We start from the raw sequence: 144179 nt of genomic DNA, 5'->3' as shown, positions 1-144179 counted from the left end.
GAGGGCCAGGAACACTACAGACCAACTGCAGCTAGTGATGTACCTGCACCCAAACAACCTGGGACCTCTCTGAATCACTGCAGAACCCAGCAGATGACAAGACCCACCATTTGTGACATACTAGCTTAGATTTCATGGTACTATCAGGGCCATCCTCCTTTCTTCCCTGCCCCCACCCCCTTAAAGCATCTGTGGTCCTGACAAGTTTATAGCAGACATCTAAACATCTGCCTGAGGGGTCACAACCCACCACTTACATTACACACCAAGATCAAGCCAAACGGTGTACTACAGTGCTCTGGGATGCTCAAAACACCACCACAACAGCCCACCAAATACTTGTGCATTCCCAAGACACGTACATACACATGCATTTCCCTCACGCTCACCATTTTCCTCCTATTTAGTCAGCAAACATTCATTTGACAGCTTGTAATCTCTGCAGTTGCTCACAACACACATTTGGTAAGCACACACTCTCTGTTCCTGTAGGGATATAAGAATTTGCTGCTAGCCTGGAATTGGGTGAAACACCATTTTGCTTGTAACTAATCCCTGCTGCAGCATTAAAACAGCTGACTGCTGCTAAGTGGGAGCTGCTATTTACTTTGGAGCCTAATTAACTCTACAGTGAGGTCAGCAGAGAAGTTTCTGTCAGTGGGCTTTGGATCAGGCCCCTTTCTCCCTACCATAAGCGCACTGTCATTTCCACAGCAAGCTCTTCTTACTACCACAGAGCCACGAGTGTCATTAACTGGGCTCAAGACTTAAAATGCATCTAGCCTGCTGAACTTCATAACCATAAAAGTAAATCCAGAGAAACAGGAATTCAGATGTTACAAAGCTGATGGTCAATAGCCCTGGCAGACTTGCTGTTGCAAGTCTCTTACAGTCTCAAAGAGAGGATGAGGAGAACAGTGATACAAAAAAAAAAAAGGAGGTATTCATTGTCTCCTCCCGAGCAGGTGAGCAGACTGACAGCTACAGGAAGCACCGAGGGGTCTCTCCTCGGTGTCCCATAGGTAGGAGAAGGGACATTCAAAAGACACTACCTTTTCCCCACAGCAAGGAGACAAGACCACAGTGCTCCACCAGCCTTCACGTGTTTGTTGTAGGTCTTGAGGCTCCAATTCATGCTTATATCAGACTGTTAAAACCCTGGACCTTCTCTGTATCCTAGAAAAGTAGAAACGTTTTCTCCTCTTTGAAGAATAATAGGGGGCTAGCAGGGTGGAAAATGACGACACACATACAGATGTATTCATCACGGTTGATCAGAGTTTTGGGAAAGTAATATAACATCATAAAAGTATTTGTAAATGTTTTAATAAGGGTTCTCTTACACTGGAAAAATATTACTTTTTTTTTTTAATACAGAGCAATGTTTGAAGTGTTCTGATCTTACCGGGGAAACTGTTGACTTTAGGAGTTAATAGCTAATGTAATATTAAGTACACATTTGCAGCTCATCAGGAGGAGCACACCCGCTGATCAGAAACATGATGTAAAAGAAGAGTTGTTGATGAACTGTGGTCATTTACCTCCTCAGATTTCCCTGCTGACGCACAGCATCAGAGCCCCTGCAAAGAGAGCCAAGGCTGCTTCCCCCAAATGAAACAGCAAAGGGGATTTTATTTGAGAACACTAACCAATGTGGGAGTATAAACCTTGCAGGCTGTGCCCCCAGGGCGGAATTCATTTTACCCATGCCAAAGCTTTGCACCCTGGGCTCTCCCTTCATGGTTAACAGAGGGAATTGAGTGCTGTAGCATGCAGTTCATCTCACCTGAATATAAATGACAGCAGATAAGATTAATTTCACCTTGCAACACCTTTGAAATTGCCATTCAAATAGTAACAGCTTATAGTGGGAAGAAAAACTGGACTAGAGCTTGTTTGTACAAGCTAAATTTGGTACTAGACAGTCCATGGAATTTCACATAGCTGCAGTAGCCAAAAGTAAAACACAGTCCCTGGCCATGTTTTATACTAAAGGTATATCTGTAACTAGCTAGTAGATGTACTAAAGCAGTAATTAATAGATGTTATGTGCATGTCTCAAATATACACAGCTTGTAGAGTTAGCCAAAGAATGAGTCCCATTGACCACAGCTTTTGACATTTTGGTATCTGTTACGGTTTCATTTTGGAAACAAAACAAGAGCTTTAAATAAATTACATTAAAATAAATGAAATAGAAATTTATTGATAGATAGGTTGATTTTTGCAGTTCAGACTGCAGCACATGCTCTGAACTCCAGAAACTTCCTATTGAAAATTTTGTAGAAGCAGTAAAAGCTTACATCTTCTGTAGATAAAAGCATTACAGAAGCTATCATCCCATCAGTAACACGTTACTAAAAACCAGAAGCACTGATCTTCCTCTTGGAAAAAAAAAAAAAAAAAACCAAACCACAACACCTTAATATTTAGTAAAATATAAAGTCTTCTGTTAAACTACTTATACAAATGAATCATATGTTTTTCATCTACCTACACATTCATACATGAAAAAGCAAAAAAGTTGGTTGAAATGATCACAGTTCTATGGATCTGTTGGCAAAACACATATATAAGGTGTTTCCAAACAATGTTATTCCATGTGATGGTAAGTTTGAACATTAAAATCAGAGTCTGTAATGAGAATGTGTAATTACGGTCATTGAAGTTCTCAGTCTGGCACACACATTGCACTGAGGCATGTAAGTTAGGATAACGCACAGTCGAACAACAAAAAGAAGCCACATATGCAAATCAAAACACAACTGGATGAAAGCTTTGAGCAGGCACACAAATCCTAACCCAACATGGCAAATAACAGTTTCAATGATATTAGCAGAAGAGAGTTCTGATCTGTTCCCACCCATCTATCCTCTAATAGACAATCCTTCAAATCACAAGGATTCATCCCTTTGTGAAAAGGTTGTATACTATTATGCATTTATGACATGTAGGTTGCTAATACACAGCAACTGTGTGTGGGGCATCATAGGCTGCTTAATTTATCATACAATATCCATTTCTACAGCTGTTAAAAAAAGTAAGTTTTAGTCTGATTTTCTTGGGTTTTAACTGTGTTTCTTAAGGAAATTAAGCTGCTTATTAACATATGCACAAGTGTGGATGGGTATGCATGCACACACATATACAGTACCCCTCACCTCCAAAAGGTTTTGAACTGACTGGCTAATTTCAAACAGGTTTTATAGAGCAGGAGAAATTAAGCTCAGTGCCCAGAAAGAAGAAAAAAAAAAAAAAAAAGCAAAATTAACACCTGACTGAGGGAAAGGCTACAATTATTAGCGGCCAGAGAATCAGCTCAGGGGTGCGTGACAAGAAACAAGATTTTTTTTATGGCTGAGGACAAACTTGATTATGAGTTCCTTATAGACAAGCCTAGAGTTATTTAAAGCACTCATTCGAGACTTTTTTTTTTTTTCATTTGTGGATCCTTGTACTTTTTTCACTGGAACTGCAGATCTGTTTAGGGCACTTAAGCCTGTTGATAATTATCTTTTATGGCCTCTCTGAAGGAATCCATGGATCCTCCAAGACTGATGTACTACAAATTGTAAAATAACTTACCTCATGCAGACTTTTTGTATCTGCAATTTGGGGCTAGAAGTTTTAGGAAAACCCAAGTAGCTTTGCAGTATTTCCTGGCTCTAGTTGAACTAGAAATATGGCTGAGCAACCTCTTTAATAGTGTTTCAGCATTTGTGATCATGGCTGAAATAATAAAACTGACAGCAGGAAGTAACCTTAGCTTTGATTTGCATCCAGAATGATTTTTCAAAGAGGATTCAGGCCCACTTTTTAGCAGGTATTTTTAATGAAAGCCCTTTCCTATATCTTGACCAGACATTTCTAATGCTCTGTTGGGGGATAGGTTACAGTAAAGGTTTAGATCTTTGCAACCTCTTCCCCTCCTCCCTATCCCAAAAGGGGTCTGGTAAGCCTGGTCTTAAGACTTCATACTGTGGTCCAACTCTATGCAGTAGCGCACCCCTTCATACAAAGACAGCCCTAATGAGAGCTGCTCCTTAAAAAGGTGAAAGTCCTACTTTGATTCCTTATAGTTTTGTTAAGCTAAACCCAGAACATAGAGATTCTTTTGTGCAGCATTTCAAAAGACTTAATATCTGTATTTGTTTATAAGACACTCTTACCTAGATTTTCTCATTAAGGTCCTTTTGGAGACAAAAAACATTTCAAACAAAGATGCATCTATTAACTGCCAGAGACATTACTTATTTGCTAGCAGAGCTGATGCTTCACTAATCAACTGCTAGCATAGGGAATTCAAAAGAAATCCATGAGAAAGACAAGAATAGGACAAAGAACACATGGCTCAGGATAATATAACACCCTTCTTGGACCTTCTCAGACTTCCCCAGATTTGCATATTTTGGAAAAGCAAGACACATTCAGAACTGTTAGATAACTGGCTGGTTTCACTGGGCCACAGGACTTACAAAAACTTATCAGAAGGAACATATTTTCAGTCACCCTTGGTCACAGCTCATCACCCCCATGTAGGGTAGCCCATGTCAGGCTGCTCCATTACATTAGGCTGAGGCAAAACCACAAGAATTTGTGTTCTGGCGTGAATAACAAGGTCACGTAGAATACCCGAAAATAAACATTTTTCCCCTTGATCTACTTGCATGCTATGTATGGACAGCCCATCCTGCCTGGCCACAGCTAGCCAATGCTGTAGCAAGGCAAACACTGCTCATTCCAAACATACAATAGAAGAGATCAAAGACTTGCTTCAAAACACTTAACTGACGCTTTCAAAGGCTTACAGTCAGGAAACAGGAAAAAGTGCACACAGAGAAGCAGGTAGGACACAGGCTATGGAAGTTCAGACCAGAATTTCACCCACTGACCGCTATCGCTGCTTACAGATAAATGAATTGAACAACCTGAGATACACAGAAAGCCCCCTGAAAAATACCAGCATACCTGGAACTAAAGGAAGAGCAAGGTTTCTAGAGCAGAGGAAAAGAGGAGCTCATGTCTCAAAGTATCTTGAGAGGGTCAGTTATTCATATGCACTAATGGAGAGGGCAAATAGCCATATTTCCAGTTCAGCGTCAGCACATACTTAAGGCACTCTGAAAAAAACAACAGAGGTGTGAAACAGCTGTCAGTCGTATTGTGAAAGGCCAAGATTAAACACGCCTCTCATCCAGCAGTCTTAGTCTAAGGTTAGCAATCATGAAGCAGTCATTCAACGCCTACAAGGGCTTATTCCAGAAAACGGCCCTTAAAAGGGCCAGGATTGTTTGGAAATACACACAGACAAAAGTGCATGAACTATCTACCCACAAATGTGTATTAATAATCTACAGACTATAATACACACAGACAGACTGCTCCAAGCCATGCTTGGTGTGGGGCTGGGAGCATATCCTCCCATTCAGTCTTCTCCAAAAGGATCTCACTAACATAGGAAACTTGAGAGAAAGAAAACCTCCTCATACCTCATCAAAAAGGGCAAGTCCAAGAAAAGTAGGGGCTTATTTACAGGCTTCTAAAGACCCTGCCTGCCAGATGGTCCTTTAGGGCTCCTTGGTGTAGCACAGCTTAGAGAAGTGTTAAGAGTCTCCAGAGCTGGGCTGACCCCACAGCAGGAAGGAACCAGGGAATTGTGCCAAGTGCCAACAAGAAGATAAGACCACACTGTATCAGGTGCAGATGACCTCATTTTCTGTAGAAGATGACATTAACAGGACAGCTGTGTTTTTTCAGGGGTAGGGTAAGGAAGAAGGAGGTCAATTGTGGGGTTTTTTGTTGGTTTGGTTTTTTTGAGGGGGAGGTGGGGGTGAGGAAGAACCACCAACAAAATGATCCTGGGAAGTAACCTTAGGAGGTTATACTAGATAGAAGCCTAACTAAGTACCCTTTGTACTTCTGGAAATACCTTCCTCCACCCATAGCAACCAAATTAGGCCCCCATATTGCCATTCTAAGTTAAACATGGACCCTATTGATGCTTGGGAGGCCAGGATTTAAACCTCTTTGTTTTCATAAAGCAAAACATACATGCTTGCAGAAATCATTCTCTTCTGATTCATTTCCTCTGGCATTGTATTGTTAAGTTGTTTAAACAAAATGTTCAGTTTTCTCCTCTTCCTCCCCCTCTCCTTCAGGGCCACTTTTTCCCCCAGCTGGGAGAAAGTCTAACTTCTTAATAAGCTGTTACTGTAGCTAATAGCCTAGAGGGAGAAAAGCCCCCTTGTGAACCCTGAAAATACTGTGTATTAGCTCTTGTAAAGTAGACAAATGAAAGCAGGAACACATGTTATACATTAGAGGCTGAAATTTTGATGGTAGGCTGCTGCAGCCTACTCTTGAATTCATTTCACCCCTGCTTCATTGGCTTCTCAAGTTTTCTGAACTTCAGCCATTAAATCTGGGTTTGTATCACTCAGTTTCTGAAGGTTTCCTTCTAGGTGGATGGAAAGAGCTTCTGACCACACGAGCCCCACTCTCATGCTGCAATCTCTAGTATTTTAAAAGACAAGAGATTAACCGAGACAGTCTTAGGGACAGACTGTAAAAAACTAGTCAAACAATTCTATAGCATTTATTACCACAAAAAAAACCAAAACCATCTTACATTCTGTAGCCATGCATCTGCTGAAAGAAACCAATTATCTAATTGCTAAGTTCAGTTTTAAGGGAGTAACCTATCATATGCCTATGCTCCTTGTTAGACTCAATTACAAACTGCTGTGGGCAAAAGGGCAGGAAACAGGAGAAAACAAACAAAAAAAAAAATCTATCAGCAAATGTAGGATTCACTATACTTTTCCAGTCAACAGAAGAAAAATGTTTCAGTTGCAACGTACTGCTTCCCGAGGGCTGAACAGATGCATTAGAAGTAATGGAGGACTGTTCAGGCCATACTTTTCAGCTAATCACCTATAAAAGTCAGCAGTAGGCTTTAACCCCAAGTAATGAAAACATGCCTTAAAACTGCTTTTATTGTCATGGCCAGCTTCCCCATAGTCCTCTCCTGTGCAGCATCTCTTGCTTTTCAGAGTAAGGGATGGCTTGTCTCTACACATGTCAGGTCACATTAGCCTTAATAACTTAATGCTTTTAAAAATAATGGAAGATGATCTCACATCTCACACCATCATTTTGGTGCAGTGCTGCAAATTGCAGGACAAGTCCATGGTCTTCTTTCCACAATACATTGTTATAACATGGGGGGGGGGGGAAGACCACCAAAAAATGTAGATTTGGAATTGAAGTAAAAAATAAAATATGGGGAACAAATTTGGAAGATTTGATAGATGCTTTTATGTGAATGAAAGGTTTTGTTTATGCAATGATACCAGATATTAAAAATCCAAGAATTATTTTTCAATAACTAGCTCCAGCTATTTTTTTGGCATTAAAAAACCCTATGCAATGCTTATTGCTGCTGAAGAGCTGAAATTCTACTCCAGTGAAAAGCAGTTTTACTCATTGTTATTACATACAAATACATATGATAAGAATTATATTGAATAGCTGGGTCAAGTGAATCATTGCTCTTTCCAGCTGCCTCAAAGCTTTAGCTGGATCTAAACTGCAGGTAATAGCTTATGCTTCAAATGGAATCAGTCTTCTAGAGTGATAGTAAGCACTAGCAGAGATTCAGACAGATGGCCAAAATGGTCTGCGTACAGTGTCAGAAGCTAACCCCACCTCTGCAAGGAAGGGGCAAGGCAGAAATGCAGTCAGCATTAGAGAGAGGGCATGCTAAACTCCCTGGCTGATGAGATTCATAAAGCTCTTTAACACGTGTTGGGCAGTTACATCATACACATTGTTCTGGTTCCAGCAGTCTGTTTAATGCATCAAGAGCTGCTGTGGGGGAAAGGAGGCAGAAGAGCAAGCAAACTCCTCATCAGAGTGACCTCAGTTAATGCTGCAGCCAAGCTTGAGGTTTGGATCCAGAACACCTCCTCCCAGCATCCAGATCTAGAGCCTCAGTTTCCACCATTACAGAATGAGGGGCCAAAAGGGGCAGTAAATACATAAAAAATCAAGCTTCAGCTCTGACCATCTCCCTCATGCAAAAAACCTAATGTGCTTTTATCTGTGTCCATCTCTCCTTGGTACAACAGTCCAGCCAGCAGCAGAGGACTTTAGGAACATCAGCAGAAATCTTCCCCTTCATGCCAGGGGAAACACTTCTTGCCTTTGGGGAAAATGCCAATCACGTTAATTCACCTCACTTCATGCTTGAAAACGAAAAAAAAAAAACCATCATCATTCAATAACAGCAACATCAATTCACCAGGGGAAACAACAAAGGCAAGGGAACACAGGGAGGAAATGTTTACATATGCATAGGAACAGCCAAGAAAACCAACTAATGAAAAGACAGAAAATAAGCAAATCCCACCCTGCCCTACTCATCCCCCACCTCCAGCTGCAAACCATCCAGGACTTTGTGTCAACCTGGTGCAGGGGCCAGTACTTCCTACTGGCAGCCATCCAGGCAGCCAGGGCTTTTTGTTCCCTGCAAGCAGAGGGAAAGAAGACAGTTGCCTTGGGCAGCAGAATAGTACAGGTGGTTAAAATAGCCATGCCCCGCTATTTGCTCTGCTTGTGGTCCACCAGGCTTGCTACTAACAACTGCCACAGAGGAAACAGTCCCAGCACATAAGGCTGCTCTTCCTGCGGCAGGGTGAGCAGGAGGCAGGGCAGGCAGTGGAAAAGGAAGGGCTGTAACTGCCAGCCAGCAGGCTGTCTTTCTACCCAGGAGATGGTAACGGACAAGCTCATACTTCCCTCATGCCTGCGAGCACACATGTCATTCAAGCGTTGCCCTAAGCCTCATGGAAGGGGCCACCAACTCACAGCCTGTCCCTGAATACGTTCCTCTAAACTGACTTTGTTTCTGTCACCAAGAATCTTTAATTTCTCCTTTCTGCTCCAAGGGCTTTATCATATTCTACGTAGACTAAGCACCTTGGATTTGGAGTGCTCCACACTAGGTGGTACCGTCACAAAGCAACTGCAGAGCATCTCCCCGTTGACAGCTGTTCGAGGATGGTGGCAACAACTTCCCACAACAGACTTCTAGCAGCAAGTAGTCCATAGCTGGTGACAGCTTTGCAAATAGACTCAGGAACTGCTGAGCTAAAGCAAATCCCCAACTGCAGTCAACTCAGTTGGGCTGACCCCCACTACTGAAACCACCTCATATCCATCCAGGCCTTGAGATCTCCCGCAGGCAATCTCCAGTCTCACTACCCTAAACGCTTCCACTGGGAAAGGCTAAAACACCTGAAATAAGCATCAGACTTTGTCTGCTTATAGCTACACCTCTGCCTCCACAGAGTGATGCAGAGACACCAGGAATGAAAGCTTAGCTTCTGCTTTTGTGTTCTATTATAGAAATGCCAACAGGGATGGAGAGGGAGGGGAAGGCAGCACAGAGGCGGAACACGTTATGGGAACAAGCCTATACTAATGATGCAGGAAACCTTCTACCTGTGCTATAGCCATCGGTCACATACCTGTGCCGTAGTCAGCTCTTACACAGGTCCACAAGAGAAGGTGGGGGCCAGAGGAAAAAAACACACACACAAAAAAACCCCATCGCACCCAGAAAACCCCACACTTCCCTGTGTTCCACTGTCCTCTGGAAGCAGCCAGCTATACACAGCACACTACAAGAGACCAGTCACATTTTATCTATCTGCTTGCAACACTAGAGCCTTAAGTATCAGATCTTTCTTTCAGATATGTTTCTTTTACACTTGGTACACAGGCTGAAGTCACACTGCTGTTCCTGCTCCTGAATGTACCTGGAGTCAAACGAATTACTGAGGGGCCCTGAGTTTTACCACAGAAGATACAAAAGAGAAGAATGAAGGCGTACTACATTCAAACTAGCAGTGATTTTCCAGAAGGGATGCAGGGCTATTCAAAGTTATGCAAGACAAGACTGAGGAATAGAAAAGACTCATCTTGTTTCCTCTGTCTGAAGGAAGACTCTAGTAGTCTTCTGTTGGCTTCTTCATTCTATGTACTTTTAATATCATTGGTGTTTGCACAAGGTATTAAACCCAGCAAATGCTAAGCACTGCCTTCGGTCTTCCCATTCAGATCATTCACTTCAAGTCAACGGTCCTGCTCTTGGCACTAGCACATACCCTTGTGCCTCTGAGGGAGGACTTGAAAACTTACTGTGCATTAGCTCCTTTGCAATGTGCATACAGAACAGGAATTCCTTTCTGGCCAATGCTAGAAAGCAACAGGTTCTCAAATCAACAAGTCTAGCTCTCATCTCACCTTGTGCAGTTTTAAGTGTTCTACACAAAACAAGCCACACACAAAAACTCAAACTCCTCCCCACTCCCAACTAAGCAGTTACTGGCATGACTCTTACTGTTCCTATAGAGAGTCTCTTCTCAGTGAATGGCTGTAAAAATGAAAATAAATAAAAGGAAATAGTGCATAGACTGTGCCAGAGTAAGCTTAAAAGGCAAGTGAAGTTACTTTAAAAATAGTGTCTTCCCTGAGGCAAAACAATCCTAAGAAATACTGCCCCATTTTCTTCCCAGATTGCAAAAGGCTGCACAGCTCCAGCAGCCTCTTGTCCATCTACACAAGGAACCTAAGGGACAACCATTATCAAAGCATTCAAGCACCTTATCATTTTAGCCAGCAACCAAGCAAGGGAGTATCCCACTTTTAGACAGAAAACACAGAGTTATACTAAATATAGGACACAAACATTCACAATCTACCTGTCCCCAGCCTATGTCAGTATGTGCTAAACATCTAGATGCAAGGGGAGAGCAGAGCCATAGTTAAATAGCTGTTCTGGAGATGTCAATGGTGTTTAAAACCAGCCTGCGAAAGCCTTGTGTGAGGATTCAGGCCTACATGGCTTTTCACAGCTTCCACTTCTTGCAGAAGCCACTGATATTCACCTACAGAGTGAGTCCTCACGGCCTCACAGCTGGCTTTTCCCCACCCAACCATGCTCTAAAGCTGCTTTTACTTGCTTAAGGGTAGAGATGGAGAGAAATACTCACTCGGGTCTCTAGAGTACAAAGCTGGAAACCTACACATAGAACCACACCTTTTCCTTTTGTTGGACTTTCAATGTCAGTGTCAAGAGTGTCATTATGGACCAGCAAGGTGACTACCAAAACACATAAACAGCTTTTTGTCTTGTGACTTCAACACCATTCTCTCAAGCGTCTCTGTAATACAAATGCTAATTCATGCTTTGTTTGTTCTTTTTAAATGCATGCACAGGAGAAATTTCTGTTGCCAAACTGTTATTTTAGTGGTTTCATTGGAAAACAAAAGCTGACTGAACAGAAGAACTAAACCTGAGGTTTCAGGAGGAAACCTGGAAAACCTGAAGCTGGTAATAGTGATCACAATTAACCTAGTTTCAAAAACTCTATTTTTTGGCATAGTATGTGCAGCTTGACTTGCTGACATTTCAAGGACCTCTCTTTCAATTCCCTTTGGCCTCAAGTTTTCATTCTCTGGTATATTTTCTTCCAAAAAGGAAACAAAAATTAGCACAAGTAATCTCCACTCCTTTCTCCATCCCCTTCCATTGTCTCTCCCCACCAGCTCCCATACCTCAAGTCGGCTGACCACAAATAAAAATCATCATCTTGGCAAGGAAGAAGTTTTGCTCATTTACAAGACTGATACAGGCAATTCCAGAACCAACAAGAGTTTAAACACCCCTCAGTCCTGGTGGGGTGGGAAGGCACCAGTCCAGGTAGAAATGTTCCCATGATGCTCACCAGGAACAAGATTTAATATTAAAACACATTTTAATAATCTAAGTGCTGACAGACCCTTTAATGAAACAGCTCTAGCACTCAGTTTATAGCAAGTTAAATAATAATCTAGCCCTGAAAGCTTACATCATAAGGCCATTAGTAATCTCTAAAACTCTCAAGTAACTTCACAGAATTTTAAAACACTTAGCAAACATTAATGAATTAAGCACCACATCACCTTCCAAACTAAATTACTGAAATCATTATGATAACATACTGGTTTTTCCTTCCTGCACTTCAGGTTATTCAAACAAGTTGCTTGCTTATCATTCTCCTCAGATACAACACCAGCTCTTCCTTTAGCAACCACTGCAGTTGAACCCACTATAGATGCAGACATTTTGAATCAATGAGTTAAATGGGGATTTTCACCTTTTACAAGTTCAATCATTGCAAAGTCCAGCATTATTTTCCCCACCATCAGCAGGTGGGCTCCAGGGAAGAAATAATGCATGCTGGCCATAAAGGTCAAGCTATATTAGATGTTGTTAGAACAGAAGATATGCTCCATAAAAAGCAGGCTCCCCATCACCCCACTCACTGTGCTTTAGCTGATAACACAGAGAGGCTGAGAGCCCACCGCAAAGACTTCTTTCAAGTGAAACTAAACAGAATGATCAGCTCCGTTTGCTAATGGACATTCAGTCTGCTGGATGAAGATAACAGTAGCCCATATACTGTAGATACCAGGTCCTAAGCAACAGTTATTTTGTGCTACAAATCAGTTCCCATTGAGCCGCTCGATTTATTAATAGATATACAGCCACAAACAACCTACTCCTGAGAAGTAAGTGCTGAGGCTCTTTAAATTCACACCTTAGCAGGGAAGGAAAGTCAAAGCATCAGAATGGAGGTTTCAGTTTCTTCCTTTCACACGGGAATTTGCAAAGTAGAAAAAGCTTGCTTAAATTCACACAAAGGCAGAACACTGGTTGCCTAGGGCAGCCAGCAGCTGATGGAGCCATGGCTTTCTTAGCACTTCGAGAATGCAAGAAAAACAGCTAGAGAAATGACCTAGATCTATAGAGTAACACCTCCCCCAGCCCTGACTATTTTCCCTCCTTCCTCCAATAAGAACACCCACACTCCAAGTAAATTTGAATTCTACATGTAATGCTAAGAAGTCTCAAGCCATACCTACTCAAAAGATATTTATTCCTTTTGTAGAAGGCCTGTGACAAGTCACCCATGAACAAAACAAGAAGTAAAGTGGAGCAGAATTAGCACACGCAATCTGACATCAGGCAATAGCTAGCATCTATTCACTGGACAAAAACACCTATACAGGTGACTGCATAAAGTACAAGGTAAGAGCAACTACATACTCAGGCAAAATCATCCAGTATCTTATATCATAAGTGTCACCTAAAGCCTAACATACTCACAGAAAACCTTCAAAAGAAGCCAGCTTCACATCACAAGTAGTCTATAAGACCACACCCAAGATCTCAGTTTACCCACTCTACCTAAAACACACCGTTGTCTGGTCAGATACAAGACAGGGAAAAAAAAACCCCTCTACCAGGAAGCATCAGCAGCTGGGATTGATAGAGCAGTGAGGCACAAGGGCTTAATTTGGGCTAATCAACACCAAAGATAGCCTATTGAGTCCCAGTAATGCAGAGATCCAGCTGACTAAAATGGTGAGAAAGCCTAGAGCAAGCACAAAATTGTACATTGTGGGAGTTTCTTGTACCTTACCATTTAAGAGTGTGGCCATGGGCTCTTGCACCACTGCTACAGTTCAGTTGCATTAGAGGCCATTTAGTTCAGTTGCATTAATCTCAGCTAATCTGCTTCTGAAGTTAGCTCTATGGGAATAACAGCATCATTAAGAGGCACTGAAGATGGATGCTTTAAGGGCAAGGTGATTTTTCTCACCTGCAAACAATTTTGGCTTTGAACCTCCAGCTGGTGTTGAAGTGCAGTACCTGGTCCTGCAATTTGAGTTACTGGAAAGACTCTTGTGCCTAATGTTTGGGGGGATAAGGAAAAATAAACTGATGTTGGGGTTGGTTGGTTTTTTATGTGTGGGGTTTGTTTTTTCATGGTGAATCCATTCCAGTGAGTACTGTTGTGAAACCACAAGTCATTAGCATTGGGAGGTGGGGGTGGAGAAGGCATTGAAATTTTTTGTGACCAGTGTTGCTTTGTCTCTCAGATACTCTAATTTGGGTCTGTTGAGCAGCAGCCACGGTGGCAAGGGGGCAGCCTCATCGGGACACTTTCTCTGGTCACCTTCCTGTATCCTTGCTTTTCCTAGTGCCTTTTGCAGCGTGTGTCACTGATCCTGGGGAAAGCAGGATTTGACTCCACAAGGCTTTCCAGAACAGACTTCTGTGAACCTTTAGGGGCTCAACATAGCCAGTACAGGTCTGTTAGCCTGTAGGCTAGTTTCAGTGATTTATAGAATAGAAGTTATAGAAAAGCAGCAGGTTTTGTTGTTCTTCTAAAATGCACTAATTTGAGCATACAAAGAGAAACCAAGTATGTGCAAACAGACTTAGATTATCCCCTTTTTATTACTTAAAAGTCTGTTAGAAGCATTCACTTGGCTGAGAGGAAAATAGTTATTTGCATTAGGACCCTCTTAGTCACTGCTTTGCCTGAATAGACCATCAGCCATTGTTTTCCTCCTCTCTTTCAAAGTAGTGCTGGGGGCCAGTTTTCCTAAAGCAACTGTACAGGAGGCTTATGACTTCCTGGCTCATCTTCTGGCAAGCAAACTACTTGCTGCAGGGTGGTAGCCCCAGGTAGATACCACTGTAAACTTTGCGTAGGTAAGAAATATAATTACACTTAACCCTAATTCAGCAAGAACCCAGAGTCCTCCCTTACCAGACTCAAGCTCTTCTTTCTGGGAGTAGCAGAGAGACAGACACAGTATAAACAAGTCACATATTGTCACTGTAGAAGATTAAAAACGGCTGCTTGTTTAATTTTAATGAGTGGAAACTTTTTAAAAAGCACTATGTAAAACATTAGCCTGAGGATCACAGTGTTTGGCCCAAGATCTTTCCTAATTTACTGGCATGGTTGAATACACACTGCAAAAAGACAACTGTGTCATATAGCCCACCACTATATAGAGTAACTAACGAAAAGAATGATTCAGATGCCGAAGGCACTACAGAGGCAAATAAAGTTCACTAGGAAGGGCTTGCTTAAATCCCTATTATGCTTCTTTGTCTGAGGGGAAGAAGTGTTTTCAAATAAGGAAACATTCTTCTCGGAAGGCATCTGGTTTCTTCAAACACATTTGAAAAAAAAATTCTGCTTTGTAATACATAATCATAATTTTTCTTCCACTGAGCTATGTTGTAGGAGAACTTGTTTCCAGCCTTGTTCTTGAACTGCTGTTTGGATTGGCCTTAGGCGTGACTTGTGACCTTGCTTTTCCCTGGGGTTCACTGGACTGTGGGTGGGTCCTGCTGCTATCATTGCCTTTGCTCACAAAGCTCAGGTCCTGTGGGTCTGTGCCCTGTGGCATAAGGGGTATGTGGTTCTGGGGTCACCCTTGACTCTCTACTTGCCCTCTTGCAGGGAGCAGGCCCTTTGGGTTGCTCCCTGATGCTGTTCAGCCCACACCTTGCCCTCTTCTTGGTCAAGGGGTTTTCATGCTGTTGTTTGTTTATTGTAAGACCAAGATGTTACACACTTGTGTAGTACATTTTTCAATGGTAATATTAAGCCCCCAGAAGGGCTCGTCATCTTGAGATGCTACAGCAAAGAATTCAGAATTCTTGATTTCTGTTATTCGTAACACTGTATTTGTACCAGACTTTCACTCTTACTGTCTCTTGGTGGGAGTAACACTTGCTTATCTACTGGTTGGCTTGTCACAAAGCTTAAATATATTTTACATTCTTTCAAGGTTTCCAGATAAACTGAAACATTGCCATTGTGAAAACAATTACTTATACCTGCTGCAGTGCCATCACACAGTCAAATTGCTGTTGTTATACAGAAACACCAGGGTATATTTACATCTGATGTCTATAGAGTTCAGGATGCATAGAAATGCCTGGGGTTATGCTGACACTGGATACTTGACACCCTGCTTAATGTTCTTGAAGTCCCAGGACATTCAGCAAAGCAGTGATACCTGGAGGCAACTCTTGATGGCTTGTTGGAAAAGAAAATGCTTATGAGCTTCAGGAGGCTTTTTTTTAGTTTGCTTTTTGGTTTCTTGTTGATAAGTATGCAAGGAACAAAAAGTCAAGCTGAAAGAGTTTTTATATTTACCTAGAAATGCACAATAGCTACAAGGCAACTCCAAGCCAAGACTGCTGTTGCCCCAGCCCGGGTGATGGCCAGAGTCTTGGATAAGTGACATTTTCTACAGCACCAGTGCTGTTGACTCAACAGGAGCTAAACTGAATTATTTACGCATCACTCAGACTAAATGCCCCTTGACTCCAGAACAAAACTTGCCTCATCAATGCCTGAAGGATGCAGCCCCGAAATACACAGTTCACTGCTACTGCAAATTAATTGATAATACCACCCCCATCATTGACTGGGAACCATTTCACAGTGTAGCATTATTAACCTTGATAGGTTTTGCCAGTGCCTAGAAGGCTTAACTAAGTTTGGAGAGACAATGTGCTAGGCAGGGTCTCAGTAAGGAGTTAGCATCTGTCACCAGGAGTCAGAAGGTAATACTTCTAGGAGTAGGGCAAAGAACAATATGCAAATCCACTCACATTCTGCCCTGGGCCCTATCCATCAGAATGCCTTATCTTCCCCCAAACTCAAACTAAAAAACAAGGTACTAGCTTTACCTCCTTCTGTTTAACATGGAAACTTCTAAGGTCATCAAAGTCCAGTCAGCTACAATCACAGAAGATAGTTTTTAGTCAAGCTGGTCCTTCAACATATGCAGTTGGTGAAAGTGCTTCTTGGCATTCCAGCACAGAAAAGACAAAAAGTCACAAACAGAAGGGGTAATAGAATGTAGTAAATTGCTGCACAGCTAAACCTAATTTTTAAGATTTTGCTTCCAGCCCTGGAGAACTGCCAGGTTGCTTTACAATGCCACGTTCTCCTTAATGTTTTGCTTTCCTGTTACCAGGTGCTAAACTGGTTGGGCTTCACACTTGCCTCTCACACAACAGTCTTGGATCTTTGAAGTAATAACACATGTCTTCAGATGTTCCACAAATAACCATATTGTCTTTGCCAATTATACTCTGCTTGTCTGTTGTAACAAACCATGCCATTTCTAGTTTCCTGTAATAAATTCAAGCATAATTATCTTGTAATCTTACAGGTATAAATGTAATTAAACCAGGGAAATAGGTATAATTACCAGGTATATACCAAAGACACTGTGTTGATCCCAAATGCTTGTGTATGATGCTAATCATGTCACATGGTATTTGTATTTCTTTGATACTTGCCTTAGTATCTTTGAGAATAGCCATGTGAAACTGATTATCTTGTTTATTATTAACTGGGGCCTTCAATTCAAATTGACTTTCCAGCTTGCAAGGCAATCAGAAATCTTGCATGGAACAGAGATGTGACAATTTCATTCCTAGATAACAATGCAAATGTGAGACTAAGCTATGAATAACAATTGTAGTCGATTACCCCAAAGTAGTTTCATGTTAAATTGCATTGCTTGGTGAGTTTTTTTGAGATAGCAGAGATTCCTATGCCCTGCTGCGGCTTCCTGACAGGAAACGTCATCTGTCAAAACTTCCTGTTTGCCAGAGTGAGGAAGAACATAAACATTTTGTTTACCAGGGCCATTGCATGGCACAGAACATCTGTGGGGAACCAATCCCAGCTAGGCAAGAAGAATAGCGAACAAATGGCAAAAAGGGATGAGAAAAGACAAGTACAGCAAGGAGGACAAATTCAAAACAGGTGGGACCTCTGAAAACAATTCACCTGGACATCTCTTAATTTTCTAATACAGTATGAAGCTGAGATCAGCACAATTTTGTGAGTGTCCCTCTACTTTCTAAAGACATAGAACAGTTCAACAAATAATATTTTTTGAAGCCCACAGAAGTACTGAAGTACTTACATTTTACAAAGGAAAGTAGGGACTTCTGAAACATATCCTACAGTACAGTAGTATATGTCTTCCTAATAGCAAATGCAAAAGGTCAGAGTTGTTAGGTCATGTATGCCTCTTTATAAAGGAAGGACAGAAGGTGAAGGCCCAGTGCATCTAAAAGCCATTGCTCATGCAAATGCACACGTGAAGGCAGCAGTTTTGTCTGTTAACAGAAGCTCTGCTGGCTTTTTATCTCCCTGGGGCTCATTCCCACTTCATTTGCTAATATAGCACGTTATATTGAATTGATTCTTGTCAAAGTTTGCTGACCAGGATCCAGACTTTCAAGCTGGCAGCAAGCCTTGAGTATGGATTTGTCACAATCATAAGCAAGGCTGAGATATTTTGAATAAACGTGGGTTCCCCTGACGCAGGGCCGATTTGTCATCTGAATATAAGAAGTGTAGTTATAGGTTGTAAATGCCAGAACACTAAAAGCTTGGAGACTCCCAAGAACCCTACTGTGAGTCAGCTCCCCTATCCTGTAAGTGTAAGCAAAGCAAGAGAAAAAAACCCTGGACAGTATTTGCATTTCAAAAGCATTTACATTTAATCTAATAATATTTGTAATGCATTCAGTGAATAAGCTGCAGTGAATTTCGGCAAACTCTTTTATACCTAAGCAAACCTGAACTCCCAAAGGGGCTGCCAACTCGAGTTAAAGGCCCAAGCAAAGCAGATATTTAGATGAGGCAGCAGACTGCTGGGGGCAGCAGCATGGTCCTGGTGTGTGCACTGCTGCGCTGCTTGCAACCCCAGGCTGCTGCCTGCTGCTGCCCACAGCGAAACAGGGCTCCATGCATATGGGGCAGCTCCAACTGCTGTCTGGGAAGAGTTAAAGGAGGGGAATTCCTTCTTCAGGAGGATAGCCACCCTCTCATGCTCTCAGGGTGATACGGAAAAGGAAATCTGGCTTTCAGGGACTTCTATTTGCCTTTTCCCCTGTCTCCATACCCTGTGGTGACTTTGTTGGCCCCTCTCCCAGACCACGGCCTGTTGCCCACCCAGGGCAGCAGAATTCTCTGCTACCTGAGCAGTCAAACAGGAGGAGCTCTCTTTAAAAGTCAAACACCTTCACACTGACATAGGTCCTGTTTGCATAGCCATGCAAGTAAGGTTGAACCTATAGTCAGTGAGGAGTGCATTAAGTGCAGGGTCCAGTTTCTCTGCCGGCAGCCATCCATCCAGATGGTTTTTCAGGGCAGTAGGTGCCACAGGGTCTGGGGTAAGGGCAGAAACAGGGTTTTTCAGCTAGCCAGCGTTTCTTCTTCTGTTTTGGTGCTGACAAACCAGTGCCTGAAACCCAGCCAGCCCCTGACACATATGTTGTGCCTTCTGTAAGCACCAGCTGCAGAAAAATGTCTCCACGTGCCGTGGGGTTCGTAGGATCCACCCTCACCCAGAGCCGGGGACAGGACCCCCAGCCCCAATGGCAGTGAGCAGGAACTTATGCCCAAGGCTATTACCAGACCTGGGAGGTGCTAAGCACACAGGAGAGGAGGCTGAACATCCCTCACGTGATGGGGCCTTGCCTGTTAGCAAATTTCTGTGAACACCTCAGACGTGAGAAACCCGTGTGCCTTTTTCTGAAAACTCAGCTTTGTTTCTTACCTTCTTCAAGTCACCTTTCACTGCTTAAGCTCTTTCCTGGGAAGACCCAGCAGCATGGAGGGTCTTCTGTGGGGCCTCAGCCTCCAGGTTTCCCTCCTCATGCACCAAGGGCAATTGCAGGCACCTCACCTCTTCATCGCTCACCAGGGCTCCAGCACTGAGCTCCTCCACTCTCTGTATGCACAAAACCCAGCTTTATCTAGCAATGAGCTGGGATTTTTCTCATCTGTAAGGACACCATTTAGCCGCCACAAAAAAAAAGCCCCTTTTGCTGCCTGAAAGCTGCTCTTTACCTGGGGCCATTGCCCCGGGCCTGGCTGGAGCCATGTTGAACTGCATCACAGGCCGGCCCTGCTCAGTGCCATGTCTGCTGGTCGGGACCTGCCCCAGCCCCACCGGCAGACCCCGGCCAAGCCCGCTGCACCCCAGGGTGCCCCTTCACCTCGTGGGGCCATGGGACTGGTATGGTTCAGGGAGCGCTGTCTGCATCATTGCTCTGCTTCGCTAAGAGAAGTGACTTTTCCTCAGGAGGAGGAAAGAAGTGACTTTCCTTAGGAAAAGCAGCTTTTCCTCTGTAAAGGGCAGCTGAGAACAAGCCTGGTTTGGTACATGATTTCCTCTGGAGGTTTGTTGTTGCTGCTAATCACTCTTGCCACTTGTCACAGGTAACTGCTTTTTGTCAGGATCAACAACCATCTCATTTTCTAGATGGTGAGTGCTGGACAAAGGATTCATCTGCCTGGGGAAAGTGAGGTTATGTGACTATTCACCAATCCTAGAGGATAACTTGAAGCTAAGTTACCAAGCCATCAACAGTTGCTTTCACAGCACCTCAGTCCTGGCCCTGCAATGGCAAGTCTCTCTGACTGATGGGGTATAAGATCTAGCTCCCCTTTCTCTCCTGATAGCTAAACTATCTAAACTGTAAAGTTTTATCTCCTGTTGCATCACCTTGATGTGGCCTTCACATGCTTGGCCCAAAACAGTCCTATGCCCCCTGACTCAAGACTGGTCTGTTGCCCTGACTCAGGATGAAAGACTGCTTAACTCAGCTCAGAGACTTCTGTGGCTTCCCTGAAGCAATCTGCTCTTGCTCTTCCTTCCCATGTGGGGAAAGGCTAGCTCTCCCCAGCACTTCAAAAGCTCATTTATTAAGCTCATTGAATAAGCAAAGCACAAAGCCTGCAATATGGACTTTCACTAACGTAATGCAATCATTTCTGGCAGCAACTAGTCATACCTAAAGCACATCATTCCCCACAATCCTCAAGGAAGAACAGCTCTCTGCTGCAAGGCAGTGTCTTGTTTCACTTTGAACAAAAACCTACCTCACTTCTAATACGAGGCTTTCCAGAGGAGAGAAGGCAGAGCTTCTTCTGATATAGAACAGCTGCTCCAACTTATTGATTTCATGTGGGACACCCAGAAATGTGCACAGTGGTGCATTGTTACAGATGCCATAACACAGACTGTTAAAAGCAGTTGCAACACAACATTAGCAACTCAAAGCTTGTACCAAGAACCAGGGCAGTGTAATGAGCAGGCTGGTAAAACACAGATTAAGAGATAAACTTCTCTGAACAAATGACGAACTAAACATGCAAGCCAGACATTATATGGAGTTATTTTTGTGTTTAACTGGAGGACAACTGAGGTAGAGTGAAGAATGGTTTTCAACAGGAACATACTTAATGAATTTTCTTGCATGTACCTACCTGGGTGAAAGATGCAAGCCTACTTTCACCTGAAAAAGAAGTATATTGAATAAAACCTATGTCTTCAAGCACTGTCACCGAGTGTTTTTACCCAGACATCCCTGACTTCAGCATTACAGCAAGCATGGGCAGCTCACAAGGAACTGATGCCACTGCTTCATATATATGCAAAGAGGGTGAAATTCACCCTCAAGCAGAAAGGTCTGCGTATCACATCTCACTTAAGCCTTTAAAAGACACTTTAGCTGTTACACAGATGTTATGAATGAATGGCACCCCAAGACAGGAGTGTATCGGTACCAAAATATTGATCTAACAACCTCATTCCTCCAAAGGAACCCCAAAACCCAAGAGGTCAAGAAGCAGTTTTTATTCTTAGCTAGGTATTAACTATGAGCATTAGAACAAGATGACAAATCTAAATCCTGATGAAAATGGCCAGAGGCCCATAAAGCTGCCAAAGTACAGTAGGCAGGCTTTCACGTAATTGCAAGTCTTCCTTTCTCAAATGCCCAACCTGATTGACCAATTAAAGTGTTTAATTCTCTGAGAAAGAGTCTGTCATTAACTGTAATTTGTTCCAGTCTCACCGGTCCTTTCATGGCTGCCTCTGGTGAAAGAACCATTATGTATGATCTCAATCTCCATATTATAATGTGGAATTTTTGATAGTTTTCTATAAATAGGAATTGATTCATAAGGAGAATAATGAATTCATTGCTAGTCCTTTACCAACTACTTAATGACTGTCAAGATACATTAAACATCCTTAGCCCTACACTGGGGCCTGAGCTTATTCTTGGCTAACACATCTGACTGTATTCTGCACTCAGTACATTAATGCTAAATGAAAAATAGTCTCAGTGACTATGAATATATTTTAGAGCGCTTTATTTCATCATAAATATTGACACTGATCATGATAAATGCCTTCCAAAAGAGGTGATCATATTGACTAGATAATCTATCATCATTAAAAAGAAAGAGGGGAAAAAAACCCAAAAAACAAAAAAACCCACCCCAAACAAAAAGAAAACCAACCCAGTCCAGCATATCATATTCTCACCACACTCTCCTGGTTATTGTCACCTGAAAGAGCTTGTCACCATGCAAGGCCCTGCACAAGTTAAAGGCACTTGTTAAGCTGTACTACTTGCTAGCTGATTAGCAAGACAGTATAAATCCATTTTTATCTTTACTTTCATGCCATGTTCATGTCCATGTAATTACCAAAGTGTATTGACCACCACATTTAACTTCAGAATACAGCAGACATTTCCTGAGGGTCAAGACCATATCCCCTGCTCTTGCCCAGCCTCTCCTTGCAGAACCAGCTGCAGAGATTAAGCCCAGGGTCTGAGAGGACACACAAGCTCCTTGACCTCCTGTGCTATCCATGTCATCCCGTATGGCAGGCTCATGGGTCAACAGGGAAAGGTGCTGCAAAAGTGTCCACAAACAGCCCAAGATCTGGCCATTGAAATAGGGAGATCCAAGGAGACAGGAGAAATATTGTTGAGGGTTGTGTGTCTCTTACACCAGTGTTTATTTCCAGCTCTTGCATTTACAAGGCCTGAGGAGGAGTATCTGTTATGCTAGAAGAATATAAATCCATACTACGTATTTTTAAAGAAAACCAAGTAGAACTAATGAATATTGTCTACAGGGAAGGTCTATGACCTTCCCTGTGACAGTTACACTACAGGACATTAGCCTGGACAATATATATTGGTAACGGGAACAACTTGGGGGCTTCTCTGTAACTGTTTATGAATTCCACATGAGGTGTTATTATTTGTTATATGCACTGGGTACATACAGTGTGTTAATTCAATAGCACGTTACCAGAGAGCGCAGGCAGGATGCATGACTACAGCCTAGACTACAGTCTCTCAATACACCTCCAGGATTATGAGGTTGCTACCTTTTCTTTTTCCTTTCTCCAACCACTTCAAATAGGCTGAGAAAGCACAGAAGAATGATAAAGGTTGTGGATACCCTCAAAGACATTTCCCAAGAGAAAAGGGAACACCCCCAAACTTCAGAGTCTAGCCCAAACAGGAACTTAGAGCTAGCTAGAGAAGCCATCTTCAAAAAGAAGATGATAGCGACAATATTCTGCCGGAGCTAAGGGACTTAGGCACAAGTTACTGAAAGCAGCTTGATATTTTCTAATGGAAGTGACTGTTGCAGCCAGACAATTGCTCCAGGGAACTTTGCTTGGACCATTCCTGTCTTTTCTCACAAGAGCAGTGCCAGCTCTATCTCACCTGCCTCCTATCTGCTTATGCTCAAACAGGGCGCCCTGAAGCCACCTCTGACCTGTGCCTCCTTTGCTGGGAGCCAACCACTTGCGCAGTTCCTAACAACACGCAGTGGAACCTGGTCCCTCACATTTCTTCTAAGGTTCCACCTCATTAGGTAATCACAGCATCAGTTCTGGGCAAAGGAGAACATCTGTTTGTGAATTCCATATACTCATGTTAATCCCTGCAATAATTTTATGCTATGGTGCCTAGTCTCCCACTGATCTGATCAATGTCAAACTTATCCTTGCAATTTTTAATGAAATTCATCCATGACATTTGAACATGGTACAGACACTTGAAGCTTCACTTTGCTTAGTTCTTCAATAAATATTGAAGAGAAGGAAATAACAAGACTTGTAACCTGGAGAAAATGTATATACCTATTACCAATCAAAAAGAAAGGAAAGTCGTTAGTCAATATTCCTGAGGCAAAAGTGTTCAAATATATATATATTACCTTGTATCTACTGTATTATATACAATAGGGAACTGACACAGCTTGCTGGCAAGTAACACTAAAAACATATACATTAAGAACTACTGTCTCCATTTATTGAAGCAATCACTTTTCCCCAGATGCATTCACTAACCAGTGACAATCCATGTAAATGAAAACAATTTGCTAAACTGGAGAGTATCACATTCCAAATACATTCTTTTCTAGCTATAACAGGCCCCATGTCCTGCAAAAGCTGCTTGCATATAACAGCAGTACAAAGAGGACAAAAAGATTGGAAATCCAATTAGTTAAATCCTGATTCAAATAAGGCTGAGGAAGTCACAGTAATAAATCATCTCAAAGCACAACATACACTGTTATGGAAAATCTGTAGGTAAAGAAGCAGTAGATAGTGTGAAAATAGACCCTACCTGGTACCCCCAAAGTGGAAATTTATACAATAGACAGATAGGGTCTCATGACTACACAGGTACTGAAGCATGATGTATTCCAATTAAGTTCAACCACTGTTTAAAATGTCCAGTGACTGTTAGCGTGACAAAGACTGTGATTGCTAATCACCATTTATTTGAAAGGGGTATATCAGGCTTCAGTAACGTCATTTACATTTCCCTCTCCTTTGTATCCCTTCTTAAAGGAAGTGTTCAGTAGACAGTAGCAGAAGAAAGACATATGACCCTAAATAATATTCCTCACAGTCACAATACCTCAGTCTTCAGCAGAATCTTGCCAGAGGATGCTTAAATCCAAATAATGTCAGCGTTTATCAGCAGATATACTATTATCAGGCCAGTTCTCTATTCCGAGAATAAAGACTATTCCCAATTTTGGAGCTGCCCCAGGGGCACTGCTGAATGCCTTTCTTCCTGCAGAGCAGGGGGAATGGACAACAGGCTCAGGCATGAGAGTGAATGTCAGGGGACAGGTCTTTCTGGGCTCTGCCACCAGCCTACTGGGGCACCCAAGGCAAATCATTTGTCTGAGTCTCAGATGCCTTAATGGTATGACAGATAAGAATTAGAGCTGCCTGAAAGCTTATGAAGCCAAAAAGAAGCCTTGGGTAGAACAGATGCTGTTTGCAAGAAAATTCCTATTTTTGTATAAATGTTTTAGCTGTTTGTAATAAAAAATCACACAAGCCAGACATTTTTTTCTTCTCATTTTTGGCAATAAAAATCCAAAGCTTTTCAATGAACTCTGGGGGAAAAATAAAATCTGTTTTCTTTCCCTAAAGCTTTATTTTAGTTCTGGGGAAAAAAAAAAACCCAACAATAAGAAAGTAAATCTTTCACTAGCCTTAATGAATCTTACTCATCATAGAAAAACACTTTGGCTGAAAGGCAGCGTATAAGAGCCAAATACTGTTACAGGTCAACTCTCTCTTGAGAGCAGAGTTATGTTCAAGTCACAGTCCATCCGACAGCATCCTGACTCTCACAGGTCAGGTGGGTCACACAGGTGGAGACAAGGTCAAGTTGTGTTGAAAGCACATTGAAGTCCCGTGCTGAACCATTTTGCTCCCACTTACACAGGCAAGATTGAACTGAGCTGTGTCAAGGTTAAATCACTACTTTGTTTGAGCCAGTGACTCAGACATTAAATAAAATGGAGAGCTGATGGCACCTAAAACCTCTTTTATATGATGGTCAAGGAAACCATTCCAGACCCTCGCTTGTTAAATCCTTGTTAAAACAGAGTTGTCACTACCTTCATTTTCAGGCACAGTGAAAAAATTGAGGAACCCAGGGCTGTTTTACCAGACCATTAAAGACAGACAAACCTAATAATGTTTTAAACCGCTTTCCTATTCCAACACAGAAAAGTAGTCTTACTGAATGAAATATCACAGCAATGGTTATGACTATACAACATTAAGAACATACAGCATTTGCATGTTCAGACACCCAGCAGCACTGAAAACCTATTAGTAGTGCTGGGAAGGAGAGACAAAGGGATTTTCAGAGCATGAACAGATTTATTTCACTGCACTTTCCCAAAATACTTTTAATGGACATGGTGGTTAGATGTTCTTCCCCCACCCTGGGATTTCATTTGGATTGTCCAGGGTAAATGATTCTGATAATGTTTCCTCTTCTTTCTGTGGTTTGTAATAGAGCTATTATTTCCAAATGGACTTTCCAAATAACAGTGGAGATGAGAGTCCATCAAACAAACATCTGCCGTAAGCCTTGGGGATGCTAACTGGAAATGGTGTCAGAGATGTTGTTTGAATAAGCAGTCAAGAAAATACCCACTTTGAAGAATGTGTACAGGCATTAGTCTCAATCATAATTTCCTTCCAAAACAAAGACCTTGGAAATGAAGCACTTGAACCCAGCTGTACACGCTGCTTTGGACATGTTCATAATGTCTCTTTCAAAAAAGATCTTGCTGGGCTACTTTCCTGGACCTGTCAGAAGAACAGACAATAATCTGAAGTATCCTAAATGCAGCTAATTGCTCTAAACCATGTCTAAGCATATAACAGAAATAAAAGGTATTTTCCTTTCCCAGTAGAAATCAGCTACAGGAATTATTCATGTAGGGGAGAAAAGAGTGTTGGTCATTTGACATAAATCAGTTCCCTTTGATGTTTGCAAAACACAGCAAGATCATAACATAGAAGCAGACTCAAATTACAGCTGAATAAATTTATAGACTTGTTTTCATTCATTTTAAAATGAGATTGTGATGTCTAAAAGCAATCAACTGATGGTTTTCGTCCACTTCTGTCTAATCACTGCTTCAATTGATGCATCTCCTAAAAATACTTGAAATTGAAACTGTCAGATGATAACAATATCTCTTCTTCTGCCATTAGATAATACCCAATCAGTGATTATGGGCAGCAATGAAGCTTCTTAATTCAATGACTACATGCCACCTATCCTTCCCATTTTTCTGACTGAAGATCCAGCTGTTTCTGGTTTGTATCAATGCACTTCAAAGACTGGCAAGTATAGCTACAAAGCTAAAAACAGGAACACTCTGCATCCCACGTCAGTCACCCTTTTGTAGCACAAGCATTTCAGAAAGTTCTTGAATGGGACAGAAAGACAGAATGGGATTTATTTTTAATAAGCGGTAGACACTCACACTCATCATCATTGTTACATGTTTCCTCTAAATAACAAAAAATTACACCCTTATTTGTGGAGGGGTTAACTCCAGGGCTGCTTTGCCTCCGAAACTATTATCCTATACAGGGAGACTCTTTCATCCTGCTGCATCGGTCTTCAAGCCAATACCAGCCTGCAAAGCAGATTTAGGATTTGGCCCATGGAGACAAACAGTTCAGCTGTTTTTACTTCCTCTGTGTCATGGCTTCTTCTGTGAGGCTATGTTCACTGTAAAAGTTTAAATAATGAAATACGCAGGAAACTCAAATCAGAGACAGCAGATTCATCTTAATTGATACTAGGATTTGGACCTTTCTTGATGTGAAAGGTGGTGACACATACCACATCAAAGCTCAGGCAACCATTACTGTAACCGAAGAGTGTTCCCGCTCTATGGATCTCACTGGTGGGACTGCAAAAAGATGAGTTAGTACATGTAGGTGTCAAAACGAATGCACAGAAAAATCAACTCGCAATTAAGCAGGCCTGCTTTGAGGATATAGTACATTATTAATTTAAAGTTTTCTAAAGAAGTGTCTGACCACTGACTTCCAAGAGCTGAGAACTGTTTTATCCATGGTGTGTGGATGACAACTCTGGACACTGTTAACTCAACGCAATTTGGTTTAATCATTGCTATTTTTAGATATCTATAAATAGGGCTACTTTAAGCAGTGACCATGATTACTTTATGCATTTATTCAGGGTTTGTGTGGTATGCTGAGCTCCGTTGGTACGTGTGCTCCTAAGTCACCGAGGCTGATCCGTGAATATCCATCACAGAATATTTGTGTTGGTATATAAGTTCATTTACAATGAATACAAACCTGATGGCCTGCCCAGATCTATTTTTGTCAGGTCTCTGAGGGCACTGCCAGTCATGACTGCCCCTGCACAGCCTCCCCCAGGGCTCCTCCCTCATCACCCTGCCCATGGCCCAGGACCACATTTCAGTCCAGCCTGGGGCCATCATTCCTTGCCCCAGTGATGCCACAGCAGTGCCACCAGCCCACACTGCCCCTGTTTGTTCTATGCTGGGACATTTTGATGCTGTCAGAAGGAGGGCCCACAATACCACGGGCAACACTCCACATCATGCTTCTTAACATAGGGACCACAGGAGGCACAGCATCAGAGAGCACAAGGGCAGTATTGACACCTCCTCCAGTTTTCAGAGTAAAGGTGCTCCTCTATATCTATTTGGAGGTCCAAGCAGTTGCTCTGATATATGGCATACTCACCCAGCTGCTCTCAGCTTTTTTGCGGTACAGGTTTCTGGTCTGTAGTGTGCCCACATCATTCCCTCTCCTTCTCCCAGTCCTCCTATGCTGCCAATACAGTGAGGCAGTAGTGTGGAAAGTTGTGATGTGCTTTTGGGTGGGGAGCTTTGCTCGGGTCCTCCCAGCCTCCTCTGCTATGAACAGAGACCAAAAAGGCTGCAGTCTAGCCTGAGGTACTTTCTCTGACTTGTGTCTAATAAATACCACAGTCCCAAGAGCAAATTCTTGCAGAGAAATATTTATGGTCAATTCACAGCCTGAAGAGTGAATGCCATTACAGAATTAAAATACTTTTGAATTACAAAGCTGAAGAAATTGTGTTCTGCTTTCAGGGACACCACAGAAAAAAAAAAGCAGCTGCCTTCATCACATGGCCTTTACTTGTGAAGTCTTGCAAGGAGGGGGAAGCAAAAGCAACACCAGCACTGCCCCCAGCGATATGCTACAGGGTCTGCCAGGTCAGCAGGGTCTGTAGAGCCCCCAGAGCCCGCCCGGGAGCATTATGCTTCCCAGAACTTGTTTCTCTCTAGACTGGCTTCAGCCACTTCTGTGCCTGTTGTTTGTCTCTTGTGGCTAGTTTTCCTTCTTCCATCCCTGCCGGGTGTGGATTTACTACTAGGAGCAATAGTACTGAGCAAGGAATGTAGTCCAGCATTTTATTGCATTGTATGTTTCTGTGCACACAGATACATGTCAGCCTGATCCCCTTTTATTTGCATCAGTTTCCCACCATGGGAACTCGATTTGGGTAGGACTACCATTCCTATGCCCGCATTTCCTGGATGTGGCCAGATTTCCTAGCCAGAAATTTTATCTCATATCTAAGGGGAGTTCAGATATATTCCTAGGATCTCTTTACTTTTCCAGGAACTGAGTCTGAACAGTATTTATGTTCTGTCCAGACACTCTTAACATTTGACTATGCGGCATAGCTGGCCACTATGCATGTACAGATACAGTCTATAACACATCCCCAGTGGGCCCTACACATCTTGATTGCATCAGAATTATGTACATGCACAAACCCTCTGTACAATGGGTCTGCAGTGCCTTCAGCATCTCTACAACATGCTGGACTCTCTACCTGTATGCAGCCCAACATGAATGGTTATTAATGCATACTTATTCAGAAAATACCAGAAAATAATATAATTGTCCCAAAATAAAGGAGAATAAATTCAGAATGTATTTAAACCTATCTGAATGGAAGTCACAGGTATGGATCTATACTTCCCTTTATGTCTAGCATTTTTTTATACATTTGGCATTCATCTAGCACATTGGCATTCAAAGAACTAACAGGATCTGCCTGCTAGTCTCGGTCCCAGGGTCTGTGTAGCATACAGAAATCTGAGAGAAACCAGCACTGAAACTGGTCTGTCCAAAACATGGCAGCTTCAATTCACAGAGATTTGTAGAGGCTTCTTCACTTTAGGCTTAAAACTATGATGAAAATAGGGCTGAAATAATGGAATTTACTTAGAGGACTATCCCTACAATTAGGTTATATTGCAGGGACAAAGTTCCCCCACATGAAGTAAAGCCATGTTTACTTGTGCTAGAAACAGATGAGTTCTCAATACTAGGGCACCAGTTGTGGAATTGGTGTTTTCTGAATTGGATAGGAGGGTTAAAGCTGCTCTAGCTCTGCCTGTTTCCTTGTATATTACAGCAAAGTCCCTCTGTCCTAGGCTCAGGTTTTCCCTAGGTCCATGAAACTGACCAGTCCAGGTCTAGATGCTAGATGTATAATCTAGATCTGCTAGATACAACTGGTTTTCTCCATTCCAGCCATATTTGAAGCCTTTACATAGAACCACACAAAGCTTCGTGTGCTCATAAATTAGCCCTTGCTCAAATGAGATATTCCTCAGTTATTAAATGCGCTTCCCTTTTTTTCTCACTCTTTGATTCTGTTCTATCTTTATGCTCTAAGGAGGTTTTCAGAGGGCTTGTCTGAGGATTACAAAGGCAATAAGCAGATTATGGAAAAGCAGCTTTTTGATGTACCCATCATAATACAAATTAGGATTGTTTATAACTTTATTCCCTTATCGGTTATTACTGTGTGTATGCTGATGCACTTTGAAGTGTCTAAATAAACCAAGAGGGCCAAAGGTAACTGAATTATTTTAATTGGCACATTAAGGAACACATGTGCCAAAGAAGAGATCATGTGTACAATACTGCTAATAAACAAACAATAAAAATTCTCCATCCTATCACAAGAAAGGCCAAAGAATGCAAAACTGGGAACTTTATTTTAGGCTACTTTTGCCTTCTACTTTTGCCTTTGCAGCACCTGCTATTTCAGGAAGGATGCTGGTGCCCAGGCCTATGAAATGATAGACCAGATGCTCAAGTAGCAGAACCTACACAGTTCCTCTTACTTCAGGTATTCCTGTATCTTTCAGACAGGTGTAAAAAAAAAAAGGGGGGGGGGGAGGGGATTAAAACTTAATTGCTCTGTCAATGGAATGAATATATGCTCTTGCATTTGATTGTCTGGCAGAAGCAGGCAGTTATTTGCAGCAGTATTTATATTGCTAAGAATGTCAATAACAAGGTACAGTGTAATGCAATTGTTTTTGCTAATGAATCGATGAGAGAATTACTTTTAGATAATGAATAAGTGTGAGAAAGTGAGCTCTAAAACTCTTCAGAGGAAAAAAAAAATCACCATTTTCAAGTTTACTGGTAAGGAATGCCATTCCCCATCTCCTGATAAAAAATACAAGTGTAAATGTCAAGCCAAGCCAGCGATGACCTCTGACTTCTTTGAAAATGCCATGATTCTTTCAAAAGAGCACTAGCAGAACAGGCTGAATGACTAACTGGTAGATTGTGCCCTGTGGAAAATCCCAAAGATGGTGTTGAAATTGCTGAATTTCCCCAAAGGCAGGATGACTTGTACTGAACAGAGATGCTGGGATCTGCGTAACAACAGCTCTGCCTCCCTCCAACATCACAACAGGCTCCTTCCCCACATCTGGCACTCAGGGGAGGAAAGGAATGAAGAGAAATCATCCTTTGGCTTTTTCTCCCTTGAAACCTGAGCCGATTTTGAAGTATATGTCCATATTTTCCCTTCTTTTCCTCTCAGCCTTCTGTTCCCAAGGGCATAGGTGTTAGCACAGGGGCAGCTGCTGAAACCCACACTGCCCTGACCTAGGAAAACATTTTGGGTTGGAAGAGTCAGAATCCATAATCTCTCTGCTGACAGCCAGCCTCAGGAAACTGCTGCACTTTTTTTAGACCCTCTCTGTAGGAGGCAGCAACTGGTCCGTGGATAAGGCTTACGAATGAATGTAATTTTGTGTGCATTCCTGTAGTCTTGCAGCTTGTGCTGTCTTATTCACTGTGGTGTGAAGAGGCAGGTGTTCCTAGGCGAAACTGCAGTCGGTACTGCACACACGTTAAGGGCTAGCTGGTACGAGTATCCAGAGTCAGGTACGGTTTCTCAAATAAAATAAAAACAACACCAAAACATACATATAGCACACACCCCTATGCTTATACTATAAATAGATATATATCTCTTCCCTGTTAAGGTGTTTAAGGTTTTACATAACAACTCAGCAATAATAACATTAAAATATACTATAATACAGACGATTAGAAAGGCTGGCTGTGACATTTCCACTCTTGCAGATGTTTCAACCAGAAGAAACCTTGCTGAGGACTGCAAGACAGGCTGTCAGGTGGCATTTTCAGCACACCTCTCCACCCTGATCTGAGACAGGCAGCTCAAAGGAGGAACCCTCTGGTCATTAGTTTCCAAACTGCCTTAGGGTCTCTTTCTCCTCTAAGAGACACTGGTTGGGGTGCAGCCAAGCTGCAGGAGACTTCTACCACACCCTGCAGGCATTACTTCATACTTACTTTCTCTCTGGAAGCTCCTACAGGTTAAGTCTTCCTGATGCCAGGAATTCTCAGCTGAACATCAGCATAGTAGTAACTGCACGATCTCCATCCTTGTGGCTAATTCGGGCAGATTTGTTGTTGGTTGCTAAAGGCAACTATTTCTGATTGATGGTTTCCATGAACTTTCCACCAGCAGGGTGGGGCCTGGGGTATCGTGTTTCCAGGGCTCTGCAGACCGGGAGAGGCAGTAGGAGAAAAACCAGGGAAACTTGGAAGACCATAAGGTACCTGCCCTAATCTTTCAGACTTCTACTTGTGAGCGGCTTGTAACCACAGCAGCAAAGGGTGGCAAAGACGCTATGTGGGAGTTGTCAGTGATACGGGCTGCACACTGTATAAAACAAAGTACAACAAAGCAAAACAAAACAGTTTGTAAAGCTCTTTCAAAACCATGAATATTAAACCCCTGCTCTTTTCACTTTCTCATACTAAAGTAATCCTGGTAAGACAAATCTCTTTTTAAATATTTATCAGAAGAAAAGCAAAACAATATGAAAGAGATTTGCACAAAACTTGTTTATCAGTCCTGGGTGTGTGAGCCTATCTATCAGCCCTTCCATGACTCTTGGCGTAGTTTTCTCTGTCTAGCTCATATACTTCAGATGATACGAAAGAATTTCAATGTGCACTTGAAACATTTTTCTCCAGCTTTATTCTACTAGCATTTTTCTTCAACATGCTTATTTGTCTTTTTTAAGGTCTGCTTTACATTACATAGTCTCTTTGTATTCTGTGCAGATGAAAAGCACATGCATTTCCACTCCTCCCTCATTATAATGCTACTTTCTGAGGAAAAGCATCTCATGTTCAAAAAAAATCTGTTATTACAAAGTTTTAAAAAAAAATGTTGGCGATTCATTGGGAAATAGTGAACAACATCATTTTCCAGCCTTTGCCTTATACCCATTCAATCTTAGATCTGTTCGCCAAAAGGGTGCAAACCACTTGTAGGTGGGGCTGGCAGCTCTATTGTTAAGATTGCTTAGGTGCATTTGCCGAACAGTAGATATTTTAGCTAAAATTTCCACCCAGAATATTTACCTAAACCTGAATTACACAGGAAACTCTTACCCAGAAGTTTCTCTTCTAAGACCAGGGCTAGGGTATATTTTGCTTTGTCAAAATATTCTGGTAATCTTTCTCAGAGAGGCTTTAATGCCTTCACCCTTTGAAAAAGAAACATGGAATCTGCCTTTGTGAAAGCCTGCTCCAATTTAACCACATTACGAAGCTTTGAAAAACTGCAGGCACCATCTGACCAGATGCAGGGACTGCATCTCTGTGACCAGCTGAGCTTCCTGAGGGGCTTCAAGCTAACAGAATAGGGAGGTCCCTGCCTGGTTCCTTCTCCTGGGCAGGTTGTCTCAGTCCCCTCCCCATGTCACTTCTTACTCTTACCAGGACCCTCTGTGAGCTCCCCTAACTCAGCTCACTAATCCCACAGAAAGTGGCTGTATTAGCTTTCTGCCAGTCATCAGAGGTAGATCCAAGGGATACAAACACTGGTGAAAGATAAATGGTGGCCACAGGCCCCTGGGAAGAGGAGGCAGAAAGATCTCACACTTGCTGACAGCGAGCTGTTAGATCAGCAAACCTGTGCTTGTAAAACTCAGCCTCAATAAAGTTTCACAGCTTGATTTTGTAAAGCTTTATGAAAGCTCATCTGCACTATGCACCTGGCATCCTAGGGGCAAGCAGGGCTTTCACTTTAGTTGCATTTCTGGCTCCTCTAGCTTGTGGATGGGGCACCAAAGCAAAGAGCAGGCACTCCTTCCCTCCTGCTTTCCCAGGATTTCTCTCCTCTTGAACATACCCCATGAAGAAGGAAGTTACCAGAACTGTACTGTGGTGTGAGAAGCAAGACGGGGAACAAGAGAAGGAGATTAGACTGTGATACAGTACCTAAGGCAGAGGACAGAAACTTGAGGTTTACAGAGGTGAGAATGGGTGCCTGGGGTAGCAAGAAGGAAGCTGGGCATGACATGAGGGTCAGGATGTGGGACCAGAGTCTGGCTGTCAAAGAGACTGAGATTTGGGGAGAAAAAAGATGCTGAGACTGGATGAGAAGTCGAGGAAGAATAGTCAGTAGGGATGAATGTCGATGGCCTGGGGAGGGGGCTATGCCAGAGAAGAAAGATGGCTAGTTGAGTGAGGAGAACTGGGGTGGGGAAGAGACAGGACTAGGTGTTATGTAAGTGCTGCATACACTGTTTCCATTGCCATTCCTGCAGATATAACAAACCTACCTGAAATCTAACTACTAAGTGTAGTTGTGGCCCCTGGGAACTCCATGTGGTTTGCAAAACCCACCCAAGATAATGGGTGAATGCACAGGCAGCATTTTGCTTAGTAGAATGAACAGGAGAGGCTAGAAAGAGCATGCTTCAAAAAGACAGGTAGAAGACTATGCCCACTAAAGCACATCCCCATCTGGAGCCTGGAGAGGAAATCAGGAGTCCACTGGTTTTCTGCTGTCACTGAATACCTGCTCCAAAGTGCATCATGCCCCTCCAGTGTCAAGTTCATAGTCATTCCTGGAATTCCATAAACTCAAATAGCAGAAATGCTTGAGCAGAAAGAGGGCCCCCCTCGTGCTGCAGATCACTCTGGACAGCCACCTGACGCTCTGTTAACAAGGCTTGGAGGGGCAGGGGAAGTGCTAATCTAGTGTAAAAATAGGTACTTGAAATTCAGAAAACTACAGTTCTCAATGTATTTAATCTTACTTCATGTTCTTTATGCCTATCACAAGGTTCATTAGGGTAATAACTTTTTATTTCTGTCCTTGTGACCCTTAGTACACACGGAATGCACGTGCAATGGGGACCAGTTTGGTCAGGTTTATTTAATGAGGCCATTGCTTTTCTGCAGAAAAAAAGTAGAAAGCCATGAAAGTAAAGATGTGTTCAGAGCAGCTGTGAACAAGGGGCCAGATAAAGGTTTCAGTGACTGCGTAGCTATGACCTTTCCTGGCACTTAAGAAATTACCTTTTCAGAGTAGAAACCATGTTTTAATTGTTTGCTTAATGTTTGTGTTTAGTCACACTGTTATGCCATACTGCCATATGACCAACCCCCAAAGGTTTAAAAGCAAATTTAACCCCAAAACTGCTGTCGGCTACAAGTTCCCAAGATTTCCCTTAATTTAGTGGCCATGAAAGGCTGTTTGAACTAAGCAATGGGACTAACTACTGAAACAAATGAACCAATGAAACAAGTACTCATATGACCTGTTCCAGCAGTTCTGCTTACATTGCCACATTTCAGCTGTGAACATCTCAGTATGGCTGTGGACTACATTGATTCAATCACATTCAGAAGTGACCAAATCATGGGGCAGACCTCACCTGAGGAAGCTAAGCTAACTTCATGTAGGCTACTAGGCATTTTCCAAGAAGCAGAAGCTTTGGACTCTTCCTCATTTGGAGTTGGTTTTAATCTGTGATTCAGAATTGAAAGTCTCCGTTACATATTATTAATATCCTCAGATATTGAACCTTGGGCAATCCTATTTTTCCAAACTGCAACAATTAAAAATTTCATTCCAGCACCAAAATGTGTATGTAGGTTTGCCTTTGTGCCCACCAAACCAGACAATGAACACTGCAGCCACCCCAGTTAGTAATGTCCTCAGTTCAGGCTTTATTTAGAGGAAACGAACCAAATGAAACTGAGCAACCCAAACCATCAGACAAACAGCCAGGTCAAGTTCTTCAGGTCAGGCACTACCAACACTTGGTAAGTTTGGGGCTGAGGGAGAAAGCTGACACAACACCCAGAAGAACCTCAAGTTCTTTTGAGCACTCCCTCCAGGCTGGATGCAGGTTAAATTAAACCTAAGCAATGCCCCTCATTTGTTTCCTAGCCCCTGTGTGCCACTCTGTTTCAGAAAGGGTCTTGCTGCTTTCCCAAGTCCCTAAAATCCTGTTATTGCTTAGGTATTAGTTGCTAACTGCAGTGTGTAAAGATGGTGACAGCAGGCCTGTTGCGGTCAAGCTGTCTGTGGTGGAGTGACAACTCTTGACCTGTGATTTTCAGTTCCCATTGTATCCAGTTGGGATATACTGCAATTTTGATCAGATTTTTGAGGTGTTCTGTCTCTTCACATCAAACAGATCATCATAACTTTCATCTGCTGCTCTTTATGGTCCTACAAAGATTATTTCTCTTATGACCATATCAAGCACAGAATTTTCATCCCAAAGCCCTTTGGCCATTGAGTCCCACTACCTGTCAGACCTTATCAAGGCTAATGCCTTCAGCCTTTGCCTTGGCGTGCCTCCCTTCATCACATAGCTCACCAAATCCTTCCCTCACATTTTTCTCAGCAGCCCGTTGACTGCTCAGGGTGCCGTCCAAAGCCTTTTTTGTGTTGTGTTTTATTAGCTAATATATCATTCTGTAGTTATAATATGCAGAGTAGCATATCACTGCATAATTTCAAAACTGGACGCATTCATCTTTTCCCCAGTCACAGCTCAGAAAGCTCCTCTGAGTGGCTGATTAGTGAGTCAAGAAGTCTATTATGAGACAAACAACATACCAAGGTAAAAGCTATAAACACAAAGCAAATCGCTTATGGCCATTGTTCTTTTTGTACCAAGAGTAATACAAGCTTTAAAGCTGTGTTTGACGGCCTGTTCCTGGCTCTCCCAGGTCTCCTCAGGCTGTCATTTTTGTAGGCTTCAACAGAAAGTAGAGATGAGTTCAAATACACTAGAAGAGAGCATGTCCCAGAAGCAAGCATGGATATGGATCTGAAGTTTGCTTATGTTGCTACATAATTGTATAATTTTATATTTTGATGGTCCTGGCCAGACTGCTTCCCCAAGTTTTCTAAGGTATTCAAAGGTAGGAAGCAAGTGGGGGAGGTGGTCCAACCCCCCATTTTTCAATAAAAAAACAGGTTTTTATTATTTCTCTTATAGTGTATAGAGGACTAACATAAGGAGTGTAATATCGGGAAAAAGTCAGGAATACATCATTACCAACATCAAACATTGTAAGCTAGAGCTCAAAAACTCATGAAATTGGCTTTAAAAAAAAAGTTTAAATATGGAACATTTAAAGTTGATTTTTTCAGCATTTTCTGGACACAAAGACTAGACATGGCCTTTTGTGTAGTGTTTGAATGATGCTGGGACAAAGGGCTTTAGAGAAAACAATAAATATTTTGAGATATGTCAAAGTTACAATTTTTAACCTGCAATCTGTGTGTTCAAAGGGTGTTTTTAAGGGGTCTGCAGAGGGTAACTAAGAAAAGCAAACCTATATTCTGCAGTATTAAATCACTATACAGGAACTGACACTTCCACTGGAAAAAAAATTTTAAGGTGCTGCAAATTGTGAAAGGTTGAAAAACATGTTTCTGGCAATTCTGACTCAAGCTTTCAATTATTTAAGTGATGTGAGGGCCCCAGTTCTACTGAAGTTAACCGGGATTTGTTCTAAATCCCACAGGTACTTCGGAAAGTTCAAACCAGAGTTTCTGGATGAGTGGTTCCAACTATGTACAATGTGCAGAGCTCTGAACTTTTTTTCTTTTTTTTTTTTTTTTTCCGGTGGAGGTGTAAATCCCTGTGTATAGAATTTAAGCCTATGCATAGCAAGCTAGTATTTTTTGATTACCTTCTGCAGACCCCTTCCTGATAGACCGCAAGCCTTGGCATTTCCAATTATACAGGCTGCCTGAGCTTTTAGTGACTTGCTCCTGTCCTTCAGCTAATATTTCTGGAAAGGATTTCAGTGATCTTTTTTGGCTTGGGAGTAGTTAGTTCAACTGTCAAGGAAATGATGAATGGAATCTGCACCCTTGTGTTACCACAAAGATGCCTTGCAGACATTTCCTCAGATTTTAAGCAATCTGGCTAGGGCTTTCTTACGTCACCAAATACAATAGAAGAATAGTAATGATTAGCAGTTGTATAACAGTATACTTCTCCAAGGCCTTTTTGCTTGGATGTTTATAAAGCTCTGCGGGAAGAGAAACAATAATTCAAATGGGAAAACTAGGGAAGAGGTGAAGCTGAAGTTCCTCAGTTAAGCCACAATTCCATCTCAAGTCAGACCAAAATACATTCAGATTCTGTGCTCAGATCAAAACTTTGCAATGAAGGCATTTTTTTTCAGAAATAAGGAAAAGAGATTTCAGTTTCAAAGCCCCAAAGATCTCTTTAAAATAACACTGAAGAAAACACATTCAGTTCCTCTGAAAGCTACCTTACAATACAGAAACTGTAAGTATTAATTTTCCCATGTGTCTTTCTCACATTAGAAGTTGCTAAATACCAGAAGATGAGCATGTGAAATGATTAGGCTCATCCTTTAAAAAAAAACCTGTGCAAAAGGAAAGCAAACAATTCCTGAATACAAACGATTTCTTGATGTTCCTTTTCAGCTTCTACGCCTAAGGCCAAATCACTCCTTTCAAGGAAACATCCACAGGAAGGGCAAGGTTGCTCACACTCTGAGTCAGGGTCTGTCACAGGGCTGCTGCTGGCTCGCTGCCTGAATCCTGCCTCCCTGTTCCTCCTGCTCCTAAGCAGGGCAGGAGGCTGTGTGTTACTCATGCCATGGGATGATGGAGCCTAGAGTACGTCTTGCAGGAAAATATCTTTGCTGTGGCCTCTGGGATGTGCCTTTCCGGCCCCATGGCATCCCAGCTCTCAGTGATGACTCCCTGTGAGTTAGGGAAAAGCAGATAATATTGCAGCTTCCTAGGCTCTCTCAGGGGTTAAAAACAGAATGTTTGGGGAAAAGGTTTGTGCTGATGGTGCCTGTTAGGAGGCAAAGATCTGGAAATGATCTGTAGTCTCAAATCAGTGGACATCAGGTAGGGCACTTAATGCTGAACTTTGAGGGCATTATTTCTAAATTCTTAGGAATGGCTTAAACAGCAATAATTCACAAAATAATTCCAGCATAAAGTGCATTTTCTTCATATTCCTTGTCTCAGCCCCCTCCTTCTAGCCTAGTTTGGCATTCATGTAAGGGAAATTGTTGTACAGATTACCCAGCCATCAAAGAAACTCAGCCTTCACAGCAATACCATCTCTGCCAGCCTCCGGCTCCTAGCTCCAGCCCAGGAGCGAGATGCTGGCAGAAACTTCCCTGTTTACACAACCTTGATGACACAGAGGCACAGTTCAAGCCCCAGCCAACTTCCAGGGCCTCTTATGATGCTTGTCTCACACTATCAGCCTTTGTTTTTCCTCCTTATTCTTACCCACAGGTTTTCCATCATGGTCGTCTCTATCCAGTCCTTCCTGTATTGCTGCAGCAACCTCTGCAATTCAGCGTTGATCCCAGCAGGGATTTTACCCTCCTCCTCTTGCTGTTTAACAGCTCTGCTCTCAGAGTTTCTCAGCGAAAGCAGTGACCAGCCCGGATAATCCCAGTGCACTGAGCAAAGCGGAGGGACCAGCCTTCTTCCAGTTCACATCTGTCACCTTGCCACTTTGCTGCTGATGCTGCTTTCCAGCATGTTGTTCCTCCAGTGCCTGTTACACTGAAGTGTCTCACTCCCCAGCCAAGTATTAGCCTCAGTGGCTTGTCCTCTCGCTGATGGAGTTTGTGTAGACTTCAGGTTTGACTTCTGAAATTGCTGCTCACGTTTTCTTTGCTGATGTCACGTGAGCTGAGAAGATGACCATGGTCCCTCCACCACAGCCACTGTGATTTGGGCACCTTTGTATTCCCACAGGGTCATTTTAACTGCAAACATCTACCAAGACATAACTTAGGAAAGGGTTATCTACATCGCAAGCCTTCCTCAAATCTCCTGACAGGCTAGTTACTTGATGGGGCATCCACACTGGCTTTTTGCACGTGGTGATTGTGAAAGCTCTTCAGTACAGGAGCTTTTTATTTGCACACGTCTGGACAGTATTTGGCACATGCTAAGTGAAGTTAGCGGCTGCTTCTGTGATGTGTTGCAATGCTACCCAGCACATAAGGTTTGATGCATTTCCTTTTATCTGTGTAGGCTCCACTGCTGTGTCCCTCCATGCTACCTTCCCAAACAATTATTGCCGCTGCACTGCACCCCTTTTCCTTGATGAACAGGCAGCTCCATTAATGCAGCTGTCTCACCGTATGCCATTATCAGCTTGACTCATCACAGCAAGACCTCTAAAGCCTCCCTGGAATTTCTGGCAGATATTATCTCTTCCTAGATATAATACATTACTATTTAATAAATTAGTATGTGCCTAACTTTAATGACCCAGGAAAATGTAATCTTTAAATTGATGGTATCCTTTTAAAAGAATTTAACCAAAGATAGGTCTTATGTAAATTGCACTGTGTATTGTAGTTTATCCACCTTGAAATGACTGAATGGTCTGCTTCCAGCTTATAGGAGATTTACATTTTTTAAAGATACAGCATAGAGAACAACAGTTCCAACCTTCCTCTTTCATTGCTTCATACACTGTAAGGGGTGTTTGGGTTCACATCCCCTCTCTGGGCTATTTTGCTGCTATGTAGTTAAAAAATGTAGTTTAGGAGTTAGGTGCTGTAAATTGACTTAGCCATTCTTACTGCTGCACTAACAGCACTGCCCATCTAAGAGCCATAAAACTGCCCTCAGTCATAGCGTGGGATTCACGTGAATCCCGCTTCTGGCACCGTTTGGCCCTGAGTGTGTTACGCGTTGCAGCAAACTTGCAACAGATTCCATTCCGTGTGTCGAAGTAAATTTGTCAACCAGTAACTGGTATAACGTTGTTTGAGGAACATACCATTCATTTGTTAGGTCTGTTTAGTTTGCTAGAGTCTACGAAGGAGTTTAATTTTTCATACCCTTCATTAAAAGAGACCACAGGGAGGAGAAATGAGTAAGCGGAGCCATAAATATATTACAGATGTGTGGAGTTTTCTTTAGGGACTCTAGTCAGAAATCATTTGGCCAGAGCTGCCTGACACTCACACTAGTTTCCTGTGTCGTAGCTGTGACACAGAGGGATTTCTCTGTTACATGGAGGTAAGGTCACAACGGGTGCGTGCACAAGGCAGACACAAAGGGTACCTGACTGTACCAGCAGACTTTGCCAGTACCAGAGGAAAGGAGATATTTTCTCTCAACACTAACGCTGGGCTGGGGGATTTCTGTGTCTACACAAATTAGGAAGACAGAAGCATATAAATTCACTCAGCAGAAAGCACAGGGTTTTGCTGACACTCTAGGATTTTTGACAATACTGAGTGAAAAACATTTCCTTGACATCCCCGCTGATGCCCTGCGTTAGCCTGCCATGTAACAGAAAAATCATCACATGCTTGGGCTCTGAAACTACTGATAAACCTTGAAGAAAAAGTAGAGCAGGTAAAAGTGTCCCTTTCCTTTTCTGAAGGCCAACGTGATAATCACACACTGTCTTAGCCCTCAGATAATGAGGCCTATCAAGTGTCAGACTCGCAGAACAGGCCACTACTTCACATCCCTCAGCCCTTGGCTTCTCTCACACATTTACACCTGGTCCCTGGCTTCTCATCTTCCTTGGGACCATGCCACGCATAGCTGTTTGACCTGATGTACGATCTCCCGGTGGGCTGTACCTGGTCCAAGGGGCCACAAAGCAGGGGAATGTCTGGGGCAATGAACCACAGAACATGGAGCAAGGCCTCACAGAGACAACAGCCCTGCTCTGAGGCACGCTTGGGTTGTAGTGTGTCTGTGTGGGCATCTCCCATGGGATGATCAATAGCAGCACTCTTTCACCCACTTGGAAAGCAAATAGTGACTGTGAGAAAACAAATTAAAAAGGAATACTTGTTCAGATATGCAGCCTGTCCTCTCTGTCAGTGGAAGCCCATAGTACCACACATGAAATGAGGCTCTTCTGAGGACTCTTTACACTCCATTCTTTTTCATGGAAGAGATGCCAGGCTAGTCTTGATGACCCTGGGTCTTGTGGGTATCTACAAATTTCTTGTGCTGAGGAAAAAAAAATAATTAAAAAAATCAAAACTATCCAGGCTGCTTCATTGTGGCATTCCTGACATAAAGCATTGATTTTTCAAAGCAATGTTTGGTTTTGTAATTTTTTTCAAGGTTGTTATTATTCCTTTGAAGTTTGCAAACACTGCATACTGGAAAAAAGAAAAACACCCCTCATTTGTCCCAAAATTATTTAGATCCTTGTTTTCAGGGTGAGTCTTTTTTGGCACGGCTTGTGAAAGATGAAATATTCACACAGTGCTAGGCATAAATAGGTGTATGACTTTGCCAAACTTTCCCCAAAAGTTTGGTGTGAAACAGGGATGGGAACATTGTTTTAAGAAGAGTGCTTTTAGATGAAAAAAAAAAGCCCCCAGAAAACAAAAGCAGTTTCACAGCAGGGCATAACTGGTAAATAACAAACAGGATCATCTTCATAACCCTCGCTATGAAGAAACAAAAGTCTGTCTCAACCAAATTGCCTTATAGTCAGCCTGTCTCTCTTTATCTGTTCCAAGTAACAAGGCACTATTATCGCTTTCCTTCATTCTGCAGCCTGCAAGAACCATTCTTGCTCGCCCCAAGTGCCTCTGATTTCAGTGCCGATGCCAGCTTGTGTAAGGAAGCTGAGATGGAGCAGCCAAGAAGGTATTGATGAACAGGAAAGATTCTGAGGGGGGTGAGGGTCGGTGTCAGAAAATGTCTATTAGTCAACCTAAAAGTGTATGTTTCAACACAGCTTATGCCAGTGCTCCTCAGGTGTGGCATGCTTAAAGGCAGAGAACCCCAAAGACAGCGAGAAGACAAATGGTGGGAATTCAGAGCAAGATTAAACCGTCCTTGCTCAAAGCGCAGAAGCAAAACAGAGCATCGGCCCCTTGATGCCCCTCTCACTGATGGGAGCCAGCCCACTTGCCTGGAAGGGAAATCACGGTAGGCTGAGGTGAGAGGGAACTAACTGCACCCCTGCAGACAGACCATAGGCAGAGTCAAAAAGACCCTGGCTGGCATTCCTGCTCTGAAACAAAAAGAGCAAGGAGTTTTAATGTGCCTTCCTCTTGTCCTTTCCTGTAAGAATGGGGATGTACATTCCAGTATTCCCATGTTATGTGTTTCACTAGACTGTAGGAGAAGAAATTTGTTGACATTTCTAAAATATTCACTGGACCATCTGGGAAACTGTTTCCTACCTGAATCTAGGCAAAAGCCTCTTTTGAATTGGGAGATCTGCACAGCATCTCAGAGAGATGTCTGGATCAGCCACATTATCTAAGTGCAAAGGGCTTATCATTACTTTACAAGCAGTGTTTGCACAGCACAGATAAACAGAATTATTATCTTATAGCAGCTTGACTCTTCCTTTGTTCCTCTCTTTGGTTGAAAGGCCAGCTAATTAGTTGAGAAACCCTTTTCTGCCACAATACCTAAAAAAAATGTCAATCTTATTCAAGACCTTCTGTTTTCCAGCTTTCCTTAGTATTACGATCCTTGTAACTGCCGTCTGTAAGTACAGCTCATAGAAAACAAAACTGACCAAGAACAAAAAAGAATCAAGAAATGATCATTCCATCTTTTTATTTAGACATGACACAAACCAAGTGACATGAAAAAGCAAACAAACAGCAGAAGAAGTCAGGGACAGGTCAGAAAAAACAGAGAGCTTAAAGGTTACCTGCTATTGCTTGAAAGAATAAAATTTGGCCTAAATCAATTTGCTGCGTGTTCACTGCTTTCCTGCTTGGTAGACTGTTTGCCTTTGCTTACTGACCAGACCTTTGAAAGCAGCTGGGAGCTGTGATTTTACAGCAGTGAAGAAGAATACATCCAGTACTGATTCACTATAGTGTCAGAAGGCTGTGTTTGCATTACTTACACCTCCTGTGCTTAAGTTTCAATAGAAAGTTTTAGTGCACAAATGACATGATGTCTTTGTGTTGGAAATTTCTGCCCTGTCACATAACAGATTCCCTTTACAGCTGAGTTCTTTAGAAAAACATCAATAATTTAACAAAACTATTTTGCTGGGTTTTGACCGCCTATACTTCATACTATTTTTTTCCCTGCCATTTAGCATTACAGCTCTTTTTCTGCTTTTACACCCCTTTCACTCTCTCTTGAGGAGCTACATTGGTGGTCTGTCTGACATAAGAGATATAATTAAAAAAAAAGGTACATCAATAATCAGATTTCAAGGAAATGCACTTACGTAGCAGACTACCAGGCAAATGTAGGTACTTGAAAAAAAACAAACAGAGCCATTCTCTCTAAAGCTATTACTTTCTTTCTTCCTCTGCTTCCTCTAATAAGAAATTAGAATCCATCATGTTCAGGACATTGGAATATTCATCATTCTGTTCACTGGAGGGTTGTGCTTCAGCCTATGAGGAGCAGTGGGGAAAAAATTAAAACCAGTGCTCATTTTTACTTGGTATAGAAAATTATACACCAGATCCTCATTTAGTATAAATAGCTATAGGTCTTTTTGCAGAAATGCTGAAAATGTGGCCCTGGACCCAAAATTGAAATTACCCTTCTCCAGGCATTACAGTTATGTGTATGAACATTCTAAGAGGTTTTGTAGTTGTATTTTCATATACGAGCATGATACTTTTTCCTGAAAAAAAATATTGTAGATCTGAGCTCTCTTGTGGATTTATGTTAAGGAGGTGTCACTTGCCTTTAACCATGAGCAGACAGTCTCAGAAAAAGAGTTCCCTCCTACCAGGTCTCTGCTCTTCCTTCTTTTAGGAATGCCCCAAAGGACCTGCATACTCTGTAAGATGAAGCCCTACCTCTTTGCAGTAGCAGCGTAGAGTCCTTATCACAAAGGGACCTTAGGTGGGCATTCAGGTAACAACCACCATGATGGAATATAAGCAGCAACAACCTCCTTTCTGATAGCTCTGTGCAGCTCACCAGTCCTTCCCTATTAAAACATTATGTGGTTTTGTGGAACTGCAAAAAGGGAACTGGCTGGGCCAGAATGGACTTACTATTCAGCAAAAGAGCAGCATTTTTAAATAACTGCTCTAAAATACTCCCCTAGTACAGAAAACAGTACATTGCATTCAGCTTATTTCCCAGAAAGGTGAATTGGCTTGCCCTGATCTCAGGTCAGACCTGACCTTACAACACCACTCTTACAGCTGTTCTGTAATGGCCTGGGTATCTCTCTACTGTGCTTTAGTTACTCCTGTGAGTGTATCCATCACCTAGTCTTCAGGTAGCCTGGGTGAGGCTTTCTCCCTGACATCGGGATGCCGGGAAAAGCACCTTTCCTACGCTCTCATGGGACCGAGCAATGGCTGTGCAGAAAACGGCCTGTGGGAAGAGGTGAAGAGGTGCCCGTCTGCTTCTTCAGAGGTACCTCTGTGCAGTCAAGCAGTTTCGCTGGGCATTGGCCTTCGGTTGTGTCTGGAGCTGTAACTCGGGCTGCAGAGTTCCTCTGACTGCAGAGCAGCTCCATGCTGTCGAGTGGTGAGATCACACGATTTCAGAGCCTGACACTGAGCTGCCAAGCTTGGCTACTGACTATCTGAGTGATTTTTAACCAGTCCAATGGTATTTTCAAACACTTGATCAAAAAGAAACCTGGATCTGTGCCCTTTTCTATAGAACTGGGCTGCTCAACTCCTCGGTATAGTTCCCACCCACCTGTAAAACTATTATGAACCCCAAAGCACATGAAGGCTTTACCTCACTTACAGCCTCCAAAATCATCAGGTCTGCTCAAGTGAAAGTCGCTGCAACAGCTTTAGGTTTCATTATCCCTGGCAGCCCATTTGATAGCTATCGGCAGAGCTCTCTACTCTCTCCTGGGCCAGGAAACGTCAAGCCCAGACATGGGTTACGTGAAGGTACAACCAGGTGGCTGTGTCAGGCCACCTGGCCAGCCAGTGACTGGCATTAGAAGGGAGGGTCGCACTGTGAAACATCCTCATGGAGCACCTTGGGGACCCTGCCAGGCAGCACCCTGTCCCCCACAGCCTCTTCTACATTGTGACTCCACATGCTACTGACTGACTGATCAGATCCATCAGTGCTCCCAGTGTACATTGCCCCAAGGAGGACAAGGAATGAAGGTGTTGCACAACAAATCAGCAAGATTTATGAGCTGGGGGAAAAACACAAGGCACGAACCAATAGCGAGAATCCCCCACCTTGATCCACCAGTAAACTAGAAGCCAAGGTACATGCCCTTAAAAGTTTAACTCAGAATACCCTAAACCAGAGAGGACATGCACAGATCTGTAAATACATGTGTGATTGTGGATGGAGCCTCACACAGGCACACAAGACTTGAAGATTTTGAACATAAAAAGACACCATGTAAAAGGAAGAGGAGAAGGGACAAGAAAGGCAGCAGGAAGGAAATTTTAACCCAAATAACAACCAGTTTATAATGTACATATCTGAAACCTTCTCACAAACCTGCACTTGCTATTCTCTTTGCTCTTTTTCAGTTCTGTCTGGAGCACACAAAAAATGAAACCTCTCAAAAACAATGTGCTCGATGAGAGGCAACTACAGGTAAAGCCAGGAAAGAACTTTTCACAGTTCTGATTTCCAATAACTTACTTGTAAGGCACCAAACTACTCAATTATCCTAAAATAGTCATCCAATTTGTTTCTCTGTTGGGAAGCTTGGTGCGCTCAGGTCATAAGGATCAGGAAATTAGTCCTTTGTTGAAAGCATGTATCTTCCCCTCTCATGTTTCCCAACTGATGGACCACAAAAGCAAGGAATGAAACTGAGAGAAAGACCTTACAAAACAACAGGGAAACCATTTTCAACAAAGATATTAATCTGCCGAATTCACATTAAATACAGACCTTGCAAAGCAAAGCACCAGTTTTTGCTGCAACAGATTTGCTAGGATGACCTAAAACTTCCGTTACAAAGCTTTGAAGATCTATTGTACAGTGATGTTTTAGTGTTTATTCCCAAGCTTTTCCAAAAATCCATGAGAAGCAAAAAACACTTACTTTTTCCCATGCAACCTTCTTAGTATGGAAACCTCAGCAGAAATACTTTGTTCTGCTTTTTTTTTCCTTCTCCATTTTGATGTGTGCTTTTGAAAGCCCTCTAGGCATCTATTTGCATTTTCCAAAAGCCTTGGAAATCTGGCCCTAACTTACTTATGAAAATGGGGCTTAAGCTCTGGAATTACTGAAGTGTTTTTGAGATTTTGCACTCTTTGTATTTTAAAGTATAATAGACTTGATTTTGCTGCTTCAGGGGACAGGTAATTCCCATCATTTTCAATGGAGATGAAGTACTGTGCGTTAGGAAAAATAGGGATTTTAGAATTTGACAAGGGCAAAATATGAAAGGGGTTTAGTATTTCTTTTTATGTGCATGATAGAAATCTGTGCATAATAAAAAAGTAGGCACATCTTTTGGCATACTTCTGCTAGCTTTACGGAAGAATAACAAAACTGTGATTTATAAAGTGAAAGTGAATATAGCTATAAATGTATTTAAATATATTTAAATATATTGCTCATAGAGCTATGTCTTACACTGGAAATTATAATTGTGCTAAATCATAAGCAATAGTACCATGATAAGCCCTTCAAATATTGCTGGTTTGTGAGCTTCATGGAGGGACATCCTAGCATTTTAAAGCTTTGTATCAGACCTGGAAAGAGAGGGAATTCCTCTACGTTTTACAGTAAAAAACCCCAAACAAACATCAGTATCACAAAGATTTTACAACCTTTCTGTGTATTATAAAAGAATATTCTTGCCTAAATGACCTTGATCAGAGAAGAGCACAGATTTCCGGATGCCAGGCAAATTAGCTCCTACATTAAGTATCATACCTGTTTCAACGGCACGTTTCCAGATTTCCAAATTAAAATATTTTTCTTGTCATTCATTCCTAAGTTCAGTCAACTATTTTTGCCCCCATCACTGGATTTTTTTAAAAGGTATGAATTTTTTTCTATATTAAACCAACTCTTCAACAGAAGACTCATTTTAAGTTGCTTGATCTTCAGATGGTTTCTCAGTGCTTGGTTAGCACAGTGGTATTGTCACCATTCAGCTTCTCTAAGGAAGACGGATGCAAGTTCCCATAGGGGTGTTTATTTGTTTTAGCTGGTATCTGCCATACTTTATCAGAGCTATGGTAAGTAATTTTCTCTCTTCTAAATTGCTTGAGATTATCCTGATACTTCTTCCCAGGATTTGGCAAAAAGATAATGCAAAGTACATGCATAAAACTTAATAGCCAAAACATTTTGTTGTTATTCACGTTAAAACTAAATGTCTAAAGACTAATATTTGTAACTTCTCCCCCCATAAGATATGACATTTAGATTTCCTCTTACTTGCATTTTGGTTTTGGAACTGTTAGGGTTCACACCTTTCTTGCTTTTTTTTGTAACTAGGACAACTACAAACTTACTTTTTTCTAATGAAATCCACCACTCTTGTGCAATGATCTATGGAAGAACTTTAAGAAAGATACTTTTAAAATTATGGTTTACAAAAGACCATGCCAGATAACTATTCATTTAAACAGGCCAGTGAAAACTTTAAAACCTGGTTCATAGGTATTCCTCTGGATCTTATAATCTTACGGATAATGTACAGGAGTGAGTTCTGCTTGCAATGTTTGACTGCTCTGAACCCTGCACCACTCTCCACCATCCCCCCTGCAAGATTTCACCATATTCCTCTAATTTGAGTGAACTGAGCTCTCTCTGAAGGAAGGAGATGACTTCTTATTAATCAAAGAATAACACAGGAAAAGAGCCACTTACTGATTAACAGAAAGAACCAGGCTTCCCCGATTACCATTCCTGTGCATTAAACAGAAAAGCCACGCTCATGAGTAATAAATATCTTGTCTGCCAAAACTGTAACTATTCCCAAATATATTCATATTGTGCTTAGGCTGGAACCAGGTATTATTATTGCTGGTATGGACAACAAAAATAAGAATATAGGATCACGCTGGCTACTTATTCAAAGATAGTTCCCCAAGTTAATGCTAGTTAATGTATGTGGCCAGGTGAGGAAGAAGGGGAAGGAATTTGGTTGGCATGTTTTTGTTTGTTTGTTTGAGCTAATTTGGACTTCTTCCATGGAACTGAGTCTTGGAATCTGCAAGTGTCTGGGAGCATCCAGAATCTGCTGTGTGAAATGAAAACTGAACATATTTCACTTCGTGGAATATCAGTTTTTTGGATTTGAACCATTTTAAGACAGACATTGCATTTTTCTGTCTATCAAACACAGCATGTCACTCATACTCCGTAAATAGCAAATAACAAGGCAAGATCCAGAAAATCAAGAGGAGAAACAACCAGGAATTATTGTTCTTCAGGCTCCAAGAAATAAATATTAACTGAAGAGAATAACAAAACCATGAAGAAAAAGCTTGAAGAATGCACTTAAATTCTAATCTGATGTTTGTTTGCTTCCCCTGAATTTCAGACAGCAGCTCTTTTTTAAAAAAACAGCCTCTTGAAATGCTCATTTTACAGTTAAGCAAATACACTGCAGGACATAAATTAACCCTACTCCAAATTAGCTTGTTTTTCTGCTTGTTGAGTATCAGTTCAGATTTATTTGCTATGGACCAAATTCAACAACATACTTAAGCACATGCATAACTTTGATCATGCAAGTGGTCCCATTGAGACCATTCACATGCTTAAATATATGTACGCAGTTAAATAATTTGCTGAATCCAGATCTACTTTATTTTTCTCAAGAAAGCGTTTGCAGAGACAGAGCTGTTTTATTCTGACCATGAAGAGTTTACTGCAAATACATGATACTGAAAGCTGTGTTGATAACTTGTAACTGGTCACATAGAGCTGCTTCTGTTCTCAATGAGCCTGACTTTATAGTCTGGATTAACTTTAAAGAGCCCGCTGAGACACTGGATTTCTCAAGGTGAAATGACAGTGGAAAGGGCAGCACTAGCTGAAGACAGATCCAGGAGAGGAGGAAATTAAGGAACCTCAAAAACATTCTCTTCCTGGTTTTGGACAAAAAGGCATAATTCTTGGAAAACTTACATAACCAAAAGGCATGTGGCCCTATTTTCTCCTTTTTCTCCTCATTAAGAACATATGTGTAAGACTGTGTGTGTGTTTGCAGCTGTGTGGTGTAAGGAATTCCCTGTGCAACACAGAGCTAACATCACAAAGGCATCTTACTCCTTTCCTGTGATACCTTAATTATCTCTTTGGCAAAAATCAAGCAGGATCTTTATGGGATATCTGCCTCCCAAAACATCAATTAGTGATACAGATCTTAAAAAATCGCTGACTAGATCCTCAAGATTTCCACATAAATGTAAGAATGTGCTTAAATGTTTCACTGAGTTAGAGTCCCAAGCCTTCTCCAGTAACGTGCGAAGGATTGACTGAAGGTGAATGAAACACAAAGTATTTAGGATTACATATAATTTAAGTTAGGAAGTGACTGGGGTGGGCACCAAGAGTGAGGAACTGTCGTAGCAAAGGCATCCTACAATGGCACAAAGTCATGTCCTTGACTGGTACTACTTAGCATCGCTCCTTAGTGTATCTTCCTAACCAATTTTCTGGGGAAACAAGTCATCTTGCAATATAGCTTAGAGCGTGACAAGGCTGCTGTGTTACCTAGGGTAGGTATTACTACAAATTTGGTCCTATTTTATGACTGAATTTGAGCCTAATTTCCCCCCCCCATATTTTAAAATTACCATTGTCTTTTTCCCTGTTGGAGATAGCCTTGGTCGCATTTTACATGTCTTTGTAATCTCAGCAATACAGAGATTTGATTTTCTCTTTTTGCGACCACCTCACCTTCCCAAAGAGTTCCATTTTTGATGTGAAAAAATCACTCCTGAAAATGTATTTGATGCCCTCCCTGGACATACTGACATATCAAACTGTGCAAAAATTACTCTGAAAATTCCATGAACATTCTTTTGAAGCAGCAGAAATTTGTTATCTTTGGTGCCTTCATAACTACATTACAAAAGGGAAACAGGAAAAAGAAGACATCAGAATATTAAAAATGCCAGTGCTCTTTTCTAGCTACAAAAGCTCTGTCACAGCCAGCAAGTGAAATACCACACCAATACTGAGCATAAACGTTTTACAGCTTGTTATGCGTGTTCTGAACATCCAGAAATCTCTTAATTGTGGCCATGAATTTCTCCTCTATAAAAGGGTGATTTTCATTCAGTAATGTAAACTTTCTAACAGAAGAATATATGGCAAGTGTATAAAAATTATTGGGTTTGAGAAATTAATTGGCAAGCTAGCTTTCAAAAGAAAATGCATGTTTGATGTTCTGCCCCCCAGTTCTGCTGAACACCTGCAGTGGTAAACAATACAAACTCAATGACTTATCAAGTACTTGTTTTCAGTAAACCATTAACTCCTTGAAAAAGGCTTTTCTGCTGCTAACAATAATTTCCCAGGTCATATAGTTTCAATAATTTCCCAGGTCACTCACTTCATGATAGTCCCTGAGAAGCCTGGATTTTGGGGAAAGATCTTTCATGAGTTTTATAGCTCCTCTTGTGTTTACAGGCTCCATGAAAAAAGGAAGCAGTGGTATTCTCAGCACAGTACTTCCTGGGATCTTTATGGGAATATTTGGTTAAATATTTGCAACAATCAATCTACCTGGAAAACACATCCCTTTTTCCTGCTTTAAGTGCTCCTGCTGACACTCTTGAACATCGTAGTACAAAAATACTTAGTGCAAACAAATCTCGTCCAGTAGGTTGCAGGAGAACTGGTCATCAGCACCATTCCTTTCTCCCAGAGATACCCCTCCAGTATTTCTTAAGGTGAAGGTGTGCATGTGTAGCTGACCATGTAAATGTCATGCTCCCCAACAGATTCACCCGATCTTTGCCATTTCTTCCCATCCATGCCTAATTTCATGCTGTACTCAAGGTCATTCTCACAGACTGCTCAGCACCTCTTCCTGTCTAAAAGAGCATTAAAAGGTGTTAGACAGGGATCGGAACCAGAAGCTACATCCTTCTGTGTCCAGAACACTTCCTCAGCAAGAACTTTACATCTTGCCAGATATGCTTTCGAAAAATATGCTCAGGGGTATAAAGCCATGAAGGAAGACCTGCTAGAAATATTTGTAGAAACATCCACAAACCCAAATTTTGCAAATATTTATATGCTTGCATTGAAATTGAAGCACATGTATGCTCTTGAATATGTCTATGTGGCATCAACGCAGAGTCACATGGAAGCAAAATCCTGCTCTCATCTAAAGGATCAGGACCGGAAAGAAAAAAAAAAGGGGGAGAGAAAGTGTGCTACACTCAAAACCCCACAAGAGAAATGATAGCGGCATATTATTAAAATGGTGATAACAAAAAAAAGTTCTGAAAGTTCTCTTGATGACTCCTTGACCAGCACGTCCTGGTCCCTGATCATGGTGCACAGGCAGTCTGGAAAATGCCACGGGCCCAGCAAGAAGCTGGGAAGGAGCCGCCGCTGCCACTGTGAACGTTTGTAGGCAGCGAAAAATTTTGTGAATCACAGTCCTGAAGTTTATTTTCAAATAGATTGGGTTTGTTTTTTAGAAACGGCCAATCTTCCTATTCCAAGTTGCATAAACAAAAAGCTGATTAAAACTTCCTATTCAAAACTTTCTGCCCATAATAGCCCTTTGCTTAAGTCTTTGCTGTTCTGAGGGTTGTTGGGTTTTTTTTCCCCTCCCCAGAGAATTTTCCATCATCAAAATCCAAAGCAGAAACAATAGAAAACACTGACTGCCGGCTTTCCACATTTCATTTAAAATAAGCACCAAAGGCATTCCTGCTTCTTCCAGAAACAATAGAAAAATCTCAGGGAAAACAAAAAGCCCCAACCCACGCCTGCCCCCGGCAGGGCTCCCGCTCGCCTCCCCCCTGGGGACTGGCGCTCCCCCCGGCTCCGGCAGCCCCCTCCGGCGGGACCCTGGCTCCCTCCCGCCCGCCCGGGGTGCGGGCTGCCCGCCGCGGCGGAGGGGGAGTCCGTGCGGGTGCGGCGGCCCCGCGGCCGCCCCCAACTCCCGTTGCCCCCACACGCTCGGTCGGCCGGTCCCCGGGACTCCGCCGGGGGTTATTTTCAGGCGAGGCAGTAACGCCTCTCCTTTGAAAGGCCGCCGCCGCCCGCCCCGCAGCCCGCCCGCGGCGGGGGAAGGACTCGGCGCGGACGCGCCCTCGCCCGGGCCGGCGGCGGGGAGCAGCGGCGGCGCTGGCGGCGGGGGGCAGCGGGCGGCTGCGGCTTTAAGAGCTCCCACAATGCCGTGCTGGCGTCCCAGTTCCGTTACATGTCTCTCCCGGTGAAGGCGAGCGAGGGAGAGGCAGGAAGGAGGCGGGGGCGGCCGCTCCGGGCGGAGGACACCCACGCGCGGCCGGGCGAGAGGCGGCGGCTCGGCGGGGCCGGGCCGGGGAGGAGCGGGGCGCCCCGGAGGGCCGGGCCGACCCCCCGGGCGCTGCGCCGCGATCCGGCCGCGCCGCCCCCCGCGGGGCGAGGCGGAGCCGGCGGCCGTTGGGGCCGTTGGCGCTGCCCGCGGAGCCGCCGCGGGACGGGCGCCCGGGCGCTGCCGGCGGAGCGGTAAGTGCGCGGCCAACTCCGGCGCGGTCTCGTCCCGCCGGAGCCCGCCCTGCGCCCCTTCCCCGGCCGCCGCCGCCCCGCTCGCCTCTGCCGCCCCCGCCGCAGCCCACCCGGCTCTGTCCCGCTCGGGCGCCGCGTCTCCCCGGCGTCTCGGTTCGTCCCCTCCGCGGGGCTTGTGACCCTTCCCTGCCGCCTCTCCCGCTGCCCCCTTCTCCCCTCTGCCTGCGCTCGCCAACTTTCCCGGCCGTGTTGCCCCTTGCCCACCTCCCCGCGGATTCTCAATATTTTTCCTCCCCCGTTCGGCTCTCCCGTTCACTCGTACGCGTCTTCCCTGCCCGTTCGCGTTCGTTCCTGCCCTTTCGCTTCTTCCTTCGCTACTTCCCCAGCTTCCTCCAGCTTTTCCTTTCTCCTGGCGTTTTGTCTTTCTCCTTCCTTCGGGCATGGTGCGGAAAAGTAAGGGATATTTCTCTGTGTCCTTGAGGGAGTTCGGAAGCTACTTTTCTTACACAGGGAAATCTTTGTTGTAGGGTTCCCCCCCCCATTCCTCCTGCTGTCCCCGCAAAGAAAATTAAACCTTTTTTTTTACGCGACGTGGACTATTTGTTTTGGTCTCTTTTTTTTTTTTTTCCCCTCTCCAGACAGTGCCGATTTATTTCACAATTAATCTCTCTTATTCCTGCCCCACCCCCCCAAGTAAGAAAAGATTAAAAGGAAATCAGTCTTGCCAGCAGGGAGTGTATGAGACTTTTTTTCTTTTTTTTGTGGGGGAGAGTGGGAGACTATTGATGAGAAAAGCTGAAGTGAATACAGTGCAGTAGGACGATAGAGTCATGAACTTTAAAGGATAAGAAAATGGATCCTGCTTTGTGCAGCTCTAAACTGGTGTGGAAGGGTCTGGTCCGGGGTCTGCGTTGGGGCTGTCGGAGCCGGGGGTGAACCAGCCCATTTTCTGTTCAGCAAAGCAATGTTTTCACATGCCAGCAGAGCTGTGTGCTAAATCGCTGTTCGATATTGCTCGTAGGTTTCATTGGTGTGTAAAATCAGAAGTGGGGTGAGGATTGTGGATTTCAGTGTCCTTTTTAGAATTACACCTGTCATGCTTTCCATCCCCAAACCAAACATACATTGGAGGCTGACACATGAACAAAATTACTGGAAACTGCTTAGAACCCTGTCAAAAAGTGCTGCCGTGGGGTCTGCGAGGGCTGGTTTGGACCTCAGAAGCTTCTGCCTCGGCTCTAGTCAGCATCACATGTTAAAATTATGTGCTGGCTGTGGAGAGCGAGTGAATTAATTGCCTAATGATTACTGCAGAGACACCTGTTTTAGGAGTTTTCTAGCTGCCAGTTAATTGTGTTCGGTGGTGGCGTGGTTGTGTTAAGTGTTGTAAAAGTAAGGGTGATGTCTCTTTCAGTAGAGAATGTGTAGTTCATGAATAAAGTGTCAACCTTTTAGGTCAGAAGGAAACAATATGGATCTTGGTTTTGTTACCTCTTTTGATAGATAACTATTCCAGAAGACTACAAGCTTATGTGGGTAAACTGCAAATCAAGGAAGCCCCGCTTTTTTCCCCTCTTTCTTAAAAGAAAAAAGAAAACACCATTTCAGATAGACTTTTGTTTGATATCTAATTAAAAAGTAGGCTAGACATTAAACTAGAGGTACTTTTTGTGTCTTGTAGCAAAAAATTATTTGATATGTAATGAAATTGCTGAGGGAACTGAAATGACTGCTGGGTGTTCATAGTGTTTAGTTGTATGCCCTTTAGGACAGCTGAGAAGAGTTAAGGTGGTTCACTTCTGACACTTAATTGGTTTCTCAGTACTTCTCCACCCTCACAAGCCCAACAGAAATCAATCGGTTGTTTGAATTAAATATCCCCTCCCCCCTTTCCTGGAGATGAAAAAGTTTGGGACAGGGAGGAAATAGGAGAAAAATAACAATTCACACTAGCAGGAAGTTTTAAGTCTTTTAAAACTGTGACTTAAGACTGTTTGGGGAAACATCACCGATAATTCCAAAGACCCAAATTACATTGGATTAGCATCACTTTTTAAAATCCTTTTGAGGGAAGCCCTGAAAAGGAACACATTATATACAAGAAGCTTTAGTTTCTCAAGTGCGGGGCTGAGCACTGAGGATGGTGGGTTCTGTTCCTGCTTCTGCCATCGCATGGCAGTATGACCTCTGCCTAAGCTGCCTTCCTGCCTGCACCTCATAGGATACGGAGATTTTCCTGAATCTCTGTCAAGTGCTTTTACACACGATTTTAAGAATAATTAATGTGTAAATGTATCACCCCTTAAACATTTAATTGTGGTTTTGAATGCTGGTCGGGTGGTAAATCTTGCTTGTGTTACTTCACAGCTTCTGAAGAGTGAGTATTAAAACTCTTGATAATCGCTATTTATTCTGAGAGCAGCATAAGATTTTTGCATTGCTGTAATGATTTTGAGACTAGAGTTATTTTTATCCCCTGTGTATCTCTGACAATATTGGTGCATGCTTCTTCTCTGGTACCTTAACAATCTGCCTCAAGCTGAATTTGAAGGGCACTGTTGGCTTCTCCAGAAACTATTAAACTGAATTGCAGGGTGGATAACTGTCCTGTGGGGACTGGGCTGAGGACCCCCCTCAGCATGATGCATGCAGTTCTTGTTTGGTGGATTTTTTTTTGTGAGCTCTGTAATTATAAGATTGGCTTAGTATGTGTGGGTTTTTTGCTTGCTTTCTAATTTTAGGGTTTTGCCTGGGTTTTTAAGTCTTTAAGATCTGTATCTTGAAATTAAATGTAAATGTATAGTTTTCTAGGGCTTTTCTGAAAGCTCAGGTTTTCTTGTAATCTTTGTCATGCCAGGGTTGGGACTCTACAGCATAATGGGATTTATAATCTCAGTGCCCGCCTCCCTCTAACGTTTGAGACTTGTAAACTTTGTAAATGCAAGGCTCTACCCTCTTGCAGGTAGTTCTCTCTCTTCAGTGAAAATGAGACTTGGTTCTATAGGAACTCGCTGTTAGGCATCTGCGTCAGCTTTGGGTTGTTACTTGCTGTCCTCTTGCTCCATGCTTCTGAATCTGGACAGTTAGTCTAGGTTCAAATTCAGTTTCATAACTAATTCTTCCCATCCTTCCTAGCCCCCCTTCAAAGTGTATGGTGATCTCACAACTTTGACAAGAATAGTTTTCTTGGCTGATGAGAGGGTGTTTGTGGTGTCTTCTCCTGTTACTGTTCTAGGGACTGCAGGTTGTCTTTCTCAATACCAATGAAGTGTGGGGAGGGAGGAGGCTGGCCTCCATGTGTGGATGGTGCCATGCTGCTGCTTCTCTTTCCAGTTCCTTACCTATGAAGTTTAAATGGCAGAACTTCTGCTCATGAAAGGAAGGTGGGTTGGACCTGTAGCTGATAGGAGCTTGTCTCATTTGGCACAAGAACTGCAGACTGGGCCCCTCTGGGCTGTGGCTTCACTGGGATCGCTGTAAGCATCTAGTTAGTCATCTTTGTGTTACATTCAATGCTGTTCATATTGATGTTATCTGAGAGTATTTCAGGCAGGCACTGTAAGCTTTCAGCTGGGAGGCACTTGAGAAATCCACTTAATTCACCTTTTTAGGTTTGAGTTGCTGCTTAAAGGGGGGAGGAATCTGTTTATTTTCTTGTTGTGCTTGGAAAAAGGGCTTACCCACAACTAAAGACATTGTAATGCTTTCTATAGTCCAGGATTATTGAACAAAAGGGTCTTGCTGTGCAATATTGTTGCTGCGCTCAGTGTTGTATGATAACACATGTTTCTCAGCTGTTGTTGATTCCTCAGTGGCACAGACTTCAAAGGAATGCACTGAAAGAGAGCCACGGCCAGAGAAAAAATGAGTTTTGTTCAGTGGCCTGTACCATCCATCTGTTTAAATACTTTGCTGAACTATTCCAGAGTGTTCGGGCATCCAGTTAGGGCTGACAAGCAATTACAGCTGGGAATAGAGCCTGCTGCAAAGAGACCACCTAGGGAAGGCTTAAATGCTGCCTCCCCTCTATGGGTCAGAGCCCCCCTGCTGTCCCAGCCAGCGAGTGAGGCTTGTCACTTTGGGTACTAATGCTGTTGAAGATTTATTTATTTTCACTCTCTCATGCTATCTTTAGAACAAGAGGGGAAGAATGGTGATGAGGACAGAACATCATCTCTGTAGCCTCCTCTTTGTATGTAACAAACTAGGCCTGTTGTTTAAATGAGTAAACAATTATTAAAAAAGTTAATTCTCTTTTTTTGAAAACACATGGGATAGTTAACAGATCAGTCAAGTATCTGCAATGGTAGCAATATATATTACTGAATTAGTTTTAGTTCTGAAAATATTACTTTGTAAAGCTAAAATCAGAGCCGATTACAATGTGTTATTTCAGATTGAATTTGGGAAACACTCCACACCTAAATCCACGGTAACAAATAAACTGCCTCATGTCTACTTGAGCATTGTGATACCCTAGGATGCTGCCGATTCCAAGTATTATGATAAGTTTTACTTAAATTCTCATATTGGATTCCACTGTGCAAGATGGGTCTCAATTTGTGGCTGCCAACCGATTCTTCAGATCGTGGCCTGTGTGCTTTCTGTAGTCCTAGATATTGGAATTGAGAGGGCAATATGAACAGAGAGACTACAAGGAAACTATTGGATAATTTTTTGAAGTTTTTCTATGTGGTAGTGACATTCATTTTGAAGATTGGGGTGAGTACTGTAGATAGTAATGTATGTTGCAGTTAGGAGGGTTTAACCTTCTTTATGAATGAAAAATGATCTTGCGGGTGATATAAAGATAAAGAGGATATTTGAGTTTTGAAAAATTGTGAGGTGCTTCAGAATTTTTCACCTGCAAACAAGCAGCACAACTCTAAAGGTAAGCTTGAATCTTGTCCTCTGCTGTAGTATTACTCCTGCCTCTGTACTGTGATATGACATTTATGCCTTTGAAAGGATAGTTCTTTCTCCCGGTGTTGGCAGTTGTGATGGTTTTTCTGTGTTTTGAAATGTCAGATTTTAATTCTGTACTACCTCTTTGAGCAGAAAGTGGAGGGAAACTTCTAGAAACATGTAATGTAACTGACTTCTATCCAGCTTCTGCCCTTGCTCCAGGGTTGACATTGTAGTTTGAATTCATTTACTTGCCTTGAAAGCTGTACTAGGTGTAACCTTGAGTCTTCTAGATTAAGAGCTGTAACTTACTTTTGTTTAAACTGAACGGAAAGTTTTTTGCTAAAAGATTTTTGGACTCCTGAAGTGTTTGTCAGTGTTTTCAAGCCATTATTCAAAGGGGTTTTGGAGTTTCCGGAACAACCTTTTGGAACTTTACGTTTTATTGTCAGTCAGCAGTTTCATGAGCACGGATAAGGAAAGGCTGTAATGCCACTAGGCAGCCAGATGTTTTGCGTCTGTGCCAAAGTGGGGAGACAGTGTGTCTTTAGGAATTGGAGGGCCTGTTGTTCTTGTCACTGGACTGTTTGGGGATCTTCAACAGATCACATCTGCTTTCTCTCCTTTCCCTTCCCCTCCCTCCTGCCATGCCTGTACTGATTGTGACCACCTCCTAAGTAAAACGAGATTGAGAGCAAAGCATTCTTTGTTGCTTTCTGAAGAAGATATTTTTTTCAGTTTCTCTTTCTTAATACTAAGCTTAAAGCCGTAGAAAAGCTGCATGTAATTTGGCCATTAGCGAATTTATAGCTATTATCCAATAGATTAATATTAAACATTAACTCTGACTAGTGTGGCATTAAGTGAACAATATAAAGAAAGCAGCTTTCAATACAGGTAGAGGGGAGAGTACTCTTAGATGTAAATCCCCCAGTTCCAAACACCTTTTTTGGCCAGTACTTCTTAAAGACTTGTAAGATTGATCCTTGTCTTGCTTCTGCTGCTTCAGTGTGATGTACAAAGGAAAGAAAGGAAGGAACTGATCAGATGTCTACACATGTTAAAACTTCCTGGAGAAGAAAGTAGGAAGCATTAGCCACAGCTAGAAGTATTTAAAAGGTGCTATTGGGAATTAATATACCAAATGCTTTAATGTGCCTTTGCAGCTGTATAGCTGGCAAGATTAACTGGCAATGCTACCTGGAATAACTGGCATCCAGAGAGAAACATATGGCATTAGTGGAATGCCCTTGTCCTTGCCCATCAGAAAGTGATGGTATGTCTTTTTTAAAAACACATTCTTACTCATTAGGACTGCTCTGTGTTGTGTGGGTGCATGCACTTGCTTTGGGCTTCATCCACGCCTCTGAGTCAGTCAAAGCCTTTGTACTGGTTTCATTTGGAGCAAGGACAGAAACTTCTAATGGATGAGCTGTACATTTGAGACTGTATTTCAAGTAGTGGAATCGGCACTGATGAGCAACAGGACTAACAAAGAACAGTCACTGAATACAATGCAATGTTTTCGTGCTATTAATGGGATTGGAATTGGTAACCTGATACTCCAAAGAGATAACAAAGGTGATTTATCATACAAGGGAACATTGATTTTTTTTTTTTTTTAAAGGAGTCTAAGTAGCATAGTAATCTTTCACCGGAACTCATTCTAGTGAGCAAGATCTGTCAGAAAATGACTGATTTAACAAGAATCTATGAAATAGTCTGAATAGGAAAGTAATTTTCTGTCTAATTACTGGTGTTCTTTCACTGCAATACCTGTATTTGCTTACCAGTTTACCTGCTCACCTCATGTCCTGTGAATTTAGCCTTTGTTTCAAACTCAGATATAACATAAAGTTTTGGGCTTTTCTTCTTCCTCCAAGAGTGGAAGACTGAAGGGGATGACAAAATGAAATGTGTGCGAAGTTGACATAACAAATATGGTATGTGACTGTTGCCTTGTTTCCTGGGACCAGATCAGAAGGCAACCAACTTGATACAGAATACAGCAGTCATACATGGAGTTAAGCTATTCTGCGTGTGGCTGTGGAGAAGTCTCTTTAGATAACTTAATACAAGTAGGGTGGACATTTGCAAGGGTGATCTGGTACAAGAAAACTCAGTCTGTCCCCATAATTCAGGAATTAAGTTAATATTGTACCTTAGGCCTACTGCTTACTAGCAGGAAAAAAAGCAGACTTGCCTCCTTTGTGTTTTTACTTAAGCAGAGGCACTTGCAAGGCTAGAAGATAAAGGGAGCATACCTTCAAGAGGTGGTATGTGCTATAGGAGAAGACTTGATTGTGAGTTTGCTGTTGGCAAACTGCCATTCTGTGCACGATGGGTTGGTCACGTTCTGGAGCAGAAGTTAAGGGGCTCACCTTTCCTAGGTGGGATGGGAGGGAGCTCAGCTCTCACCAGCAGTCAAGAATCACACTCTTAAAATGTACTCGTGGTGTTTTTTGTTTTACTTAAACTCTTAAAGTGTTGTGTTTTGTTTTTTTTTTTTCTGGGGGGTATTCAGTCTCTTAGGACTTGCTGGTCTTCTGTTTGTGATGCCTTGCCAAACACCCCATCAGCAGTGATTTGTTACTGTAGTATTTGGAGGACTTAAATGAGATCTCGACCTCTGCTGCTCGGCACTGTGCAAGCGCTGGTGAGGGGAGCGCTCCCCTCCCTGTGGTGGCTGGGTGGGATGGCTGGGGGGGTGTTGGTGTGACCTGCCTACAGGGCATGGCACCAGAGAGCTGGAAATGCTACTCCAGGCTGGTGTCCTGCTTGGAGGCCACCTGCTTATGTCACCTGTTGTGGAGATGTCTCTGTAGTCCAGGATATCCTCTCCTGGTCCAAGTTGCCAGATGTTGAATTTGCAATGAGCCTATTAAAATACGGGGCTCTTCCTCAAGTCTGTGTTGACAGTTTCCCACTGCACCCGCTGTCATTCTGGTAACACTTTGAATTAAAGCATCGTTTGTGAGCTCTGTATGTCCGACAGCACTGCCACTTCTTTCTGCTCTGCCATAAGGCTTCCGAAATACTTGTTCATGAACTGGTGGCTTTCTAGGTGTTTCTGTGGTTGGAGCATAGCATTTGCTTTTTGATGGGAGGAAAAGATACTGGGACTTTTGTTACGTATCTCACAGCTGCAGATAGAGGCATTCCTCTAATTCCTCTGCTGCTGAGCTCTTTGGAGCCAGGGGCCGGGGGTGGGGAACACGCTTGCTTTGCTGTTTCCTTGTCCAGGAGTTGGGTTTAACTTACATGGAGCACCTGTCCTGTTGTGATCCTGACATCCTGTCAGTGCTCCTTCCCCCTGCGCCTCAGGAGGGAGCGTGTTTGTGGCTGGCAGCTCTCTGCCTTACCCTTATAGGAACACCCAGCCAGGAATTTTCTAGAATTTTCCCCTGCCTCCCCTTGTCCTTCACTGACCTCTAACCATGTTTTTATCTTTCTTGACAAGATTCTTAGTTTCGTGTATCTGCTGCTTTTCCCTTCACTCTTCAGCTTTGATTATTTTTCCAGGAGCTGATTAGAAATGTTAACCATTACAGATGTGTAGAAAGTCAAATACAGTCAAATTCCTTAGTGTTTTGTGTTTTTCTTTAACTTTCTCTAATACTAAAATGCTTATGGCAGGTAAATATTTTCTATGTATACTACTTGTCATGACAAAAATATCCATCCTCAGCAGAGGGCAAGGAACTGCAGTGACTATATTGCAGTATTACAATATACCAATATAACCTGTTGTAAGAGCCCTGTGTTTCCCTCCTTGAGCATAAACTGCTACTATAGTAAGGGTATGTTAAGTTCAAACTTTGTTTTGTGTAGAAGACATTAATGGCTTTTTACATGTAATTGCACACTGTAAGATAAAAATGTGACATAATAGAAGGAAATGGCAAAAGTATTTTCCTATCTGAAGTTTATGGCTTCCTAACTGCTTGAGAAATGCTTTGTTACCTTGAGACAGTATTATTTTTTTGTAAAAACATATTTGCTTTAATTGTGGGTAGCAGAGAAAAGGATGGCTGGATTTCTTTAAATATATGCTTCATTTTTTCCTGTTTTGTAGTGCCCTTCATATTTGTCATTCTAGAAGCATATGCAGAAGCCTAAATAATTAGAAATCTGTATGCTCTCTGACCATGATTTAATAGTCCATGATGATTTCTGGACACTGTGTTTTACTTTGGAAGACAACATTTCAAACTAGCCTCCATTATTTTCGACTTGACTACTATGAATGAGAATAGCATTCAATGTATACACCATTTTTAAGAATACCTCTATTTTTCTTTGTCACATGGCCACAAAGCATGTGGTAGGCAGAAGATTGTTCTGCTATAACAGTACAAAATGAAACGAGAAGATTGTTCTGCGATATCTGAAATGTCCTCCCTACATTCCATGTCCTCCCTACATTCCTTTTGTAGAGTGTTCTCCGACATTAAAAGGTGGGTAATGGCTTCCCAGCTTTCCATCAGGTGGGATATTTCTCATCATCCCCCAGTTTTAAGAATGGATCCTGTTGCCCAATGGAATGACATGGGTAGGTGGCTTCTGTGACTAGAGGATGCTTCTCTCATGCACCATCACCCATGTGGAGTCCCAAGCCCAACAGGACTTGGGTTCCAGCTCTGGGGCTTACAAGAAGAGGCTGGCTTCTGAGCCCCACAGCTAGGAAGTTTAGACACCATTTGAAACTGGTATGTAATGGAAAAAAGAAAACTGGTTTTCTGGATTAGTGGATGGTATTGTTTCAGTCCCCTGTGATGATCATAAAGTGTGAAGTCACGATGTATAGCAGAATTGTTGAGCCTCTTCTTTGCTGGGTTTTCAAGTACTGGGCAGGCAAGAATCTCTGATTTGATTTTATTGTTGAGAAGGGAGCTATCTGAGATGCTTCATTCATGGTATAAACCTTAGTTAAATATTAAAGGGCAAACTTCCTTTGGATATCCAATTACTACTTCAGTGGCTTTTTCAATGAAAAAGTAAAATGTATAGCTACTAGATGACTAATTAGACCTTAAATCAGTAGTTGATATGTGTGTGTCCCATCCAGAGTCATGGAGACTGGCAATCCCAGAAAGATGGCACTGCAACAAAGTCCTGCTCTGCAACCCATGACCTGAGTAACTGGTGTGTTGACAGAACTACTTCTTACAGTATTCTGAAATGCTTAACAGCCAGATGCTATTTTGAAGTTGCAAAGGCATAAGTGTAAGTTTATGATGGTCAAACAAGATGCCACCTATGAGTTGCTATAACTGTTAGTAACAGTACCTGCATGCTGTGGCTGTTGTACAAGTCAGAGTAAAACGTCTGTAAAAGATATAAAGCTAACCTGATTTACCTAACACCTTGAGCTGGAATAGCAGCATGCACGTAGCTAAACTACAGCATCTCTGCTGGCAAGAAGCTCAAGCAAAGAGAAATCTAAAACTTAATGTTCTTATGGCATACTTGGCAACAGTACTTCATGAACAACCTTTTACGGACCAAGTGTCAAAGGAAAGGTTCATCTTGTAAGTAGACACGGTTATGTCAAAAGCGCCAACTAGAAGCTTTGGTATTTACATTACAAGCTTGTTAATTGGTTTCAGAGGTAGTGGTTAATTGTTAGTGTACCTCGTTGATTCTAGTAGCTGTGAAGTACGTATCTAAAGTGCAGTTTTGGAGTCGGTACCTAGATGCTGTGTGGCAAATAAGATTCTGACTACTCTTATAACATCTTTTCCTGCAACTCCTACTTTACCTTTTCCTACCAGATAGCTACTGCAATGACCAGTGCTCTAATGCTGTTAAGGCATACAGGGCTTTTTATGAGGGTTTGTGTGTTCTTATGCATGATGGAGTTTTGAAATAATCTTGCTGTATATCCACTGTTTTCATATTGCTCTGTGTGTTTTCCCTGTCTTACTAACTTCTGCAACCAGTTCTTTATAGCCAGTCCTGTGCTTGTTGAAGTGTCATTAGAAAAACAAATAGCTATATGGCCCCACATGGGTCTTTCACTTAAACATCAAGTTTAGTAGTAGACATTAAAGCCAAAGCAATCCAGTGAGTAGTTTGACTTCTGTGTATTTTTATAGCCCTTTTTTAGGAAGAAGTTGGTCATAGTTTCCTGCAATGGATTTACTCTTGATGTTGAGAATTAATACAGACTTTCAAAAGATCACAAGTAAAGAACAAATAATACTATTTTGCAAGCTTCTACTCTTGGTGTTTTAGAGTTCATGCAGTAGCAAATGGATGGGAGTATTTTGTGAGAAATTTTTACCCACCAGTTTTTTTATAAAAAGAACTTTAGGTTCTGTTTTGCTATGCTGAGCCCATCATCAGGGTGTCTGACTGGTTACCTTCTATTCCTTGTCACTCTTTGCATGCAAATAGTTTCTGTTCATCTCAAAGGCGTTATTCACACTGAACCCTGTGCATGTATTGAGATGTGTTCTTTCTGTGCATTGCTCATGTGACTTAATTTCACTAAAATGAAGGCCAAACATGTCTATGAAATTCATAACACTGTTTCCACTGCTAGTACTTACTTGTTCAGACTAATTTGACAGTCTGTGAACCTGAGGTAGAGCTTGATTATGTCTGAACTTGTGACTTGTGTCTACGTTTGCCTCTTATGTAAATCTCATTTTTTTGTTCAATTCTCAGTTATTTCAAAAGTCCTATCATTTTATTAATTTGGTTACTTTTATTTAAGACTTTTATTCATGGCTTTGCTGATATGGAATATAATGCCTTAATCAAAAAAGAACTGTCCAGAAGGACTGCAGTGGTACATAGTGAATATTTGCATAAGCTTCAACAGCATGAGTTATCTGGAAGACCTTGAGGAAGAATCATCCTTAGAGCAAGTAGAACTTTCTTCTCTGGCTAAGGTCGTTTCCCTACACAGAGCTTGTCCTTAGTGCTTGTTGATGGGAGCATACTGATCTCTCTGTAGTTTCATGTGCTGTAGGGCACCCTCAGGAAAGAAGCCTTCTTTCTGACCTTCTGTGCTGCTGGTGAACTGTGTGATACCAAGTTGCCTGCCTCTTACTCTTCTGGTTTGGTCTTGAGAGTGGGCTAGCAAGAGGAGATGCAGTTTGTGATTATAGGCTAATACTTTGATACCCTGCTGGCTGTTTCTTTGTCTTTTTTTTTTTATTTTTTAAAATTAATCATTGCCAAGTTTAGTATTTCTGAGAGTATTGAAACTCCCAAATGTATCAAGTCACTTATCTTATATCTCCTGAGATCTATATATGAAATGAGCTGCTTCACAAACATTTAACAGATGTGGGGGTTTTGTATGGATTTAGGTAGGCCTGTAAAATTATGTGTAAAATAATTGTGTAAAATTAAGCTATTAAAACTGTGCTATATATAAGAACAAGTAAGTTGGTCTTCATGTGAGATGTCCTTAGACACAGTGAATAAATCCTGAAGCTTATTTGAGGCATCAGAGATGTGGTTGGTAGAGAAGAAGGTAGAGAGTGGTGTGGTGCATGTCAATCGGAACCATCGTCTCCAAGCAAACTGTGACACAAATCACTTACATAAGTGATTTACTTTTGTGTCTTTGCTTATTTGAGTTTGTCTGTGGTAACTAATTTGTGTTGTATCTTGAACTGAGGGGGGAAGGTGATGCCACTTTGATAATTCATATTAAAAACTAACATGCAAACTTATTTGCATTGGTTATTCCTATGAAATTCAAGTTGACTTATTCCACATAAAGACACTGGTCCCAGGCTGTGAGAAAGCCAGTTACTTATTTAAATGAGTCAACGCTAGTTGTCTTCTGAGACTCGGCTTCAACTCTGCCTGTACAGATGTACCCATGACTCACTTGTAAGTGAACATGACTGACTTAAAAATGTTTTAAGCATTAATGGGGGATGCTTCTTGGAATGCTTTGGAAAACTGGAGTAATTGAATGACTCTGAACTTCATTAACTGTAAAAGTATTTAACAAAATGATCAAGATTTGTTACTGGCTTAGGGCTAGTCTGAGTGAATCATCTCTGAACTATGTCATTGGTAATGACCATATCTAAAGCATTAGAGGCTTTCGTTTTCTAGGGAAGCATTTTCACCCTTTTAGTCAGTTTTCAAGATCCAGCTGGTGAAAGCAACCTGGTCTGAACGGAGTGTTGGTGCTGCTTTGGGCAGGAGGCTGGGCTCCTTCCAGTGTGAACAATTCTGTTATCTCGTTTCTTTTCTTTAAGAGGTGTGTTTACCACACAAGCAACATCAGCTGTAATAAGACTGCCTTCCTGATACTTCCAGCAATTAAACCAGAAGTGTAAATAAGTCTGTGCTCTTAAGTTGTGGTGGTTTTTTTTTTTTTAGTAACATACTTCTGCTTATTTTCATAGCACTTCTGCTGGATAAATGCAGCACATTCAGGACTTTGTGTCCATTTTTTCTGGCCACTGCGGAATCTTTGAAGAGATGGAGTAGGGCAAGTTGATGTGATCTTCCTTTAAATTCTAGGCCAAGTTCTCAATTTTCCAGAAGCTGAATTTTTATATGGAATCTAATGATTCTGTATTTGAGTGCAGCAGACAAACTGTGCTTTAGGGAAACTTGTCACAGATGTATAATATATTGAATTTCCCTGTGAATTATTTAATAGATAAAAGCTATAAACATAGTGAACATTAGAGATGATAATGCAAAATGTATTGACTAAGAAGAAAAAAAAAAACTTTTGTTCAGGATACTTTTTAACAAAATTTGATTTATACATTCACCTTAGGAGACCTATAACGAGTTAAAAATACAGATTTTTCTATAGGAAAGGAGCAATGAGATCTTTCTCTTAATTGGTGTATGTATATACTTGAGTAAGGTGCATATGGAAAAAGCATATGCCTGATAATGGATCCAAGATTTCAGGTCTACTTGTTCACGCACCACTTCCTTTGTGAAGGAATAGCAGAGTGGGTGTTTCTGCGTGTAGTTAGGCTTGTGCAGCCTGTCGCATACGAGCCTGTAATTCACTGATGATAACTGAGACTTACAGAAACATCCCACTCTGGGCCCAACCAAGCTTCAGCTACAAGCTTTGAAGTGGAAGGAGAAGAACAAATTTTTAATGAAGTTGAAGGGGAAAAAATGTTTAATACCCTGTGCTTCACTGGGTACTACATCCTCAGAATTTTTTCTTGAAATTAAATCCTTGATCAAACAATTCTATTGCCACTTTATTTGCTGAGGGAAAGGGTTCCCCTTTGGTTCAAGTACCAATGTGCAAATTTTATACAGTTGATAAAATACATTGCTTTGTGTACCTTTTTCATGGAAACCTTAATTTCTTCCTTTCAGTTACCTGATTTATTTCCTCCCCCTGGTAAAACAATGGTAGAACATACTATTAAGAGAAAGGTGGGGGGGAAGTTAATTCTTCATTATTTTACTTAAAGGTGAAATAATCTTGCAATAAGGCAATAGTAGGTGGAGTAGAGATGGATTGAAACTACAGCAGGAACACAAAGCAAACTCACTAAATGGTCACTTGTGCAAAAAAGTGCTCAGCAACTACAGCATCAGTTCTTAGACAGTTTGGCAAATACCTGAGCATCACAGCATGTGTTTAGCTACCTATGTGTAGGCACCTGAATTTCAAACTCTCGTTTCTTAATTTAAAAATCAGTAAACGAAAAGTTTATTTAATAGAGTCTATACTGAGTCAGGGGGAGGTTTAAAGGGAAATCTCAGAATAGCAGTATGTTCTGGCATCCTCTACTAATGGTTTAGTCATGTGCATCAATAGTTATCAGTCCTAATGATATTGTCTATTTTCTAAATCCAGATTAGATAGTGATTTGGAGTCACTGGTGTCTCAGAATGGTTTATTGATGAATTGTTATGTCTTGCTTCCTGATTTTTGGTAAAAGGTTAAGACTTGATTTAACTGCTTGCTAGCTTGTGTTGGAAGCTCATAGCTTAGCTCTTTAGTTTATTCACTAAAAAGCAGTGTATTACGCAGAAGTGAAAAGTGACTTGAAATTTGAGCATGGGACTTCTGAATACGCACACATGACGCTGATTTTTGGACAGCGGCCTGATGCTGGTTGAGGTGGGCTGCAGTGGAACTGAGCCACTGCTAAGTAGTTCTGCAAATATGATCATCTGTGCTGTGGAAAGCTAGTGTGCAATGAACAGAAGTTATTCCCTGCAGGAGAGAGGGAATATGTAAATTGCTCTGTATTGGTCTTTCGATGGATTTTATTTTGAGATTTTTCTTGTGAAGATGGATGGGAACAAAAGTTAATTGTAGTAGGCTCTGCGTCTATAAGGATTGTAGCTTCAATACTTCCATTTAGAGTTGAAATACACATTGTAGTACTTTGGTGCTACCAGCCTTACAATATGCAGGCTTGTTGCCAGAGCTGTTGTAAAAGCACTTGTACTGGCTTTGGTAAGAAGCTCTTGGAGGTCAGTTAAGTGTCTGTCTGGGACTAGTAAGTTCTTATGACTGACAGTGTTGTGGAAGTAGGACATACTAAATCTCGGAGAGCCTACTGTAGTAGTATCAGTTGCAAACTATAGTATTCATGATATTGGAGATAACGTAAATGGAAATGCACTGGTAGTATGGGAACAGTTTTTTTTTTTAAATAGCAAAGGAGTGTTTAAACATCTGGGAACTCTGAGCTTGTCAAATATTTCTGTAGCATACTTTGGCCATCTTTTAGCCACTTGTGTCAGTAGTCTGCTAGAAACAAATGACTTCTTCATGGTGTGTTTCTCTTAAAGGGATCAATTGATTAAAGTGTTTGTTAAAAGTTCACTAGGTTAACAAAACAGGGTTTACAGGTGTTGCTTTTGATGTAACTTTAAGAGAGCATTTGTATGCTTGTATATGCCTTTTTGAAAGGAGGGGGGAGCTTCCATACTTTCACAGCAATTGTACTTTAAAGATACCTATCATTGCCTATGGATAGCTTTTTAAGTGCATCTTCTCATGTAAGAATTCTGCACTTTCTTTACAGTGACAATTTACAGTGGAACAGCATGGTTAGATTTTTGGCAATCTTCTTAAAAGGGCCTAGATTAAGATCTGACCTACAGCTGTTGTAAATAGTCTTTTTGTTACAAAAGCCTTTTAAAGTTGTTCCCTTTTTATGTTAATTAAAACATGTACTGTGGTGGCCTGAGTTCCTCTTGCTAATTAGATAAAACAATACCACGGACTAGATATGAAAATCAACAGGATAACTTCCTAGTTGGGAAGGCTGATGCTTGTTTTGATGGGCTCTCTTTGCCTGCTGTGGGCATGTATGTGTGTTCTAGCCCCAAGATCCCAGAGACTGACATCCTACTTTACTAGGTCTGTCTAAATGTTACAGAACAGATGGTTAATTCAAAAACAAGAGTATTAAAGCTGAGTAGCTAAATCTGATCTCCTAAAAATGAGGTTGCCAAAACAAGCTGCTGTATTTGATATAGCTGCTGAATTGGTCTTTTATTTGATACAAAGGCAAACCTCAGTCTAATGCCAAAATACAAAGAAGTTGGTCATTTCAAAACCTTTTCAGCATTTAATTTCTCTCAAAGCCTTTAACTTGAAGCAGTAAGTTGCTTACATACTGTGGGGCTCCTGGAAGAGAAAAAGCTAATTTCAAATCCATTGTTATTTCTGGGCTTATCACTGTGGTCCTGAGTTTTAAAAGTAACAAAGACAAATTGCAGCAGTGGAATAAGGCTGACACCTGACTCTTACCTTGCCATGATTTGCTTTTTTCTTCGATTTAGGTGGTCAGTGAAACGAGAAGAAAAAAGCAAATCATTGAAGAAAGGATTGTTGTGTTTACAAGCAAATTCTTTCTTTTGTTGTCAACAGACAGGATAGATAATTTGAGACAGGTGTTGTACCAAAAGAAACCTTTAGATTGCCTAATCTGACCTGTACACAACAGATCAGAGTTATCTCTGGACTGAGCCTAATAGTAAATAAATCTATGCACATTTGTAATGATACAAAAGGGATTAAAGTATTTTTCTGCATTCATCCTCTTGGGATTATTTCTTAGGGACACCATTTCACAGTAACCTACTTACTTTCAAATGAAACAGATGAGCAAACTTATGCAGTTTGTCTCAGCCCTTTGGGGTTTAAATACTTACAATTCTTCTATGAGCTGCTGGAAGTTACAGTCACTTTTCAGGAATCTCTGACCTTGCAATCCATTTTTCTATGGTGGATTGAATATTTGATCTTAGAAAGATCAGATTTTGCGGTATTTCACTTATGTGATGCTATAAAATGAGCTATTATGTTTCTTAGGAATACTTTGTCTTGAATTGTAACGCATGACATAAAGGTAGCCTGATCATTGAATAAAAACTGGAGAAAGCAGTGAAGTTACTTGTGGATGCTTCTGCCTCGTTAAGAAAATTCAAGCTTTCAAATCTTTGCTGTTGCTGGTTCTTGTAGTGTTTGACTCGGTATGAAAGGGGTCAGGCAGACAGGTGGAAATGGAATCCTTCCATCTGTTCAATTTATACCACAAACTTTGCAGATAGAATTGTGCTTGCTGGCTAAGAACTTCAAATCTCAAGTTTTTGTAGCCCACTGTTTGCTGTAGGGAGGAGGTTGCTTTACTTGGCTACATTTTTAAATACTAGGTGAAATGTTGATTTCCAGGGGGCTTTTGGGCTTTTCTTAGAAGAATGAATTGGGTTTTGTTCTTTTTAATTTCTGCTTTTCCTAAATGACCTCAAGACCCTTTTATTTCAGGGATTTTTAAAGCTCTGTTGAAGGTATCGGCCATATCCTCAGGCTTCTGGAGGTGGTGGTTTTGAGAGGGCGTAGTTTGAAATCCTGTCTACTTGTTTGCTGATCTGCAATTAAGGCATAGGGTTAGATGTTCATACCTCAAGTTCTTATAACTTGAAATGGTCCCTTCAAACCTGGTGAAAGAACAGAGTTCAGGAACTAGAGAAACCTTGCCAAAGCTTGGAGAAAGCAATACATTAGGAAAGAAATTGGCAGAGGCACCAAAGTGTGTGAGAGCAGATGGAGTGTTGTCATCAGTTGCAAAATCAATGTAAATACTTCCAGAAAATTACTCTTCCTCAGCTTTTGCCAAACACAAGGAACAGGAGCCATAAATACCATAGGCAAATCGTTCTAGCTGCCAGTGAGCATGCTGCAGTTGTAATCAACAAGTTGGAATTCTCCCTTGCAGCACTGGGCCGTCGTTGCTGCAGAAGCATTGCATTAGGGGTGGTACAACACACCTTTTTGGTTCTTGCCTAAAGGAGATAGATTTCCAGTTTAAAAATCTCTGTTTTGTTGCTGTGCTCTTCTGGTAGGTCATATCAACAATAAAAATGAGATCCTCACCCCACCCCCCCCACCACTGATTGTTCTTTGCGGTTGAGTTGTATGGTACAACTTTCCTGGTTTAGTGTGGTTCAGTGTTGGGCTGTGAAGCATTGATTTCCCCTGTATTAGCATTGTGCAGCTAGTAACTGATCTGTCCTCCCAAAAGCACAGTTTTGGGATAGTGTCATGATTATAAAGTTTGTCTGACTTCCACTAAATTGACCACAATGGTGCGTGGTTAGAAGGGGATGGCTGCCTCTAAATGAAAATGAGGAGCCACAAGTCAGGATGAGGTACTAGGTCACTAATTTGTGGCGTTTGTGTCTGTCTTGAACCCTTGTTGCGCAGGAAAGTGAATGTTGGAATAGAGATTTTAACATGGAGTGTGTTTGGTTTTAAATTCTGAAATCTCTGTACTGATCCAAATTCCATTTCTATGGAAACTGGAAGTTTAGTACTCTTGTCTGTCAACTTCAGCTTCTGGCTGGCTTTGGGGAGATGAAATTATTCCCTTACACTAAACCTTTCAGTATCGAAGTTGTCTTGGTATATTGGCACCACATTTAGTGGAAACTGAGAAATTATAGCTAGAATTATTTCATGCATTTAATTTCTGAGAGATGCTTAAATTTAACTATTTACAGATCAGATATCTAAATGTTCAGAGCTTGTGCCAGGTTATCTAATTGCCAAATTGTCCTGTACATAATGTGTAAGATCATAGCTTCTTTCCTGATGGGGTAGTTTCTTCACTACGGTGTGTTCTTATAGATTATGAAGCACATTCTTTTATTAGCTGACCGTGCAGTACTGCAGGTGTCCTCCCTTGCCTTGTACCAGCCATGGAATGCTGTGCATGCATCAGCTACAGCAACAACTTACACCGAAAGACATCATGAATCTGCACTCCTAAGTGACCCTGGAACTCAACTGCATCATTTCAATAGGAAAACCTTCCAAGTTCTGGTTATGCTTTTGCCAGCAAAGTGGAGTTCCTAGGCCTGGTATGTGTGGAGTGTGTAATGGCAGAATGACCATGCCAAACCCAGGGAGAAGTGGGTGAAGGCTTAACTTTCTGGAAGAAGCCCTGAAGGAACTGATGGCTGTCCCTGCTTTGAAGTGGAATGGGGTTGTTGAGAAGATCATGAAGAATATAAAGAATGCACAAAGGTGTTGTGTTCGAGACTAGTTGATGGGAGAAACTTGCAATCCTCTAGTCAATCAGTAAGCACTCTCTGCTGTGAGAAGGTAACTTCTGTTTTGAAGCTTTGGGTGGTTAAGTGAAACTTTTTCCCTAATGACTTAGACATAACTTCAGTGTTTCACTTTTAACTTAGAGCTGCTTCCAGGAGCATTATAATCACTGCAACTACTGTTTGAAAGTACCCTTTATGGACTGGCACTTCTGCGTTTCTGTAACTTGTACTGTTCACTTTAACTTACAAGAATGTGACACAGTAAAAGTACGTTAAGTGTATGGGGAACCAGTGTTATGCTAAGAGACTTGTAGCCAGAAATGTGTTCACTTACTCTCTTTGGTGTAGTAGTGCCTGTGTGAGCTATTAACTCCGTATGTTTGGGTCCTTATTCTGCATGTAGAACAGCTTCACCAGAAACACTGGCGCCAGTTTGGCTTTCAGCAGGTGCACTAAACTTCAGGTCCGCTTCTCTGTAGGTAGGTATTTGAGGCTTGCAATAGTCAGTCAGTGCTGGTGATCATCTTCCTCACAGGTGATATATTTTGTGAGCACAACTGGCGATGGGGCTGTCCTGGATGTGGATGAACAGGAATAAAATTGCAGAAAGAGCTCCTCTTGGGGTTTTTTTTTTTGGTGTGTGTGCGCAGTAATCTGGCAGTTTGAAAGAAGGTAAACTGTTTTGGTAGGTAAATAGTACTACTTCTAAAATAAAGTGAAAGCTTTAAGCTTTGTAAGTAAGCTACAGCAAGGTGACATTTTGAGTTCAAAAAAATGGCTAAGGTGGTTCTAAAGCAGTGCCTGAGATCTTAACTTAGAAGAGATGTCTCCTAAACATTTAAGGAAAGTATTTGCAATTAAGAACTTAGATCTAATTTTGTGTATTTTAGGATTTCTTTTATCTGACAGAAGTATCAGTTTGTTTGTTAGTATATTTTTTTCCTTTAATGATCACAATGTCAGTAAACTAAGTATCAGGAGTGAAAAGGGAGAATAGTTTGATTTGGACGTATTCTTCTGTCATGAGCTGAAACCTTCTGGAAATCTATCTTTATGCCTGAATTCACTTTTTAATTCCAGATTTCAGTGTGCTTGCTGGTTCCGGTGCAATTTAGCAGCCTTGTTTAAGGAGAGGTTGTCTTGGGAACATGCAGTATCGCTGCTGTGATGGCCTTGTTCATCATCTCTTGAGGTAGGAGGTCCCAAGTTCATTCTAAAATATGGGGGATTCTTTTCCCTGCTGTGATGGCTGGAATTCAGTTGTTGGAATTTGCCAATATAAAACCAGGAGCTGGTAGCAAAAAGACATGAGTTTTTCTTAGAACAGAGATAGAGGGCTGGGGGAGAAAGAGCCAGAAATAACCATAATGGAATAATTCTGTTTCTACTTGTAAAGACTAGGTGTAGCCAAGAAAACCTGTTTGTATTAAAAGTTTGCCTTATATTTGAAAGGTGTTGCCAAAATGATTATTTGGCAATGACTTCTGTTCTCTGTTCCAGCAGTCAGTAAGTCTAAAAGCTAAAGACAATTTTTTAAGAAGGTACATGTACAAGGTAACCTTTAGTTGGGGAAACACTCCCAAACTACCTGCAGCTAAATGCAGAAGCAGTAAGTAACCCAGTGGAGCATCTAATCTTCTTCAAAATCTTACTTGAAGAGGTGCTTTAACATAATAATCCTTTCCTCCTGCTGGTGTTTCTTGTCTTGCACATGAATTTAAATGAATAAATATGAAAACCTCAAGTAAACTTAAGCACACTTTCTCTTTGTATGTAACAGGTGTTATTTAAAGGGCCAAACCAGGATATCTGTGTAGCTAGTTGGGCAATTATTCAGCTGCTGCTTATCCAAGTGAAGAGGTTATTCAGCTGCTTGTTTTATCCCGGTTGCTCAGTTCTCCCATGATTATTTGACTTCCCTCCACTTCCGTAGGTAACATTTTTGAAAAAATATTTTTTAAAAAAATGAGTAACAATGGGAAAGGTGAGTATTATAGCATAAAAGCCTTGTCACGCAAGTGTATCGTAGCTGACTGATTCAAAATCTTGTGAAGTTTTGTTCCTCTCAACAATTGAGAGTAATCTTATGTTGTTTTTGCAGAAAATGGTTTCTGTCCATTGTCCATTGTTCAACGGTCATGCAATTTGAGCATTACAGGCAATGTTTACCAGGGATTTTGCTGTTTATGCTTTGTTCAGTGTATGTAGAAAGCTAAGATGCAGATAAACAACTTTAGAAGCAGAAAAGCGCTGAAACCTCTTTCCTCTTTCCCACTTCCATGTAATATGTTTAGATAATAGACATAAACACAATCATATATAAATGTAATAAGATAATCTTGTTTCTGGTGCTTTTAGACAGTTGTTGATACCAGTAAGTTGCCATCTCCTCCACCTGAAATGTAAGAACTGAGATTCTCATTCACGTCATTCTGTCATTCTTGGACATAATTTGCTTACTAATAGTCATACTACTTACATTATGCTACTTATTTTTAGAAGGCTCAAGGAGTTATGTTGTAATTGAATTACTGTGAAGAGGGATCTGATCCATTATCTAGCACGTACGCAGTCCTGGTCAAAGGGCTTTTAATGACATTAAATAACAACCTCATTAGTACTAGGGATATACATGTTTTCCCCAGAATTGTAGTTTAAGAATTTCAAGCACAAAAAAAGCTAGCAGTGTCTGATAGTCTTATAACACAGCTGAATGCAACAGAAAGCACTTGAGCTGCTCTGGGTTGTAAGCATTTGGCTATTCTATCCCTAAAGTAGGCAGGGGCTTGTACTTGACAGTAACTGATTTTACTTTGTAGGACTTCATGTACTATGCTGTCAGTGAAAGCAGACAAAATTAAAAGCTCTTTTGTGCCTCTTGTGTATCTTTGAACACATGCTAATGTTAGTAGTGGCCGACCTGCAGTTTATATTTGCTTCTAACTTTCATCTTGAAGAGATGAAAAGCTCCTTTTGCTGCAGACAATAACACCAATTCATTCAACCTTGGATTAAAAAAACTGGTTTTGCCTTGGTGACTTAGCTCTAAATCTTACATTTCTAATACTTATAGACCATAAACCATGCTATGAAAAGAATTTTTGGTTGGCTTTTCAACTAATATACATAAGAAGCAAATTCTGAAGTCCTTGGAATAGTAATTGTGATTGGTTTATGAGCATACTTAAACCAATGGATTTCCTATGCATCCCTTTATGACAATGTAAATGTCTCTGTGTGTAGTTCCAGGTTTATTTTAGGCAGTGTGTATTTAATGCGGTTGGATAATAGAATCAACCTTTGTGCCCCAAATGATACTTCCTTTTGGTGTCTTAATAGCTATTCTGCGGTATTGTGTCCTGCTCTTATTTTTAATGTGAAACATTTTTAGAGTTTAATGTTGATGTCAAGGCACTGCTTAGTCTGTTCTTCTCCTTCATAGAACACATGGATCTGGGAATTCACCTTCTGTAACTGTGTTGTAACTTGCCTTATGGGGTACTTTGTATTTGACCTCACATGATGCAGCAGGCCAAAGGCCAGCGATGTTGGTTCTGTACTTTCAAGGGATGACTGGTTTGGTGTGTAAGCACTGAACTGGATTGCGTGTGGATTACTTCTTTCTGCTGCAAATGAAAATAAAACATTTCATCTTCCCCCTTCCTCCAGCAGCACCAACTAAAATAGGGTGAATGGTGATGAACGGAGCCTAATTTGTGGCTTATCCAATGAGCCATTTGGCTCTAGCGTACCGATATAGGCCCACCTTTCGTGTTTTAGAGATGGCCAGCGTTTTGTTGAAAAGAATGACATGCTGTACTTGTACGTGCTGCCCAGCATTTTGCCACATGGTTTCGGTTTAATGACTTGTTCTTCATTTTGTTTTGCCTGCAGCTCATTTAACGTTTCCCAGAAGGTATTCCAGCATGGAGTAGCTATGGGGAGGAATATCTGTGCTTGTCAAAGACACCTCACTTATACAGCCTTGAAGATTCACATTGCTGCCTGTGAAAGTCAGCTCTGCAAGTTAAGAATGAGCTGGTTTGCAGTTGCAGTAATCATGGAGATCTGTGTCCAGATGCTTACAAAGCCTGAGGCATATTTGGTGACAAACACTTCAGTTACCTTCTCCAGCTTGGTCCATGTTGACCTCTGCAGTAAGAGAATAGCAGCACTTTCCTCTATCTTCCAATTGCTGTGACCTTCTCCAGAACATTGCAAGGTTCTTGGGTTGGTTTTAGCTGAGTTTTTGAAGTGTGTATTATTGCTGTGTTTTTAAATGAGAATAGGTGGTGGTCTGTGCATCTGAGGAGTTTTCTGCACTCTGCATTCAGTCTAATTTTTGTGTTTCTTTTTGGATAAAACATGTACAAGAGATTTCTTTTCTGGATACATTGCTTTATTTTGGTAAATGAACTTAATATACTAAATGATGGAATGAAAGCAAATATTTGCAAAAGGAAATGATGACTTCGGTGTGTTTTACCCTTCAGGTTTCCCTGTGAGGCTGCCATCTACGCCTCAGACTTCATCTACAGCAAACCTGCTGCTATGATCAAGGGCTTTTCTAGGACATAAGATGCCACAATATTAAATATTGTGGATATCTTGTGAATAGATATCACATAGCTGAAATACAGATATAATTTATAATATCGAATGGATGATGTACTCTTAATAATCAAGTGACAGTAGTCTTGCTTTTATTGGGTTAGTCAAGTAATGTAAGCCAATTTCTATTAACGTTGGCTAGGAAACAAGCTTGAAACAGAGTAACTTTTCAGTTGGATTGCTACCAGCTTGCTATGCTGGTAGCACTACTGCAAAAATAAAATAATTGTTGGTCTACTAATGACACACTACCAAGAAAATGGTGATTCTGATGTTAATAATTTTTTGAAATGCATTAAAAATTCAGTAACTGGTAATATGTTGTTACCTATTAACACTTCAGTTTTGGTAGCTTGGGAGGCTTCATTCTAAAAACTGGTATTTTTTTTCAGTTTTGTTTCCAAGAATCAAACATTAAGAATATGGTTTTTCAATTGTATGGTTTTGTTTGGTTTGGGGACTTTTTTGTGTGAACGTGATAACTTAATGTCTTACGTGTAATGGTTTTTTTTTATTATTATTATTATAAAGAGTTCTTTTGGAGGTGACTGAACCAATGTTTTTCTCCTATCTTACTTCCATCTTAAAAATTATTTGTGTAACAAAGAAATAATTGCATGATGGTGCCTGGTCACTTCTTCTGAAATCTAGTAATTACATTCATAGGGGTTACGATGTCCTATGCAAAGTGTGTGCTTTCCTACATCAAATTAATCTCAAGGACAGGAAGGACAAAAATACCTGAAATAGCGTAGAGAGATAAGACTTACATTTTCAAATGAAAAAGACAATGTCCTTTCTAAAACATATCTGAGAAATTGAAGTGAATAGTAAGGGTGTCTGTGCATATTAATGATGGAGTTTGTTTTTTCCTCTACTACACATCAAATATAGATAATTCTTGTTGCTCCTGATTGTCATCACTGTTGGACATAGCCTTAAGAATGTAGCAACCTCCTCCTTCTGAAAGTTTTCCTGTTGAAACAGAAAAGTAATGTTTTACCCTGCTCTCGGCTGTGTGGCTGCAGACAGCCCCTTTTGCCTTCTAGTAAAGAAGGCACAGTGAGTATGAGCATGCATCCAGTGCGTGGAGGGGGTGGGACTCCAGATGTGCTTTGCTGAAGACCTAGATGTCAAAAGAATCTCTTCTTTCCATCAATTGAAAAGCTTTTCCAGGTCGTATGATGCTTTGCTGTCTAGATGAACTCCTCTGCTGTAGCTGGGAGTGTGCCCTTTCCACACTGTTACTGGTGGTGCCTGACGCCACTGGGCTCTCACATCTGCCTGGTGAATGCTTGAAGAAAAGCTAGCTGGTTTCTGCCTTTTGCAGATCTCCCCACCCCTCTGTGCTGGTGATACATCTTAATTTCTGAAAGTAGCATGCTTTCCCTGTGCTACATCAAATCTTTTTAAGTTTGGGGTTTTTCTGTGTGTGGTGGTGTAAAAGCTGTGGGTCAGCTGTTGTATTTTTCTATCAATTCTCGCAGTCTATTACTTGTTGTAAGGGAAGACTTGCTCCTGAAAATGCTGATAAGAGGCTGTGCTAAGCAGTGAATGCAGTCACATTTGAGTTGTGTAGCGCAGGTTTGAAAGCTCAGTGGTATTACATTGCTTTGTTGGTTTTTTTCCCCCCTTCATTTCATTTCTGAATGCCTCCTGTGAAAGCTTTTAAAATCTTACTGAATGCTTTGCTGACTGTTTTCTAGTAGTTTTGTGAGAATTATTAATTTTCCTGTGACAATCATATCATACATACAGAATTTTTTGAAAACTACTAACCTGTCCTCTGTACCTCTTCTTGCAGTCATGCCTGCCTTGTAGATCTGGACTAACACAAAGAACAATTAGCTACAGTGCTCCTGAAAGAAATTTGGCAAAGGAAACTTGTACTGACTTAAACTGTTAGATTTTGGGAGCAAAATAAGTCTTTTATGTCAAGTGATACATCTTGGTTGCAAATTAGAAGTGATTCTGTTGTTACCTGTGCTTTCTTTAGCACAGAGCATCCACTTGGCAAGTCAAGATTATTAAATAGTGTTGCTGCCCTTGTAGCTGGTTTGTAGACCTTTACTCCAAAAATGAAGTAATTAACAGTAGTTTCAGTTAAACTCTGGTATTGGAAATACAGCGAAGTCTCAACACAGGTTGTTGGTGCTATGGCAGAAAACCACTTTTCATTCCACAATGCAGAATTAGTTAGCTGTAGTCGATCAGGTAGAAAAAAGATCAGTCATTATTTTTGTGCTTCTGTCTGCAAAGAGAATGCTTAATCACTGCGGCTGAATTTAATATCATGTGCAACTGGTGTATTGTATTATAATAAGTTATAGGTTGATACTTTCCTTTTTTGTGGAGCTGAATAAAATTTTTATTGCTGTAGATGTATTTCTTCTTTCCAACTGAAGCTGAACTCTGACATCTTCCAGTAATTATAAACACCAATAGGTAGTGAAGACGTTTGAATGTTGGTTTTAATTCAAGCAATTAAAATGTTGTTATTGTATTGAAAAGTAGCCCATTTTCTAGCTATGAAGTGGTGTTTTCACTTAATATTTGATTAATCTTAGAAACTGTGTATAATGTACTTTAAAGTTTCTAATAGTTTTAAACCGTAACATGCTAATACTAAGTCAAAGAGTTGGTGCATTCTTAACATAATGCTTGATCTGAAATATTAATAACTGACTTGTAACTATGTCTCTTCACAAAGCATTTATTTAAAGAGGAAGCAGAATAGATTTTTCACTTGATAGGGCAACAAGAAAGCACACAGAAGAAAAACAAATGCAGACCCTCTGGGGACATCACTACTCTTTTCTTCCCAATGGAAGTTTAGGTGCCTATATGGCATTTCCATAAGGACCTACTAGGTGAGATATTGCCCTCTTAAGTGCGTTATTGAGGCTTTTTACAGGCACTATGACTCCCTGCTTGATTGGGAAATGGATGTTATCAATAGAGTAATTACTGTTTTGTGCTAGTCTCTTTAGAGGTAGAAGTGTCTTATGTGAGAATTAGGGGAGGGGAAAAGGAACCATACAAATTCATACTCAGTAGGTGTCTTGAGTAAACATAAAAATATTTGTGTGTGAACTTTTCTGTTCAGCTGACAGCTACAGAAGATCTAGAAATTGGGGAGCGTTTGAAGGTACAGTGAAATACTCTGATCAAGTAATCTGTGTAAATGATGAAAAGAGCAGTGTGGAGGTGGAATAAAAGCAGCTTCTCTAGTGTGTAGTACACTAGTGATGTAGGACAACTACGGATTTCTTTGGAAATGCAGTTGGTACTGTTTGCTGTTCCTTGTTGTTCTTGCAGCATTATAAAATACTTAAATCTTGGAAGAAATGAATCTGAACTGTAGGTAAAGGCTGCCAGTAGTGGTGGTGGGAATGGTATTATAAGAATTGGGGCTAGAGCTGGTGAAGCATCCTTTAAGCAGAGGTTATTCTTTTGGAATACAACTGTGAAGTAGATGTCTTATTACGTTATCTCTGTAGCGTTTCAAAAGAGACTTGAGAGACTAAGGGCTCTGACACACTGAGTTTTTTTATTTATGATAGTTTAACAAGCTACTATCTGTCTGCCGAGCTGTGGTAACTTTGTGCAGGTTCTTAATCCATTGTCATTCAAGTTAAAATGCTTTAGTATAAACTTCTTTGCTTAACTTTTAGTCTATTTTACTTTACACATAGAGGATCAAATCTAGCAGCTTCTAGCTCATTACTACACTACATTTTTTTTAAGCCTGGCATTTGTCTCTGCATAGCAAGTTGAAGTCATTTGGAAACTTCACATGTCTTTAGGTTAAATCTTTGAATGTAACCCTTTCTGATTTGCTGCCTTCTCCAAAGAAATCTTGTCCAACGTTCATATGATTCATACCACTATTCCACCATGAAACGGCTTTGTGGTTAAGCTGTTAAACTTGCCACAGTGTCTACATACAGTGGGGAGCCTTACTCTGGCCACTGGGTGAGATGGGATGCTAGGTTAGCTGAATATGTGATTGGACCTGCAGCTGGGGTGTTACTGGAAAAAATAAGTAGTAACTGTTTAAGGTAGATCTTCTCCCTTAACTTTCTCTTTTGAAACCCTTAGACCAGGGATAGTTGAAACACTGGCTTCAGCCCAGTGCTGGCTGAAATGTCAGTGCTGTGCTCAATAGTGTACTACCTTCAGCAGGAATTATATTTGCGATATCAGTTAAATTCTTCTCGCTGTCAAGTTCTCATTGCCTTCAGTTGGAGCAAGACCAGCATTTTGTATGGTGTAATGACCGTGCACATGCAGTATCTAAGAGTCCTTTCTAAAAGAGAAGAGAAAAATAGTGCAATGAGATGGGAATGAGTGTTTTGAGTAACAGATGGGAGTTGAACGGGGAAACAATGAATCAGACCATTCATGCTGCTGATATAGGCCAAAAATGATTGAAGCTACTGATCTGTTTAAAGTAGTAAACCCAGACAGATACATTGGTTGGGAAGTGCTTTCATTTTCTCTTCATTGTTGGAGTCTGAGTTAAGTCCATTTGCAGTGAGGTTTATCTAGGGAAGGAATAGGCTGATTAGTTTGTAAGGCAGTATGCGAGTATCTTGTCTCACCTCCAAAGACTTTTCAGTAGAGGTCAGCCCAGGCATTAAACACTGAGCTGCTTATAGCTATAGCTGTATGTGCAGTGGTGGGAAAGGTGTGGGAAGTTGCATATTTACTAGTGGTTTATTTCCAAAGTGTTGCAGTATTAAATGCTGGCATAAGTCTTGCTTATTTGCTATGTATATATATAGAGTATATAATATGCGTATTATATACTGTGCAGTATTTGAGCTGGCAGTCATGGCAAAGCAATCCTGTCATGGGATAGCTCAAGTCTGGGGTTGCCTTTTTAAGTAATTCATTTTTTTCCACTTGGTATCTTAAGATGCTTTCATTAAGTTGCATGAAGAGGAAAAATCCTCAAATAATTTGCAAAGAAGTAGCCCTGTACTGCTCCTTTTGTGAAGAAGAGTATGGTCACTACAGAACTCTGCTACTTATAGTTTGGTTGTTTCTATCACAACTGTCTGGTGTACCCATAGCACTACTGTTTGGCTGTAGTAGCAAGGTAGTATTTTTAAATGAGTTGGGATTATACTTTTTCTAGGAACAAGCTCTGCATCTCATGCTCTAAAAGCCTTTTAGGTCAAAACATCCTATTCAGACTCGTTTGTCTTTATTTGCCATTTCAAAATCTTTTTTGTTGTTTATGAATGTTGATTTGAAAATATCCACTTTGCCATTGACTATTCTGGAAGTTTTGTATGTAGGTGGATTCCATTTGCCCTCAAGAGAGAAGCTGTCCTAAGGCCCTAATTAATTGTTTCTTGGTTTCCATTGTAATCCTGGAAATAGCAGGTGAGGGCTCATCAGAATTAGTGTAATTTGCATGGGATCTGAATCAGTGTTAACTAAAACCACCTCCAAACCTTGGGATACTAATTTCATTTTTCTTCTGATCTATTCCTGTCAGCTGTATGCTGGCTGAGGAGGAATGAGATTTGTAATACACTATCAAAAATGTTGACAATTTTGCAAACAGCTGAGGTTGGGGAGGAGGGGAGAAGAATTTGTTGAACTGTCTAGATGTAACTGAAAAAAGAGTTTCTATAAAACCACGTAAAAAGGTGGCAAAGTAGTGACTCATCAAAACAAGGAGACTTATTTTCATAGATTAGCAAATCTGGACGGCATATTTTTTGGCCACATAGCTTCAGGTTTCCCTTGACTGAGCAGTACTCTGAAGTCAGTGAGGATCTTTGGATCCCAACACAAACTTGGGAGTGGGTGTTTGGAACTGCTTCTTTCATCTCCCTGTAAAGGTCTTCACACTAACCCTGGGAAGTGGCCAACACCTACTGAAGCATTCCATGAAGTGTGTTGTTGTGGTGAAGGAGTAAAACTTTGTGTGCTGGTTTTTACATGTTGGCACATTAATGTTGCAGTACATCTTTACAACATGCTTACCTTAGAATTTGCAGCTTCTAGGCTTCAAACTGCAGAACTTTGCTTACCAGCCGTAGTGTGTATGCACCTTCCAGGTGTTACAGTGCATGGGACCTTTTCAAAGGGAATTTGCAGGGGGTTTGCTGGCTGGTGCTCTAAATAGACTTGTTGCCAAAGAAGTCTGAAAACAACAGACATGATAGACTTTATTATTGCTTTTCTCTCTATCTTGATTTTTTTTGTTTGTTTGTTCTGCTAATGGTAGCAGGATCTGAATCCTGCTTTAACTTTGAAGAAAAGCTTTCAATTTCTCTGGAACTATGTTGAGCACTTAATTTTAAGTTACGAGTCGTCTGGTCCCCTAGCAAAAAAAAAAAAAGTAAAAATAAGTAAATAGTTGTTCAACTGTAAGGGAAGGTCTTTGAATATAAGTAGTAACTTCTGCCTTGGCCTGACTCTGGAGCTGATGTGAGGATTCCATTACTGAGTTTGAAAAATCTAAAAGAAAAATAATTTCCTGACCTGAAGTTCTCATGAAGAGAAAAGGCTTTGGGGACATGAAGGTTGTCTTTATTTCTTCCACTGTTCCAATGCTTGGAGAGTCTGATTAGCTTTTATTACATTCATTTTCATTTTGCTATACAACATACTTTTTAACCAACCCATTATCTTCTTTATTGTAATATACCTCTTTGTGGTTACTTTCCTTTTTGTTTGATCTATTAATCTTGAGCAATCGTCTGCAAAAATAGCTTTCTCCCTGTCTCCCATACCGTATCTTGCATTTACTCAATAGTGTATATCTGCTGACTTTTTCCCTTTTTCAGATAATTCAAGTAGCAAATGGCAGATCCCATGTTTATAAAACCCCTTGTTTTTAGCATTTGCATTATAGCCAAAATTAATTATTTGCATTGAACAACCACAGTGGTTTGAGATGTGAAGAGATTGATTTAAAAGTGACAGCACTAGCCCACACTATAAGCTGAACTGTAGAATCTCTTACGTGAGAGCAGCAGCAGTGAGCTAATATCTGCCAGGTTCAGTTTTGTTCATAGTGATGTTATAAAAGACATAGTAACTTGTGGTCAGTCTTAAACTTCTGCTTAAATTAATGCTATCTACATATATTTAGAGTTTGTTTAGCTTCATAGATACATCCTCAGGGTTGGGTTCTTCCTCCTCAACTGTAGGCAGAATATCTTGAGTTTTGTCTCTTTCTTTGCCTCTCAGATGAGCAGCCTGACATTTTTCTCTGGTCAGTCACAAAATAAATCAGATTTTTTTTTTTGTACTTCTGAGTTAGGGTTTTTAAAATTAGCCCTGTGTTTTTTTGGTTGTGGGTTTTTTTTTCCTCTGAGTTAACATGTAACTGTCAGGTGATTTAAAGACATAGTCATCCTGTTGTTGTGAACTCGGAATTAAATCTCAGTTTTCATTAATTGTAAACCTAACGTAGCCTTGGACTGTAAAGTGTTGCTTGTTTCTTGATGACTAGTGGCCTTTTAAATGCTAACTTCATTTGCCAATGATACAAATTAAGTTTTGTAGTAGATAAAGCAAACCCTTGCTATTTACCTTTATACTATCAAATAAATTAATTTTGAAGACTTTAATGGCATAAATTGCCTCTTGGGTATTTGCTGGTAGCTGGTGCCTAGTTGGCCTTGGCTCTTCCAGGTTGTAATCAACTACTGGTAAGTGTCTAACTAGACATCACCATGACCTCTGAAACTGTTGTGGGGGTCTTGATTGCTTTCTACAATGTTTCTCTTAAGCTAATGTCTTTACTGAGACAAATCATATGGCTTCACTTCGGCTGTTTGAGATGGAGGGAAATGGCTTGTGATAGAGAAACATTTTTCTCCATCTCTTACAGATGTTTTACGCTTGCACCTATGCAAGTTCCAAGCATACTTAAAATTCACTGCACTGGGAGGATTGCTTCCAGACGGTTGATCAAACTCCTTTTGAAGGAGTGCAGCAAACACAGCAAAAATCTTGTCTTCCATTGACTCATTGCTAATTGCAAGGAAAGAAAAAGGTAGTTTGGCTTCTATTGACTACATAATGAAGTAAGAAATTAAAGCTGCAAACAAAAGTAAATCTATGATTATATAATAGCAGTTACTGTGATAAAACATTTATTCCTTTGATTAGTAACAGTTAAGACATGGTGTATTATAATCCCACTGATAAAATTTCCTTACTTGCTCAGGGAGGGGGGAGCATGACGACACAGGACACGCAGATGTTGGTTGAAGGTCTGATGAAGGATACTCTTTCAACAAGGACAAACGCTCATGGAAGAAGCTAGAAATTTGCAAGCTTTTGATTTTTTTCCAACTTTGCTTTCTGCAGGTGCCATCTGTGATTTTTTTTCAAAAACCATGAGATGCATAACAGCTGTATACTTCAGTATTTCACCCGTTACTATCCAGTGCGTGCTTTCAGTTGGAGATAGTTAAAGTTCATTTTATAGGAGCTATTTGCAGACACAAATTACCTGAGACTGCTACTTGACAAACTTGCTGAATTATTCTTATACTGAAATGGAGTTACTTTGTGTGTTCCAATATATGCAACAAAATGACATGTTGTTGTCTTTCCTGTGCATCAGCACAAAAAAAAACCCCTAAGCTAGTGAAGCTTTTTCAAAAGAAGTTTTGAAATAAAGATCTCTTAACATATTGATGATAACAAAGTCTCTTTGGCCCTTGAGCACTTGTGTCTTTGCAGACAAGGCAAAGTTAAACCAAGAGGTGGGCTTTCTGGCATCTGTCACAACTGGAAATTTTTGTCTTGGTGTAGTCCTTTCTTTGTAGACGAACATGGGCACGCACAGGGAGGAGTTCGGGGCGCCCTGTTCTCTTAGCAGTGGTGAGCCATATGAAAGAGCTTGCATGGTCGTTTCGTTGGTGCGTGTCTATTGCTGAACTGTCTGTGAGCTTTGGCTCTTCTAAGTCTGGATTTGGTTCCTGGCTCAGGTCACCATAAATTGAAGGGTGCCATGTGGGACAGGAAGAAGCGGAGCTGGTAGGGGGAATGGTACAATTTTTGGCTGCAGAGCTGATTTGTTTTCCTGTCACTGGAACTATGCACATTTGAAATAAGGAAAAGATGCGTTTGTGGAAATAAATGCAAAGGCTGTAGTGCAATGTGTGCCAAGATGGCAATTGCAAAAGAAAGCACTGCAGGCCTTTAGAAAGGGGCAGATTTTCTCCCTCACCAGTTTTTGCCACGATTGAGCACTGTCTTTACTGAATTGCTTCACTTTGTCTTGTGCAACTATAAGGCTGGAATCAGGGGGTTATTACAAGTGGCACATAACCCTTTTTGCCAATTAAGAGTAACTGAAATTAATCCTCAAACCCTCTGACAAATCGCTGTTTTGTATGAGACCTTTCTTGTATCAAAAGGGTTAGTTGGAAATGCGGAGTGGTGTCTAATTCTAATGTTCTTAAAAGACAAAACTGACTTGAAACTGGATTTTTTTGTTGGTTTGGTTAATGCTAAACTGAACCAATTTGAATTTACATATAATCTGCAGTGACTGTTAATTCTGATATCTTAATTTTCTGTTCATGATGTGGATTCTGCAAACTAACTTACCTTGGTGCTGTTAGAAAAACAGGCTGAACCATCATACAAAATGATGCTATGTAAACAACCTATGGAAGCAGGAAAGAAAATCATGAAAGATTGCTGTTATCTTTGCAAGCAAAGGCCATTTTTTTTTAAAAAAAAATAGAACAGGCTTTCCAGAATTGACTATAAATTGCTACGATGTGGAAATAAAAATTGTCTGGCAGTAACTAAAAAGTGAAGAATTGTCCTCAAGAATTGTAATATGGACTGAGGGGACTGTTGGACCATGCTTGTATTGCAGCTGCAGGCTGCATGCTAAACTGGTGTTTGCTACTAGTTGAGCTGTTAGGCTGACTGAGACACAGCTCAGTGGCAAAGGAAGGGAAGTCTGGTTTTATTCTTAGTTCTACCCGCAATGCGTGTCCTTAACTAGAGTAATGCAAATAGAAGTTTGTTTTCTTTTTTTCAGTTACTCTCAGCCAGGCTTATCCTTAATGGAAATTAAAGCAAATACTACATTGTTGTGCTACCACTTAATGTATGCTACTACTTCTATGTCACCTAAATACCTGGATGACTTGCCCAACTATACTTTTTCAGAGATGTGTATTAAAACATGTATTATACATGTTTTAACTTGAATTGCTTTTTTTTTTTTAAATGTCTTCCTGTGGTTCTAATGGCTAGGATTAATAACAGGAGCAAACTCAATGCACTTTCTGGTAACCTATAGTCTGAACAGGTCAGTGGATATGTGAATACACAGACCTATTCCTGATTTCTGCTGAACTCCACTTGACTGTAGTATTTTAATGTCTTTCTCTTCAAATATGCTTTCTCATAAGTGTGTTTCTGAGAAACGGTGCAAAATATTTACTCATATATAGGCATGGCAAGAGTTTGATGCTGTGTCTGAAGAATTAATAGTCGAGGGGGAAATTGTATGGTTTGTTTCAAATGGTGAGGCAGGCACGTAAAGTGGTGGAGCTTCTTGTTGTATTTTAATTTAAATCCACAGAGCAGAATTCAGTTGATAGTGAGCAAAAAAGGCAATCAGCAAAACATTAAATTTCAACAACAAAGCAAATTCTTGCTATGGCTTTGTCTTTTCTGCTGTTATGTTGGATAATTACCTTGAAGTGAGCCTGAATGCATCTGCCTACAGCAGTATAGCCAAGGTGGTGTTTTCTAAGGGTGGTCTCTGGTCAGTAGGTCTGCAGGAACCTTCACATTTGTAGGACTGCTGAAGGAAGCAGACAAAATCGTGCCTCCTGTCAGTAAGTGTAACGTTGCAATGCCTACTGTCTTAAGAAAACACAATGACAAGGAGAAGATAAAACTAATGGTTTCTGTGCTGTTACACTACTATTACCTTAGTATTTTTCCAAACAGAGTTGCACAGAATGTGTAAGGAGGTGAGGGAGTAGTATGGTACTTGCACAGCCTGTGGATGAGTCTTGATGGCTCTCCGTTGCATCAGCATGCCCATTTGGTCTTGGGGTAATTGTTACTTTGGGCTTTAATGACAGGTATTGCCAAGTAAAATGTTAGTAGTTTGGAGGAAGAGAAAACAATATGCTGTACCTGTTAAGTATTTTTCTTTACATTATGATTACCTCTTAGCTTATGTGTTGGGGCTGTCTTGGATATGTTATTTAAACAAAAAGAAAGAAAATAAAGTGCTTTTCTTTCCCTTTTCTCAGTGACTGGGACTCTAAAGTAGTGAATTCAAGCCTGTTCCTGGAAAGCGAAGTGTGGAAAGCAAATGCTGTTCACATACTTGCAAGGAGAGAACTGGGAGGCAGAACTCTTAAAAGTTCATGGTCAAGACATTTTTTTTTTTATTAAGCTGCTTTATAATTTTGATTTCACTCTTTGATTTATGGACCAACATGATTTTTGTAGCACTTGCTTTTCAACACTTCAGTAGAGCTTAAAGAACTAGGATACCATGCTTGGGGAGTGAAGAGGGAGTAATTTAGGGTTGGATTTGAAGAGGTGGTTATCCAAGTTTTTCTCTTCCTGGGAAGAGCTAAATAGTAGTAGCAAAGAAGCAACAACTTTTCTGACTAATGTAGAAAGTGACGTTAATGCTGTTGTTGCTGCTAACAAACACAGGATATGATTTAAAAAGCAAACACACAGAAGCATGGGAGTACAGACTGCGGCTGCTCGCTCAGATGTGACCGCAGGCTAGTGGTAGCATAGGCAGGACTGGAGATGAGCGGTCCGGACAGACATGGGACTGAACGATGCAGTGGAATCAGGGTTGGATAATTTCTGTGTAAATTTTGTTTAGGGTGTTAGGTGTCTCTGAAGAAGAGGAATAAACTTTTGATCTTGCTGTGGCTGGCTACCTTCTACAGTCAAGACAGGAACAAGCGACTGAAGTCAGTGAAGGCATCAACAGGTTGATGCGCCTTATATTTTTCTAGTAATGTGTCTTGCTTCAAGTTTGTATCACTTATCCCCATAGGTAAAAGCAGCAGCCAAAATAGGCTGATAGAGAGACTATTACTTGGGGAGCAAATGCTGTTTATTGATCTGTTCAGGAAGGGCAGAATAGTGAGCTAGCAGGAGGGGGGAGAACTGTCTTCTCTCTACTGCTATACCACTACTTTTTCTGGTCAACCTTTCCTGTATTCCATTTTGACATTTGATGTGGAGACACCACCTTGCACCTGCACACCACAGGCTTTTTAATGAGACTTCAAGCAAGGATGCTGCTTGCACTCACTGATTTGTGATAGGGAAGCTTTTCCTTTTCTTGCTCAAGCCAAACACCAGTCCCAGATTTATTTTTACATAGGTTGTCATATAGCTGCTGAAGGATAACTTTTGATAAACAGTGATGAGAAGATAATTGGGACCATCTGACCCAGGTGTGGTAGGCCTCCCTAGCTCACAGCACCTGATCTTCCTCACTACTAGGTCCAAAACAAACATATCTTTCACCACTACCTCAAGGCATTTACAAATCCATCTGTACTTTGGATATGATGGTGTATCTTTTTAGATTGTGACCTCAAGGCTAATAATTCCTACTGGTAGTAAGCTCCATGTGTTGTCTGCAGTCTTTCAGTGTTGTCATTACCTTGATAGGAACATAAGCTTCCATGATATATCATCCATTACCCAAAGAACTGACCAAAACATTGATGTTAAAACTACAGATGTGTCTCCTTAGAGATAATGATTCAATCCTTTGAGATTAGTCTTTCCTTATTTTTTTCCTTTGGGGCTAATTGCTACTTAACTTCAACAAAGACAGGGCTTTCGTTTTAAAGACTTCCTGCTTGTAATCAAGGATGCTGCTTTCCTGTATTTGGGGGAAAAAAAAAAAGCTTTTGAAGGCCAACTTCATTCCTTTTTAAATACTGTTTCTCTGTAAGGTCTTTTTCAGTGTCATAAACTGCTTTGTTTCTCCTGAACTTTTTTCAACAGAGGATTACTTTGGTTCTTGTGAATTGAAACATAGTTTTAGTCATCCGGTAAGCTACAGAACAACTGTGAAGAAAATAAAACATGATTTAAGGTAGAGAGATTTGTTAACATGCCAATCCTATTTTCCTTCCACATGAATGGAAGGGTCACAGTTGCTTTAGGAATGTGTGACTGAAAGAGACCACCTGAATTTAAAAGTAACTTCTTGTTCTTCCCAATCCTCCTTCTGCACTGAGACTATCAAGTAATGGAAGTTTTGTCAAAAGTTTTGGAAAAAACATCAGTGGGAACAGATCCTGAAAACGGACATTTTGCATTTTCATGTTCTCTGAAGTGGAGACTGGATCAGACTTGTTCAGTTTGCTTTTGTTAGTAATGGCATAATATACTCGGATGATGAATTGTCCTTTGGTTCTTCCTTCTTCCATCACTGCTAGGAGACCCCTTTCTTCTTTGCTGTGTAGGGTCTGAAGTGTGATGCAAATAGTTGCTTGGGATAGACAAGGCTAACATAGGCTCCATGTGTGTCTTGAAGTGACATCTGAGAGTACAGGAATAGTCTGATGTTGTGAAAAAAGCTATTGCAAGCAAAATTAGGTGGGGGTTTTTGTGCTCTTGAATTCTTAGCCTCATACCCGCTTTGAACCTATTGATGAGTTGGAAAAAAATGAATGCTTTACCATACTTCCACTTTTTCTTTACATGCTTGTGCAACAGTGTGCATATATCCTTTATGAGCAGAATTTTGTCCTGCAGCAGTGTGAAGCTGGCATAATCCTGTGCCCACTGGCACCAAGCAGCAGAGGTGAAGCCAAGTAGTCTCTGAAGCTTGTTTGGTTTGGTGAAGCAATAAGCCTGCTTAAGCTTGGTTTTAATTCTCTTCTCTCTTCTCCCACAGGAGAGTGGGACCTTCCCACCCACAAAAAAAGGAGTTTCCCACCTACAAGAGATGGAAATTTTATTATTTTTGTGCTTCCTCCCTACCATAGAGTTCCTTGCATGTGCAGTATTTATTTCCTCATTATCCAAGAATAACATGGTCACCTGTTTGGAGATGCCAGACAGATTAATGCAGTGTGTTGTTTGGAACATCATCTTGGAATGATGTTCCACACAAGATGAACCTCATCTTGGTTCATCTTCCTAAGAAATCTGGCCTCTGGGGAAGTCCTTTATTGTGGCATCTCTTAAAAGCAGCTCTTCCTTCCAGCTGCTTGCAGCCTCCTTCTGCCATTTGCATGTGTGCATCTCCTCAGAGCCTTGTAGGAATAGAAATGACTTTTAGTGCCTCTATTGTTCTACCTACTGCTGTTAATTTTTTTAAAAAAAATAGATTTTGTTATTTTACTTATTGTCATAGTATGCTACGGAGCCTAGGTAGCTTTTTATGCTGTATCCCTACTAATAGATTCAATAAGGCTGGATACCTTTTTTGTTGGCTTGACTGACTTCTCTCTACTCCTGTAGCTTTTTGCATTTTAAGATCTCAGGATCTCCTACAAGTACACACTGCATTGGGGCTTCAGTCTACAAAGCTGCAGTGTGAGGACAAAGACTTTAGTATTTTCCTTGGGACTTCCATAAAACAAAATACGTAAAAATCTCCATTAATGTCTGGATTGATGAAGGGAAGTAAAAAAAGCCTTTTCCTTCAGCAGTGGCTTGATTAATGGATTTATTGTTTGTACAGATTTTGTCAGGAAGCCATATGGCTTGAGGAAAACAAAGAGGAAGTGGCTGATGTTAAGAATCTGATTTAATAGGGGTCCCTAAGGACAGAATGTGGCTCTTATCCTTACTCCCCCACTCAGTTTGCAGAGTGGTCTGAGAAGAGCTTTAGTGCTTTAATAGAGCCAAAGATAATGCAGCTCTGTTTGAGTGGAAGTGTAGGTCCCTACTGCTGGAACAGCATCACACTACTCCATTCTCAGGTTAAAAAACCACTGTTCTTTGCCTGTTACGTAAAGTATTCTGGAGTAGTTAACAAGGAACAGTAACAGAAATGTTTACTATTTGTATCTTGGCAGTTGATCAGTTTGCAAGAGATGAAGGCAACTTTAGCATCTTGAAGCAGAGCCCTCATAGTTTGGGGTGAGATGCTGTCTCACCCCAAAAATTCAAAATTCAAGCCTGTATGACCCTGGATTAATTGAGTCACCATCTGTATTCTACAACCAGATTTATTTTTCCTAGTCTAATGTGTGAATATGGGGATTAATAAGTAACTGGAGCTCAAACACTGGTGACTTAACCTGATGTGGTGGGTTAAATGAAAGTTCAGCATTACCTACAACTGTTTGACTCTAGTTATGACTACGTGGTGAAAAACCAGAGTATCTAAAACAATGTTCTGTAATGTAACTACAAGCAAATACATGAAGGATGTTTAATAAGCACTTCTCCCTTGTATGAAATTACAGCCTCTCAGCTGAGAGGCATGAATTTACCAAAAACTGGCTGTGGTCATTTCAGAGCTGAAGTAAAAGGCTCATGTGAACCATTTGGTAATTGTTAGTGGGTCCACAGAGTGGAAAGCCCAAAACATCACTTCACAAAAATGTATTCTGACAACTCAGGAATTTAATGAATATTGGTTTGTGAACAAAAGCTATGTGCTCAGCCAGTGGTGGTGAAAATTATTTGATATATGCCAGAGATCTCTGGAGCTCCCGAATGTCCTGTTTTGAAGGGTTTGACCATAATGAAAGTAGTAGTTACTCCTGTAGGGCTTTGGCATATAGTGTGTGTGGTCTAGTATTTTGCAACAGACAAGTCCTTTCTTCCCAGATCTTTAAGAGGTTTTTGTTGTTTTCTGGACCCTCATGACATGCATATGCTGGAGTTGGTGCTTATTGAGTTGGGGAGACACTAAAAGACTAGAGGAAGGCTTTCCTGATTTAAATCTATTCTTCTATGCTTCTGTTAAATTGTAAAGTTCCCATTTAGTGTTACACATAGTAGGTGTGTTCCTTTTAAAATATTTTTCAGAAAGTCTTTGGTGGTGAAGGTTTAAAAATAACCAATTCTCACATGTTCTTCTTGGCTATGACATAGTATTAGGCAATGTTTCTAGGTCTGTCATCACTGTAGTAAGCATCCCTTCCAAGCTGATTAATATTAGTCTTAATCAGCAGTTTGCGGTTTGTTACTCTTTGCCTAGTTTGTTTGACTTCTTATGCATGCGTTGGCCATGATTCACTACTGCAAGGGAGTCAGGGTACACAGTTTGAGAGCACTTGGAGGGTTTTTACATTTGGAACACCTCCAGACTGAGGATTATTTCCCTTAAAAAGAAAATTGAGAAAGAAGATAGTGAAATAATCTCCTATATTTACAATTTAGCAGTGGTAGGTGCTTGTGACTACCTATTATAGTGCTTAGGTTTTTTCTAACACCTTTCCAGAAAGCTGTTGAAATGTGATTTACCACACTCAGTTATTTATAGCAGGAAAATGTCACACCAGGTATAAGAGGTAGTAGATTAAATGCAATATTCCACATTTCTTTTGAACTAACTTTTAAAAAATAAAATACTACTTGTGTGTAGCAGGCTGTTAAATATCCATATCTATAGGTGCTAGGTGAACACTTTTGGTTTCTTTTTTTCTTCCGAAGCATGAAAGGGAAGAAGGGGAATAGGACTTTACCCTCAAGAAGGTAGGTTTACTAGTATATAACGATGTTTTAATTTTTTCTTCTAGCAACTGACCTTGTCTGCCGAGCTGACACCTATGCCTGGAGTAGAAGATTGCTCTAAGCCCACTGCATAAGCAGGCATCTCTGTCTGGCTTCATCTGCAGGTAAGAAATTATGACCAAGAAACTTCAAATAAGAGGGGTTTTTTTCTCCCTTCTGGAAGTATTTGCACATAAAGCACACAAAGAACCCTAAAGCTTAAGGGACTTCCTAAATATATATTCATCACTCTCCCTTTGTTCCTAGGGTTAGAAATCTGAAAAAGATCCCAGGTTCCCTGCTCTGTCCAACATCTCTGGAACACAACTGTTTTGAGAAAAGCAGGCCTGTGATGGTCCTGCCGAGTTTCTTCCCGGTGATGATGTGATCTCCATGTCTATGCCTCTTCCAGCTGTGTAAGAGGGAGACCCAAGGGTAGTGTGATTCTGGGGAGTGTGCCCTGAATGAGAGGAGACTCGTGTCCCTGGCTCCTCCAGTTGTCAGGGCTTCTCGGGCAGCAGCAGCTGGTGGCTTGTAGGTCAGCTGTGGCTGCACATGGGTTTGGGGACTGCAGGCTGCAGCTGCCTCTTGGGTTGTGCCGTAGATGCACTTGGAGCAGGGGCTCCAATCCCCTTTTGGTTTGGCAGAGTTTGTCATTTGGGGAGGGCAGCATTTTCTGGAGCTTTATCTTCCAATACAAGTTTGGCAGAAGTACTGTGACTATGTAAACCACCCCCAACAACCCTGCAGTGCGACTGTTTCACATTCTTAATGTGAGTGTATGCTTAAAACACAATGCTGGATATGAAGACATGTCCTTAGCTCAGCAAGTCAGCCATTGCTGAAAATCCAGAAGAGATGTCTGGATAGCAGGTCTTGTTTTTCCTGAAAATGGATTGATATTTCTACTCTATGAAAAATTGGAATTAGAATTCAATGCTATAAAAATATATACTGTCAGATTATACATTGGTATTACTTTTCATATTACTGCTTAGACTTGAGTCCTCTGTTTTATGATGTAAATTAAGTTGGTGAAGCAAGTGGGGGAAATTCTCTCTGCTCATGTGTTGTGGAGTCTGAGCAGAAGGCAGTTTTTCTCTGCCTTGTCACCATTAACAGGCTTTGCTTAAAGCTAATTTCTTTGGTACATATGTCAGCTTTTAAGTGGTACACTTCTATACTGATCACATGTCCTTCTGCGTCTCTATGTACAGAATACCATTCTACAGCTCCTTATATTGCAAAGGCAAATACAATATTTTGTAGTAGTATTCTCTTGATAATTGAAGCAGGTGAGGGACCAATATAACTGAATAGAATAAAATGTCAGTCATTTGCCAAAATGATAGCTTGTCATTGTCATGTTTTAAGTTTTGTGTATCAGAGGCAAACAAATGTATAGCACCTTTTTCTTATTACAGGAAAGGCTGAAGCACACAATCATTGGTGGTTCTTCCAGCCCTGTAAGGATAGGGAGTAATATTGCATGACTGAAAGTATTTACTTTCATTGTCCTTAATATCATGTAGAATGTTAACTCATAGAAATATAGATACATGTATAAAATGCACTCTGTATATTATATAGGAGGTTTGCTGAAGATTACATGTGTATTCCTATATACATATGTACAATATTAAAAATGCTGTGTTGTCTTGGAGTCTAGCTTTAGAGACTGACGCTGTCGTAAGTTGTATTTGGGAGGTCTTTTTGGTTATTCATTGAAGTACTTTCAAGTTCTAGGCATGTTATGTATCTTTAATATAAATCGGTTGATTATTTCTAAAGCAGACACTTCCTGAGTGTTAACTGCTGCCTGCAACTGACAATATATTCTTGCTAAACAACATGATGAATTCTGTATGGTGGAGTAGTACCAGCAATGAAGATAGTCCTGGTCTCTTATTTTTTCCCAGGTGACATTTAGCCAGAGCATGCACATACATATATGTATAATTGTGTGTGTATATATGTATGTATATTAACCTGTAACGCCAGGAAACTGAGAATGTGGTGATATTGAATCAGGTTTTCTTCTGCAAAGTTAAAATATTTGTTTCGACTATATTTAAGTTCCTTTTGGTGGAGCAAGTCGGTGGCTAGTTGCTAGGTGACTAGTGTCAGTCCTTTATTTGTCACTTTGAAATGAGCTGTGTGAGTTATGCTCTTTGATTTTATTGTATGAGAAAAGGAGGTATGCACCTGCTAATAATTCATGAAGATGATGCTTACCCATCTTCAAATGGGGAGATTTACTTATTTGCCTTCAATTTTGAATAAACCAATTATTTTTTTTTTTCTTTATAAGCATCACTAATTTATGTGACTATACTTTGCTGTCAGTTTTGGGGCTTGTGACTTTTGTGGTATGTGGCTTATTAGAGAATTTCTTCCCAGCTGAAAAAATGGAGTCATAATAGATTCTTGTACTTGGGGGAGGGGGGAGGGGGGGGGGAATCTGCTTTTATTCAGTGTCAATCAGTAAACAAAAGTATGAGGAAACCAAACATCATACTTGTATGTATTTCTGTGGTTCCCTCATGGGAGAAAGCAGTAGAACTGAAAAATGTTTAGAGGAGGGTAGTAAGGATGATGAGAGATGTGAGCAATTCAGTCCAAAAGAAAACCAGCTTAACGTAGGAGGGAAGCCTACAAAACTATGAATGAGATGAAGGCCAACAGGACTTACTTTATTGACTCTAGCGGCGCAAGAACCAGTGGACATCAAATGAAGGATTTTCAAATGAAAACTAGGAACCTAGTTCAGAACAAACAAAAAGGAGGTAAGTCTTCATAACACAAGAGTTAGATCTGTGGAACTTCTTGCCATGAAGCTGTGGAGACTGAAGAGTAGAAGAGAAGTCCTGTTGAGGCTATTAAATACAAGTCACACCTGTGAGTACTCAAATTGGGACCAGTTACAAGCTAACAGGGCTTTCAAGAGAACTATAAAGTATTCTTGCCAGCCGTTTTGTTCTTCCCTAGATACTTGGTGTGACTCCTTGTTCCTTTTATTTTGACGGGCTTAGGAATTTTGATGTCCAACATTTTATTTCTTCTAGCTTACTGAGGCAAGGTCTCAATCTTTTCCACAACAGCATCACTTAAGGTTTCAGGTCCTGCTCTCTGTTCCTCCACAGAGGCACTACCCTTCTCACTTCTGCTGTTTCTTTCACACAAGTCATGTAGAAAAGCTCGCTCTTGTGCTGAGCCTTTTGTTTCCTTTTGAATGTCATAGTCACAGGTGTAATTGCCTTTGAACTGTTTACTAGTAGAGGTAAGCTGCTGCTGGTCAGAATAAATGTGGTTTGTGTGACCAGATGGTGAAAACTCTTAGTCACCCTCAAGGGTGATGGAGTTTTCTCTTGGGGGCTTCAAAGACCTACCATGTAAAGTCAGTATCAGTGACCTGCTTAGTGATGAATCCCTGCTGGACACAGATTTACAGGGCTGGGTGGACATTTGGTCTTGGTCTAGTATGCCTGTTCTTATGATCTTCAGGTGTTATAGATTCTCTGGAATTGTCTCTATAGCTTTGAAAAGTAGTAGTTCAGGACAAGCAAGTTTTTTGTGAGCAGGAGGTGGTCCAGGACCCTTATACTTCTTCATAAAACTTTCAATTCATAAATTAGAATTTCAGTCATGTCTCTACTTGATTTCAAAACAGAGGAGTGACTTTGAGAAACTATTGTCTTCCACAACTTAAAGTTTTAAGTAGGAAAAATGGACAAAAATAGACCTGCTTGAGAATTATGGACTTAGATGAAAGTTCAGCGTAGGTCTAATGGCTCTCTAAATTGATTTAACTTGCACAAAGTTTTAAATACAATTGACAAGACCTTTGTTTTGAGACACTTCAGAGGCTTTCACTAGTAGCACATGCTTTTTTTTTTTTAGTAGTGATATTAACATCTTCTGGGAAGCTTTGTAGGCAACAAAACCAGACTGTTGGTGTTCTGAGCATTGAAACTTAATTTGTATCCTCCAGCTGTGAGTAACTGTTGGAGTGTGGTGTGGCCTGGTTTTTTTTTTTTTTTTTTGTGAAGTAGGTGTCTTTGATCTTCCTGAGCAGGAGGAATACCTCTGCTACTGGCTGGACGGAAAAGCCTGAGTGTACTCCCTTCCAGAACCATATTTCTGTTATGTAAGCAGGGTGGAATTTTTTTCATCTGAATGTCCCAGGTCATGGTTCAGAAAATACCTCATTTGAGGATCTCGTGATTTTCATCCTTCATCTTTGCTGCTGGTATCTACTGAAAGAAATTAAGGGATGGGACGAGTTCCTGGATGCTCTCTAAAAAGATGTCTCGTTCAGGCAGTTTTTCCTTTGACATGCTGGGAAGTTCTGGTTGAGATGAGCAATAATCTCAAAGGAAACGTGCTGCCTCTCACATTTTCATTGCTTCTCTTGCACATTTCAACTTACTGTGTATACACCTTTCTCATCCTGTCTTTGGCTTGAGTCAGTACAGAAAAAAAAATTGCTTTGACAGTGTTATTGCTGGGATCCTTGAGTTTTGCTGCATTCTTTGGATTGAGAAATACTTTTCATCTCTTCTGTTTCTTTATTCCCCACTCCAGAGTTGAACACTGCACAATGTACCTCTTGTTCCCTTGCTATCTCTGTTGCAGCTCTTTAATGACTTTGCACCTATTCAGACTGGTAGGATAGCATAGCTGAAGTTGAAGACACCATGATGTGTGCATCTGTTTCTTTCCTTTTCCTCACTTGTTCACCTTTTTATTACATGTACCTTCTTGCTTTCTCATTTAAGGCTTCTTTTCCTTCCCTTTCTTACTGTCCTATGTGAATCTCATGTCCTTACATAAAACTCAGATGTTATATCCAGATCTAAATAGTTTGTTTACATTTGCAGCACTGTTACTTCAAGCCTCTGGAATGCATTTAAAGTTGAATACTATGACTAGGTTTCTGGGGAAAAGTACTGGTCTTATGTTTAAAAAATACAAAAATTCTGCCGGTGGTTTTTTAGAATTGGGATTCCTAGTTTTCTTGCCAGCTGAGGGCATACTGAAAATGGAATGTAAGTGGAGACAGTATGTCTGAAAACAAGGACAGAAGTATTGCTAATAAATGACAGGGAGCGTGGTATGTGGAAATGCCACTTACATGAAGAGACAGGAGAGCCTAGCTTTTCTGCTTCAAAAATGTTTGATTTTTTTTTTTTTTTTCCTACTTGAGACCTAGGTCACCACGTTCAAGCCCTGGGTGTTGCAGGCAAACCATTTCATACTCTTCCCACCCCCCCCCCCCACCCCCACCCCCCCACCCCCCCCCCCCCCCCCCCCGAATTTATTGAGCTTTGGCAAGGTTTGCATCCTCTTACTGCTATGCTTGTGGGGTTGGCTTTTTCTGTAGAGCAGTAAAAAGAATGGGATTACGCTAACTTGAAATTTAAAAGTTAACCTGACTGAGGTGATAGTTTATTTTTGATTGATTTATTGATCACTAGGGAAACTAGTAATATTCTAATCTTTGTAGTAGCAAGGTATAGAAGCCCTCACCTGATAACTTTTTAATGACTGTGTACCATTAAACACCTGGGAGGAAAAATATGTACATATGACCCAACTTCTAACAGTTCCAAGTTTTTTTCACTTGATGTTTGCATAGTACTACATAAAAATGTAGGTTTTGCACCCTGCAACTGCAAAGACAGTATTGATTTCTGCAGTAATTGCAATGCATGTGAGTCACCTCTCTCTGGCAGGAAAGAAACTGTGCTTTTTGGAGACATGTCATCCTGACAAAATATTTTTTTCACTTTTTTCCATGAAGGTTTGACAATTCTGTAGACTGCTTCCCACAAAGGATAGCTGCACAGTGTTTTAAAACAAGAATGTCTAGGCTTTAAAGAAATAGAAGTTTACCTTTCAAATTTCATTTGTTAAGGAAACACGCTTTAATTGATATCTTGAAGTGAGGAAGAAAAAAATAGCTAAATTGTGTCAATCTCATTTGTCAAATCTGCAAAAATCTTACTTAGAAATACCTTCAAGTTCATATTCAGATAATTTGTCACTAAATAGGAAGACAAATGTGGATGCCTGTCTTACTTCACACTTTTAAGTCTAGCTTTGTAGCTTTAAAAGTAATTTCAGATTTCTTTTGTATAACCTTTCCTAGGTTTGAGGAGACTTCTAATTGAAGCCTTGAAGCTTCTTCAGCAAGCTGTAGAACCACGCAGCTTGTCACAGAGCTGGCCAAGTCTGACACCTGTCACCTGTTACAGGATTATTACATTTTGAACAAAGCATCCCTTTGAATTCCATATGGCAAGGCTTTGTTTCTTCACAAAAAGAAGAGGCTGAAGGCCTGTGTGCTTTTAAAAAAAAATCAAAAGGTTAAGAATCCGGGTTGCCTTTAAAAACAAATAATCTGTGGTTCTATATATCTCTTTGTGCTGGGTGAGGAATTACAATTTTCAGAGTGGTGGTCTTCAGTTCACCAGCAAAGTCCTTTTCAAAACAGAAAATTAAAAATTAAGGTGTGTTTACCTTTCCTATCAATTTGAATTATTAGGAAGGAAAGGAAGCAAAGTGTTTGGCTGCCAGAATTCATTGTGTTTATATTTTTTAATAGATCAGCAGTGAGCACACTTCTAAAGATGTTTCAAGCCTCTCCCTTGCCGGAGGGCGTTTGAATTGACATTTCTACCACAACCAGACTACAGGATTTCTAAGCTGTTTCTCTTCAGTTGGGTACATCGAGGCAGTTTGCTGCTTTCTCTCTCTTGATGGCCACATCTCCGGGAGGTTCCCAGGGTTCAAGTCCCTGTTGCAGGGAGCACCTTAGTTGCACATGTAAAGTGGGAGAGTGTCTGGAATGGTTTTCCTCAAAATCCTGTAGCCTGATGATTAGCACAGTTTCTTAGGGTGTGGGAGATCCTAATCTCACTTTTTTGGTTAAAGTTCTCTTACACCAGGCTGTTGGCAAGGAACTGGTATATGCACTTGTGCATTTAAGGTATTTCACTAAGTGAAACTATGTAGTTTTAGCATAAATACATGATCTGATGTTAGAACATAGTTCAGGAGCTTTATAACTTTATTTCACTTCTGATCTGGAGAAAGGTCATATTTTTAAAGATGCTTGTAGTCAGATCCTTGCTTTCAAGGCAGACATTGTGTATGCTTAAATTTCCTGTACCAAGTGAAGCACGTTTGAGCCTCTTCAGGCTTGAGGCTCCCTGTGTTTGAGCGGAAAATGTGATCTTGCAGACTGTGATGGTCTTTGTAGATTATACAGTAAAGATTGGCAATGTGTGTTCTCTTGTCCAAGAACCTTACTGGCAAAGTACAAACTCCAACACAGTTTCACTAATTTAGTATTGTAAAATATATTGCGAGTAGTTTGCTGTTATTAGTTGAAACAGATCCCTTATTCAGTAACATACTTGAACAATAGATACTTAGTTTTGTTGGCAACCTTTTTCATATAAAAGGTAAAAAGAGTATGTGAAAGCTACCAAGTGTATGCCCACTCTTCTTCCCCATGCTGGAAAAAGTTATTAATGTTATTTAAATGCTTTTAGAACCCTGTCTACCCAGACAGGAAGACAGATAACTCATGGCTCTGCTCAAACAGGGTTTCAGTAAATGGGGAGCAGTGACTGTACAGCAGTGTTCATTTGTGAATAGCTTTGGTGTGTTTTTCTTTGAAAATAATGCTCTTCCGTATGGTTTTTAATTTGGTTTAGAAATGTAAGACTTCAGAAACGTACTTGATTTTTGAGAGGCTCTGGCAGGGTCAGGTAGCTGTAATAGTACTTGAAGGGAAAGTGCTGTTAGTGCCTTCCCTGCAACACAAACAAACAGGTTTGATTGGTTCTGGTCAAATAAGTATACAGACCTGAGAAGACTTGCATCTGAAGTGGATGCATAGTCAGGAAGCTGAAATGGGTTGTTCTACTGAGGCTCCTGTAAGGATGTAGCTTATTAACCATTTTTAAGTATTTTCGAGTAAAATAGATGGAAGACGCTTGCTAGACTTTTAAACACAGAAACAAAGGCTTTATTCAAGAAATGTAATGTAGCAATTAACATGGCCTTGGCATTTCAGCGTAACCAGTGATGGTAATGTGGTGTTTTTCCACATCGGATGTCTTCGAAAAACGGGACTTGGTCAGTTTGGAGGTGGGCAGTGGTGTGGCAGTGGCCTGTTTCTCAGCCAGCTGTAAACACTGCAGCACATGTGGCTGTGCATTTCCTCCCTCCCACACCAACTGCACTCTCCATCCCTTTCTTTGAAATAGAAGTCACAGCACACAAGTGAATGCAAGAGCCATTATGTGAATGCAAGAATATATTAATATATATTTCTTGTTAACTTGTCGTGTTGGCTTAGTTCTCTACTCACTTTCTCAAGTAAACCTGTCTGATTTTCTTGATATCAGTATGTGAGCCATTAAGGGTGAAGCACTGCTCATGCTACTCCGTTGCTAAAAGCACTCTGGCAGTCCGTGTCTGAAGCATGTGTAGGGTACTTTCTGCTATGCCATATGTTAGCGATGCATTCATCGCTATGATTTGCTGGTCAATATGCTTGTATGTGCTTTAGCTCAGCTCCTGATTTTGTCTGTGTAGACAGTGCAAGGTGGAGGTACAAAGAAATAGTAGTACACACTCAAACCAAAACGTGACGAAAGTGCTTTTGCAGACTTGTTGGGTTGCATAATTTATTTATTGATTCTGAAAAACAATAGAATGGGAGTCCTTGTCAGAGAGTCATAATTTTTTGCCTGCTATTCAGACCATGCAAGCTATGTAATTCCCTCTCCCCTGCACATACTTTTCTCACCTTTTTCACATAATCATAAAAGTATTGGCTAGAAGTATCCTTAGGAGGAGCTCATGTAGTCCAGCTTCCTGTTTAAGCAGAACAATCACCAACACAGCTGTGGATTTGGTCTGGCCATGTCTTGAAAATCTATGGTCATGGAAGTTTTCACAACCAGCCTGGCTAGGCTGTTGTAGGGCTGCCCTACCCTCTCAGAAAAGAAGCTTTTCCTAATACCTGTTCTGAGTTTCCATGCTGTCCCTGGTCTTCAGAGCTCTTTGGATGCTGGTTGGAATGCTTTGTTTTCCCACACTAGCATGCTGGGGTCCCGGGGGAGTTAGTACTCTAGCTTCCAAACAAAATGTCTTAAGGCAGTTCTCTGAAGAGATAAATGACCAAACAAAAGTACTTACAGTACTGCTGCTAACCTAGCTTCTGTTAAATATGTATAATGAAAGCTTTTTGGTAAGATTTAATACTATTTCACATCTTAATATTAAAAGCTACTTCAGAATTCGGTGAGGAAAAGAAATTGCCCTTTCTTGTTTACTTTTTATCTGAATGACTAACCATGAGGAAAATACACAATGGTTTTATTAGGAGAAAACAAAGGAAAAGGAGATCAGCAGTGTATTGTGTAGTTGACAATCTCCAGTTCAATCTCTTCAATATATCCTTAAAGAGTTGCTTTAGAGGGTTGGGGGCTTTTTGGAGGTGGGCAGGGGTTTAAGGGGTAGGAAGTGAATCTTTGCTGTCTTCATAGCTAAAGAACCTCATATTTTCTTCCCTAAACCATAGGTCTACAAAATACAAAACTTAAATGTGAATGCAGGGAAACACCTAGAAAAACAACCTGCAAATAGCAGTGGCTTCCATCTCATAGCTCATGTGGTCTGAGATAGAAGAAAATCTGGATTTCTGCAAGTAACATCAAACTTTCCATTTTCAATTCCATCATGGGTATATAAATCTTACCCTGTGTTTAGCTGCTGAAAATTTATGGATGAACTGAAGAGAGAACTTTATCTAGAAAATATAGGTGGTAATGCAGTTCTACAGTGGAATGTCAAATGCCTTTACTTTCCTAGGAGATGTCAAAAGTACCTACAGAATTACTTAAATCGCCAACTTATCTTTGCTATCTCAGTACCAGTAACGTATTATGGAAGTGTTTTACAGCTACGGAAAAGCAGAGGTTTTAAAGGGACTTGTGTGTCGTAGTCTATCACAAGTGGTTTAGAATCTCTTTTTCCTGTGACATGTACAGTCTGTTCCATTATAGATTCTAAATTGAATCCGTTACTTTTTTTAATATCAGATCTGAGATATACATAGCATTGGTAAAATATGCTCTTGAGCTGCAGTAGACCCTTTTGCAGGGGCATGAAATGGGTATAAAGGTATTGTGCATGCATTACAATAGCATAACCTTTTCCTAGGTATGCCAGCTTTACCTGCTAAGTTTACACAGAAATTTAGGAATAATGAGATAAAGTGTTTACTAGTCAAATGGATGTGGCTTCTACTCACTTGAAAGCTTGTAGGCATGTACAAGATGGTTTGATTTATTTTTTTTTTAAATAAAGTAGCAATAGTTGCTCCTAAAGAACATTTCTAAAACTGCCCTCTGCCCTTCTGTGTGAAACCACAGAGGTGAAGTGGAGGCTGAGCTCTCTGTGTCTCAATAAGCCTGGGCAAGTGGTTCCTGATGCTGAATTCCCTTGTTGTAAGCTGGGAGGATCTGAGCGCTGCAGTGTTCCCTTAGCAGTTCTGTTTGGTTTTAATTACGTTCACTTCACTATTTAACAAAATTTTTGTCTCTCAATACTGTATCCCACACTCTGCTAGCTAGCATGCGACATTTGGCCTACTTGGCTTGGTTCCTCTATTAACCAAGAGGAAGGTTTGCCTGTGTGACAGTTTTAGATGATAAGCTCCATTGGCAGTGACTTATGCTGAACTAGATTTGAGTTGAATTAAGGTTTCCTATTTTTAATTAGTCTTTACACTGTGTTTTAGTGCTTTGCATTTTCTTCAGCTTTCTCTTGCTACAGTGAGAAAATACATGTGTGTAATTGGTCATTACGACCTGTTAGGTGATTTTTATGTTTTCTTGGGAGTCATGCAGTGGATTTGGAGCGTGGAGTTTGGGGTTCTTTTGAATGCCTGTACTGGCTAAATATTGAGACTGTTGATAGACCTCTGCAAGAGATTTCGTGTAGTTTACACAGGTACTGCCCTGGGTCAATTTAAGGATCTCAGAGCCTGAAGCTCATTCTACACCTTCACTGGTGCAATTTTAGTCTCTTTCCGCATGTTCTTGCAGTGAGCTGGCAGTAATGCCACGGGACATAGCCAAGTTAGTTCTGTGCAGATCTCATAAGCTTAATGTTAACAAAAATTTCTTCATACTAGGATATTTCAAAAGCTTTGGGGGGGAATCTGTTGTCCTTCAGTGAGAGTGGCAGTAACATTGTTCTGTGGTAGACTTCTATTTGAGAGAATGAGCGGTTTCTACCACTGCGTTGAGGCCAAGGCAGCACCCTTGGCACTTCTGTCTGACAGAGACAATGTCAAGGCTAAAACTAACCACAGATTAGATAACTCGGGTTGAGCTTCAAGGTGAAATCCTTTTTCATAAAGTACTTGAAGGGCAACTTGACCTCTGCAAGAAAGTTTTTAAACAAAAAAAAAAAAACAACAAAAAAAACCCCACCAAAAAAAGACTGAAGCCTGAACATTATCTACCAGTTATTGTACTGCACTCTGTTTCCTCTTGTCTTGCAACATTAGAAGAAGTGTCAGCAGAAGCAAGACATCCTAATGGTTATGTTAGCATAACAGGATGGAAGGTTGAACTGTTCTGACTGATCCTTGAGTGCCGAAATGAAATCAGAATTGAACAGTTTCTGGCGCAGATTCATTTAACAGTCAGTCTTACTTGATCCATGACTTAAGTTGCTTCAGGTAAGCTAAACACTGTTTTAACTTCCCAGTTAACATGCATATGTTTGCATTAACCTGCCCTCGTATGTTGACAGGCAATAGGAATCACAGAGCAATTCAGGATGGAGAACTTCTGAGACTGGGCTAGATGATATAGCACTTGTCCTAAAATGAAGCTGATAGGCTGTTTTGCTCTGGAGAGTGCTTTCTTCAGAATTTGCTGTCCCTGTGGTATATTAAAATATTGAAAAGCTAAAATATTATCAGTGAGCTATTTTCAATTTGTTGTTTAGTGTGAAGGTATGTCTGTATTGGCTTGTTTTCTTCCCTTGGGTTAATGCTTTCAGAATACTAAATAATTGTTTTTTTCCATGACAGTTATTGAGTAACTGATGCCAGAACATATACCTGGTCCTGTTCATAGTCACTGTTGGTGTTTCAGAGTGTTTGAGAGATGGCTTTTGTGTTTCAACCTCTGAATGTTAATCTGATATTCACCTAGTGGTACTGTACTGGAGACTCTGATCCATACTTTTTTCTTTTTGTGTTTTGGTAAACCTACAGTATGGGCTTCCTGAGTTCTCATCTGTGCTGCCAGGACTGTGTACGCTTTTCTGTGGAAGGATTTAGTTTTTAATCCAAACTCTGTAAGCAGTATTAAGAACTGAAAATTGTTCCTACCATAAGAATGCCTTTAATTACCAGATCTGTAGAGCTAAAATCCCCCTTGGTTTTTCTGCAATCTTGTGTACATTGGGGTTTTTTTGGCTTTATGACATCATCTAACATAATACTTATTAGCTGAAAGCAAAAGATGGGGTTTTAGGCCCTTCAAACAAAGAAAAGTCTAGAACTTGCTCTCCCACTTCAGGGGTAAATACATACAGTATCCTCCTCATCCCATGGTCTGGCATTCAAATCCAAAGGGAAGAATTAGGTACTAAAATTCCTGAGAAGGACTTTGAGCTGGGAATGTTCTTTATCCTTACCCAGCCTGACCGAAGGCCTAAAAGCAAGAGAGATGTTTGCAGGTGCATCTGTCTTGGGTGTCTGGGCACACTGACAATTGGTGGCTGTCCTCAAATATTTACCTCTGTCCTTTCGCCCCACTGAGTGGGAAACTCTGGTGCTGCAGATTTCATGCTACATTCTTTCTGGGGTCCAGGAAGAATTCCTGCATGCCTATAAGGAAGTCTTATTCTTGATCTGTCTTTACCAGAGAACTAACCCACACAGAGTTGCTTCCACTCGATGTCATTCATTGTTGTCTTAAATACTGCTTTCTAAAGCTTTCCTGTCCATTCTGGAAGTTGAAGTACTATCAGCGGGGGTTTGGTTTCAAGCCTGAAACCATGCTGCTCAGATATCTGTTCTGACACTGTTATTCTAAATAATATTCTTCAAAATGCTTATGCAGCATTGTATTTGTTCTGATGCAAAGGTAGAAACTCATACCCCCTTTTGCTTTTCCATTTCTGCAAGCGTAATATTTGAGGGAAGAGAAAGCATGAGAATCAGGCAGGGTTAGTATCTGATTTTTTTCTGCAGGTTTTCTTAGCATGTTTATCCTTAAAAGTATGTTTTGACAGAGTGCAGCAGTTATTGTGAAGCTGACAGTGGATTACAGCATTGTTTGTTTAGGATTCAGAATCCTGGTATTAGATTGCTCCTTGTCAGCAGAGTGCAGGATGTACCACATGGTGTTTGCACATGGAAGCAGTATGACCCCAGCCCTAGCAGTGGAATTCAGATAAAGTGATACTGTTCTCTAGTTTCCTTTTCTCCGTTAAAAGGCATGAGATTGTATGAATATAGCTTTATGCTGTAGCTGAATGTGCCTTAAATTTGTGTAAGTGAAAATTGGAGGTATTATGCTCTACCTCTGTATACACCTAATGTTAAAGCACTACTAAAGCAGTAAAGTATGTTACTAACATTGAAAGCTCTCAAGTTTGGTTAGTTCAGCCCAAATGTTTCAGCTTCCAACGTCTAGGACGCCAGTGAGCTTTTGTAAGTGGAAGGACTGCAAACAATTGAACAAACAGGACTTCAGCTCCAAAGTTGTTTTTTAATTAAAGGCTTTCTCTTCTGCAGACTACTCCCACATAGAGGGTTGGGAACTCCTAAGTTTCCATGCATAGAATTTTTCTTTATTCCCCTGGGAGGACAACAAACTTGACCACCTACAAAGGATTCAGATATTGCAGGGAAAGCAAACTGCTTCCTCTCCAGGCAGAGACGGGCTGGGTATGAAAATAAGAGGTGAAAGTTTTTGTTGTACTTTTTTTTTTTCTTGCAATCCATGTGCAACATGATTTCATTTTACAGATAAATCCAAACCACTCCTATCTACTATTGACTGTGGTTACACACACAGATGAATTTTCAGGCAGTTATAGTAACTGTTCCAGATCACAGTTTAGGTTGGTCAATATGTCAAGGAGGGAATTGCACTAAAATTCATGTTACGGTAAAAATGCATTCAAAGTGAGCTTACTGTGATCTTTAGGTCAGGGGGCTGGGTTTCTTCCTTTGAGAGCAGATTTGATTCTTTCTTTTCAAAATGTTGCTGAACTATATTGCTTCTAAAAGCAAAAAGAGGAAAACAATCAAAACTTTGTGACTGGAACATTGTGAAGAGCTTGTTCTATACAGCCATCGTAGTCTATTTGGAACCCTCAAATTTATAGGACAACATACTTTGTAAATTAAGCTTTATTTTATGAGCTCATAAGGAAAGAAAACGGAACATGATAAACAAGGGATCAGTCCCCTATATACAGACTGGTTTAACACATGAATTTGCTAATTCATCACTTAATTCATGAGGTTTCTAACTCACAAGTTCTCTGATTCATGACTTGTCACCCATAACTGGTAACTCCTGCACCTATGAGTGGAATGGTTACCTAGCCAGCGGTGGGAATGCTCCTCCTTTCTCCACTGTCATGGGGTAGGCATCCCATTTATTGCACAAAGGCCTCAGTGGTCCAGCTGCTGTTGGATCTACTTCAAAAAGTTTTGGGGTAAGCCCATGCATTTATACCATCCAGCTAGGAAGTTTGGTCTATACTGTCTCCATGAGTTAGCATATTCTGAAGAAACTACCAGACAACCAGTATGCACGGATTATGGCTGCAGGAGATGGCAAGATGCAGATGGTAATGGCTGCGTAATGACTCTTAGCTCTTTTGAGGTCATCGTGTCCTGCCTATGTATGGCCCTTGCTTTGACCTAATGGTGCTGCTCACAGCATGCATCAGCATGAGCAGTGTTAGCCAAAATCTGAGCAGGAGTTAACAGCCACACTAGCTTGTAGACAGCAGAGCTCAAAGCATTGTCTAGGAGCTCAGGGACAGTCTGGGATCTTCCTGTCCACAGTGGAAGGCTGCTGCCTTGCAGTCCTGGCTCTTCCAGTACCTTCCTTTTGACTGCACCTCTACAGAACATGGCTGCTTGTGAACTGTGAATACCTTTCAAAGGACTTCAGCATGGGATACCTGTATGTGTACAACTTGCTGCTTATGCAAGAACATTCCACTCTAAAGTGATAAAGGTTTGAGCAATCTAGTTCTGCTTCTCAATCTATCCATATCCATTCAAAACCAGGATCATGAAATGCAAAGAACTGCCATTAGCAAATTGGGCACTGTAACAAAATTTGCGTACTTGATTTCTGGCAGATAAACAGTTATTGTAACCTTCCTAATACATTCCCTGCATAGTATACAATAGACTTCACTACAAAGTTGATCATTAACAGCTCAATGTGTTGTCTATACATCTACCGAGCTGCAGGCTATGTTTTCCATTATTATATTGCCTTTTCTGCTACTGTGCGGGTTGCTCAACTCTGTCCATGCCCATGGCTGGGTTATTTACACAGTAAAAGAAAGGAAGAAGTAGTAAAGGAGAAGGGAGAAGATCATGAAGACTTAGATCAGCATTTGTTCCAGAACCTTGTTCTTTGCATATTTAACTTTGTTACAATACAATGATTTTGTGAGGAGGGATGGTGACACTAGAAGCTGTTTCTATATCTGGGGTGGGGAGGAAGGAGAAGAAGGTTCTTTAGGTGACTAAATTTCCAGGGGTTCCTTGGAAAACTTGAAGTTCACTTATCTACAATAATTAACACAAAGATTGTTTGCCCTTGGAATAAAAATATGTAGTGAAAACCTTAAGCAAAAAAAAGAACAACTCAAAAGATGGGGATCTTGGCAAATAAGATCAAAATTTTGAATCACTGGAGTACATCTGGTTTGGGCCACTCCATTTGTGGTGATTGAAGTTGCAGAGCCTGAGGCCTCAGCAGTTTCTGGAAATTAAAGCTCCTTGAACATATGAAACACATAAAAACATATGCTGTGTGAATAAACTTAAATTAGTTGTTACTGAAACTGTAGGCCTTTGTCACCTCTGCAGTAATGCATGTGTCCCAAGGACTTGCATGCCTCTATTTTGGTTGGTTTGGTGAGTGTTTTTTAAAGCTGGCCTGCATTATATGGATATGTTGTAAAACACTTGTACTTTATTTTGTATGGAAATCCAAGAAAATTTGATGTACAACTGTGCTAACAATGTCCAAATCACAGAACGTTGAATTTTTCTGCTGGATTACTAATGCTTAATACCCTTTTTAGAGGAATTGATACCTTCTTGTTGATAAAGATGGTTAGAAGCACCTGGGCAATTTGCAGCCATTAAATGTTGATGTTAAATGTGGCTTTTAATGTGTTCATTAAAATTCTTTAAATTCTCCTTTTTGATATATTATAGTTATATAATTTAGGTTTTAATTGTTGTTTTGGATGTCTGGACTCATTAATGCTTTCTGTTTTGGATATTAGATCTTTATTTGCTCACCAGCTTGCAACTAGCAGAAACTTTCTGTGGGCCCTTCCCCTTAAGTTCTTTCCAGGATTTAGGTTGCTTGCTAGGTAATTGTGCTTAATAAGCTATTCTGGCCTCCTAATGTTACATGGTATTGTATACTTCCATAGCTGCATATCAATAAAGATTAGAAATCCCAGCAACCACTTTAAAAAAGAAGCTGGCCAGGCTCTTTTTGTTAAGATCTGTCACAAAGTTCTAAATCCTTAACCCTCTGTTAACTCATTCACTGCTGCTGATGGCTAATAGCTGTCCAGACTACACAGGCTGTTCTGTGTTTCTGTGGAGAGGAGTCGTCCACAGAAATAGGTACTGTTTTTAAAGTTTGGTAAGAAAGAGCAGTGGAAACTAAAAATGTACTAATTGGATCTCTGGTGGGTTTTTTTCCTTTTTACAAAAAACCCAACACAAACTACAAGCTGGACTTTGTATTTCATAAGCAGTCTGATGGTAGCCCAGAGCACATGAGCACCTCTGCTCTTCACACAGCTTTACTGAGCAGCTGAGATGCTGTTTTGTTTAACTTGGACCGTATGTTCTTCAGTAGCAGTGCTGGGCATCCCAGGCATCTCATAATTAAGTTCAGAGACATATGGTGAAGATGCACTGTGATAGGAGGAATGATGTTAAAATTCCTTCTGGAGGGACAAGTGTACTCCCAAAAGACTTAAGTCTCCAGTCTTCTGGATGTTTTCCAGGAGCTCTTTAAGCAGATAGTTGTTTGTCTTGGCCTCTCTAAAAGGCAATACAGCCTCAAAAAGAAGGTACGTGCTGCCCAGTGTGGGTAGGCCATGTGGAGAGGAGTAGATTAAGATCAGTTAGCATGAAGAGCAGTAGGATCACAACATGCCAGCTGTTGATCTATTGTGTTTTCATAGGCACTGTGTGGAAGTAGGTTAAGGGAGAATTTGAAGGAGGGTAATGAGATTTAACTAGTAATTTAATTTGGTGGAGTTTCTCTTCTGTGTGCATGTCTGGGGTGACTTTCACAAATGGACCATAAAGTGCTACAGTTAATTTGGGAAAAAATGTCTGAGAAGTAAGAAGGGCAGAGATGAGTGTGGAAGGGCTTCCTGAATGAAAAATAAGTAGAACCCATATAATGTACTAGAGAAAAGGGGAAGGCTGCTTTGCACTCTCGGCTTTTGGCAAGCCTGCTGACTCCAGAAAACTGTCCTGACATCATCATTCTGGGCAAATGGACAAGATGGGATTACTCAGGGTGCAGTGAGGAGGAAGATGTAGTCATTAAGAGTTGGGATGAAAGCCTGTAACTGCATGGCCAGTAATGAAAGGCTGTATCTCTGGACAGAATTGACACAGTGTCTGAAAATATGGGGGAAATTGGTAAGTGGAGAAAGTGGTGCTGCCCTAAAAATTGTTGCAACAGAGATAGAAGGTAGAAACAGGAAAATGAAAACACTTTTTTTTTTTTTCTTGCTATATTGAATTTGACCTAACACCCATTTTTCCATTGGTATTGCAGACTGACTTTTGTTTAATTGCTGTCAACTTTTGGCATAGAATCCTGTTTTTCCTGAAGAGCTCTTTGCTGGGTCATTCTATGAATTCTTTAATTCTCTTTGTAAGTGATCTTTGCAAGACTGCTTCCCAAGGACAGTTGTGTTTGCAGTAATGATACTCACCTCTACACTTGCTCCTCCCAGTGAGTTTTAGTCAAAACTAGTGACTTGGAAAGTGTGAAGTTCTTCACAGTTTTGCTAAAATTATTAGCTGAATAAGGTAGATATACCTAAGTATACTCACCTCCTGAAGTGGTGTTGCAGTTCCACATCAGTTTTGAGGCAGTGTGGCCAGCTGGCCAAGCAATGTAGACTTAGCTTGGAATTAACTGTAGCACCACCACAGCACTGAAAGCAGGACTATGGGAATTAAGTCATGCAGTTACTTTAGTCCATAAGCTATTGCTGTGTATTATGGTTACCTCAGATTTTGCTCTAATAAGTAAAATTACCCAAGCTCACAATTGTCTGGAGAGGGGAAACAAGTGATCCAGCTGAGTCCTATAAATGGGAATAGAAGCAGTGAAAAAGTTCTTTTGTGCTTGGGGAAATACGGAAGTAAGCATAGTCGAGTGTAAATTTCAAAAAGGGATGGGTACCCCCACTTGTTTCTCTTATTTGCCTTAACTGTAAAAATATGTTCCAGATTGCTGGGAGAGTAACTTTAAGAATTATCAAAGAAATGTCGTGAATAATGTAGCTGCTCTCTGAATAAAGCTTTGAGATTATGATTTTTTTTAAAGTTATGTTAAGTTGAAAGTGCCTCACCTTATTTCTGTTTTATGAATTGCATTTAATTCCAGTGAGATTTCTTTTCAGTAGTCATGTAGTACTGTGGCTGTAAACCATATACTTGCTTGACTTTTAAAACTTCAGCTAATTGAAATTTAAATAGATATTTAAGTAAATAGATACATCTTTACATCTGTAAGATGTATGTTATTTGGTGCATCCTTCGGTGCAAGCATGCAGGTGGAGAAATGGGCTCATTTGCATCCAACATTCCCAAAAATATAGAGGAAGAGGGTGTTGTGTTTTGGTCTGTATCTTGAAATATGAGAAGTATAATAAGGTTTTTGTATGCTTTTCTGAGCTTTATGAAATTTCTTCTCAGTTCACATTTGGAGTCCAAGGAACACCTCACTCTGACAGCTGTGACTCAGTGTGTCTGTGGTCAGATGACAAAGCTCAGCAAATGTTGCATGTGGGCTGACTGAAGCGTAAAGCACAGTTTTGGCCCTACAAAACCAAAAGTTAAGCCAGTTGTTGCCAGAACGGAGCAGATGACCTCATTGCCAGTAGTGTAAATACTGGCAGTTGCACACGAATGCCTTCAGCCCGTCCCTCAGCTGGCCCTAAGTGTTTGCAGAGGAACCGTATGGGGAGAGGGACATGTTGAACGGATGGGGCTGTGTCTTCCTTGAAACCAGCTGAGAGGATGACCTATTCTCTCCCCTTTGAAGCTGGGGCATCTAGAGGTGGAAGGCAACTTTGAAGTAAGCTGTGTATATTGTAGCTTCATACAAATATTTTTCCTACAATGAAATAGCTTGCTTATTCCTCTGTTCTTTGCTTTGTTTTCTTTCACTCCCACAGCGTATTTAGACCATGTTAGAGATGTATAAATGTGACTTCCACTTAATGCTGCTATTAATAAAGTTGTGGTTGCAGTTTTCTCAAATGCTTTGTATGTTTGGTACTAATGAAGAACAAATACATAAAGGGCTCTGGAAGACATTACAGTGTAGTAAACATACGCCTGTTGACTTGAGATGATGACTCATGAGATGTTTATTTAATGCATATGACTTCTTTTTTGAGCTGTTTGTCACAGTATTTATATGCAGTGCCATCTCCTTTGCTGATTTATCTGGAAAAAGATATTAATCTGCCACAGAATAAAATATGTCCCAGCTGCTAACAGTCTTAACCTCTGCCATGTTGCTAAAAAATATACAGCCCTTCTTAGAATGGTGATGGATGGTGAGGCTTTCTAGGATGGGTCCAGTCAGTCTGGCCTCTTTAGTAGGATTGGGATGTTTCTTTCCTATTGATGCTTTTGTTAGTAGCTGTAATACAGAGTGAGGGAAGAGAGTGCTTCATGTAAAACCACCTGCAGATGATACTTTAGCCCTAATTCTGAAGCAGAGTCAGTGTTGGAACTTAGTAATTAAGCCTGCTTGAACTAGATTTGACTCTTATCAAAATAAATCCTACCTCAAGAGCTGAAAGGAAGTGGTACATTCAGTATTTTGATTTGCTGTTACACAGCTTAAATATAATACTTTTAAGTTTTAAACTTCTGCTTTGAAACTGACTAAAATGTAGTTAGTAGAAGCAAAGATCCTTGGGACTCAGACTTGAGAGCTATCACCATCTCTGAAATGCCCTTGGGTTTTTGTTCCTCCAGCCCATGTGGAGTTCAGGTGCTTTTTATGTCTAATCTTAGGGAAAGGAGAGTATTAATTTCAGAGTTGTTGCTGTTGAATTAATTCAAGCATGAGAGTGAAACTTGCTCTTAAAAATGCAAGGTTTTCTTCTTAAGAGTGAACAAATTAAAAAAATTAATAACCCAGCTGTTTCATTAGCTCACCTGCTCATCTGTCTCCTTTCAGACATTTTGTGGTGATTTGAAAATGTTACAGAACACGGTTGTGTTAAGCCTTGTGGCTTCAAAACTGTGAGTCAAGATACAAGGTGTGAGAGACTATGATGGGTTTTGAAAGCATTAGCACTCCAGCCATCAGTATGTATTTGTGACAGCAGGCTGAACTTAGTTTTCTGTAAAGGCAAGTGAATTTTAGACACAACCTATGATGATGAAGATTTCTAGCTACCTTATCTCCAGTACTGCAGCTGCCAAGTTGGTGAACTCTGTTTTGTGCTGCAGCTCAATTATTGCTAAATGGTATCTCCAGGTTTTTCCAGTTTGTTACTTGTAATCATGAGCCAGCTTAGTGAATCAAATTGGTGGTAGTGGAGAAAGAGCCCTGGTGCCCTGTTAATGAATTTGGGGATGATCTTTGTATACTGCTGTGGCCTTCAGCTCGCTCATTAAAGGTCGCCAGGGACAGCAAGACTTGGATACAGCCTTCATCTCTTTTGTTGATTAGGAAAGAAATAAAAAGGGGGAAGGAGGGGAAGAGACAGGTTGTGCTGAGGCCTTTGAGATGGCAGTCACTTGTTTCTATGTGTCTGAAAAGGAAACGTACTACATACTGGACGAAGATGGCTTAGAACAGCAGGCAACAAAAAATCCAGAGATGCAAGGGTTGAGATTAAAACATTGTGAGGCAAGAAGATGCCCTAAAGACAAACACACTTCCTGAAGTCAGCGATCAGACTGAGACTTAAAATACTGAAGATAAAAATACAGCTTTCAAGGTAGAATTATTATTTCAACTAATAACTTGCCTGATAGTAGCCATTAATAAAATTTCTTTAAAAGACATGATGGAGTGGATGAATTCTTTACCTCCTCTTATCACTCCCCCACCCCCAAGTTAATGGTTCTTTCTGACCAGCTCTTGCCAATACAAAGAGAAGAGAGACTTCTAATTTGACTTTTCTGTGCTGTAAAAATTGTAGCTCAAGGAGAGGTGGGGGATGTCCTCTAACTAGTGAAGATATCTGTTGTAGCATCCCCTGCTTCAAAACAATTATCTCGTTTCTCTCCCCACTATATTGTTAGCTGTGTTGTGCAAGGAGAAACTGCAAAGCAAGCCACAGTTCCTGGACTAGACAGCTGAGGGTTCTTGGGTGCAAGTCAACTAGTAATTTGTCTGAGAAACTGTAACTGTGGGACTTCTGGAGAATTCTAGGCTATCCAGAGGTGAGGCAAGATGTCTAGCAGCCATTGTTGCTAGAAACAACCTCTTTTAGTGCAGAGTTTGCATAAACTTGCATGTGGTGCTGTCTTCTCCTCTCACAGGTAGTGTGTATGTACACAGAGTTTGCATGTGTCTTGGATACTGCTTGTGGCATCTGGATTTTGGCCTGACCATCTTTTGGCCAGTCTCATGTGAGGAAAATTCCTTGGTGCTTAAACTCTCTCTCTCAAGCTCGTTCTCAACACTATAATCTTCGTGGTTGTGGGACCTGGGGTTGGTTTGTTTTAAGCAGTGCTTATTATCTCAGAGTGATCTTTGGGACCGGCAGAAGAGTAACACTCTGCAAGAGGAGATCGCTTAGTCCCGCTGAAAAAATTGGATGCTACCTCAGTAGAAACGCTTTCTTTTCAAATAGTTGTACACTAATTTCAAAACAACCTGTTCCTTTCTAATAAAATTGTGTGCAGAATGTTTTTCACTTGATGTTTTGACTTGAACCTGCTGTGAAAAGTTTTTGCCCATTTATTGATGGGAAGCACTGTATTTGGTAGGATACTTAGCCTCCTCCCTTGGACTGATGAAGGAATTTTGCTAAATACTAGTTAGTTTGTTTCCAGTAGCCAAATCTGTATCTGCAGTCATCTTTATCTGGAAAATATTACTTTGCCTTATACCAGGATTCTTATGGTAGAGAGGATCTGCCAAATGCCCCCCTGTTCATGGGGGTACTGTCATGCTCTTCTGGAGGGTTTATAAGCTCTTTCAGGGCAGCTGAACAGGCTTATTTGTACTTGTAGGGAGCGTGGGGTGTGTTTGTTTATTTTTCTTTTTCAATCAAGCCTTGCTTGCAACTAGCTATTAACAGTTTCCAGCCTGGGTGGAACAAGCCGCCTCTTTGTCCAGAGCCTTATCTGGTGTCATAATAGGGAAAGGCAAGGAGCACAACTGTAGTGCACAGAGAATGAGAAGTTAAGGGAAAGTGCTAAACTCTAGATGATGTTTGGTTATAGCTAATTATGAGTGAAAATGTGCTCACTTTTAAGTATACTAAACAGCATGCTGGTTATTTGTTGGGGGAATAGAAAGCTACTGAAGTGGTTGGTCAAAATTCTGCAGTTGGCGTCAGCTGCAGCAGGATTTTACCCCTCACTTGAGATGCGTGCTTCTTTCAGAGGTGTGAACTTTCTAAAGATTAGAAATGAGATGAAATCAACATCTTAAGTTTAGCTCTCGCAATCTCTCATGACTTAACACTTCTGTCAAGGATAGATAGATCTCGAAAACATCTGCTTGGAACATCTCTTTTTCTTAAATACAAGAAAAGCGCTTTTGTGCTTCAACAGTTCTGCCTATCTTCTGTGAAGTTGCCTTTTTGTAGTTTGTAAACTAGCTGTGAAGAGGTAGCCAAATAGTAGTGTGTGTGTGTGTGTATATATGCTGGATTTTTCTACACTTATAAACTGAACAAATATCTCAAAGAGTAAGATATCATCAGCCAGTTAGCATAAAAAGAAAATTCAGGGAAAAATTGTTTAATGCATGGCGAATGATGTAATGGTGGAGGCTTTCGGCAAGGTTAGTGGGGAGTAAAAAGCAGGTGGGAGAGGGGGGTGTGTGTCAGACTGCAGGTGCCCGGTTCCACTCAGAAATACCTGTCCCTATGGAGCTGATCACGGTAAAAGCGGGGTGATGCGGGGGGAAAGCTGTGATCAGAGGCATGCTTTGGCTTGTGTGCCTGTGCTCAGTACATTAGCTTTGTGTTCCTGTCCCCATCATTGCTAAAGTAAAAAGTTATGCATGAGATGAACTGGGTTTGAATTTACAGGACTGTGAAACCTTAAGTGAGCTTCCCCAACCCCCCCCCCCCCCCCCCAACCCCTTTGATTGGCTTCAGAGAGAAATGTGTACGGTATTGGGGGTGAGGGTTATTTTGCCTTCCATGTTGCAAAAGCGCGATGTGCATTCTGGACACAAACTTCAAGGTGAGGAGTGTGTTTGGGGCTGTCAGAATGGCCCTCGGTGGAAAGGCAAAGAAGCTATTGATGGTACATGAGTTAACTGTCAGCAAATAAAGAACTAAGTACGTATGAAGGAAAACTAAATGCTAATAAAAAGGTGTTATATGGTTACAAGTGGGAAGCAGGAACAGTCATCTGGCCAGAAGGTTTTCTGGTTTTCAGACCTCTCTGTAAACTTCTACTGCACTCCTGGAAACCAAATCAAATCCTAGATTTATTTTTTTAAAACTTACTGAAGATTAGCATTGCTTAGAAACTATAATGGGACACTGATTTCGGCACATTTCTGATGTCTGTGTATATTCTGTTTTTAGTGGCAGGAACCTGAAAGAATCCCACTAGTGCCTGTGGGGCACACAGTCCTTGAATTCAGGCCTGCACGTGGGTCCGATGGCAGCACATACCGCAAGCTGCTTTTATTGGTTTGCTATCGCTATTTAGTCTATTAAAACTATTTGCCCTGGAAGAAATGAATGAGAATATTTCCCCTGAGCTTGGATGGTTTCAAAGACACTTTGTTCAAATCATTTGCTGCTTCAGTGAATGTTATTTTCAAAATTAGAAGTGTCAGCAAATATTTTGTTATTAAATGATGCCTCTCTTTAGTAGTTTTTGGGTTTGTGGTTTTGGGTTTTTTTTTTAAAAAAAGATGGACAGTAGGAAAACAGATGACCAAAACTGATCTGCACTGAACACAAGACTGTACTTTGTGTGCTGACTGGAGGGAAAAAATGCACTTGCTGGCTTGCTAAATCGAGATAATACTTTGGATGTTGAGAGACAGAAAAACAATTAGAGCTGTCGAATGCTTTGCTGATGCGCACGTTGTCACATGGGGAGATGGCTTGTTTTGTGCCCGTAAGTCTGAACTGTTCAACTCTCAGCAACATAGTAAGTTAATTAATGAAGTTCTTCACGGCTGGGCTTGGAATGTGAGGTCTGTTTATCTGTGAAGACAACTGGCCCAGGAATAAACAGCAGAGGTCACTGATGTGGCCTGTTAGGAGGCGTTCTGTCAGTCACTGTTACATTACAGGCTCCTAACAGGCGGCTTCTGCTTAGTTTATTGGTACATTAAGACAGTGTTAACTGGACTGAAGTGTTTCTGTATTTGTGCACTTAGTACTTGTGTGGATAGTAGCTTCCTTTGAAGTATGTAACTATGTGGGAAAATGTTTGTTAAAAGTCTTTGACCTCTTTGGGTTTTCAGGTGCTTACTCATGCCTCAAAATACTCCATTTCTGTATATACTGGTATTCTTAAAAACTATCGCCTTTTTCTTTTTTTTGATTAATTTTGCAAGCATATTTGACATCTGGTTTTGCTTATACTTTGGACTCATTTGTGTTTCCTTTGTTTTCCGAACAGATACGTTTGGACAGGGATTTTGGGGTGTGTGTGCTAGACTGACTTTACAGCAGACTTGCTCAGTGCTTCTCCACGAAAGCTCACCCTGTCGATGGAGTGTGACACCCCCAGGCTTTGAGGTATGCTGCTGCTGTCACAGCTTGTCAGGTAAAGATCAGTGTGTCTTCTGGATCACGTGTCGATATTTGTCAGCTGCTGCATAAAGTGTTTGGTTGTAAAAGGGAAATCATCTTTTTGCTCTAGCTTGAGGGCTGTGCTAGTACATCTTTCTGATGCAAAAGGAGATGTGCACCTCGCCAGGAGAAAGTGGCTCTTGTTAGACTGTAAACATGAACTGTTAGCATAGTTTTTCCTGCACCATTTCTGCCTCCATGTGCAGTTCTGTTAAATCCATCAGCATCATCAGATTCCACATTTCTTGTGTAACCCTACCCAGTTTGTCTTCACTGATCCCTAAATAACTCTCAGATTTCTTTTACTCTGCTCCCATGTTATCCATTTTCCTGGTACTTAATTCTTCAAAAATATTGTCTTTAGTTTTATCACTTTATCCATATTGGATTACCTGAATACGTGTGCTCCTTTTATCATATTATCATGGTTTATTTTTCCTCTATGTGTTTAAATAACTCAGCTATCTCATTAGGCCTTTTTTTTTTGGTAATTTTTAGTGGCGTTTTGGTTTTGTTTTTAGAGCAATCATTGGTAGTTTGGTTTTTGTTTCAGTTTTGGGGGGAGGTTTTACATTTTTAAGATGACAACTCTTGGAGCTTTTACTTTTGAAATTTTTGAAATTCAGCATCTCAGCATTTCTAGCTAGAAATTTACTTTTGTGAGCCATGATGCCAGTGGATCTGTTTCTGCAGAAGAAAAGCAGCCCCTGGAAAAGCTGAGCTCATAGCAGGACCACTAAAGTTCAGATCAGTAATTGATCTAGAAGTTAACATAACGTAAACCTTGAGCAGCTTGACTATTGGTAACAAGACAGCAGAGAGCAAATGGCTGATTGCTAATCTAGCTCCTAATTATGCTAGTCCTAATCCAGCTCCCTAGATTTCTAACTTCATTTCTATGCTTCAAAGTTGTTCTTGCATTGGAGGGCGGAAAGAGAATTTTGGACTCATGCAACTTCTTTGTTTCAGACAAAAGCAACCCTCTGACCATTTTCTTTCACTTACAAACCTAAGGAATTTTCTTTTCTAAAATTAAATCAGGAGCTAGTATGATTTTGGTGTTATTTCAGCAAAGGCAGTAGAACCATGCTCAAAACAGAGAACTTACTAGACTAGATGATGTGGCTTGCTTTTTTGTTTAGTATCATTGCAGTCCCTATGGAAAAACCCAGAATAACACATCAACCAAAGTCTGTTTCCTTACAGAACCAGCACAGTGTTGGCAAGGGTTAAACCAGCTCTATAACACTTTCCCTGATGCATCTTCTTTTGGAGAAAGAGAAAGCAATCTGTCTGCCTGCCTTCCTTTCTGGGTTTCCCAGCATTGATCTAAATATACAAGTTTGTTGGGTCTAGGAACCTTCAGCTGCTTCTGTATGAGAGCAAGGTTGGACTCATGGATGGCTGTAATTAAAAATGTTTCCCCCTTCTTTTGCTATATCACCACCTGCTAGAAATTACTGAACAAACACTGAAAGCATCTATAACCCGTCCCTTGAGACATCCCGGCACTATATAAAGGAAGAGGAGCACTTGTTACGAGAAACAGTTATGAGTTACTCCAGAGTTGTTCAGTGCTATTTCTCTTGGTGCTCTTTTTGTAACAATTTTTAGTATTTTTAGGAAACAAACTGTGGTGGAACTTCTGATATGTGTACAGAATGGGTAGACGTTGCTAAAGCGTGGGATGTTTGATTCCTGTTGTTTTTAAAGGAAGCTGTGTTGCCTCTTCTACCCAATAGATGTTAAGGTAAATTTGCTTGGTGATGCCTCACTATAAACACCAGGATTTTCCTCTCTTCCAGCTGCTGAGAAGCCTGCTGCATTAGCTCTGGTGTCGCTGCAAGTATGACTTGACTGATTTGCATTCATGGCTCTTGGATGATTTGGTGAACCATGGAGCTCAAAGTATGGGTGGACGGAGTCCAGAGAATTGTGTGTGGGGTCACCGAAGTCACAACATGCCAGGAAGTTGTCATAGCCCTTGCTCAGGCTATTGGTAAGTAGCTGTCAGCTGGATGTCTGGGAACTGGGATGAAGCTTTTTTTTTATGAAGCTAAACTGGGGGAAGGTGGGGTTTCACTGAGTATCAGTAGACCATGAATGTACAATACACAGTGGGATAACCTTGCAGTGTAAACTTGTAGCCTTTGATTTTTACCCTGTCAGAGAGAGATTAAAAAGGAAAAAAAGAAACACGTTGAAATTTATAAACTTTTATTGAGTACAAATGTATTCTCTAAATAATAATAATAATAATAATATACTGTTGTTGTCAATGTTTTCAGTACCAAAGAAATACAAAAGCAGTGCAAAGCAATTGGTTGGCTTTCACAAGCTAATGAAATTCCTTGAAATTATACACACAGTAAGTATCCCTAGCTATACTGGGAATAGAGTAGATCAAGGAAACAACCTTCAAGTTCTCCTCTTACTTCTGCACGCCACATAACTTGGTACTGGTGAAAGGGTAACGAAGTCTGTTTGGTGTTAGCTATTTGCAGAACAGGTTGGGAAAAAAACCTAACAACCGTTCAGGCTCCACTACAAGAAAAAGCATTCATTCAGTCTTGTCAGATCTTTCTCGGTGACTGAGAGCATCCTGAATAAGCCTTAAGGATTAACTTCATCCCTTCAGTGCTTCCTGTGCTGAATCTTATTCTTCGCTAAAATTTTATAATTGGCTTTACTCACTCCTTAAATTTAGGCATTAAAACTTATGTCTTACCTAAAATTAAATTTATAATTTAAGGGCTAGCTTTTGCATTTTTCAGTATTCCAACAATTTTGCAAGACTGTACTTTCATCTGATGGAGTAGAAGACTGGCACTTTTATATCTTAAGAGAATTCAACACAATGCTAGAGCGTGTACATTTATATGCATCAAATACCTTTTAAAGTTTGATTTAAAAATTGTGGAAAGTCAGTATGTCTCTAAAATTTTGTATTTGATGGTTAACTGTTAAGTGTGCTTTTACTATTTTAGTTGCAGCTTTTAATGCTAATTGATTTTATTAATTCCTTGCTTTCATATGTCATTTTCTGCCTGTAGGGTTTTTTAAGGCACGATTATGCTAGCATGATTATTTCCCAGTAATGATTAAGGAGTGTTACGTATTTAAAAAAATAAAGTGGTTGTGATAGACTTCTGTTCTTTGCTTTCAATCTCTCTTTCATCCTGTTTCCTATCACAAAACAAAAAATGTCAGACTCCCAATTCAAAACAATAATTTAATGTTCGTTCGCCTGCGTAATTTCTCTGTGTTTTTTCTGTATCCTCAGTTATTAGCCTGAACTCTGAAAAGACTCCATCAGCCTTGGAAATGCACCCAGTTTTTGTCAACTCAGCAGACTTCCTTTTCTGTAACACGTCACCAGTTCATCTGAGGCATGCAGCTCTGATTCCATGCAGAGTTAAATTTCAGTTACAACCAGAGCCAAATTAAGATAATCCTTTGGAAACTCCTTCCTGAGGCAAATATTCTTTCTAGAAAACATCTACAGTAAATGCGGTCCAGTTTCTCACTGAAGCAGCAAGGACAACATTAAACACCGTATAACTTAGGCTTGTGTGTCTTTGGCAGCTAGGGCTTTCCCAACCCTGCTGTCAGGGTGTTCATCAGAAAAGCAACCATATGTCTGCTCCTTTGATTTGGCTATAGGTACTAGCTTACCAGAAATAATTGTCACTTGAATTTGAATGGGAATCTATTCAAATTTATCCCTCTAGCTCTCACCTGACATTTGGTGATGGAAAATAGCCAGTCTTAGTTGGCTTCCTCCTTGGTTGGCTCTGATCTTATTTTCCACTTTGTGAATGCTGAAGGAGCCAGACTGCATAGTTTAGCAGGACTTAATATTATTTTGTCTGTCTGTTGCAAAGTTTGAGATGCTCCTTTTGTTTTATCGTGCCTTACAGTTTATTGCTAGGTCCGTGACTTAAAAAATAGAACATGCACATACACACAGACAACACAATAGTCTTTTTTGAGCCTGCAATATGAACTGCAATAAGTGTATTATTTGTGTTGAAATGCAGTGTCTGGAATATCTGCAAATTAACTTGCTTTACAGCCATATCCACTAAAGAATGCACAAGCCAAAGACAGTTCAATTAAGACATCCATAGTTCAAGAAGCTTCTCATGGACAGACTGAAGCTGCCTCTATTCCAGAGATATGAAAAGTAAAGCTTTACGATGTATTTCAAAAATAGGAAAATCAAAATTATAGAATGGGCTGTGGTTGGAGGGCACCTCTGAACAACATCATCTGGTCCAACTCTGCTGCTGAGAGTCAGCTAGAGCACCTTGCTCAGGACCATGTGCAGTCAGGTTTTGAATATGGCCGAGTAAGGAGACTCTACCACCTCTCTGGACCACCTCTTCCCAGTGTTCAGTCACCCTTGCAGTAAAAATGTTTTTTCCTTACATTTGAATGGAATTTCTTGTATTTCAAGAAACTTCTTTTGCTGTCACTTTATCAAATGCAGGGCTGTGCCTCCTGATCTCCTGCTGTGATAAGAGCAACAAAAAGGTTTTCATCTATGTACTTTCCAACTCTCCTGTCATGTGATGGAAATTCAGTAATAGCTCTCTTCAGGATGTGAAAGTATTCTCTCTTCGGTTTTTTCTTCTCTCTTTCTTTTAAATGCAAAGGCAGGAACTTATGTTCTAGGGCCATTTTATCCAAACAAAAATAGCAAGTCATGCTGGGCTATGCCCCTTTTCAGGAGGTTCTGTCTCCTACCCAAAGTGTACTCTAATCCTTTGGAAGTGGAGTTCTGTCATTTAACTCGCCTGGCTAATGCTCCTTGACCTATTCCTTACAAATTGGTATCTATCACTATTACTCTTTCAGTGGACAGGCTTGCTTGTCTCTCTTCCTTTGGGGCTGTCCTCTTGATGGATAACATTTGCATTACCTCTGCTTTCGTTATGATCTTCTTACCCTGTTGCCCATCTGTTGATCACTGTGGAATAGAAAATTATTCTATTCAAAGTTTCTGTACAAATAGGTGTTTTTTTTTAATTTCTATTTGGCTTGAAGTTAAAGGGTTTGAATTAAATCTCAAATAAACCTTATTCTTTAAAACAAAAAGTAAGGGAGAGTTTTGTCCTTTGATCACCCCACCAAAGCTTATTTTAAAAATATATGTATATAATTTAATGAATGTGAGAGAGAATAATAGCAATTGGATATAATTTTGGATGCTGTAATTGATCGTGTCTCTAACTTAGGAGTTAGAAATGCCTTAGCTGGAGGAATGGTCACTGGAATTCTGTTAAAGATGGACATAAACTATCCACTTAGAAGTTTCTAGAAAGTAAAATCACCTCCCACTGGGATCTGTAAGAACACTTGATATTACCTCTTGTGAGTTTTATCCAGGACTGCTTTATTATTTTGCTTAACTCAAGGACGTTGCAAATTACAAAGAGGAAGATTTTGCCTAATAATACAAATAAGAGAAGTGATCGTTTTATCATGAGAAATGAAGCCCTAACTAAAATGCAGAAATATACCACAGCGCACAGTTAAAATGGAGTCATGAGTCTTGTTTTAAATTTTTTTTCCAGGAGAGATGAGCTAATTTTATCACATCCATCATTGTCTATTTTGAAAATACATGTTTGGCAGCAAATTCTGCCTGGTTTTCTGCTTACACTAGCTTTTCTGTGCATTCTGTGAAAATCATGCCAGAATGCCTTCATATAAACATTGCTTTGCGCGTTTTGATTCTCCTTCTTAATTTGGGCAACTGAAAAACAAGTAAAAAAGAAAAAACTGCCGATATTTTCCAACTAGTTGGTAAATCTGGTCAGAGGTCTGGCATATACTCTGGCAGAGTAATATATGGACTTAATAGTCAAGTGTGTGAGTGTAGTGGCATCTCTCAAAAAACCATTGTAATACTGAGGGGAAAAACAGATGGTATCCTAAAAGAAAGCAAGGTAATTGTGTTAGCTGATAGTTCAGGGAAATGTAGTTTAACTACAGAGTATTTTTTTTTTTTTAATTGGCTTTTACTGTGGGGTTTTTTTTTCATTCAAATCTAAAAAATAAAAATCTTCCAAAGGAAAATAGGGATGAATAATGCAGTCACAAATATACTTGCCCTGTTCCTTCAGAAGTGTCATCTCCCAGGTCCAGCCCCTGTGAGGATTTTTACTGCATTTGTTGTGATTTCTTTTCCCTCTGTAGACTAGAGTGTGACCTCTGTACTCAGGATGATGTGTGCTTCCTAGAAAGAGAATACTTCAGTCCAGAGATGTGAAGCTTAAATTTCTGACTCAAAGGGCATTTTTGTCTGCCCTCCCCATAATCTTCTGTGGCAAATAATTAAAATGGCAGACTTGCTTTAAATAGTGCTGTGGACTTTGGTTTTCTGGCTGTAGCATATCAGGAGAATGAGAACAACACTTCACCAAACAAGAAGTACAGCTGTCTCTTTTTAAAATTAAACAAATGCAGCTGTCGGGTTTTTTTATTGCAGTTAAGTATTTTTCCTCAAAGATAAATGGGGTGTATTTGTGAAAATAAAGCACTAATTTGCTCATTTTGTTTCAGACGTGTTACAGCATTGTAAGGCTCAGCCAGAGTTGAATCTGGAAAAATCATGCCACTTCATTGATGTCTCTTCTTATGTTCATCCCTTCCTCTAAATACTTTCTGCAAAAGCAAGTGCCAGAGCTGGCTGTCAGACACTGAGGGGGAGAGAAAACAGTCTGAGATTGAACTGAGTCACAGTGCCGAGTCTGAAGAGGAGTAGTAAAACGGGCCAATTCTTGTTGTGTACAAACTAAGGTTTTTAGACATTGAACCAATCTTGTAGTTTACTGCTAAGAATCCCTTAAAAGCTGTGTTATTTTTGACCCCGAATTTCATTCTCTGCTGCTTCCAATAGCAGCATTGGGGGGTAATAATTAGTACAAGAAAGTTGCATGCAGTGGTGATCCCATTATGTGATTGCATAAACTTTTTTGTTTAGAAATCTAGTGACATTAACCTTCCGGAGAGGCACGGTGGTTGGGTGGGGATGATTTGATGCCACCTTTAATGATGTGGTACGTCTGGTGTAGCGGTAGCATGTGCAGCAGAGACCTGGGCTGCTTGATCTGTTTTGCCACATCTTCTGTTTGACCTTGGCCAAACTGCTCCTCTGCATTGTTCTACCAATTTAGGAAATGGGTCTAAACTAAGCGTGGTACCTTGGGGTGCTTAGACAAAAGGCAGTTGAAAGTACGAAGTGACTTTAAGTGCTTTGCTTTGTCAGACTGATAAACTCTTGTATACCCTTTTTTGAGTGGAAGGATAATAGTAATAGGCTAAGACTTCAGTCCTCATAAAGACATTGAGCACAGCTGTACCTAGTGAGCTAAGCAGACCTTCCCTGCCATTAGACTTGAGCCTGTATATCTCTGTGGGCTTATATGTATATATGTTTTCCTAGGACTGGGCTCCTGTTCTGATTCTCATCATTTTCTACGGTGTGTGCATACATGTGCGTGCGAAATATAGCATGAGTTAAGAAATCTGAGTTAACTCAAACTCTAACCTATATTTTGAAGGCTTTTAAAATCTTTCTTGGGTATTTAGTGAGTTCTCAGGTAGCTGGAGTGGTATTTTTTTTTAATTTCTATGGATGATAAGTATTACATAACAAATGAAATGTCAGCTTCATATTTCAAAGATACCTAGTTCAAATCGTACTGCATTTATTCAAATTGCCAGCAATTATTTTTCTGTCTGTGCTGTTAAAGATTAGGAGTTAATGCTGTTGCCCCTTTGGTAAGGCAGACCATTTTCTCCCACATATTCCACTTGTTAAGAGTTCTTTCAAGATTTCACCCATGTACATTATTTTTTTCTTTATATCGCTGTGTTAAGGAGGACAGCATCCTTTAGCCTAGGGCTGGGTGGCTGCCTCTGGGAAACCAAGTGCGTTAGGAAGCTGTATCCATGCCAGGGAGGGGGTGCACTGGTCAGTGCCCCAGAGCTCTGGGCAGTCTGGGTTGACATACCTGGCTTTACCTCCATGGAAAGCTGCTCGCAGACAGGTGACAGTATGTATATACTTACTATGCACTGTTGTGAGTTTGGGGTGCTCATTCGGATTCAGCTCAAGAGTGAGACTAGTACAACTTCGTTTTAGTTTGGGTGTCTTCAAACTTGTGTCTTGCATGCAATTTTTTTTTTTTTTTTTTTTTTTTTTGAGACTCCGGTGTCCAGAGTGCCACCTTGCAGGGCAGGTCTTTGGCACAGCTGCTGTGCAGCAGCAGAGGTGATGGGATCCCTGGGAAAAATGGGAGCTAGGAGGATGCCTGCCAGGCAGCTCCCCTGGCACCAAGTACATCCTGGTGGTCCTGGAGAAGGAGAAACTGGGAGCAAGACTGGATGACCTCTAGTGACAAAGGCCTGCTCTTGCACACCCTAGCCCCTTCCCTTGGGAAGGACAGGTACCCCGTGATTAAGACTGCTCATCACAGTCTCCCAGAAACTGTGTGAGACCAGGGCCGTGACTCACCTGCTTGCACTGACTCACTGCTGTAGGTCCTGTCTGTGAAGCATGGGAGACGCTTAATGAAAAGATGGATCTTACTTGGTGTTTGAAATATACTTTTTTAGCCTGACTGGAAAGATAAGGCACAGATACCTTTTTACATGGTGTATTATGCTACCTGCATATAAAAATAAAAAAGCAGTACCTGTCCCAAAAGTGCAAAACATTTCAGGGAGGAAGAAAAGGAATGAATCATTTCTGTCCTGAGAAACAGTATTGATGAACTCAGGTTACAGTCCTGCCAAAAGTGTTGCATGAGAAATACTGCTACTTTCCTTTGGAATTTCATTTTCACTTTTGGCAGCAGAAATAGTTGCTCATTGTCTACTGTATCAGGTACAACTATTAAAGCATGTAGAGAAGCTTAAAGTGAATAATAGTTATATGGGTCCTACTGCCTTCATGGAGTGTAATTTAAAAGCCTGCCTCTTGAGAGTCTGAAAAAAAATGTTCAATTACCTTGTTCCTATATTTCATTAGTTTAATCACTGTTCGTTGTAATGGAACCTGTGTTTAAATTACCAAATTACTTTAATCCTGAACTAAGACTACAGTGGTTGGGCACATGACATGGGCGCTCGGGTCCAGAGCTTGCTGTGTGGCTGTACAGCAGAGCAGTGGCTGATCAGGGATACTGGCTGCAGTTAGATCTTCAGTGTCTCATTGATCAAGTGATAACCAGCGGCATTAGAGCTGGATTCAAACCACTGGTAACAGCTAGTTGCAGGCTATCAGAAGAACATCAGTGTTGTGGGGTCCATATATTTCCTTTCTTGATTTCTTTCTTACTTTTAAAATAAAAGATTGGTTTGGAGATGTTCCTATATTAATAGAACCGGTGATAACTTCGTATGCTTAGATAGCTGTAGCTGTAAACTTGACCTGTTAGCCTTTGACACTGGCCCTTTGTGCAGATGCAGCGTGCTCTATGTGTGCAAATATATACCTGCTTCTGTTATAGCTCGTCATGCATTGTTGTGCAACACATATACAAAACTTTGATTGTTTTCAGATGGTATTATTATATGGTCCATGTGGGGGACCATTATATCAATGGGTCAATGGGTCAGCACAGAATATTAATGAGAAGTAGCTGGCTAGTGAATGGTGGGGTAGAGGCTTTGTGCTTTCTCCAGCCCCTGAATTTGTTTTCTGAAGAGGGAACCGTAGAACACAGCACTACCGGTGCTCATTTGGGTCAGCCTGGGTTGTTTTCTTTACTGTTCTCAGTAGTACAAGTCTTTGGTAGAAGTATTTTAAGAAACAATAAAACCTGAACAACCAAAAAGGAACAAAACCCCCAAACAAACATGAGATCCCACCCTGGTCTAATATGTTCTAGTCATACATGTTCTTTAAGAAAAGTTTGGTTTCAGAAGTTGTAAAACATCCACTGACAGGGCACACACCCATTGTGAACATCAGTACTGTAACTAAAGCTGGGCTTTGGCAGCTCCTTAAATCTGCTCATCTGACTTTACCTGGAAACAGGTCATAAATCTGCATGAGATGCAGTGCGTTCAGTGTGCGGCTGGGAGAGACGCTGTGGTTTAATGAATGCCATACGTCGCTGATACGGGGTGCGTTATGTGAATACGATAGTAACTAATTTTTGAAATGGTAATATTTGGATGAATGAGGTAGGACTGAGTTCTGCCAGGTGCTGTGTAAGGACAAACAATCTCTATTTCAGAAACCTTATGGACAACATACAAGACAAGCAGCAGCATGCAGGTGTTGAACTGTTCTTTGTCAACAACCCAAGCAACCCGCTTTCTCCTTGTCAATGGCAGCACATCAAAACCAGCAGTTTGTTATAAGGATGCCTGTCTTCTGAAATATTCTGTCATTAGTTTTGAATCAACCCTTCATTTGTTAAGTAATCCCTGCAAATGCAAGCGAACATCACAGTTGTGGTTGTCCAGGTATTGTTAATCTGCGTCATACCTAGGCTGAACACACTAAACCTAGGTAATGATCTTGGATGAGGATAGCTTTGTTTTAGGCAAATACTGAACTCCAGGTGTGGCAGTTGAACTGTCTTAAGTATTACTTCTACAAAACACTTTCTTTTATGTGGATCTTGAGTGCCAAATTCATTATTTAGGACTGCGTGTAGATTTGGAACCCTAAGCTAAGATGGAAATAGTTCTTGGCAAGTGCTTTGCTTAATTCTTTAATTCGCTTTTGGTTGAGATTGTTAGCTTTATTCCTCTCCCTCTTTTTTTTTTTTTTTTTTCCCTTCTTGTTACATTTCTTCTAAGAAGTGTATTTAATAGCAAAGTGAATAGAAATGCATGCTTATCACTCCCCTAGTGGTACCTACTCTTGTTCACAATTTCAAAACCTCTTTGAACTTGGCTGTTTCTGACACAACAAGCACATTAGGAGCATTAGCATGATTACAAGCTGAAAGCTTAAGATTAACAAAATATAAAGTGGTAAAGTACAAGCTTTGTCTTGGGTTCTGTGGTATGCTTTTACTTAATTTTTCTTCTCTGGGATTTTATTGTTAGTATGCTATGGCAAGCGGTACTAGGTTTATTTTTCCTGTAACACTGATGCCTACTACAAACTGTAAGTCTTCATGGATCAATGAACATTTTGGACTTTGTACCTTGGTGTAGTAAACTTGGTTTTTAAGTACTTTATAGCAATAAACTTTAAATCCATTTCTGAGTGTTGCCCAAGCATGTTGGTATGCTGATAGATATTTTTTTTTCTTTCTTTCTTTTTTTTTCCTCTCCCCCCCCTCCCCCTTGCTTAACTCAAGTCATTTATAAGGCATTTGGGGTGTTGGATTGCTGTTCCCATGCTGCTTGCCTTGTTTTGCTGACTTCTATCAATCAAATCTTTCAGTTCTCACTTGTAACTTGAAAGTGAACGTGGACATTTTGGTCTCTTATTTGGCCAGCTAACTACCTCTAGTATGTCCGACAAGCCAAAGTAGCCTGTTCTCTAGGCGGTGCCTGTGCAGCTGATGTTGTGGTAGTTGTTCTTTGCATTGTCAGCTAACTATGAGAAAGTGAGATCAGAGGAACTGTTTCCAACACAGTAGGAATATCGGGAGTTCTTTATAAGGCTGGTCAGACAATATCAGATTTTAGGAGGCTACATAGTATGCTAATCACCACAGTGGAGTTTGTCTCCTACAAATTTGAAATGGAGAGGCTGTGCAAGTGTTGTGGTTAGACTGGCCGGAGGCAGATCTCCAGCCTGAGATTGGACTGTTTTTGTTATTTGGGGAAAAAGTGCAGTGGTTGGGTGAGTGGTGCAAGGAAAGAAAATTCATCAGATGGATTACCACTGATAACTACATTTATTCCAACTCTTCCACTCCCTAGTTGTGTATATGACAAGTGTTTTATCTAGGCATTTATGCGATGCCATAAATCCTCATTTGAAGATCTATCATGGAATTAAATGTATGTAATCCATTAAAATAGCTAATGATGTTTTTAAGGTTAATGGCAATTCAGAAATTCGTCAAGATCATGCTTTAAAAGCAATTGATCTCTCACATCTTTTTGTAAACAATGTTGTGGCTTTTAAGTGAAGTCACTTTTCATGATAAGGGAAAAATCTCTTCTGCATGTGGAGAACATTATCTCAGACTAGTAAGAGTGCTTGGAAAAAATAAAAATAGTGGAAAACCTCAAATGCTGTATTTTTGTAGCATTCAAAGCATCCCATAAAGGTCGTCAGAGGAAAAAGACAGCTGAAGTGAATTTAATTCTGGTAGCAGCACAAATGAAGCCATAAACATGAGCTGTACCTGCTCCTAGCCTAGAAGCAAACGGTGGTGCATGCGTTGTACAGCTGCTGTCAGTGCAGGAGGCGGAAAGCAGCATCACAGCAGTTACGAAAGGAGTCGGGGGGATTCCTGAAGGTTGCGTGTGAGCTGCTGTTCCCCGGGAGGGGGCTGTGCGGGGGGCCCGGGCTGCTGCTTCCCAGCTCGGGCGCTGCCGCTGCTGCTCTCGTCCGTGTTCCACGCCGGGAGGGTCTGGCGCAGCCTGTTACCGGGGCCCGAGCCCCCCGCTGTCCCTCCCGGCCCCCCCAACCCCCCGGGGGGCGCGGGCTGGGGTGCTGGGGCGGCACCAGCCATCGCCGCTCCGGCCGGTGGGCGATACAGGCTAAAAGCGAACACGCTGCCTGCAGGTTTGGGTATTTTGTTTGGCTGCATGAAAGGTGTTGAACTCTTCCTGCTCCCGTTTTCTTCCTCTAGAGATGTGCCTTTGGAGTGTTTCTTTGCTGGACCCCGGCATGGCTGGGTCACTGGCTCTAATGTCGGCGGCTGCCAGTCCGAGGGAGCCCCGCAGCTGTGCGGTTCCCCTTGTGCGCGCACCGTACCCGCTTGCTCCGTGACTGCGGCGCCTGGAGCGGGTTCTCCTGAGGTCACTTGCAGCTGACATGCGCCAGTTAGTGCTCGGCTCGGGGAGCGGAGGAGCGCTTACTCTAACGCGGGACGATGCGGGCGGAGGAGCCGGCGGAGCGGGGCGCTGCCGCAGCTCCCGTGAGCGGGCGCGCCCCCGTGAGCGCGGCGCCGGGCGGCCGCCGGGGGGCGTCCGCGGCCCGAGCCGCCCCCGCTCGGCGGTCGCGCTGTCGGGCAGCGCCCCCTGGCGGCCGCCCGCTGACGGCTGTGCTTGCCTTGCAGGTCGCACCGGCAGGTACACGCTGATCGAGAAATGGCGGGACACGGAGCGGCACCTGGCGCCGCACGAGAACCCCATCGTTTCGCTGAACAAGTGGGGACAGTACGCGAGCGACGTGCAGCTGATCCTGCGCCGCACCGGGCCCTCCCTGAGCGAGCGGCCGACTTCGGACAGCGTGGCTCGCATCCCGGAGAGGACGCTGTACCGGCAGAGCTTGCCGCCCCTGGCCAAGCTGAGGCCGCCCGGCGACAAATCCATGAAGAGGAGGGAGCCGAAAAGGAAATCCCTCACCTTCACCGGGGGAGCCAAAGGGTTAATGGACATCTTTGGGAAAAGCAAGGAATCCGAGTTCAAGCAAAAGGTGCTCAACAACTGTAAAACGACTGCGGACGAGCTGAAGAAACTGATCCACCTCCAGACGGAGAAGCTTCAGTGCATTGAGAAGCAGCTGGAGTCCAACGAAGCTGAGATCCGCTACTGGGAACAAAAGTATAACTCCAGCCTGGAAGAAGAAATTCTCAAGCTAGAGCAGAAGATCAAAAGGAACGAAGTGGAGATTGAAGAGGAAGAGTTCTGGGAAAACGAGCTGCAGATTGAACAGGAGAATGAAAAACAGCTGAAGGAGCAGCTGCAGGAGATGAGGCAGAGGATCCTGGAGTGTGAAAGCAAGCTGAAGGACTACGTCTCTCAGATCCACAACATGGAAAGTGGCCTTGAAGCAGAAAAGTTGCAGCGGGAAGTCCAGGAGTCCCAAGTGAATGAAGAAGAGGTCAAGGAAAAGATCGAGAAGGTGAAGGGTGAAATTGATATTCAGGGCCAGCAGAGCCTGAGATTGGAAAATGGCATTAAAGCTGTAGAAAGGTCTTTGGGCCAAGCTACCAAACGGTTACAGGTAAGACTGTAATTTTTATCCGTGGCTAAAGAAAAGTCAAAGACCTGACTGTAAGCAATTTCTCTTACATTTTGGAGATTTGGAGCCCATGAAAGAAGACATGAGAAAGTTTCCACAGTGAATTGGGGTAAAAGGAAGAAAGTGTTTCATTTTCAAATTGCATTTCAGATATTTTTTTTTAAAGCAGACAATTTTAACTTCACCTGTGTGTATTTTGATCATTCAGTCTGAAAAGAAAACTAGTAGTTGGTTTGTTGTCTCAAGGTAAACCGGCAGGTGTTTTGGTGGATGTGTTCCTGGCCATTCAGGCCAGGGTGGCCTGCAGGGTTAGCGCTGAGTGCCCAGCACCTTTTATTTATTTACGTGCTGGCTCAGTTTCTGTCCCATCAGTTAAGCTTTGGTTTGCTACTGTTCCCTGACCTCTGAGAAACCACTCGAAGCGTATCTTCACTGTGCAGTGGTCCATGATAGAGAAACACCAGAGGTAATTTCAGCCAAACTAGCTGAGGGCAGTATGGGTGCATCCATGGCAATGCATCTAGCCACTGTGCCCTGCTGAGATGGAGTGCTCACTGGCTCCAGCGAGGTGCTGCTGTGCTAGTGGGTCTGGGCTTTTTTACATCTCAGACAAGTAATATCTCCTGCACAAACAGCAGCACATTTAGGGCTAGCAGGGGATTGTTGTGCTGCTAGGTCCTAAACAGGACCATAGTGCTCTCTCTCGGCTGAATGCCTTTAAAAATACTAGTCTTCAAATTCCTGTGGATTTGGGATTAGATATCTTGAGGTTTAGGTCCTAGATCTTGGTAGCTCTCTGCTTCATATTGTTAAATTTCAGGGAAATTTGTGCTGTCATAACCTCTTCTGAGGCTAAACTTCTGATTCTTGCTAGGTTTGTCTGCTACCAAAATAGATGAATTCAAAAGAACAGTCCAAAAGCAGCACCTGGAAAGATGGATGTAGAGCTAAAATAACTGTTAACTTACAAGGCTCTTTTTTTTAAAAGAAGAGCATCTCCCTTTTCTTGTCTGACTTGCTGGTATACAAGATTTTATTTTCTGTACATCTCAGGTGTTTGTGGGCGGGTGTGTCAAAAGAGAATCCAGTCTCTTGATTCCATGCTGAAGTTAATGATGTCACCTGGAACTTGATAGAGCTCAAAAGAATAAATACAAATGAAAATCCAGCTGCTAGCTGGATGAGGTGAAGGAAAGGTTGTGGCTCTTGGGATTTTAATGTGCCATGTAAGATAGGACTGAGGCACCATACAGCAGTTTGAGCTGTGATTCTTGCTGTATTCCCGGGCTTCACAGTTACTGTATTCCATAGTGCTGTGGTTGCAGTAAGGTGATTCTGCTGTGAATATATAAAGGGATTTTGCATCCTTACTCCTGAGCACCCAGAACCATGTCAGCATAAGCCGTTTTTACTAAATGAGGAGGGGGAAAAAATGTAATCTGTTCATGTAAAGCAAAATGGATGAAAACTGTAATCAGTTTTGGCCATACTTACCTATCCTAAGTTTCCAGTCACGCGATGCTCAAGGATTTGTGCTGACAGAAAGTATCAAGTCCTCTTTGTATATTTTACCTATACTCAGTAACACTGCGTAACACTGCACAGAAATGCCCGCAGACATGCTGCATGGCATCTGGGTAGCCACCTGTCCCCATGTGGTCAGAGGTGAGGCCAGAACAGGCTATGGAGGAGCATCACATGCAGCTGTCTGCTGATGGAGCTGAATCTGGGGGGAAGGGGGAATCGTTGTAGTCTTAAGACTGTCATAATCTGTTGGAGCTATAGGTTTCGCGTATCGTGACAGAATCAGACCCTTGAGGAATATCCTAAGTAATCACCTTCTGTTCTCGTGAAGGGGTGGTGAACCAGGCAGGATTTGGCCGCATTGTGCAAAACGGTAGGCTTGCAGAGTGAGAGAATTGTGTCCATAAAAATTCATACTGTAAATAGAAAATGCAGAGAACAAGAAGGAGAAGGGAATTATTCTCCTTTTAGGAACAGAAAAACTAAATGAGCTGTCCAAGTCGCACTGGCTGCTTCTGGCAGAGCTAAAATTTGGTGCCAGACTGATGCTCAGTTGATGTATTTTTTCAGAATGCATGCTATTACTTTTATTTGCTCACATCTGTTGTGCCAACGTTTTTCTCAGGTGAGGCAGATGTAAACAGACCAGTAGGAACCCCTAATAAGTAATAGTGTTGATTCGCTTTCTGAATTACGAGAGTAAAATACCTTTCAACTCTTCCATTTGCCTTTGAATTTTAAAATCTTAGGCTTTCTCTGCAAAAGGAAAAGCATTAATTGCCCAATTGCAAATAGTCTTGAAATGCTGCTTTATGCTCGCTGCTGCTCAGCAGATGTTTTCTCTTTCCTGGCAGGACAGGGAACAAGAACTCGAGCAACTGACAAAGGAGCTACGACAGGTCAATCTCCAACAGTTCATCCAGCAAACGGGAACAAAGGTCACGGTGCTGCCAGCAGACCCTGTTGAGGTGGAGGCCCCGCATGTGGAGCTCGAGAGAGGTGCAGCACTCGGAATGCTTTTGGTGGGCGGGAGAAGGGGATGGCAATGTATTTACCTGCTGTATTAATGCTAACACTGATACACGAAGTGAATGCTCTGTTTGTGAAGAAGTTAGCAAAATATTAAGAAAGCACATTGTCAAATATTTCTTTTGATTCCAAGGGCTTAGCACGCTATAAATAAAGTGCAGTATGCAGATAACTTCTCTGCCACTGTGCCTAGGCTTATGTTTGTCCCATCAGTAACCCATTAGGGCAGTAGCTTTCAAGTGCAGCTGCCATGGCTGCAGGCATGTAAGCTGGCAGGCAACATGATTGCACATCTGACATTGCTGTTCATCTGGGTTCTTCCTCTTTTGGTGGGATGTGTTGTCAAAGTAGAAAAGGAATGTGTCTGGATCTCAAGAAATCCCAGACAGCAGCCACACGGGAATAGGAGCTAATCCAGCTGGGCTGCCAGCCATCCAGAAGTCCTGCACAGATGGCTGTTACAGCATGTGCAAATTGACTTTGCCTCTAGTGAAATCAGTGCATTCTGCACATGCTCACATCTGAATTCAGAATTTCCTGGACAGAAACATAGGAGTGCTTCAACTGCGTGTCAGAACTGTGGCACAAGCAGAAACTCCTTTGCTGCAGCTCAGGCTCTGCTGTGGTGTGCTCTGTCCACTACCCTGCTTGCAAGGGGGCTGTTTCTTTCAACATTCTTCTTAGCTGGTTCTGTCCTTCCTTGTAGAAAACTCTCTAACCAAAAGGCATTGGGAGGGTAGGGAGGTTTGGAGAGAAGTCAAGACAAACAGGCCTTAAATGTCAGCACTTGTATGAACTTTGTGCTTTAAGTGGGCAGAAAGTCGAAGCTTTGAGTTACTATAGGTGCAAGCTTTGTCTTCACATTACTGTATAACTGTATTGCATGTATTTATATGCATATTCCTTGGCAGGGGGGGGAGTAGTTGTATTGCGTAGATGTATCTTTCTGTTTGGAAATGAGTCAGAAGCTTGCACCTTAGATCTCAACACTTCTTAGTCAGGCATTTGAATTTTTTGTTGTATGTGGTATTAGTTTTTCTACACTGCACTAAGCAGGAAGAAAATAGGTGTTCTACAGACATCGTCCTTGATGATGACTTTTCTAACTGCCCTTTTTCTTGCACAGAGCCAACATTTCAGTCTGGATCACTGAAGCGCCCTGGCTCATCGAGGCAACTCCCCAGTAACCTTCGGATTCTACAGAATCCCCTGTCATCTGGTTTTAACCCGGAGGGCATTTATGTATGACAGTACATACCTCTTCTGGAGAGGACCTAGCAAGGTACCCTGGACAAGATACACTTTTGTTTTATTCTGCCAATGATGAATGGAAGAAGATTTTTATTTTCTTTTTTTGTTGTTGTTGTTGTTGGGGGGTTTTTTGTTAAGCCGACACTTTTTTTTTTTTCTTCTTCCTCCAACACACCACTTGGAGCCATACCCTGTGCACTGATGCTAAAGAGACAGAGGAACTGTCTCGATTCCTAATTGGCAAGGATGACCTTGCTGTCAACACAGCTAGAGTGCAAAAACCTTCATTTGTTTTTGCCACTTCAGAAGTGTTTGGGAAAGTATTGTTCCTTGTATAGGCATAAATAATAGACTGAGGGTGAAGGAAACCATGTATGCAACTTACCTGAGGTTTAATTTATTCCCTTTAATCAAATGGACGTGTGAATGTTGACCTTTTATATTTTTATTTTTAACTTGTGAGTAATCACGTATGGCTGTATGTCAGTCTGACAAGGTGACTTTAATTTGTGTGTACAAACATCCACCATTTGATCAAGTAAAACAACTTGCAATGCAGAGTTCTGTGGAGTGCTGAACCGTTGAAATGGTTTCTCACCACTGGCTTTGTAACAGTTTCTGTTGTGGGTCATAATATGTCATGTTCCATCCATTGCTACCTTTTAAGGCTTGAAAAGTGAGCTTGTGGGATTTACTTGCTGTTGAATCTGCCTTGAATGAAGCACCTAGTATTCAAAAGATTTATGAAACATAAACCTTGGCTTGGTAAAAATATTTCCAGCATATGATTGAGGATGCACTAGTTAGATGATATTTTATTATATAGAATGTATATTTGAAATATTTTGCCACATTGTATATGCCTTTTGAGAAAAGAACAATGTAAGAAGTTGTCTTCATATATCTTACCAAAAGAGAGCAGGAGGCTTTCACTGTGTGTGATTTTGTACTTTATTTTTTCCACTAGCCATTACAGTGTTCTTGTTTTGCGGTAAATCTTGCTGTTGGAGAAGAAAAAAACACAAACAAATAAGCATCATATTCCAGCTTCCAGAATTCACTCAAGTTTTGTGAAGAAACCTGTCGGAGTCTCATGAAGTCAGTAGCAGAGCTTCTACTGACTTGTGTGGGGCCAGGATTTCGTTCCAGGTCCCCAGTGTTAAATGGTAGATGTCTAGCCCCTTTGAAAGATATATGGCTGCTCAGTCACTTAGAGAATATAAAGCTTACAAACAGGAAATTCACAGATCTGGTGGTAATTTTTTACAAAACATGACAAGAGAATGTTACTGCGTCTTGACATCGCTCGATGCAATCAAAGTTAAGCAGGGATTAGACAAAACGGCTTCCATGCAGAAAGTTAAGACACTACCAAGTAGCGTGTTGGTTACAGGCCTTGGAATTAGATTGCTGAAGTGGACACCAAGTTTGTAGAGAAAGTGACTGGCATCAGTGGGACACTTTGGGTACATTAGGAGGCTGGCCTCATGGATGAGTTAGAGAAGGGATGGGCCTTACCTAGTTGCATTTGGATTTCCTGTTCTAACAGCAACTCACACGTATCATCATCCCCACATTTGAGATCCCCTTGATATGAGAGGGGGTCACTGGGCTTTCACTGCAGTATTGAATACCTGGACTTCAGTCAGTGGCAAAATGTCAGCACCCCTGATGTCTTTGGAAGGGTCAGGATTTTACCACTGGTAGGAAATTCCAAGCTTTTTGCCATAGAAAATACATAAGAATTCTTAACTCCAAGCATCCTCTTGTGTTGATTTACTGATGTGCAGATAAATGTTAATTTAAGTTTCCTTTTTTAAAAGAAAAGCTTCCTGGCAAATGGAAGTTTTAGAAAACATAGTAGATAATGAAGGACTCTTGAGTGTTTAATGCATTTTTTTTCCCTTTCCACTTATTAACGGCATCATATATTCTAAAAATGCTGCTGTATTTTGACTAACAGCAGCAGATAAGGCTGTGAATATATAAAGGACCTTTCCAAATGGACTCTGAATTTTTACTGTTTAATTTATCAAGTTCCCCCCCCCCGCCCCCCCCCCCCCCCCCCCCCCCGTGAGCAAACTGGAAAATGAGATGTTCCTACTTGAGGAATCTTTGCAGTGCTCACAGATTTACTACTTACTGTTAGCTTATCACAGTTCTATGCTCATGTTAGCTGTGCCCGTAACTTTGTATTAAAAAAAAAGAATGTGTATGTGTATATATATATTAAAAAAAAGTGTAAAATATACACAGTTTGGGGACATTATCTGTCCAAGGTACTTGAGCATATATGCCTTACATTCTGGGTTCAATTTAGAGAAGTAAAATGGCCCTCTCCAGTGGATATCTTGCATCTTCAGCACCTCTTGATGTTAGACAACTGAGGCACTCAGCACCTTGCAAAGTCTGGCCCAAATTATGCTGCATGGGGGTGGGGGGAAACACAAGGAAAAGCCTGATGCAATTTCAGTCTTGTACTGAAATGAAGTGTTTTTAAGGCAGATCGGCATACTTACCCAGCTAATGTTTTTGTCATACTTTGTGACTGGTCCATCTCCCACAGATGTCAGTTGAGCTGAATTGGGCTCTTGCATCATAAAAACTGCTCTCTTTCTCTGCCAGGTTATTCTTTAAGATGGAGGGAGGACGGAAAGGATTAAAAGGAAGGGTAAGAGCGGCTTTTGGAGGGCTTGAGTTGTGGTTTTGTAATAGAATCAGGAAAGGAATTTGCCATTTATGTTAAAAATTAACACCTGCTGACTGCAGCAGCTGTTTGACAGAGAGGCCAGCCTGGAGCTGGCTCAGGAGTGGCTGCAGCATCATCACTGAGTGGACCCTTAGTGTCAGGCCTTTAGCATATGTCAAGGTGATCTGAAAAACGTTTACAGCTTCAGCCACTGTTGTGGCAAAGGAGAGGCTTTGGTATCCAACCCTGTCATTTGTGAAACACTGACAAATTCCCCTGCCCCTACCATACTCCTCTTGCTTATCGAATTTCACCCAGGCTAAAGTTCTATAGCATTTTCATCCGCTCTGTAAATAAACCAAAAAGAAATGGCATGCCCTTGCATTAAATGTGAATTGAACACAATGTATTACAGTTATAAAAATTCCTTACACTATGGCATTAAGAGTTTTGCTTCTGATCAACTGTAGAACCTCACTCTTTCTTTACAAATGTAGAAAAAAAAATCATTTTCAAAAGTGTTTCAAACCTACCTACAGGGCATTAGCAGAAAGGAAGCTACACATACTGTTTTTATGAAGTGCCATATTATTTACTGGGCAGCATGATAAAAATGGAGGGGTTTGTGCTTGCATTAAATAGTTGAATACACAAGCACTATTTTCCAGTGCATGGGGAATTTATATGGAGAACTCCTGTAATTTATTACTAACGGAATTAACTGTGTTACCTCTCTCATCCATGAGAATACAGTTTATTTTTGCTGGCGATGCTATTTTGTTAGGAGAAGAGGCAGGGAGGGTTGACCATTTGAAAAGCCAATAGGTTAATGCTAAGGTAAATATTCTGAATGCCTGAGTAAGGGAGAAACCCAAGTCCTGTTCTGAAAAGTCAGCTAGGAACCTGCCTCCCTTTATCATTCAGCGGGATGTAGGTTCCCAAGTGCCTGATTTGCTTCTGGAAATGGTGTGTTAGCTTTGAGATTACTTGCTTTTCTAAACCCTAGCAAGTTGGAAGGATGTTCTTAAAGAAGAGAACTACCACTAGCATTAGCAATATGCAAACATGCTTTCATTGTGATGTAAGAGGGGAAAAGAACCATTAGTGAAATAAAAATCTCCTCTTGGGGCAATAATGCCTTGTTTTTAGTGTGAAGAGAATTGCATTATTTTAGTGAACGGAGATCATATGAGTATGATCAAAAAAATTGATCTTGTAGTTTTTAGTGAGTTATCTTGAAGCATATAAATTCCTGATGTGCATTAACTTGAGTGAATTGGGCCTTAATGATCCATGTAAATAACAAAACTGTATTCAGATATTTTTTTTCCAGAAGATAGTCTCTAATGGTCTGTACTGTATTAAAATAAGTGTCAAAGTGTTACTTTTATATTACACCTCTTTTTTTTTTTTTTTTTTAAAGGACATTGAAACCTGCATGTTTATTCTATTTGCTACAGTATTTTAATGTTTTGGATGAAGGCCATCGGCTGTATGGAGATGACAAAACAATCATTCTGTCTATTTATTCAGTATTGCTGCTTAAAGTTTTCAAAATAAAGCTTTCAATGCCAATATAGTGACTGATTGAAAGCTGTTCTAGCTCTCTTCAGGTGTTTTTTTCTATGTTTATAGAAAACTAAATAAGTGAAACTTGGTATATAAACTGTTGTACCAGCAAAGAATTATTGCAATAATATTGTGGGGAGGGGTTAGGGTAAGTGTGTGCAGTATATACATAAATGTATGCATGCAGCGAATGCATTTAGGTCTCAAGTAAATGGAGTGCTAAGGAATGTTCAAATCCTTTGTGGGCTTGCAAGCAACTTACCCATGCAATCAAATACTGGTCAGTGCTTCATGCCAGCATGCAGTGCTTGTGAGGGGCACAGCAAGCAGAGGTGGTCACAAAGGATCAGCTCAGAGCCCTTTGAACCAAATGGGATTTAAGTACATTCTTGAGTATTCCATAGATGTGTTTCTGAATTGGGCCTAAAAGCATGTTGTGAGTCAAAAATCTTTCAGTTGCAGCAAGGATGCCTCGTTTCAAGCATAGCTGGTGCCTCTGAAAATTTGAGTAGTTTTGAGATGGATCAAGTATGCCTGCTCTATTTGTAAAGGGTATCAAAATGCAGAGAACATTCACCTTCGTGATCACCCCATGAAACTACTAACTAGGGGTTCTGACTGGAAGATTTGAGTTGCTGATGCTTTAACCTAGAAAAGCAATGCAAACTAACTGTGAAAGCACGAGTGAGCATTTTATTACTGCTCTGCTTCAATGCAAGATGAAAATCTGTATTATATGTAACTATATTTTTTGTCATTTAAAAAGCTTCTATTTTTTATTATTCTCATGACTGGCTGACAAAAGATATTGGATATGCTCCCATACAATAAATTCCCCTCTGAAACTTTGGGTCTTTACAGTTCATGGTTTGCTGGATTTGCACTGTTCATCTCGCGCACATCTCATGATACAGCTACTGGAGCTCTGTCTGTCAAAGAACTCTTAGCCTGAAAGCAGGCCAAGGTAATGCTTGGTGTATCTAGAGCTCAAATGCTTTCAGAAATGGCCGCGTGTCAAGCGCTAGGACACAAGGAACACTCCTAAATGGCAATTTACTTGGAGGTATGGTCCACAACAGCTGCTTGTGTGGGGCCTCTGTGGCAGACAAGAGAGGTCCTCTGCCATAAAGTGTGCACACACAGTATTTTTCATCAGATACAGCCCAGAAACTAGAAGAGAATGGAGTGGCTTGTTTTTAGCTGAGGAGCCGTTACTAAGATTAATACTAATTCTGAAAGATAGAATTGGTCAGTGACTCAGAGGAAGCGTAACTTAAACCAAAGAGGCAGGGGTTTGCTTGGAGAGGTGATCAGGGAGAGGAACTGAATGTACAGAATCTTCACACAACAAATAACAATGTGCACAGATGCTTCAGGAGCAGGAAGAAACTGAGCTTTGAACAAAGAACTAAAGACCCAATTCAGGCTTCGTTATTGTGCTGAAGACTGGAGGGCCTGTGAAGATTGCTTGAGATCATTTGAGTTAAGGCAGGGAACCTGCTACAGCTAGAGACTGGTGATTTAAGCCATCCAAATGCAGTCCTTAGTGTAATATCCCAACAAATGGATTTTCGTAAGCCAGCTGGAGCCTAATCTCATTAGATGGGAGGAGAAATGAGCTAACAGTAGTAGCACTGTTGACCGGCGATAAGACAAAGAATGTCATGAGCTTCACTGAAACCCTAGCACATGACATTCCTATTGGCGGGACCATGTAAGTTGTAGAGTACCTCTGCTCCTGAAAGGTACCCTTTTCTGCTTCCGTGCAAGTCAGCTGGCTGGGTTTTGTGGTAACTAAAGTTTCCCAGCATGCTCAGTAGAGCCAGGGCTACAGCGAATGGTTCTGATCT

The 144179-nt window shown here is 41.0% G+C and overlaps 1 protein-coding gene across 3 annotated transcripts; it reads left to right on the top strand.

Annotated features, from left to right (window-relative positions):
* Positions 1 to 53526: 53526 nt before the first annotated feature.
* Positions 53527 to 143174, top strand: RASSF8 (Ras association domain family member 8). Of its 3 annotated transcripts, none has more exons than XR_008732447.1 (8): positions 53527 to 53845; positions 94615 to 94713; positions 119970 to 120116; positions 121948 to 122141; positions 133360 to 134249; positions 136646 to 136790; positions 137947 to 142557; positions 142628 to 143174. XR_008732447.1 is itself a non-coding variant. In XM_055711888.1 (8 exons), exons 5-8 carry the CDS (start codon positions 122039 to 122041, stop codon positions 138066 to 138068), a joined length of 1260 nt encoding a protein of 419 aa, XP_055567863.1. In that variant the 5' UTR covers positions 53527 to 53845; positions 74369 to 74480; positions 94615 to 94713; positions 119970 to 120116; positions 121948 to 122038; the 3' UTR covers positions 138069 to 143174. The 3 variants fall into 3 exon arrangements, 2 of the variants coding, with proteins under 2 accessions (XP_055567863.1, XP_055567862.1); XM_055711888.1 differs by adding an exon at positions 74369 to 74480 and having other exon boundaries at positions 137947 to 143174; XM_055711887.1 differs by having other exon boundaries at positions 137947 to 143174.
* Positions 143175 to 144179: the final 1005 nt, after the last annotated feature.

Source organism: Falco cherrug, chromosome 5 (assembly GCF_023634085.1).
Source record: "Falco cherrug isolate bFalChe1 chromosome 5, bFalChe1.pri, whole genome shotgun sequence".
Lineage (NCBI taxonomy): Eukaryota > Metazoa > Chordata > Aves > Falconiformes > Falconidae > Falco > Falco cherrug.
Note: the sequence above shows the minus strand (reverse complement) of the source record. Positions and strands in the feature narration are given on the sequence as shown.

What these genes read in the sequence shown, in the direction of transcription:
- RASSF8 (XM_055711887.1), top strand. Translation starts at nt 122,039, where the DNA reads ATGGAGCTCAAAGTATGGGTGGACGGAGTCCAGAGAATTGTGTGTGGG. An exon ending in AGCCCTTGCTCAGGCTATTG is followed by an intron (nt 122,142 to 133,359) that starts GTAAGTAGCTGT and finishes CTTGCCTTGCAG; the next exon opens with GTCGCACCGGCAGGTACACG. An exon ending in GCATGTGGAGCTCGAGAGAG is followed by an intron (nt 136,791 to 137,946) that starts GTGCAGCACTCG and finishes TTTCTTGCACAG; the next exon opens with AGCCAACATTTCAGTCTGGA.